Source organism: Delphinus delphis, chromosome 20 (genome assembly GCF_949987515.2).
Source record: "Delphinus delphis chromosome 20, mDelDel1.2, whole genome shotgun sequence".
Taxonomy (NCBI): domain Eukaryota; kingdom Metazoa; phylum Chordata; class Mammalia; order Artiodactyla; family Delphinidae; genus Delphinus; species Delphinus delphis.
This window is the reverse complement of record NC_082702.1, coordinates 25,750,891-25,866,253: the sequence shown is the minus strand read 5'-3', so window position 1 is coordinate 25,866,253 and position 115,363 is coordinate 25,750,891. Positions and strand designations below refer to the sequence as shown.

At 43.9% G+C, this 115,363-nt stretch overlaps 2 protein-coding genes across 6 annotated transcripts; one reads left to right on the top strand and one right to left on the bottom strand.

The window, feature by feature from the left end:
* Positions 1-28,530: 28,530 nt before the first annotated feature.
* Positions 28,531-92,917, bottom strand: TENT4B (terminal nucleotidyltransferase 4B). 5 transcript variants are annotated; one of them, XM_060000034.1, is made up of 14 exons: positions 92,070-92,917; positions 48,594-48,717; positions 46,852-46,898; positions 45,309-45,429; positions 44,109-44,216; positions 41,363-41,491; positions 40,405-40,618; positions 38,524-38,650; positions 38,317-38,420; positions 38,034-38,221; positions 35,716-35,880; positions 34,509-34,554; positions 30,496-30,558; positions 28,531-28,892 (listed from the first exon to the last, which is right to left on the bottom strand). In XM_060000034.1, the coding sequence occupies exons 1-13, from the start codon at positions 92,696-92,698 to the stop codon at positions 30,521-30,523; spliced, it is 2,040 nt and encodes a 679-aa protein (XP_059856017.1). In that variant the 5' UTR covers positions 92,699-92,917; the 3' UTR covers positions 28,531-28,892; positions 30,496-30,520. The 5 variants fall into 5 exon arrangements, with proteins under 5 accessions (XP_059856017.1, XP_059856015.1, XP_059856016.1 ...); XM_060000032.1 differs by lacking the exon at positions 30,496-30,558; XM_060000033.1 differs by lacking the exon at positions 28,531-28,892 and having other exon boundaries at positions 29,542-30,558.
* Positions 64,426-66,575, top strand: LOC132415972 (large ribosomal subunit protein eL21-like). Its single transcript, XM_059999183.1, has 2 exons — positions 64,426-64,952; positions 65,174-66,575. Exons 1-2 carry the CDS (start codon positions 64,808-64,810, stop codon positions 65,509-65,511), a joined length of 483 nt encoding a protein of 160 aa, XP_059855166.1. The 5' UTR covers positions 64,426-64,807; the 3' UTR covers positions 65,512-66,575.
* Positions 92,918-115,363: the final 22,446 nt, after the last annotated feature.

The window sequence follows — 115,363 nt, the reverse complement described above, 5'->3', positions numbered from 1 at the left end:
AACACTCCCCCACTCCCCGGCCTGTTCTGGCAGTGAAATGACCTCGTGGCTAAAACACTCCTTACAAATCCAGAAACTTCGCACATGGAAGGGGGCCAACCTTGCTGTGTTGTTTCTACCACAGGAAAACAGGCCCCAGCCTAAGGCTCCCGCGCTACCATCCAACAGGTGCCCACTGGGCTCCTGCCCATGCCAGGTACCAGGTGAAGTGCTGAAGCAAACAAGATGGACGCAGGGTCCCTTGGGAGCCCATGTTGCAGGGAGGGAAGACACGTGTGCCAAAGAAGACACACGAGGCAAAGAAATGCCAGGGTGGGAGAGGGCCCAGCCTCCGGCCGGGCAGCCTAGTAGTTGTGAGCACAGGCTCTGAGACCAAACAGGCGAGAACCCCAGCTCCACATCAGAGGAGCTGTGTGACCTGAGGCACGTTAATTAACCTCTCTGGGCCTCGGTTTTCTCATTTGTAGAATGGACTGGTGATGGTACCGAATGCCCAAGGGCCTCACACAGAGGCTGGCACACAGGGAGTGCTGTTACGTGGGTCCACCCCAACTGGCTCCAAACAGGAGGGGTGGGCCTGAGAAACTCTGACATCACTCCCACCCCATCATCTCCAGCCGGGCCCAGGAGAGACAGAGAGAGAGGAGGTGGGCCTTGGGGGGCAGGAACACGGCCGAGGACTAGGGCACCCACAACACAGACCTCAACAACAAAGACCTGGGGGACACACTGCGAGTCCCAGGGGCCTCAGCCTCACTTCCTGTCAGCCCCCAAAAGGCAGCTCTTCTCTTCTCTTGGTCCCCTGCTCAGAAAGCGGGGTCTGACAAAGGGATGCCGGGGTGCCAGCCCCTGTCCCAGGCCTTGCCTGGCACTAAGGCACCCCTTCCAGGGAGTCTGAATATTTCAAAAGAGGACACTTCCCCATTAGCCCAGGACCCCATTAAAGCAACGCCTCCAGACGACTTATTCAAAGGGCACCTCCTCCCCCAGGCGGATGGGGTCCGAAGGAGAGGCCAGGGAGTAGGGCTTGGGCAGCAGGGGTGGGCGGGCCCGGGAGGTCCCTGGCCCGCACAGCAGGGAGGTGCGCAGGGATAGGGTCAGCCTGACTACTGCAGAGATGAGGAGAGAGGTCAGGAGGAGAGGACGACCACCCCAAATCCACGTCCCCCACTGAGCGAGGCCAGGGAAATGTGCCTCCGAACAGCCCTGACCAGGAAAGCGCACTCGCCCCGGGGCTGTGGAGCCCTCTGGGCCTCAGTCTCCCCATCTGTGCAGAGAAAGGCGCAGCCCTGGATCCTGGGCCTCCCCCTGCTCGGCCAGTGACGCCAGGAACCGTCGACCCAACTCAGCCGCACCTGAGGTAGTGAACTAAGCCACTTCCAAGGGCAAGAAGGCCTGGATTCCTGGAAGACAAAGAGGGCTCCGGCAGGTACTCTGGGTCCTGAAGGCGGGTAGTGGCACCACTGACGGCGTCACCCCCGGGGGCCTCACGACGCCCCAAAGCCAGGCCTGCCACGCTGCCACCCCCAAGTGGGCACGAGTCCCCCCTGGGTCATCCACCCCATCACCTCCAGCCCAGCTCAGAAGAAAGCAGAGAAGGTGGGCCTTGGGGGCCAGGATCACGCCTGAGGACCAGGGCACCCACAACAAAGGCCTCAGTTTGTTTCTTTTTCCTCAGGCGCAGCTGCAGGGTAACTCCTGCAGCTCAAGGCGGGTGGGCTGACAGAGACACAAAGAGGAGGGTGTTCCTGGTGCCCCAGCAGAGCCCAGGGGGAAGGGGGAGGCCGCCGAGTAGAGCAGACACACTTGCACCCCGTCTTCTCCTGAGCCCGAGGACCCCGAGGGGGTGACACGAGGCAAAAGGGGGCTCGAGGTGGGGAAGCACTCTAAGCAGAGGGGATGCATGGCAAAGGGCAGAGGGGGCAAGCCGACCTGCTGCCCAAGCCTGGGGGTGGGCCCAGAGCGCCTGAGACATAGAATCGGGGGCGGGCGGGTGGTTCGCCAACACGGCGAGGGGGGCAAAAGCCAGGAGAAGGGGTTCAAACGTGACACCAGACAGGAGGAACTCACTGACATGTGTGTAAGAGGAACCCAGGAACCCCACGGGCCTCCTCTCCAGGGCTGTCCCACCCCATCTTCACAACAGGGTGGGCTCAGGTCTATCCCCCAGCACAGCATTTAGTGCCCCAGAAAACGCCTGTGAAATACACTCGTCAGAGATCAGCACGTGCAGGGAGAAACGACCATCCCAGGCATCACGGCGAGAAGGGTAACCGAAGAGGGAATGAGGCCACCTCTGCCCAGGGCTCACGCCCCGCCCCATCCCGACACCTTGTCCTCCTCCGAAGGCTTGGGGTGGGTGTGGGCATGAGGAAAGGGGAGCCCAGGGAACGGAGGTGCTTCAGCCCAGCAGGTCTGCGCCCGGGACTGGGCAATGCCCCAGCCATGACGCAGCCCCTTGTGAAATGCGTGGGCAGCGGCAGGTTGAGCCAGATGCCAGCGGCTGTCAGGTGGGCACCGTGCCACCCTCCTTGGGGGGTGTTGGCAGGAGCCACAGGTGGGCAAGTGGAGACTCCGCAAGCAGGCTCAGCTGGGAGGGTGGGGGCAGAGCTAGAGGACCCCTGGAGGGGCTGGCAGGATTCCACACACAAAGGCTGGGGGGCTCGCCACTGCCAGGGACCTCTAGGCCTCGGCTTGCTGGTCTCAGATGCCTGGGAAGCATTTTTCACGCATTTAACTTTCCCAGCAACCTGCCTGGGCACTGCCATCGTACAGATGAGGAAACTGAGGAATAGAGAGTCAGTGATTACCCCCAGGCCCACCGGCTACCAGGGAGGCCTCTCAGTGACACCCCTCAGCTGGCCCTGCCCATCCTCACCTCCGAGGCGCCCTTCCCTAGGGAGGTCCACCCTCCCACCCAAGGCAGGACGGGGCAGTAACGACAAACACCTCCACTTGGGTAGTGGCTTCTCTGTGCCAGCCGTACCACGTACGTCCCTTCGTTTAATCCTACAACTACCTGGCACGTTGGGTAGCACGAGCAGCCCATTTTATAGATGCAAGAAACTAGCTCAGCCCCTCGCTCATCTCGCACGCTGCCGGGAAGAGGCACAGTGCGGCTGAACCCAGGCCATCACCCAGCTCTACCTGGAGACAGGCTGGACGCGGCGACCTCCGGAAGACCCAGCTCCTCTGGCGACTGTTCAGACGCCAAGGCCTCATTCACTGAGCCAAACTAACTCCCAGCTCTTTCTACATAGGCCTTTTTAAAGACAGTAAACGCCCCAAAGGTCCACCATCAGCGCTTCCCTCTCATCCCTAAGACCCGACCCCACAAAAGGCTAGAATCAGCCACTCAGACTCAGGTGCCCAGTGTGACCCACTCTGCCTGCTCCCTCAGGGGGCCCTGGAACTTTCCCGGGCGAGTTAGTCACTGCCCTTGGCCTGGGCAATGGGATGTGGAAAGCTGCCTTCTGCTCAGTGCGATGTGCCCAGGACAGGAGGAGAGAGGTGAGGGACAGGCCACCGGCCACCCCTTCATGACCCCTGGTAATGGTGGGATGGCAAGTCATGGAAAATGCAAAGGGCTGGGTCATCCACCTCCCCGGTGAGGCAGGACTCGAGCACGGGTCCAAGAACACACGGCCCAGCTGGGGTGCGAGCCCTGACTCAGCCCAGCCACCTCGCATAGGGGACAGGCAAGACCCTCCGCCAGGAAGGCTCCCCCGCACCAGCCCTCCCAAGCCACCCAGAGCCCCTGTTCAGCTGTGCTGCCCCCCACCAGCCTCCCCAAAGCACAGCGTCCCTACGCAGCCCCAGGCCTCGAACGCGGCGGCTCTCCATGAGAGGTGGTGTGTGCAAGTGGACGCCCCCGGGGACCGACTCCCTGTGTGGCCCAGGACGAGATGGTGCCCTGCTGGCCTTGGGCTTCTCCTCCGTCAACTGGGGACAGACGACACTACCACACAGGGTGGCGGGGAGGCAGGGAATGGGTTAGACCAATAGTTACAAACTGTAAAGGAGGGTGCACATGCCCAAAGTGATGTCAAGTTGGGCCTCTGTCTCCTCTTGAGAAGCACCTCTGGCTTGTGTGGAAGCCCCACTCCTGCCCCGTTCCCCACCCCCTACCCCCGGCTCACTGTGCCAGCCCCCAGCCCCATAGGGCCCATAGGAAGACTGCCTCTCCCCAGACCCACTCCTGGCAAAGAGGCCCCGTGAGACCACCCTCACCCCCGACCCCTGGGAAAACGGCCGCCAGTAAACAGTCACTTCTTTTCGATGAATGACCACTGGCGACTTCCCCGCCAGAGCTCACACCTTCCCCACTGAGGGCAGAGAATGTGCACAACCTGAGCGTCCCCTCCCCTACACCAGGAGCCCCAGGAAAACTCCAGGGAGCCCAGGGCCCACCTGGAGCGGGGAGGCCCGCAGCCTGGTCAGAACGGAGGGCGCTCAGACGGGCCTTCCAGACTCCGCGCCCCGCTGGACGCCCGCACTTCCTGTGGAGCCAGTCCCACTATACTTCCTCTTAAGTCTACCCGTTTCATTTCTGTGTCTTCTTCGGCCTTGTCCAAGGCAAAAATACGTGCATGAAGTCACAGATCCAATGTCCTATTTCCAAATTTTTTTTCTGAAATGTATGAAAACGAATACCTACATGTGAAGCATGTTCACCCACGTCCAGGCTAAACCGTCCCAGGAGCAGGGTCCCCACCCCGAGAAACTCTGGTCTGGTCACCCCCTCACATCGTCCACCTGCACGTCTGTGGCTGAGAGCCGGTGACAGCCCACAGTCACACAGCCATTCCAGGCACCCGTCCAGGCCTTGCAGACCGGGGTTCTGTCTCCCAGAGGCCCAGCCCAGGCCTCTGCTTTCCCAACCCCCTCCCCTCCCCCTCCCCTCAGGGCTGGCCAGGAAGGAAGCCCCCAGGGCCAGCTGTCCTGAACCCCATGTGATGACACGGACAGGAGATGCCTGCTTCGCCCTGTGTCTGTGCACGTGTGTCTGGATGAGTGGGCAGAAAGATCCAGAAAGACCCACTCCCCATGGTCCACACTGGTGGTCCCGGGGCCTTGGGCTAGGAGGACTTGGAGGGAAAGAGAGGCTGTTCCATTTTCTTGAGGCATCTCGGTTCTTTGCCTCATGGGCACGCATCACTTTCAGGGTTTGGTTTTTGCTTATTCTTTTTCAATCTAACAACATAAATTCAGTTGCACTTCCCCAGTTAACTTTTACTTTCATTGAGAAAAGTAGTGTACTTGTAAATGTAAAATTACAACCCTGCAAAGAAACTCGGGCACCTGAGAGACAGTCACGGCAGTCTAGGTGGACCAAGCCAAATAAACACCACCACAGTCATAACAGCACCTTCCGGTCAGGCCGGGAAAAGCCGGTGACAAGGCATCTCCTTCTCGTCCAGAAGCCCCCCCACCTTGCCGCCTGCCCAGCAGCCTCCAAAGCCTCCCCTACCTCCAGTCCAGACCCTGTCCATCCGCTCCCAGGCTAGGCCCGCCTGGGGAGGAGGGGCGCTGCCCAGCGGTCCCCTCAGGCCCAGGCCACTAGGACACATGGTGCCCCAGCTCCCCTCCCCACATTACCTGGCTCTCCTCCAGGGCCCCTCGGCAGCTGGGCCAGGGTCAGGGCCAGCGTGGAAGTGGCCGCCGCCTGCCCCTCCTAGGCCAGTGTCCAGGCTCACACGTGTGAAGGCTCGTTCCACCAGCTACCTAATGAGAATGAGTCACATCTGGGACCCACAGCTTCCTGCTCTGGCGGTGGGAGCAGCAGAAACCCTCACGTTCAACCCTCAGCTCAGGGCCTCTCGGGTGTGCAGTGGGGCTCTCCCAGCCACACAGAGCCCTCAACAGGAGGGGCAGAGCTGTCAGGCCAGGCTCCTGCCTCCAGTGACTTCATGGAAATTGGAAGCTTTAAGCTGGAACCATTTTCAAGAAGTAACAAACAAAACAAGGACCAAAAGCCTGCATGAGAAGCCCGGTGACAGCTTCTGAAGGCAGGGAGTAAACGCCTCCCTAATGAGCAATTAGAAGCAAGAGCGGCCTGGCAGGGAGCCGCATCCTGGCTCCGCCACTCACACAAGGCTCTGAGCCTCAGTTTCCCCACTGGGATCATGGGGTGCTCAGTGGTGAGGCAGGAGGGACTGGGAAGCAGGGCGCACAGACCTCCCAAAACAGAGGGGGAAAGCACCTCCTGGTCCTCAGGGAGCCCTCTGAGCATGAGACATGGGGACCTGGGATCATCTTCCACCTTCTATCCTGACAGTAAACCCTACTGTTCAGGAACAAAGTAGGGAACGGTGTCCAATTTTCCCAGCTGGCACGTCCTGCCCTCCCCAGGTCTCCCTTCCAGCTCTTTCCTCAGAGAAAGCAGACTCTTCTCTGCTGACCTGCTGCACCCCGAGGCCCAGCCCCCCGGCACTTGACACCTCACCCCTCATACCAACTGCGAGGTCCCAGCAGGCGGGACCTGTGCACACAGGCTAACGCACCCAGGATCACTCTTTAAACACTGACAGCCTCATGAGGAGGTCCCGCTATTGTGCCCATTCTACAGAAGAGAAAACTGAGACTCAGGCTACCCACTTGCCCAAGCACACACAGCTTTAAAAAAAAAAAAAAGGCAGAGCCAGAATTCAGACTCAGGTCTGTCTGACTCTATGGCCTAGGCTCTCTCAACCACTCACATCATGACCCTCCCCAGGAGCAAAGAAGGGCTTCCCTGGAGACAGGCTGATCCAGATCCCACTACGCCCTCCTTGGCAGGGGCCGTCGCCCGAGGTCTCCAAGCCCTGGCACTCGGTGCTCCCAAACCTGCCAGCGAAACTTCCCCAAAGGAGGGGCAACCGCGGGCTTTCTCAGCATCAGGCAGGGAAGACTGGTTTCTGTTCGCTAAGGTGCCAGGCGCAAAGCACAGCCCCACCCTCTCCTGTCCCACTCAGCAGCACCCGCCCTCCTCCCTGTGGGCAGGACTCCCTCTGGGCTGGGGACACAAGCGTGACTTGGACACAGCGTGCCCACCACCCATGACATGGCACAAAGATCTGGGAGAAGCGTCCGTGAAGGCAAGATATGTGGTCCGGAGCTCAGGGGAGAAAGACCTCACCCACCTGGGGGAGGTTCAGGGCCTCCCTGAAGAAGGGGACCCAAGAGAGGGTGCCCCAGGCCCGGGAGATGGCCCAGCCAATCCCTGACTGCTGCGTGGGAGCAATAGGCTGTAGACAGTGGCAAGGCTGTCAAATAGTGGGCAAGAAAGAATAAAACTGCAGCAAAAACAAGGCAGACACAGTTGGCAGTCGACCAAGAGACAAATAACACTGAGCTCTGAGCACATAGTTTGGCCCCATTTGACAAACCCAGATGTCAATCCCTTTCCCCTTGGGAAGAAACCCCACAGTACCCCAGCGTGTTTCAAACTCCAGGCAGATTTATGAGAGGGAGTGTGAGCACGGAAACCATCAATACTACAGTCACCACACCCCAGAGAGGGGTCTGAGCAATCAGGTCTGGCGATTCACCCCCAACCCAGTCCCTTGTCCCATGAATGTGGGATGAAGAGGCTGAGAGCTCTGCAATCAGAGTCCCCATCAAGTGACCTTGGCCAAGTTACACGATCTTGGCCGCTCAAGGAGCCCATCTGTAAAGTCAGGACAACATCATCATCCAGCTCCTTGGGAGGCTGTGAGGGTTAGTGAGAAATGTGTATAAGGCACACAGTAAGTGCTCAGTTACAGCTGAAGACAAGGGAGGCTGGACAGAGGGCGCTCTCTCAGTTTTAAACCCTAGATCCTGGGCTTCCCTGGTGGCGCAGTGGTTGAGAGTCCACCTGCCGATGCAGGGGACACGGGTTTGTGCCCCGGTCTGGGAGGATCCCACATGCCGCGGAGCCGCTGGGCCCGTGAGCCATGGCCGCTGAGCCTGCGCGTCCGGAGCCTGTGCTCCGCAACGGGAGAGGCCACAACAGTGAGAGGCCCGCGTACCGCAACAAAAAAACAAACAACAAAAAAGTAATAAACCCTAGATCCTGGCTCTACTGCACACCTGTCCTGTTCAAAGAACTTCCATGGCTTCACGGTACCTCCTGAGTCAAGTCCTGGCTCCTCCTCTCGGGCCTCCACACCCGGCCCAATTCGTCTTTCCATCCTGATCTGCTTTGACCCCATGATCCAGCTGCCTCACCCTGCTATACCTTGGCTCAAGCCTTTCTGCAACCAGGAATGGTCAAAATGCTACTCAACCTGCCAAGACAAGTACAAACGCCACCTCTTTCAGGAAGCAACGCCCCATCGTCACCTCTGCTGGGCCACAGTGCCACAGGCCTCTCCTTAGAGGACATACACTGTTCCCTTCCTTCTGTAGCATCCATTTTCACTTCTAGTAACAGCTCCCTATTCCTATGGAAAACCAGCCCTGCAGGGGTGGGCTCCTGATCAGTGTTCATTGAGGAACGGGCATGGGACTCACAATGTTGAATTCTGGGACTTTTGTTGGAACTAACTGGAAAAAGAAGATGCTCTCATTTCACTAGGCTGGGAGGATATGAACTGGAAGCTGCTGGGCTCATCTATGCCACAGTGGTAGTCAGCCTCCAGTGACCCTTGCCTCCTGGTGTTCACGCCCTTGTATGGTGTCCTCCCACATTACCTGGGCGACCAACAAAATACTGCAGAAATCACATGTTTGACTTCTGAAGTCATGAAAAATACTTTGGCTTCCACCTTGCTGCCTCTTGGATTACTTCCTCTGGGGAGAAGCTAGCCAACGTGTCGTGAGACACTCAAGTAGCCCTGTGGTGAGGAACTGAGGCCTCCTGCCCACAGCCAGCACCAACCTGCCATCCATGTGACTGAGTCACCTCGGAAGCAGATCCTCCAGTCCCCGTCAAGACTGGACTGATGCACTCTCACTGTAGCATCCCGACCTGATCAGGAGAGACAGGGGGGCACCTCTGCTCTTCCAGCAGACCCACCCATCCCCAGTACCAGGCACTTAGGAGGCCTTCACGACATCTCTGCCAAACTGATCTGCACCCAGAATCTCCTGACAAGAACATAAAGCAGAAACACAGAACCCACCCTGTGCAGACAGCAGCACTCCCCCCCGCCTGGGAGGACAGGGCAGTCTGGCTCAGTACCAGTGTCAGGTCTGCTGGCCCCGCTCCTCCAGGCCCCCAGTTCTTCCACGCTCTGGGCCAGGAGATCCCCAAGGAGACAGCCTCACCGAGGCAGGCACGGCCTTGTGGTCCCATCACTCACCCTCCTCCCAGAATGATTTTTCACACTGGGGGGGTGGGGTGCATTCCAATGCAGTGACTCACCTCTGGCCCCTCTGCCATCATCTCTTCCCAGTCGACTGCAAACTCAGGGATGTGCTAGGATCCCTTCCTTCCCCAGGCTGGGAACATATGGAGATGCTCTGGCTCACTCCTTCAGTCCAGAGAAGGGGCCGACTGAGGTCATGCAACCAGTTACAAGTTATAGGATGGAACAAAGGCCTTCACTCCTAATCAGTGGTGGTCCTAAGGGGTGAGATACAAAGCCACTCCAAAAACACACATGCGTTAATAAGTAAACAGCACCTTTGCAACCAAACTCAGCTCCCTTAGCCACTGCCCCTCCTATGCAGAAATCTAAATAGCTGCTGCTTGTCTCAGTTAGAATGCCAGACAAGGAAAAATGAACCACCCTGCATCATGTTGGTGGTACAGCCTGCCAGAGGGCAGGGGGCTGGCTCCCATGACCCCCATGGCCCCAGCCTCTGCCAGGCCTCGGGGACAGGGCTTTGGAGAAGGAAAGGGGCAGCCCAGGTCACAGTGTGTTGAGTAACTGCAGAGAATCCTAAAAGAACAGATGTGAAAGCAACTGCCCTGCCAACCAAAAGTCCTTATTTCCTTTGAAAAACTTGGCAGCTGGGCTACACCAGCAGCCGCCTGTCTTCCCCACACCCCGTCTGGTGTGAACTACTGATGGACAGGGAGGAAAACCATGACCCTCCCTACAGATCCTGGGAAGGAGGTTATGGAGGTGCCACGAGGTGAAAACAGACCTTTCATTCAACAATATCACAGACTTACGTATATTTTTTAACACAGAGGAAAATCCGGAAAAATATACTCCAAATCTTAGGAGTTATCGCTAGGTGATAAAATTTAGCACAGTTTTAATTGCATATTTTCTTGTTTATGCCTGTTTTCCAATTTTCTCTAATGAAAATATACCTCCCATGTAATTAAAAGATAACAGGGAAAAGCAACTACTATGAAGAAAAAGCAGGAATAAGGAAAAACAATGGCCTGAGACTGGAAGGTCTCCACCCAATGCCAAACTCAGCACCACCTGTAACCAAGTGAAAATGGAAAGTTTTTATGATAATCTAAAATATTACTACCTTAGGGACTTCCCTGGTGATGCAGTGGTAAAGAATCCGCCTTCCAGTGCAGGGAACACAGGTTCGATCCTTGGTCAGGGAACTAATATTCCACATGCCGGGGGGCAACTAAGCCAGCATGCCACAACTAGAGAGAGAAAACCCGCATGCCACAACTAGAGAGAAGCCCGCAGGCCACAACGAACAGCCCGTGCCGCAATGGAAACATCCTGCGTGCCGCAACTAAAAATCCGACGGAGACAAAAAAATAAAGAAAATAAATTAAAAAAAAAAAAAAAAACTACTACCTTAAAGCCACTGAAGATCACAAAAAGAGATTGAACCAGACAATGCGAGCCTCCCAGTAGAAGTTTGCAACCCCATTTCCAATGTGCTCTTGTGTGGAAAAAAAGTCAAAACTAGATTAGATCAAGGCTCCAGATACAACTACCAATCTATAGGAGGTTCGGTGGATAAAAAACACATTAAGCATTATAGGAAGCAAAAAAAAAACATGGCACGAGAGAGAGTGAATGAATATCAATCACACAGATGAAAGAAGACTTGAGAAATATATCAACCAATCTCATTACATAGACCTCATTTGGACGCTGATTTTAAAAAACTAAAATAATATATATATATTTTTGACATTTACGAAACAATTGGAAATTTGAACACAATACACTGCATGGATAGCTATGATCTTAAAGAATATTGCTAAGTTTTAGGTGTGGTAATAATACTCTGGGGTTTTTTTGTTTTGTTTTGTTTTTCTACTCCTTCTCCTTTAGGAATAGTTCCTCGGTATTGCAGGTTCAGTTCCAGATCACTGCAATAAAGCAAATATTGCAATAAAGTGAGTCACACGAATTTTTTTGGTTTCCTAATGCATACAAATGTTATGTTGACACTGTACTGCAGTCTGTTAAGTGTGCAATACCATTATGTCTAAACAATGTACATATCTTAATTTTAAAAGACTTTATTGCTAAAAAATGCTAAAGATCATCTGACAGGGCAAGGTGGCCACAAGCCTCCAATTTATAATAAAAAAGAAACACGATACCTGCAAAGCACAATAAAACAACGTATGCCTGTACTACAATTTTTACAGATGAAGTGATATGAGGTCTGAAGGAGGGAAGTGTGTGGGAGGAGAGATGACTCCAGGTTAGCCAAGAGCTGGAAACCATGGCATCTAGGGGTTGAGTATATGGGGGTGGACATGCTATTCTGTCTTCCTTTGTGGGTGTTTAATTTTTCCATAATGGAATGTTGAAACACTGTCACTGTAAGAGCTCTGGCGTCTGTTGTCTCATTTGAGTCTCACTTGGTGAAGGCGACATGTTCAGCCCCTTCCTACAGATGAGGAATGCCCCCCACCCTGCCCCCAGGGAGTCTCAGAGCCAGTAACACAGAATCAGCCTCAGCCCTGCTCCCGACTGGGAGGGGTGGATGCACTCTCAGCCTGAAGCCTGAGCAGGGCAGAGACGCCCCCAGGCCCCTCTGCAGAAGCACAGGAGGCTGCAGGGCTGCAGGCTCCACCATCATGTACTAGCCTGGAGCAGCGGCCACCTTCTCCTTCGCCTCCACCTCCACCCAACTCCCGCACAGGAGCTTAAAGGCTTCCAGTACCAGCCTGGACGGCGGCATCTTAACCCCTTTTCTGGCAAAGCCCTCCGGTGGGAGCCCCTCCCCGTCGCATCCTCTGACCGCAAAGCAGTTAACCGGGGGAGTGGGGCGCCCAGGACCTCCACGCCTGCAGACACGGCCCAACCACAAACCTGCATCCAGTCTGCAGTGCCACAAACCCTACAGAAAATAATCCCCAGTGTGTACGAAGACTTAACTTACGGACTACTTAGCGCTGTGAGCTAACTGCAAAAATACTGGAAAAAACCCTAAATGTCCAGCAATAGGGTACAGAGAAAAATCAACCAGGGTTCCTAGTATACCAAATGTTGGAGCGGGCCTGATATGTGTCTGAGAACTCCAGCAACTCCACTCCCAAAGCCTGGGGGCAAGCAGGACAGACACAGTAAGAAATGTTGTAATGCTTTTTTTTTTCTTGTCACATGCTTAAAAAAAAAAAAACCCCAAAACAAGAAATCGTCTGGAAAGACGTACACCAATACACTAATAGGTTACATTAATGGGTACAGATTCTGGCTTTTCTCCCCACTTTTTTTTTTTTTGCAGTACGGGGGCCTCTCACTGTTGTGGCCTCTCCCGTTGCGGAGCACAGGCTCCGGACGCGCAGGCTCAGCGGCCATGGCTCACGGGCCCAGCCGCTCCGCGGCATGTGGGATCTTCCCAGACCGGGGTAGGAACCCGTGTCCCCTGCATCGGCAGGCGGACTCCCAACCACTGCGCCACCAGGGAAGCCCATCCCCACTTTACTGCTTAGGTTTTATGATTTTTTAGTAATAAGTGTGAATTATTTGGGTAATTAACACAAAATTCAAGCCATTTGAAAATAAAAAATGAGCTGACCTTCTCCTCCTCCCCAGGAATGCTGCTCAGTCTTGGCCCAGGAGGCAGAAGTTGCCTGGCTGTGGGACTTCTCAAGGCCACACGGCCTCTCTGAGCCTCAGCTTCCCCATCTGTCAGACACCAAATCCACCAAGTGAGCTCTTCCCACCTCCTCACAGAGCCTGTTCCCTCCTGTGTGAGATGGGTACAGTAAGGCACACCCACAAGGCCACATAAACACCACCTGCCTAGCCTCCCCTCCCCCACTGCCCGTGGACTGGTGCCCTCATTTCCAGCCTTTGCTCATTCCTCTGCCTCTTGGGCACCTGCTGACTCTACACCCAGCGTGGTGGGGAACCAGGGGCATCAGAGGCCGAACGTGGAATGAAACAATCCCCACGACCACACCCCCAGATCTCCAGCTGCTCGAGGCTGACAGGCTAGCCCCTCCAGCCCTCTGACCACCCTCCAGGAAGGCGGAATAGCCCCGATTTACAGAGAAAGAACCAGAAACTCAGAGAAAAGAAATAACCACCCATCTACATATACCAAACCAAGATGAAGACTGCAGCCTGGGGGCCCTTCTGTGAGCTCCTCCTACACCCTCCTCATGGGGTATCAGCAAACCACCCTGTACCCTTTCTGAAGAGCCAGGCGCACTGCTTAGGGCCACGGGCAGGACCGAGGGAAGACGAGGAACGTCGTAGGACACACCAGGCTGGAGCCACAAAACTTCCGGCACCTCCTCCTATCCGGCCCCCCAGCCCCTCTCCACACAGCTGATAGGCGCTCAAGTGTAGGTTGAGCAAAGGACGTGCAATGCTGCACCCTCTGGCTGGAGGAGCAGGTGGGCGGAGGGGAGAACCCAAGGTGGGGCATCAGGAGGGAAGGGAAGAACCCAAGTCTTGGCCTGGAGCCCTGGGATCAGGCGTACAATGGCACTCTCCCAGAGGCGCAAACTCAGAGCCCCCAGAGATCAGACGGGACATCAACCAGAGATGCCAGCTGGCTGGCTGGGGACTAGGGTAAACTGGAGGCCCAAGCTCTGTGTAAAGAGAAGCTGTGTAAAGAGCTTCAGCCAGTAGCTGCCACAAAGGAATGTGGCGAGTGTTGCAAGCCTTCTGAGTTATCAAAGGAAATCAGAAATCTGGGTTTTTACAGAAACAGACTCACAGACGTAGAAAACAAACTCACTGGTTACCAAAGAGGAAAGGGGGGGTGGGGGGGGTGGATAAACTAGGGGTATGCGACTAACAGATACACACTACTGTACATAAAATAAACAACAAGGATTTACTGCATAGCACAAGGAACTATATTCAATACTTTATAATCATCTATAATGAAAATAATCTGAAAAATATGTATTTTTTAAAATTATATATATATAATTACATATAGATAACAATATATATACATTACATATATATAACTGAAAAAAAAGAAATTGGGTTTTTTTTTACATAAAATCTCATGGTTGCAGATGCTGGCGATGAATCCAAAATAAATTTTAAGCAGTTCTCCTACCAGTGCTCTGGACTCACTGCTGTGTGGCCCTGAGCAAACCACTTAACCTCTTTGGGCTTCAATTGTCATCTGTAAAGTGGAAAAATAACACAGGGTATTGTGACAATGAAGTAAGACAAAGACAAAGATGTATACTTTGTCCATATTAATGATAACAAAAAGCAACACTAACAATAACAGCTAATGTTCAGGGAGTGCGAGGCACTGTTCTAAGTAACATCAGTTAATGTCATTTCATTCATACTATTAGATAGGCATTTTTTTGAACTGTGTATTTTGAAACAGTTTCAAACTTTCAGTAAAGTTAGATGAAAACTACAAAGAACTCTCCTATACTTTAATTCATATTTGCCTATTTGTACCATTTTGTCTCATTTTCTTTACTATCTGTCTATACATATGTTTCTCTTTAATATTTGAGAGTGGTTTGCCTATACCGTGAGCCTCTACCCCTAAATACTTCAGTGCATGTTTCTTAAGAACAAGGACCAATATAGTTATCAGGTCATTTAATATTGACACACTACTTTAATCTACAGTCCATATCCAGTTTCATCAGCTGTCCTAATAATGTCCTTTATGTAATTCTTTTCAGCCCAGGTTCACATAACTGCATTTGGTTGTCACGTCACTTTGGTCTCTTTTAATCTGGAACTGTTCCTGGCTTTTGAGATAAGTAGTCTTATTCTGTCTCCATTTTATAGATAAGAAACTGAAGCTCAGAGAGGTTGAAGCCCCTGCCCAAAGTCACACAGCTAGGAAATGTCGAGCTTGGTCTCAAGCCCAAGAGGTTCCCTCCAGAGCCTGTGTTCTTGTCCTCCAAGCATAAAAGCTTGCAAATAGTAACCTTTGTTGTTAATAACTGAAAACAGTGGTTCCCTCTGCAAACAGGTAGATGGCTGATCACAGCCACCTCACTCAGCAGGTGGTCATTAACTGAAGGGGTGGCCTCCTGTGCACACACTGGCTGGACCTCCTACTGCCAGCTCCCCACACTTGGCAATGGCCCTGGCCCAAGGCCCACCACCCCACCCTGTGGGGCCCCATTTAGCTCCCTCCATACAAGCTGGGCGGTGGAGAGCTGGAGGGGCCCACAGCTCCTACCTTGCTTTTTCCCCCTCTTAAAGTGACAGTCCAGGTACAAATGCCCATGTCCCAAAATCAGAGCAAGGCAAATACCCCAGGGACAGAGCCTGAAGTCAAAAGGGCCCTCAGGCCATGTCCCTGACCCACAGAGCACCAGACTGAAGGGGACCCCTGAGGTCAGTTGTCCAAGAGGGGGCTGAGCACATCCTAAGACACATGACGGCGTTGCACTGGAGAGGAGGGTTTATAGGAAGAAGGAATAGCAAAAGGAAGGGCTGGAGGTGGGAGCGGAGCTCTCGCAGCAAGGACTCAGGACTCCAGGGCATCACGCAGCCTGTGTTGCGTGCAAAGAGGACCAGGAGGCTGCGGGCTGATCCCACAAACTCAGCTTCCTCAGGGAGGACCCACGTGGATGTGGACTTGTCCACTCTTCTCTGGCCAAAGTCCCTACCCCCAATTCCAACCTAGGCCGGGCAGCATCAGCTTAAAAAACCACTCTCTTTGGTTCCCAGATGGGTGTGGCTCAGGGCCTGGAAGCTGCCACCAACCTTGCCTCCATCACCTCTAGCTCTTGCCCACCCACCAGCTAGGCCCCATCAGATAGCTCTCCAACAGTTGGTCGTGAGCCACAAATACCAGCAGACTCGCAGTGGGAGAGGCAACACTGTCAACAAGAAGTTTGCAACTTCTGCCTGAGCTCCAGGCCATTCTGTAGACTAATTTGTGCTGAAATATCTCAAAATCCTGGGACCTTCCCTTTGGATGCCCTATTAAATTCGGAAGTTTACCGACCTCACCTGCAAACCCAATTCCAAGTTTCAGAAGCAGAACAGCTCTTGAAAATTTTCCAGAACAAACAAAAAACGGAATAGTTTTGCTTTTCTTCTTCATTGTAGACAATTTTGAAAATACAGAAGGCATGAAGAAATAAGAAAATGACCTATCGACAAACTCTCCCAAAGATATCACAATGAAGACCCCTCCGCCCATCCTTCTAGTGCACAGACCGGCCTGCCTGCTCTGTGAGCCTCTCTCTACAGAGGTGTTTGGGGTCAAGGTGCAACCACTCTGTCGCCCCTATTGGCAGGGGGCAGGGACCACGCCTAACTCGCTTTTCTGCCTCCTACCAGGGCAGGCCAGTCGAGGCTCCCTTGCTGGAGTTAGCCACAGAGGCAACATAAGCCGTTATCCCCCCACTAGCAGTCCCTTTGAGCCCAGCTGCAGAGGAAGGGGGCCCAAGAGGTGAGGTCAGCAGCAAAGTCCAGAGCATCTCCTGGTAAGCAGGAGGAACAGGAGGAAGAGAGGTGGGCAGGTGGGTGGGCAGGCAATGTGCTCTACCCTTGAGGGGGATTTAATGCGCTCACTTAAGACTGCCTGCTGGGATGGGATCAGGCTCCCAATGGGTACTTAGTCAGACTCCACCAGAACCAGGCCAAAACGGGATGGGAAGACCAGAAGGCCAGGCCCTAGTCCCCACTCCAGGCCTAACTTGCTACAAGACCTTCAAGCACTTCAGCTTTCCCACCCATAAATGGTGCTCGTCAGTCATTCTGTTCCTAACAGGATCAAACGGTACAAGGGACATGCCATGGCTTTGTAAGCCATCTGGCCTGAGAAATTGGAACTCCCCCACCTCTTTCAGCCTTCCTCCATAAAAGGCCCAAGAGCAACCACTCTCAAAAGCCCAAGGGCATCGAGGGCTGAGGAAGAAGACCCAGCCTCTGAGGATCCCAAACATTCAGCACTGGGGGAGGCAGCTCCAAAGGTCACCCTGTGGACCCAACTCCATGCCCCGGACCCAGCTGGCCACCCCTGTGGGGCTTCCTCACTACACTGGGGATCTGCCCCTATAGCTCCAGGTCCACAGCGGGACACGCTCACCTCTCCTAGGAGGGCACCTGCCCACGTGTGAGAGCGGTGATTGATTGAATGCCAGAGGCCCTCATCTCTGAGCCCAAAGCCCCAACCTGCCAAGTGCCCTCAGCCTCACGCCCTGAGACCATTGCAGTCCTGCTGGTCATTCGTTCGTTCATTCATTCATTCATGCTTCTGTTGACCATCATCCTGGACCAGGTCTGAGGAGGCTTCAGCAAGCAATGAGGGCCCTGAACCTAAGGCCAGTCCAGATCTGGCCATTCCAGGCACAGCCTAACCACCAAGGGCACCAGTGGTCCTCACCTTAAAGGCTCCACTTCTAGTGAAAGGGCCCAAACTCTCATTTTCCAGCTCTGGCTCTGGGACTCAGAAAGAACACGAATTCTTCGCCTTTGAGGAAGGGGACCCGAGATATACACCAGGAGAGAGAACAACTCCAGCCCACACTGAGAAAGGCTCCATCATCTCACCCCCAAGCAGGGATGGTTACCATGCCATTCGCGTAAAAGGGTAGGTTTCGGGAGTGTCCCAGTGGGGACGCAAGCCAGAGCAAACGTCTCACCGGCTCTCCCATCTACACACCGCCCCCCTTAACTGGTGAGGCGTCCTGCTCACTGTGGCTGTGACTGGACTGCTTCCAACCCCAGGCCGTAGTCTTGCCCTTACCTGAGCCTTCTCCCTTTGAGTTATTTTTTACTTTAAACAGACCATATTGACCCTCCTGGGGCCCCTGCCTTGCCTGAGTCTGAGAAACCTGAAAAACCAGCCCCTCTTTTTACCATCATAAGCCAATGGGCGTTCCAACAGAGTGGTCGGAGTGTGCCAGACCCAGGGGGGACGCAGAGCCATGTCCCTCAGTGAGGTCTCAGTCTTGTCATCCGGGAAGTGGGGTTGGGCCCCAGTTCCTGCGCTGAGGTCCTATGTGGGAAACGTCTCCCCGCAGTGCCTGAGCGAGGGGGCATCTGAGAAGACCCACCCCAAGCTTGGGCCAGAGAAAGAGCAAGGCCGGGGAACGGGGCGGGGGCGGTTCCACGGGGCGGGGGAAGGGGGCAGTCGGCCAACCCCGCGCCTCTCCCCGGCTCCCGAGGCCCGGGAAGGCAGGCCGAGCGAGGGGCCCGGCTGCAGCCGCCCACGCCCACCCCTCCGCTCGTGTGCTGCCTGGCGGGCGAGCAACGAAAAAGCCGCAGACGCCCCCCACGCCGAGGCCCTGCCACGCGGGGGTCCAAGGACCTGGCCGGCGGGCGCGTCCCCAGGCCCTGAGCCGCGGCGCGCGCCCCCTCGGTCCGGCCCGCCCGCCGCGCCTTTCCCCGCCACGGCCGTCCGGACCGCGCTCACCTGCCGCCGTCGTCGCCGCCGCCGCCGCCCCTCTCCTGCGCCGGCCGTCGCCGCCGCCGCCGCCACCGCCGCCCGAGTGGGCGCGCCGCCGCGGGCGGGATCGGGCTGTGCGGGCGGGGGCGGCGGAGAGGCCGCAGGCGCCCCCCGCTGGCCGCCCGGCCCAGCCCGGAGCTCCGGGCCCCGGGCCCCGCGGCCGGGAGGGAGGGCGGCCCCAACGCCCCGGCCCCCATTCGGGCGCCGCGTGCCGCCACCCTACTCGGTTTTCACCAGAAACGCGGAAAACGCACAAGCATCCCACAGCCGCCGCCCGCCTTCCCACGCGATTGTGGGAGCGAGCGGCCAGGCACCCTCGGAACGTGAGCAGAAAACAAAACCTTTTCAAAACACATTCTCTAACTCAAGGCCACGCACGTGTTTGGACGCGCCAGGTGCAGCCCCAGCCCCGGAGGAAAACACTTTCTAGCAAATTCTTTCAGCTGTTTCTGCTCCAGATTCCCATCCCACCCCCACCAGTAACGCCGTTTCTAGAAGGACCCATGGACTGTGGTCTAGTGCCCTCCTGCCAAGATGAGGGAAACTAGTCGAAACCTACTGTCTCACTCAGGCCTCAAACTCCTAGGGGTCCGGAGGCGGGAGCTGCCCCAGCACCCGCGAGATTCAGCCCTTTATTGACCTTCTTCTCGGGCACCAGGAAGACCAAGCTCGCTTCAGAAAGTAGTTGTCCTCAGAAAGCAGGTACCGAACCTCGTCGTGATCCCACTCACCGCTGCCTACAACCCGGGTGAGGCCCCAGAGCTGGCAGCAAAAAAATCTGTCCTGTTTCCGAGGAACCCAGGCTGGGAGAACAAGAAATCCCTCCTCTGAGTCACCACTGGGAGGGACAAAGGAGGCTGACTGAAGGGGTAATCAAGAGGAGGAGGCATTTAACTCATACACCTGTATGAGTTTCTCCCTTCCCACTTGTCCAGAGCGCCCTTATGCCCACCGTGGAATCCCGAGGCTCCCACTTTGCTGAGAGGAATCACGTGAGCATCTGTTATACCCATTTCTCAGGTCCAACCTCAGAGGCCAGAGCCCCACAGGAAAGATTACTGGGAATCTGCAGTTTAACGAGCCCCCAGGTGATCCTATGAGAAGCAGGTTCATGAACTCTGGTCTACTTGGGACCCTGTGGTGGAATCCTGGAGCAAGGTACCACAGCTTACTCCAGGGGGAAGAGACCCTGGATATGTCACAGCCTTGACCCTGCAGTGGGCCTAGAACCCAGCCCAGAGCCCACCTACTTTGGAACTATTATGAGGAATCAGATGATGGGATGCTGGAAGGTGAACATCTGATTTCCATTCCAGATGGCAGGTGGGAAGATCCCAGCTGAAACGTCTGTCCTCAGCAGCAAGCCCTCCCTGGTTCCCTGGAGACTGGTCAGGCACCTCCTTGGGCTCCCACAGCCTCTGGGTGTCCAGACAGTGGCCCTTGGCCCTCTAGGCTGGAGCCCTGGTGCGGTCACTGCTGCTTCCCGAGGGCTCACAGGGGAAGGGCTTCCCAGCTGCTGGGACTTCCCCCCACAGGAAATGGGAAGCCCTGCAGTGTGCAAGATGGTGGGCACATCTCATGCTCAGCAGAGCTGACTTGGGAGCTGTGCCTGCCTACCTCCTGCAGCCCTTCCTCCTCAACCACCCAGGAAGTCAGGGAACCCACCTGTTTAACCCCAAGGCCTCAAGAACAGTGTGTGTCTCAGCCCCGCAGCAGTGCGTTCTGCTGTGTGAGGTCAGCCCTGGAGAGTGAGGTGGAGCCCTGGGCATGGGATGGCCCAGTTGGGGCTTGCTCTCAGCTGTCTCCCTCCATTGGCCTCTCCATGCAGAGCGCTAGAAGCCTTCTGCCCTTCGTGATGTTGCGGGGCGGGGGGGGGGCGGGGAGCTATGCTATGATTTCCCACCCTGTTGTGTGTGTCATCTTTATGCGACTCTGTGACCAACTCTCCTGACAGCGAACAGAAAAGCAGAGCCAGAGAAAGTGAGTTAAGCATGATGCCTGCAAAAGCGTTTGCCATGAACTGCCAGGATAGCTCCATCACCCCATCAGTGCTGTGGTCACCTCAGTGGCAGTCACCTCCTTGCATACTCAGTCCTCAGTCAGTGATTCTCAAACTACAGCCAGCATGAGAATCGCCCAGAGGCCTGGTGAAAACACACCCTGCCGGGCCCCGCTTCGAGTTTCTGATGCAGCAGGTCTGGCAATGGCTACCAAGAGTTTTACCTTCTACCCAGCTCCCAGGTGATTCCAATGCTGCTGGCCCTCAGGCCAGCCTGTGTAGCAAGGCTCTAAGGCACTGGTCTCCAAATACGGTTGGATCCTATTCCCAGAGATTCTGATCCTGGGGTAGGTCTGCGAATATGCATTATTGAAAAGCCCAGAGTGAGTTTAGTTCATGACGAAGACGGCACTTGAAATCAGAAAGGGAAGGAAGAGCTCCTTCAATCCAGTGCTGAATTGGCTACCGTGGAGGCAAAACTATTAGAAAGCACCTCAGTAACAACAACGGTCAACCAATAGAATCAGATCTTTGTGTATGAAAACAAACCTTATAAAAGAAGATATTTTAGTAATTTTGGAGTGGACAAGTCTGCACAGGAAATCAAATCCACACTGAAGGGCTGCAGTTAAAAGTTGAACGTCTCTCTCCAGGTGAGGTGTCTCCAAATGTCCACATCGAGTATGTTTGTGATTTTAATTATCCACTGTGTTGAAAACCTCCAGAGCACGTTTGAAGAGTCCCTCATTAACTGCCCCAGGGACAGAGTCCCCCATGGAGGGCCAGCATCTGCCGCTAGAAAACCGTCAGCATTTGTTGCCTGAATGAATTTCTGTGGTAGGCAACAGTTCAGGGGCCTTGATTCACTTGTGTAGGGAGAAGATTCAAAAACCTAAAATAAATCACTACAATGGAAGCTGTGATTTGCTTATCTCAGTAAACTCAACCCTTCTCTTTATCAGGCCAAGCAGGAGAGCATGCCAAGTTGGTGCTTTTGTCATTGCAGTCCTGGTACAACTTCTTCACTCGTCACTACGTGAAGCCGCGTTAGCCTTCCCAGCCGGATGGTCCTTGTCACTTACCGCTAAGGAAGAAGGAGCTTTCTTCTTGCCCTCACTCCCCCAAGTAGCACTTGTCGTGGACAGGTGTTCTTTGGGTACCTGTGGAATGGGCTATGCAGCTATCGATTTTTAATTAGAAAGGGGATATGTACTTCACAGTAGAAAAATGAAACAATCCGAAGGTATGAAGGATTGGAAATCTGTCCTCTCCTTCATGCCACTCCCTGAGAGAATTGACTCTCAAGGCTTGGGATATATTCTTTCTATACCCTTCTCCTTGGCAACCCAATTTTACGTTAGAAAACTCACCAGATTAAATCATTAGGCTGTATACCTTAAACTTATACAGTGCTGTAGGTCAGTTGTATCTCAATAAAATTAGGGGGGAACAATGGTCAGAAAAGATGGTGGACTGAACCCGTTATCTACTTCTGCTGCCTCCTTACACCTACTAAAACAGCAATGAAGGGATTTTTTAAGGCCCATAAAAATGAAGAGAATGAGAGGGGAAGTAAAGAGTACAAACTTGGAGGGTGGAAAGCAGATGGACCAGTGGTACTGACTTGGCAGACACAAGAAACTGAATCACCCACTGGCAGTTGGGAAAGACTCAATCCCAGTTATACTGGAGTAAGCTCCAAAGTCTCCGAAAGTGGAAGTGCTGGGTATCTCAGGAAGCAAGGTAGAGCTCAAGTAAAGAAGGTAGGTTGAAAACCTAAGAAGCAATTAAGAGTGCCAGTCTCTCCCCCACCCCTGACTACCAACGCCCAGCTGAGTACCCCTCCCCAGGCAAGCAGAAATCTGCAGGGTTTTTCTCTAGAAAAGCTAAAATAGTCTCTGGATTGGACCACACTAAGCCCAGCTGTGGGAAAAGAGAAATTTAAAGGGCACATTTATACGGGAAGCTGAGACATACCCCACCCCAAGCCAGCCCTCTTCTCCACTCAGCTAGTCCCAGGGTGTTGGCAGCCAGACCATTACCCCCAGGCTGGAGGGATTCCCTGGGGAACCCCTGAAGATCCTCTCCTCACCGCCATCAAGCCTGATCACCCTGAGAGAAGCACACAGCTGGCTGCCACACTGAGTGCAGAGCTTCCCACGAGCTTGTTAGGCCCCATTCTTACACATGTGCAGGCAAGCAGAAGACATCAGGAATCCGAGGAAAGCCTCTAACCCAAGAAAGCAGAGTCCAAGACAGCAAGAGGGGGAGAAACATTCACAGAGACTATACAGGCAAACCATGACTGTATCATGAATATCTTCAGAGATTCAAAAAATACATTGTAACCATGAAAACAAATAGGGTACTATTTTTTGACAAGGAACATATGAGGAAAAAAAAAAGAATCCTCAAATGAAAACATGATAGCAGAAATGAAAAGCCAACAGAAGCGTTGGAAGATAAGGTTGAATAAAAAGTCAGAGATGGAAAATAGGGAAGAATAGATAAGAAAATGAGAGATTGATCCAGGAGACACAATAGCGGAATAATTGTGGAGTTCCTGAGAAAACAGAAGAAAGGAAGATAAGAATTCAAGATTTCCCAGTACTAAAGGTCATGCGGTGTCAGATCAGAAGGGCCCGTACTATCTAACGCCCCAGTTCAAGTGACAAAAATAGAACCACCAAATCTCCATAGTTGTGAAATTTCAGACCACTGGGAACCAAAGAGAAGTTCTTAAACGTTTCAAGAGAAAAAAAAAACAAACAAAAGGTTACAACCAGCTTTTCTCACAACAGTGGGAGTGATGAAGGAATGCTTTCAAATCCTGAAGGAAAAATGTTTTCTAACCTAGAATTCCATACCCAGCCAAACTATCAGTGGAGCATAAATGAAGAACAAAGACATTTTCAGATGTTTACTGTCTGTGCACCCTTTTCCAGGGTACTGGAATGTGTGCTAAGGAAAGGAGAGAGTTTATCAAAAAGAGGGAAACGGGATACAGAGAACAGGAGCTGCAACATAGGATACGTGATAGGAATGTCCAGGTGGAGGTTGGACAGACCAGGGTGACGTGTGCACAGGCACAGCAGGCCATAAGCTCCAGGAGAGATGCCTCTGATGCACCTGAGCATTTAGAGAGGCTTAGAAAATTGGCAGAGTTTAGGGTGAATTAATGTGGAAAGCTGAAAACAAAAAACTCCAGGAAAAACAAAAAAACTTGTGCAGAAAAGGGAGTCATATTATCATCCAGCTCAACGGATAAGCACAGCATCTACACAGTCATGATAATGCAACCACTGTCTATTGTGCTAAGCAAAATTCAATACAACTGTGTTGGGAGGTTGGGGCACAGAAGTTTGGGGTTGGTGGGACGTCAACACACAATTTCAAGAACAAAAAATCAAGAAGTGTATTAAAGGTATATTATTGAGAGACAAGGAGGTAAACACTCCACCCCCCAAAAAAGCGGGGAGGGAGAAAGCAGAGGGAGGGAATGGGAGACAAACTTTTAGAACTATTGGTTTTAAACTACAACACAACTCCTGCTCTGTCCCTATCCACCTGCTTTTCACTTCCTTGGCAGGGCCCCTCATGCCAGCCTGGCTGCCTTACGCACCCCTATCTCCATAGGCTGTTCTGTGTCGCCGTTTCCCCTTCACTTGGGTCTTCCTGTGGAGATGTCTTGCCTACTTATGTGAAAGCACTGTTTCCCTGAATTGGATTTTAGAAAACAAAGATGCATGATGTAATCACCTTTCAACTATTTTGAGTGCTTGCACAAAACCACATTCCTAAAGATACCTGCTGAGTGATTTAAGTACAAAAGTGGTTTGCAACCCACATTGAGCTCTTTTGAATATTGATTGACACACCATTTGATTAGGCCACTCGATACTTTCAACCCTCTCCTTTCCCTTCAATTTCATCTTGGCATTAAACACTGACATTTTTATCTCTGATGGGTTTCTCTTCCATGTTTTAATCCTGTGTTTTCAAATTGGAGTTAGTTACTCGCTTTAGAAACACACATATAACACAAATTTATACTATTTACACCCAAATAGATTATTTCACATATTAATTTGAGTTGTTGATGAAAAAATTTAAGTCAATCTAAGAAAGAAATGGTAAATTTTACTTGGGCCAAACAGGATTATAACCCAGGAGACAGGCTCTCAGAGAGCTCTGAGAACTGTTCTGATGAGGTAAGTGGCGGAGTCCAGTAGAGATGTGACTTTGGCAAAGGGCGTACGTGCAACCAAGACACATCTTGGTAGACGGTCGCTGCTAGCCGCAAGGAACAAACACCTTAGCTAACGGTTTTCTAAGCATGGGAAGATGCAAGAAACTGGGTTCGTAAAACCTTCTCCTGAAAATATCTGAGGGCCAGTCTCTCAGTCTTCTCAGAGCACAAAGTGCTTCATCTGCTCTTCACGTTGAACTCCTTTCAGGGTGTACTGGGGGTCAGCAGCTGGATGGTGGGCAACATTCTTCATTTTACAATCCCTTGCCTTTTGGTCTTAATTTTGACCAAGTTTGGGGAGGCATTTCGTGACCAATTTGTCCCGTGATGCCAAGAATGTTCGTTCCCTGGTCAGGCAAGGATATCGCTGATAGGCCACTCAATTTGCTATTACTGGACTAGGCCCTGTTAACAGTAGCCAAAAGCTTCTGGACCACCGGTCTTACTAGTGTGTTACGGTCCAGGAAAGTTCCCTCTTCCCACATCTAGCGTTACACTATTACAATCATTATCTTGCATATTTGATCAACTGTTTCAAGCTGCCTAATCATCATTAATTTTATCTGAGGCTAGTCACACACTGGTAATGCAAGAAACAGTAATCTTGTAAAATAGGCAGAATACAAGTAACATTAGCTAGTAACATTAATAAGGTCATAAGTAAGTATTTAAGAACTTCTATTAGGTGCAGCCCAGTATACCCCCAGGTCATCTGACCAGTCTGTTCTGCACCAATTGCTATCTTTCAGGGAAATGATATATTGGCATCGTACAGAAAGTTCACCAAAGATGTCTGCATGTACAAGGTTATTATGACCCCTTACAGGATACAGAAAGGAATGTTATCTTCTAAGGAGTTACATGGCTGGTACCAGAAGGAGAAAAATTGATCTTTATGGTTGAGTAGGTGTTTCTGCCCTTGGGGAGGTCTCATTAATGCATAATGCAGATGCACAATGCACACCAGAGGGGAGGGAGGAGGCCCAAACAGGCAGAGAAAATTTTTATTTTTAAATTGTCCTGCCATAAAATATGAATTTTTATTGCATCGGCGTTTCTAAATGGTTTTCTTAGACAAGCAAGAAGTATAAAGCATTCTCCTTATAAAGTGAAAAATGGTCCCAATTTAAAAGTCAAAGTTGGTGCGTTCCTAAGCTAACCTGGTAAATATAGAACATCTCATCACAGACTTAACTGAATGATAATGAACACAGATTACAGCAAAAATTCTACAATTGGGCTTCCCTGGTGGCGCAGTGGTTGAGAGTCCACCTGCCGATGCAGGGGACACGGGTTCGTGCCCCGGTCCGGGAAGATCCCACATGCCGCGGAGCGGCTGGGCCCGTGAGCCATGGCCGCTGAGCCTGCGCGTCCGGAGCCTGTGCTCCGCAACGGGAGAGGCCACAACAGTGAGAGGCCCCCGTACCGCAAAAAACAAAAACAAAAACAAAAATTCTACAATTGCAGCCTAAGAAAGTGATTTCAAGGAAAGTATCTCCTTAGAAAATGACAGCTCCTAAAGAGCAGGGAGACCACCATCTGGAATTTCCAACAGCTACTGTTCATCCTTTTTCCAACAAATTTTTCCAGCAGATTTTCCCAATAAAATCCAAGGCAGTTTTCTGCCTACTCTTGACCCAAATAGCTGGATCCCTTTTCTTGCCAGAGTTCCCTCTCTTGGCTCACTGTATGATTCATTCTACTCTAAGACAGATAACTTATTTTTAGAGAAAATTTTACGGTTGTTGCTGCTACAGTCACTGAATGGTCTTAAAAGATTAAGTTAGGGGACAGGTGGGGGGAAAATGATCAATAAAACTAATATTTTTTTATCAGTTTTGCCAAGGGCAATTTTTTACGTGGAAGTACAGAAAAAAAGTAGCAGGGTGTAGTTTCAGACGACCATGTTGCATTTATAACATTTAAATCCTAGTAAAGGGCTTCCCTGGTGGCGCAGTGGTTGAGAGTCCGCCTGCCGATGCAGGGGACACGGGTTCGTGCCCCGGTCCGGGAGGATCCCACATACCGCGGAGTGGCTGGGCCCGTGAGCCATGGCCGCCGAGCCTGCGCGTCCGGAGCCTGAGCTCCGCAGCGGGAGAGGCCACAACAGTGAGAGGCCCGTGTACCAAAAAAAAAAAAAAAAAGAAAAGAAAAAAAATCCTAGTAAAAATACCAAAAAGCAACTCATGAAAATTCACCTAAGAGATAAAACTAGGGGAATCTTTTTTTTTTCTCAGTAAAAGTTCAGAAGAAAAAAGCCATCAAACAGCAACACTTTATAAAACGCCTATTCAAGTCAAGCTGAAAAGTACTGGACATTTCATAAGCACTTATTAGCTTGTAAGAGCCTTGGGGTATCTGACATGTGAATTTACCAAAGCTACTTGCAAGCAAACGTCAGCATATAAAAAGGAACGAAGTAGATCTGTATGTGCGCTGACATGGAAAGATCTCTCTATATGGTAGGAGATTTGCAGAATACCATAGAATGATACCACTTATGTAAAAGGGGAAATGACGCCCTCTGAAATTATATTTGTGCAGATATGTTTATGTGTGAAAATGCATTTCTTTTTAAATCTTAAAAGTATACATCTCGAAATATTAAAGAAGCTGGCTCTAACATGAAGGGATTAAGAGGGTGAAGGGTAACTAACTCCTTTTATGTAGCTATTTACAAATTACATTTCTTCACAATGAACATACATTCACGTATTTGTTAAGAAATTAAGTAAATTCACTGTGTCTGGGTGTCTGGACAAAAATCATCCTGTATATTCAATTTATTTTCTAATTTACTTTGAGAAATTTCTGGGGTGCTATTTAACAGGATTATACGTTATTGCTTTTTAAAAGAGAACATTTCCAGTAACTGGAGTGGGCAGTCTGGATTTACCAGCCAGTGGCCTACAGACTGCTGAGCTACTCTTCACCCAGAACCAAGCTTTGTAGTCATCCTGTAGCAAACTATTCAGGATTTTCCCCGCCACCACTCAGTTGCGTTCCAGGCAAGCACCACTGGTCCATGCCGTAGGACTGCCAGTTCCGCTCCCTGGGTGAGCGTTAATTCTGAACACATGCTTTAGTTGCACTTGATTATTAACCCTGCTTCTCTCTGTTCCTTGGAGAAACTAACATTTTCATTACTCTATTGTAAGAGTCTGTGTAATCTGCTCCACCGAACAAATGGTATCTCAATGTCTTAGTACAGCAAGCGCAACCCCTTACATTAAAGCAAAGAGTAAAACTTGGTTGGTGCTTGCAAATATCCAGATTTGAGGGAGTCCGTCCCCACAGTCTTGCAATGGCTATGGGGAGGCCAAAAGGATATCTTTGGCTAGGACATGGGCAAAAGAAAAAAAAAAAAAGCATCTTCGAGCATCTTCCTCTCCACTGCTGGCATTTATAAAAATGAAAACCCACAGAAATGCTATCTGTACAGATACAAGAAAACCTCTTACCAGTCTAAATTGGGCCGTCCTCAGAAATACAAGATAATTTCTTTTTAAAGTAGCTATTCCAGTCTTACATAAAGGCTCATACCAGAGGTTATGAAGATAAAGTACAAAGCCTTTATTGAATTGCAGATTATGAATAATAAACCCGATGGTGAGCACTGGGGGCAGATGTGTGCAGAACTGCAATTTATAAAATTTTTAAGGCAAACAGTTGACATCTTTGAAGAAATCATTGGTAGCTTAAAAAAAAAAAAGGCTTCCAGATGTGCAATTCATTCAGAGCATTCAGGGTAACTGGTGCCCAGTGATATGACCTCAGGAAATGTCGAGATTTCATAAATCATTTGTATCAAATCTTTTTCTGGTAAATTCCTTTCTGCCTCTGCAGCGGTAACTAGACAAGATTGCAAAGCTTTCAAGATGATTCAAGCCTCCAGCACCTCACAGGAGTCCGCATTTCTTAGCACAGAAGGCAATGCTAATCAAAGAAGGAAATAAATAAAAGGTTATTAAAAACAAACACAGGTTCATCAAACTGCTAAATACATGTATCTATGTATATTCCACTCAAAAAAAAATGTTTATCTCAATAGTCCTTCACATTTCATATCCAGAAGCTACACTGGCTGCCACCTACCCTCTCATCTTTAACACCATGCGATAAGACGGTGCTTTTTAGTAGTGAGTACAGTGCGAAGACTCTGATACTTGTAACAAGTCTTTGAATTGTTTTAGGATTACAGGACTTTCAAAAGACTTCTTTAAAAAACAGTGACTGGAAGTTTCAGTACGTAAAAATCAGAGGGAGGGGATCTTAAATTTCAGAGATTATGTTTAGGGACAAAGAGACATGCTGTGAAAAGCCGCAACCAAATATAAAAGGTAATATGGAATGATTTAGGGAACAGCTATGAATTGCACAGAACCCAAGCGGAAAGCGGAAGAGAAATTTAAACTCAAAGAAAGTGGCTGATAACCAAAAATCCCATTCTCTTCGAAAAGTACGGCTGACTAATCCATAAGAGACAAGGACTACATTTCACCAAGTTACTGGCTTCACAGAATGCTTCTCCTGGGCCCCTTTCTTCTCCCCTCCCCACCCACCCCACCAGTGGGTAACGACCAGCTTGTTTTACTTCATAACCTCTCGTTACCACAGCATCTTTAAGATAAAACAACACTCCTAACAAATTCATCCAGACTGTTTCCTTAGTGGAGACCTTCCCTGTAATCAGGACACGTAGAAGCTGCTGCAATGAAAAGAAGCCATGGCTGTGTGGAACCAAAAGGACTTAAATTAAAATGCAAAATTAAGATGATGTGCAAATACCAATCAACACGTTCGCTGAAGTACACAAAATAAGAGAACACCTGACTTCCCTGTTAGCATCTGTTCTTACTGACATGGCTAACATGTCTCTCAGTAAATCCAGGAGATACCTCAAGCGTTTAGTCATCAAAGGGGATGCACTATCTATCTCCATTTCTCTGGTTCAGCCTCTTTCTAAAGTGTTACCTCCTTCAGGCTAGTAGACTCTGGACTAGGCTAAACTTAAACTTAATAAGGCACATACTCAAGCAGAAAATATAAAGGCCAAATACTCAGGAAAAAAAAAAAACAACCCAACCTGACATGAGGAAAACAAACATTAGCACATTAGCAGTTTATGAGCTAAAAGCTGTCCTTAAGTAAATATTTAACTCTGGATATAAAACAGATCAGCAGACTTTATAAGCAATTCCTTTGGTTAATAATTTTGTCAGCATTCAATGTATACAGACATTTAGTTCATTCTCTTTGAAGAAAAAATGTTGCTTAAGGTGTAAAGTCAAGACAGCTCACAAGAAGATGGTCGAGAAAAAGGCTCCTGGGTGATGTAGGGTTTTCAAGTCATGCAAGTACTCTCCGGGGTAAAATCTGGCTTGTTTCTTAGTTATGGTAACTACCAAGTAGCATATTAAAATTCATTCTTTAACATTATTCCACCCATAAATGTTCTGACAAAATTGCAGGCAGTTAAGAGTCTTGAGGTTTAGAAATTGAGACAAGGTAAAGACACCACTTCCAAAGAATTACTTACACGTATCTTTGATCCCACTTCAATGCTACATCATCCTCTCTCTACACATTTCACTAGATGTCACTGATGAAAATTAGGATAAAGAGCAACTGTTAACTATAACTTTCCTACTCAGGTTTAATAGTCATTTATTGAATACTCCGCTCACAAAATACTTTACGAGAATGTTGCTTTCCACTAATTCAAACAGTTTAATGAGAGTAAGAACTGATGGATAAGCATAAACTCTTCTGATTATTAATTTTGACATTTTAATATTTATCACAGCAAAATTGGGAATATTTTTTATACTTTACCATTTAATACCTGAAAAGTTAATTGAGAAGCAACCAACTTCCTATCAACATTCCAAGTTAGTGACTGAAACACTAAGAAATCAACAGCGTCTGATAACTGAGGGAACTGATTGGTTTCAAACTCTAGATGGATATTAAAGTTGAGAAGATACGTCATGAACAATAAAAATAGCAGCAAAACTTATCAATAATACCCAGGGTGATTCCTAGGGATTTCTACAGAGCAACTTAAAAAACTACGTCCTAGTCATCGGGGAGGTCTTTGCAATGGATACACGTCACAGCAATAGGGTCCTGCAGCTCAGAGCAGCCATACTCTCTCGTGACCCACCTACAGTTCAGAACCCCCAAACACTAGGCCATAGCTTAAGGCAATGAAAAGAAGACACAAGGAGATTTAAGACTCCAGAGGAAAAAAGGCTATTAAAAATGCTCTCCCTACCGCACGTGTTTTGCTCTGTGAAGACTTTACCCAGGAATATCTGGAGCCAAAGCAAATGACCTAAATATTAAACCTAAATATTAATGAGAGGCTCAAAATGCAAGGAAATGTAAAACACTCAAAACAGGGCAAAAGTATAATATGATCAACTGGTGAAGCCTGGAGGGCGACTACATGTAAAACCAGTGGATCCCACAGATCAAAGCTAGACTTGCAAGCCACGCGCAACATCTCCAAACAGATCAAAGACGCTAAAAACTGGGCACCTTCACGGACACCTTCAAAATGGAAGAAAAAGTGCATTGACCTTTATCATCAAAGCATAACCACTCAGGTTTTGTGCTGACACCTCTATGACCCATCAGCAACCTCTAAAAACCAGTATTTTGAAAAGTTTATTATGACTTTTTAAGGAGCTTCCACACCAGCCAGGTACACACACGCCACTGCCAGAGAAATGTCACCACAGTGAGGCCGGATTTGTAACACCCCATTCTACACGTACTAGCAAAGGCAGGTTATGACTCATGGACATGGATGGACTACAATATTTAAATGGCATGTTTCTGACATATTCACAAAATCTTTATAGAAACTATTTAAACTCAGAAAAGAAAAAAGACAGGAGTCAAATACAGAGATGAAATGTACAAAACAAATGAGCAGGCAAACTAAAAGTTCTTGAAAGTATTTTACTTCAGGTTGAAAAATGAACAGCTTCCACACCGTTCATTGCAAGATACACAGTATTCACGAATACAATGCTGGTCATTTGAGGAAATGTACACACCTCCATTTCTCCTTCATGCTTTTCTTTTAGAAAGATACTGTTTACCAAAAAGAAACGTCAGCAGTACAGGAAAAACTATTTTCCCAATAAATTTACGAAAACCTAAGATTCCCAATGGAATCAAGATTATCTTCCCGCTACCACCACCTTAATATAATCACATGCTTATTGAAACACTAATATCTGCACCCTAAGAGTACATTTACTTTCAACAATGAGGGTGATTCTTTAAAAAAAAAACTTCAGTGTGGTAAATGTAACATGGATCTCTGCAAGTATTAAGTGTCTGAAATAGGCAGCTAATACTGGATTTAATATTATTTCATAAATAATTGTTCCCTTAGCAGTAAACATAAGTCTACACATTCACAATAGTCCTAGAAAATAAATACTGTGACTATGCACAATGTTATGACAAACTAGTTTCAAAAAACAGAAGCTCAACATCTTGATAAAAATTCTGATCAGAATAAAATGTGACTCTAAAATTTAAAACATTGTCAAAATAACATCACATTTAAAATCTTCCACGGTTTACACAAGTATTATGAACTTCCAGTTTTGGAACACATTTTTTTGTTGTGAATTAAAATACGAACTCATTGAAAACTGTTAATTTCAGTGATGACATCAGTTTTGGTCTTATTTTAGCATTATTTTCTTTATAAAAAGTTGCACTAAATGTCCATTAATGGTCTGATTGGTCTTCAGTATTTCATAAACATACATAAAAGAAATTCCTAAAAGCCAATAGTACTTTATATGTATATATTTATAAAAGAATCTCATCTCAGAAATGGCTGTAATTAACAGAGCCAGACATAGTGATGCTGAACATAAAGAGTGTTCACCTTGAAAGAAAGCGTTTTCAGAAATATCACTTACATTCCATTAAATACTTCCAACCGAGTTTCAAACTCAACATGTGATGAATAACAGAATTATACATCTCATTTGCACTCAAAACTGACCATAACCAAAATTTACAGCATGATTGAAACAAGCCAATGTTTAAAAAAGTTTTAATTAAAGATAACAATTCCATGAAAGGAGAGGATAAAGAATGGGATGACAAGAAGTATTTGGTCTTAATAAGGCAATACAAAATAGATCCATTATCAAAGACCATTTAATTTTTAAAGATCAACAATACCAAAAGCATAAAGTGGAGTATAAGAAAATAGTTTTTTATAAGTATGATTTAATTAAAGCTGTTTACAGTTATTCTCTCCCACAGTAGTTAAGCATGAATTTAAAAAAGAATATGAGATGAGAAAAACAAGCACACGCAGCACACAGGGTTAGAGGAGCCAGCATGCAACGTCTGTGGAACTCGAGGTTTCCCTGCAACAGGAATGGGACCAGACGTGGGTGGCCTTTTTTTTTTTTCCTATTAGGAAGAAAAGAAAAAAAAAAAAAGACTGCAAAGGAAACAAACACAAAGTCATGTAATTGCCCATTGCCCAAGACGACAGCACTATAGAAAACAGTTGCAAGTCAATTCTTAGAGATGACTAGAGATTTTTCAGTGTTTACACAAAAGTACATAGTACGTATGTTTTTTTTGTTTGTTTTTTGTTTTTTTACAAAATAAAGTAAACGTCATTTGCCACCATAACCTTTTCTTTAGAGAGGAAAATTTTTGCAGCAGGTCACAAGGGTTCTATTAAGTCATTTCAATGTTGAGGAAACAAATTGAGTAATAGAACTAATCACTTCCCTATAGATGGATGTTAAGATGACAATTCAGATTATTTTTCAAACTAATCCTGAGAAAAATCTGTTTACAATTTAAACAGTAATGTTATGTAAAAAGTATTAACAAATCCACTATTACAAATATCAATTTCCTATATGGTCATCTATATATACACACAATAAAATGGTAAATATATGCAAAAATATTAAAAAAAAAAAAACATGCACAGATCACTTTCCCCTTTGAAATCTGGACTTCCTATAAGATACCTGTGTTTTCCTTCCCCACCCCATCCTCTGAAATTGTTTCTTGTTTCTGTCACCCTACCCACACTGAATACTAGTCCCTATAACTCTGCATAAAGCCAATGAGAAATAGATTTATTTTACATTCAAGCTTTAAATCTTAAAATGACCCTGTTATAGCATATGACTTATCAAATGAGCAGCCTTTTTTTCCCCCCTTTTTTGCGTGCTTTTTGTTTTTGCAGTTGTCAGTCTTCATGATCCATTCCGTGGCGAGCTGGGAAAAAACGCAGTTGCTAAATCAACGTCTGAACAGTGTAAGGCTCCCGAATGTTTCCCAGGAGTCCCTATCCAACTGTCCTGAGCATGAGATCATTGCACACAGAAGACAGTCCATCGTACAACGCCGACTATCTACAAAGGTCTGAGAGGGGGGCGTCCCTCTTGTGTTTCCTCTTTTTGCCATGGTAATACTGATTATTTGATTTGCCTTGATGTTGTTTGTTTGTCATCAAGGAACCATGGCTTGTTTGGGTTGTACCTTGGAAGCCTTTGCTGGAAGAACGAAAGAGCCTTGCTGATCCATGCTGCAGAGAAGGAAAGCGGTCAAAAAGACATCAGTATTGCAGATTCAACAGAGCACTGGCTAAGACCTACCTCGGGGAGCTTTCATAACTAGGAACACGCTGACTTATCTAGCAGGCAGAAAACGATGCTACAGGGGTTAACTCTCTCGGGCTCTAAAACTTTTAAATATCAAAAAACATAGACCACTTCTTCTGTTAAGAAGAAGCCCTGTCTTCTTAACAGAGTATATGCAATGTAAGGCTTTTCTTAAGGAGCCTATCAACCGATACACCACGTAACAAATGGCATTACTGGAAGAAGCTGTCAGACATGCAGGTGTGTTGCCAGGTCAGGGGTCATCACAGCCGGCCACTCCTTTCCTGCTATCACGTGTCACTTTAATTGCCATTTCTAAACGAGTCTGTGTTTGGTGCACATGACTACAGGTAAAGTGGATTCTGCGAGTCAAGTCACACATGAGGTGACTGACATTAACAGTCAATCTGTACTGCCAAGGGGCCTTCCCCAGGGTCCCTGATGTACTGGGAGAGGGTGTGATGGCCTTAGGCCAGAGTCTAGTACGAAATGACTTCTTCCCCTCATTTTGATTCATTATTCACGATGAATAAAATTTCAGGCAACTGAAAAACTTCCAGTAGAGTGTCTCTGTGGCCTTTTTAAGTCAAAGCTAAAGCTAGTCAGCTGACCATGGCTGACTGCTGTCTGATCATTTCAACACAGGCAACCAGGTATTGAATTTTAAAATAAAAAAGGATACATTATTCCCAGATGTGCACAACACTGCAATGAGGTCATGCAAAAACTTCACGTGAGTTTACTTCAAGTACAGCTGAAACTTTGTATAACTTGAAGCAATTTTTTTTTATGCTGAATCTGTAATAAGGTGGGTTGGCCGGGACATCTTATAAGGACCAGGTGGCTAGATTCCCACAAAGGTTTATGTTACAATGGTGTCTCACAAAGATCCTCAGGACATCCTGTTACTAGAAGCACTGTCATGCTTTGGCACCTCTTAGAACAAAATATGTTTGTTTTTTAACCTAGAGCTTTCTTTAAACCCATAATGTGTATGAATACATATGTATATATGTACATGCACGTACAAAACTCTAAATATTCTATACGCAATATTAACAATCAAAAACACAAATTCCACACACCTGGGATTTGTTGGTGCTGTTGGATATGTTAGTGGTCTGGGTGCTCTGCATTTTCCCGCCTGCCTGAGAGGATTCCAAGGACACATCCTGCGACCCTACCCGGTTCCCAGTGGACGGGCGGCAGAGCAGCTGTTTCGGGGTTTTGCACGGTGTCGCGTCGGAATCCTAACACAAGTCACATGAATTATAATGTGACACAGTAATAATTTAGACATTCAATATTAAGAAAGGAAAAAAACTTCAGCTAAGCACTCTCTGGACTAAGTCTAATAAATATTTGGGAGTTAAAGGAAGCACACTGAGGAATTTATAAAATTAACTGCTTAAGTTTTCTTCCAAACATTTAAAGTGGCTTATTCTATCAGAGGGTTTCTGTTCATTGTTAAATCCACTGCCCACGCCTGACCTTGTTAATCGGCCTTGAAGGAGCTCATAGAGGTTCAAGTTTATTTGCATTTTTATTTACAGAAAATGAACCATGGTAGAGTGGAAAGAGCATGGTAAAGAGTGAGGACCTAGGTCCCGGTCCCTGATTCAATGTCTTCAACCAAATACAAAACAGTCACTTTACAAAGCTCGGTCTCTCAAGAGTCTGCGATGACAAATCAGCGCTCCCTGCACCGAACACACCGAGTGGACCAGACTTCCCAGAGACACCGGTCTGAGCCCACCTGTTTCGGGGCTGCTGGGGCCATGACTGCTACTCTTTCCTCAGCTCTACCTTTCCCCTCACACTCTGCCCAGCATTTCAGAGACACGTACTCTCAGTCCCTAAGGCGCCCTCTCGAGGCTGTGTCTGCTTTCGCCCCTCTGTGTCTGTGACATCTAGCTCGGCATTCTGTCCTCCACAGCTCTGCTCTAGGAACCACAACTGCCCACAGGTAGATCCTGCATGTGAGCGTTTACGACTCCATTATGATAAACGGTCATCGTCGACAACGAAAAACTACGCCTCTTCCATATTTACAATTTTTTTTTTTTTTTTTTTTTGCAGTACGCGGGCCTCTCAGAGCGTTGTGGCCTCTCCCGTTGCGGAGCACAGGCTCCGGACGTGCAGGCTCAGCGGCCATGGCTCACGGGCCCAACCGCTCCGCGGCATGTGGGATCTTCTGGGACCGGGGCACGAACCCGTGTCCCCTGCATCGGCAGGCGGACTCTCAACCACTGCACTACCAGGGAAGCCCTCCTCTTCCATATTTAGATTATTTTATGTTATACACTTAATGAAGCCAATAAAGCCCATTTTATTAATAGATCTTGATTTTAAGTAAACTCAGGATAAGACAGAAAGTAGATTAGGGATTTCCAGGGCACAGGGGGAGAGAATAAATTAGGGACTGCTAATAGGTTTGTTTTTGGGGTGATGGAAATGTCCTGGAATTAGATAGTGGTATAGCTGCACAATATTATAAATATGCTAAAAGAAAACCACTTAAGTTGTACATTTCTAAATGGTGAACAAGAGAGTATATATCCCATTTATATAAAATTTTGAAACAGACAAAACTAATCTATGGTATTAGAAAATCGTAGTGGTGGTTACCTCTGAGGGTAAGATTGGGAATTTACTTGAAAACATCATGAGGGAACTCTTTGGGGTGATGGTAATAGTCTGTATCTTGTTAGGATTTGGTGTTACACATGTGTATGCATTTGTTAAAATTTAGTAAATGTATAATTAAGATTTCCTTATATGTTAATTTTATATCAAAAGAGAAAACTGGACAAACACTGAACTGTGGTTAATGACAAGCACACAACAGTACTTTGTGGGAAGTGTGCTAATGTCTGCAATACTTTGAAATGTATCAAAGAATAAGATGAACTGGTGAATGAATGGACAGCTCTGTGATAAGCCAGTAAAATGTCAATGGTAGAATCTAGTGGTGTATATGGATGTTCACTAAAATCCTTTCACTTTTGGCTGTATGCTTGAAAATCTGAACACAATGTTGAGAAAAAGTATAATCATAGGGCTTCCCTGGTGGCACAGTGGCTGAGAGTCCGCCTGCCAATGCAGGGGACGCGGGTTCGTGCCCCGGTCCGGGAGGATCCCACATGCCGCAGAGCGGCTGGGCCCGTGGGCCATGGCCACTGAGCCTGCGCGTCCGGAGCCTGTGCTCCGCAACGGGAGAGGCGACAACAGTGAGAGGCCCGCATACTGCAAGGAAAAAAAAAAAAAAAAAGTACAATCATAAAGTTATTAAAATTTCCCAGGAACAAATAAGAAAATGAGCTAGCCTTGTCTCTCTAGATAGAGTTACCCCCAACAGAACTCCTCAGGGTCTAGGTTTAGAAAACAACGTCTTCATACTTACGACGTCACTAGAGCTGGACTGTGTAGCGGAAGAGGAAGACACTGGACCTGATGAAGAGTTTGAAGAGTGTTTACTAACAGATTCCGAAGTTTTACTTCTACATTTTCCAAGGGCTTCATTTTCTTCAGATAGATTATTATTACATTTATCTAACTGCTGAGTATCTACTATCAAGGTAACACCATTTCCTGAAAGAGTGGCAAAAGATTGGAAAACGTTTCTTCCCATTAAGCACACACAACACAGAAAAGCCTCTAATACTCAATCGATGAAAAACTCTTACCATTGCATGAAGGCTCAGGCCTATTCTGCAAGCCCCACTGCTTTGATATCCAGTCTCTATATGTGGCAACTTCATCTGTTACTCTAATTATTCTACCTAATATGCTGCAAGTGTTTAAAAAAAAAAAAGAGGGGAGGTACATTAATTTGAAGATAAGAAGCCACAACCAATTTTGACCCAATGGGCTGATTTTAGTTAAACTTTTACCTCTCCGTTTCGTTGTTGGGATAGTACTTTGCTATTGGCGATACAGCATGACTCAGAACAACGTAGGCATAATCAAAGGCCTGTTTCACTTGCATGGCCCCATATGAACTCCTTCCAACATCATTACCTTTAAAAGAAATATATACATAAGATATTAAAACTTACCGTGGCTTAAAATGAACTAAATGTTTATGAGCCCTCTTCTGGGAGAGCAAGGGCACTCACTATCCTGCTAGAGCGGCACTCAGAATCTGAGCTGTCAGTCGGTCCCACAGCTCCCCAGACTCTATAAACGTGTGCATCACGCATAAATATGTTCTTATGTCATATAAATTGCCTAGATGTCTTCTGGCCCAACAGGACTATCCCATACACAGTCATGCAAATAAAAGAAGTAACTGCCTGGTTTTCCCTAAGAGGGAAACCAAGCTAAATTATAAATACTTATTTTTTGCTTGGTAGGTATACAGACATCTCCTTCACTAAATTATGAGCTTCTAAAAAGCAAGGACCATCTTGCTGAAAAAACCTTTGTGTCCTTTATGTAGGGTAGGCTCCCAGTAAACATTTCCTCAATGAATAAACACAGAACTTTCTTTTTTTTATTGGCCGCACTGCGCGGCATATGGAATCCTAGTTCCCCGACCAGGGATCGAACCTGAGCCCCCTACATTGGAAGTGCAGAGTCTTAACCACTGGACCGCCAGGGAAGTCACCACACAGAACTATTAATGTTTATAAGATGGCTCATCAAGCCAGAAAAGGGCTCCTAGGTAACTACTCTATCTCTTAACTCCCTTTCCTTACTCATTTTCAAGGCCAATACATTAAAAGCAAATGCCTAGAAGCATTTCCATTGAAGTCCGATAACACAGAATCTAAATATTTTACAATTATATCAGGAAAAAATATTGCCCAGAAAAACTAGGATACAAGCAAGCAAACACAGCATCATGAAAGCACAGGAGGAATTCATTTTCTGCTCACTTTTAAGCCAACATAAAGCTGGAAAAAGCACAGGGAGACTATGCAAAATTAAAAAGAAGGGGTCCAAAGGGAAACTAAACTATCTCTTGGTACCCTTTCCCTCATGAATTCTGAGACATATGAGCGAGCTCACTCCCTCTAAGGACCTCAAAATCCTCACTTAAAGCGCCGTTTGACACCTGGTTAGAATCAGAAGCAGTGAGGACGCAAGAAAGAAGAAAAATGGCACCAAACTGGAGATGCACAAACCCACCCATATAGTTAATACCCATTCTCCTTTGCCTTTAAGAGTCGAATGGATTCCACTCCCAACTCAACTCATTTGGAAGTATGCAATGTGTTTTCCTGCTGTGTGTGTGTGTTTATGTTCATGTGTTTGCTTATAAAATATTTTGAGGGCTTCCCTGGTGGCGCAGTGGTTGAGAGTCCGCCTGCCGATGCAGGGGACACGGGTTCGTGCCCCGGTCCGGGAGGATCCCACATACCGCGGAGCGGCTGGGCCCGTGAGCCATGGCCGCTGAGCCTGCACGTCCGGAGCCTGTGCTCCGCAACGGGAGAGGCCACAACAGTGAGAGGCCCGCGTACCGCAAAAAAAAAAAATATATATATATATATATATATTTTGAGGAAAAAAAAAAAGACTACTACAAGTTAATGCTTAATTTTTCATCTGAAGAGAGTTTAAAGTACAATATGATGACTGACAATGCCCTTTTCTTTCTTTTTCTTTTTTTGGCCGCACTGCGAGGCCTGCGGGATCTCAGTTCCCCCGACCAGGGATTGAACCCAGGCCCTCAGCAGTGAAAGCGTGGAGTGAGTCCTAACCACTGGACTGCCAGGGAATTCCCAATGCCTTTTTCTTTGAATGTCCATAAATTTACCTAAATTCAATACCTGGTTGTAAAGGATCTTCAATATAAAGCATGGATGGCCTGTAGCCATCTAGCATATTTTTCTGTACTTCATCTTTGGCCACATAGGAACCACCATCCTTTATCCGGATGCCAGTCTTTAAATAATTGAAGTGTCGTCCATATAATTCAAAAAATTCTATTAAGAGAACACCATAGTTTGTATTGGGGATGCAAGCATCTTCCCTGGGATGTAACTAAAATGAGAAGAAAAAGAATTATATTGGACTTTCTCTAAATTCAAGGTGAGGATAATAAATGACATTCTAACTTCTATAAACAGTATTATTATAATTTTGCTTTAGCATAGCAGCCAATAGGTCATGGAGTTAGAGCAGGCTAATCATAATAGCACTTCTGTTATAGACAACCTAAATTAAAGCCCCATGGGTGTGGGGGGACCTGGTGGGGGACAATTTATAAGGCTGAATTTTACAGCTGCCCCAGGATGCTGAGAGCGCGGGCTTGGCCCAACATCAGGGAAGTCATTCTGACTCACCAGCGAGTCACGCAGTTGGCAACACTGCGCCACATAAGTACGCTCACTGACGAGATTAAGGCTTCTAACTCATCTTAACCAGACAGCAAATCTCAACTCCAGCTAAACTTACAAGAGTAGGTGCTTAGAAGACATTCTTAATTTTGGCATTTGTGTTACTATTTACACCTATGGAAACCACACCATACTTTTGCATGCTAAAATTTGCAGTGAAAAGTCTCAAAAATACTAGAGCACACGGGATTAAAAATAAATATTCTTCCCTAGGGATTTTAAAGTACTTATTTGCTAAATTATAAAAAGGTACCTAGTTTAAAGGGAAAAGTCGTAAGTAATCAAGGGAAACACTCTAATTAGAGCTTGATTTAAATTTTTTCCAAAATGATTCCCAACTGATATATTTTAAAAAATGTTTAGTGTACACTAGTATGGTATAACTTACCTGAAGGAAACTCACTGCCATTAAAAAGAGACTATAAGAACCAATTCCACCTGTAAATACTTCATTAAGGTCCCTCTGTAATAAGAACTGTTTCAATACTAAAACCAAGTATGGTAATACAGGATATTTCTGGAAAAGAAAATTGTATTTTCAATGAATTCCTACATCAATAACAGCTCTAAGCATTAACAGCATATATGGTCTCTAAGTATAAACTGGTCCTTACATTACAAACTTTGGTGGACATATGTAATATACTTAATTTTCTATTTTTAAAACAAGCTATAAAAAAGTAAGCTATAAGTAATTAAGGATTGTCTCCTCACATCTAAAATCTAAAACATGTAGACGTAAATGACAGCAGCCAAGCACTCACTACAGGACAAAAACGCTAGCAATACATATTTTGTGACACTCATTTATGACCATTACCGAATAATATTCAATTGTAAATAGGTAACAGAAACAGTACAGGACAATGCCTCAATTCTTTCTTTCTTTTTTTTTTTTTTTTGGCCACACCTCCCAGCTTGCAGGATCTTAGTTCCCCGACCAGGGATCGAATCCAGGCCCCATGTAGTGAAAGCGCAGAGTCCTAACCACTGGACCGCCAGGGAATTCCCATCTCTTAAAGCACTAAATCAGTGGGATTTTGAAGAATCACTTCTTGCAGGTGGCACTCCATAGGCAGACCAGGGTCCTTCAGATGATTCTGCAGAGCCCAGAAGCAGGAGCCATCCTGCCCGCTGTTCTCCATGCGGGCGGGTGAACACACAGACCCACCTTCTGTGCTTTACAAAGAAGGGTGAGAACATCCATGCTGGCCAATAGGGAGAGTGTGAGTCTGTCTGTCACTCAGGCACACACTCATTAAGTTCTCTCCACAAGCCAGGCCCTGGGCTAGGGACGCCGAGGGGAACAAGGCAAGCACAAACATCGAGAAAGAAGTCAACAACCATCACCTAGGGCGGCAGAATTACTAGTGATTTCCACTCTTTTCTTGACACTTACAATGGAAACAAACTGCTTCCATAAGAAAGAAAAAAGTTTAAACTTTTGCAAATCATGTCAAAGTAAGCAGGCACGAGAAACAACAAAAATATGGAGAAATAATCATTTTTAAACACTACAGCTGAACTCAGAAATATAGTCTCTTTAAAGAACAACTAGGCAAATTTCCAACAGAATTTTGTCTGCATATATCCTCTGACCCAGAAATTCCACTTCCGGGAATCTTCCTACAATTTATTAGTGTAAAGAAAGATGTAGGCATGGAAGGATGTCCACCAAGCACTTTCTGTAACAGAAAAAACCACTGGAAGCAACACCGGGGAAGTGTTACACAAAGCACAATAATCCTGACGAGGGACAACCATGTAGTCAGTGAAAAGAATGAAGGAACCCTGACTGTGCTGATACAGAAAAACCCACCAAAATATTAAGTTAGAAAAAAAGTATTAGACGTCTTGTATATAGCGTGCTATATTCCTTTTGTTAAAAATTTCAAGAAGAGGATAAAAAGCAAAGAAAAAAAGCCAATGAAGGCACATCCTATGAAGCTGGTCTAAGCATGTAAGGTGTAAGGGTGACTCACTTTTCACTACCCTTTTATACTGGTAAGATTTTTTATCATACGTATTATCCTCAATTTTTTAAAAAGTTTCTTTCTGGTAAAAAGAAACTTTATACACACCCAATACCTCCAAAAGAATGGGATTACAGATAATATTTCTTTTCTTTTTCTGCTTTTCTATACTCTGCTCATTTATACAAGAATATAATGTTTACCACAGGAGAGTTAAAATTTTTTCTGACATAAAAAGAAAAAGGTGAACCTGAAGAGCTGCTAAAAAAAAAAATACATCGTGGGGGCTTCCCTGGTGGCACAGTGGTTAAGAATCTGCCTGCCAATGCAGGGTTCGAGCCCTGGTCCGGGAAGATCCCACATGCCGCGGAGCAACTAAGCCCGTGCGCCACAACTACTGAGCCTGTGCTCTAGAGCCCGCGTGCTGCCACTACTGAGCCCATGCGACACAACTACTGAAGCCCGCGTGCTCTAGGGCCTGTGCTCCGCAACAAGAGAAGCCACTGCAGTGAGAAGCCCGCGTACTGCAACGAAGAGTAGCCCCCGCTCTCAGCAGCTAGAGAAAACCGCGTGCAGCAGAGAAGACCCAATGCAGCCAAAAATTAAATAAATGAATAAAATAAATAAATTTATTTTTAAAAAAAACATTGTGAATGGAGAGAAATGATATTCTACATAAGCCAAAGCAGTTCACAGTTTTAGTTTTGGGAGAAAAAAGCTGATGGGTTTAAGCATGTGAAATGTTCTGAAGATGATGTTGACAAATTCTGCACTATCTGGGAAGAAAACAGAACAAGCAGAAACAGACTTAAACCACTTCAAGGTAAGATAAGGACACCTGCAGGACCTATCTTACAGGTGACTTGGGGATTAAAATCTAGAAAAGGCTCCCTAGAGAGGGTCTTAATCTGAACTCTTGGAGAGAAGTTCTTCAAAAGCTTCCTCAACCCTTAATTCTTACTTGAGGTCACATTATAAATTACTGATTATTACAAGCAGATTCAAGGAAAGTAAAACCACTGCACAGAAAAGAAGCATTTGTCAGCGATACACATATAAAGATAGTTTAGCCAAGTATATCCGAACACCACCACAACAGAATCTCAAAACACAACTCCATTTCTAACATTTTCACTGAATAAACACTATAAATTCTCTGACCTTGGTAAAATCTTTGATGAGGTCAGCTGCTCTCACACCATTCTGTACATTAAAGCTGATATCAACTTTCACTTCGGTAAAAGAATCTGTTAATTTAATAATAGGTACCTAGAAAGAGAAGACAGGTAAAATTTAGATACTTTAACCAAATCAAATGACAAAATCAGGGGATGGAAGGTTATCAGGCTTGAGGTCTTCACCTCCTCATGAGGACATAAAAACACCGAGTATCCTGAACCCTCCGTACCATAGCTGACTTGGCCTTCTAGATATTTTACATTACGTATTTAGCATTAACCTCATGCAATATATTTGTAGTTTCTACTAACTGAGAGTTCTGAAATCAGGTAACAAAAACTTTCTCAACATTAATATACTTTGGAGAACAGTTTCCAACTCAAGAAAATCAAGAATTGTGAATGTCAGCCCACAGCGCCGAACCGTTTCCAATAAGAAAACCGCTAGATTCTTAAGTCACACGCAGTAAGTCGCTGGCCTTTTTGGTCAGTTTTGCAAACAGCCCACAAAACAACCTAACAAGAGAACTTAAAATGTAAGAATGATTCTCAAATGAAAAATGATAGGATGATTTATATGTGATATCAGGAATTCTTTAAAAAAAAAAAAAAGCTCTATTTCTACCATGCATTAGAAAACTCAGGCCAGCAAACTTTGTGTACGGAACTGGATTTCCAAATTAACAGCTTTTAATAAAAAACAATACAAGTTGTTTTGCTCTAATAAAACCTAATATGCAAAAATGCAATAGATATATTTATTTCTAAAATGAGCTTCTGTGAAAATTCTTTAATGTCCATTCCGTTAGTTAAAATATGACTTGATTTACAAAATTTCAATTAATACAATTCTTCAAGGATACAAGATATGATAGAAAAGCAACAGCTGTACAACTATAAACTTTATCAGATATCCACATTTTTACTTATGTTTTTTATATTAAAAAATCTCTACAGTATTATGTATGATAAATTGAATAATATTTTTTAAAGAAATGTACAACCAGAATAATTCATTTGTCTCACAAACACAACTTTTTATGTACAAACACTGTGATCATGAACAAAAGGAAGGAATAATTCACTCTCAATCCGACGGTGCTCACCAAAATTAAATTTTAATTTTACAAGTTTCATGTATAAGTAACCTAGAGAGTTTAAGATGAAATGTTGAAGAACTTACAGTTGCTTTGTCTAGAACTTTCACCGAATCCTCATCTGCAACCTTATGCTTCCGAAGAGCTTCTTCCAGGGTCCAGAGGGGTAGGTTCTCCCACTTCCCAAACACCACAAGATCGATGTCACTGAACACAGAGCACACACAAGAGTTGTTTCAAGAAGTGAGAAACTGTACTTACTCTAACTCATTCAAGCTACAGGCAGCAGGTTAGTACAATGGAACTCTATTTCTCACCCTGCCCATGAAGACTAAATGTGTTGGTGAGGACTGTTTTTAGAGAGGAAGTGGAAACTGGTGATTTTAACAACCTCCTCCTTCTCCTGGTCATTTCCCGGGGTGATTTTAAAAGAAGTAACACCTCAAAAACACCAGTTAACGTTTCCTGTTCATAAAGCCTTCTGGTACTAAAAAACTTAAGACCTTCCAAGTGAATGAGGTTAACTGATTGTGACTTACGTTATTAAGTATAAAAAGCAAGATGCAGGCAGTGTATCTAGTATGCTACCATTTGTGTACAAAAGGAAGAAACACACATTTCCTTTTATATGCATAGAATATCTCTGGAAGGATATGCAAAGAAGTGGTAATAGCAGCTCCTCCAAGGAGAGAAACTGGGGGAGAGAGGTGGGATCCAGACTTTGCATTGTAATTGTGTGTGTGCTCTTTTCAAATCTGAACTAGGTAAATGTAGTACTGTTCATAACATTTAATTAAATTATTAGAAAGAGTGACTCAGGTTTTGCTGAGGCTCAGAACCTAAGTAAGGAAAAATATTAATGGACTCAAATTGAATATTTTATGGCTTTTGTAGGCCTAAGACAGCAATGGGAAGAATGGAAATTGCTAGGATCCAGCCACTTCAACACATTTTAAGTTTGGGTAAAGTAGAGTGAATCAAACTCAAATGAAAAACATGATGGGTGCCTAGAGTGCGCTTGAACATTTGTTAAAAGGGTAAATCTCAGGTTGAGTGCTCTTACCACAATAAAAACAAAAACATCATAAATGTTTTTGCTTCGTAAAGACCACAGCATTTCAATTCTTAGAGGACAGGTACTCACTCCTCAAGGAAGTCTTACTAACCCCCAAAATCACCCCCAACACACACACCCCACCCCCAGCTATGGGCCAAGACAGCCCTCATTTGAGAAGACCGAAACAAACAAGAGGCCTGAAAAGACCAAGACTTCCCTCAGAGGAGAGTCTGTACCCTGATTTTCTGAATCAGAACACTGGAACAGGAGCTAATAGTATGAGTTCTCAATAAAAAATGAGAGACCTGGCATTCCAGAGAATACAAAGTTCTAGAGCATAATCAGGTGTTTTACCATAATATGACATTAACATCTGTGTTAGTGGGTTAAGTTACAGGGTTGAGCCGTTATCTGCAGTGATATTCTACTTCAAGATAATTCAAATAAAATACAGGTAAGTGAATTTTTGTTTCATAAACCTGCTTTGTTTCAACTCTTACACATTCAGCAGTCAAAGCGCATACACTCTAAAAAAATGTACAATCCCTTATAAGTGCCATAAATGTACTAACCTAGTAGGTAAATACAGGCCAGTTTTAAAACTTCCAAATATCTGGACCTAAAAGAGAAAAAATTGTTATATTAAAATATCAGATGAAAAGCCACCAAGCTATGGAGAAATGCAGGGTTTTGCCACCCTCTACTGGTAATTTTTAGTACTACAAGAGCATTGTTTTTCTAACACCATGCTTTCATGAAGCGGGATCCCGTGGCTTATAGGCAGACATTCGGAATATAGCTTAAACTTATTAGGTTCAAATATGTAGACTTAAATAGAAACCTCTCAAAAGTAATGTTCAGGTCACTAATGTTCCCTGATAATCTAGAGATATAATCACAAATCCTTAACTTTTGTTCTCTCAAAAGGAATCTTCGCATAGATTACTGAATTAGGGTCAGACTACTTCAGTTCCAGGACAAGTGCCAGCCTGTAGGCCATCTCCACAGAGAACACCAGGCACTGTCATTATAACATCATGCCGTGGCATAAAATCAGGACGTATCCTATCTCAAATCACAGAGAACAGTGGAAGACTCAGGCAAATATGTGTTTGCAAGTAATTGCAATAAAGGATGAACAATGAAAACAGTTCAACTTTTGAGGTGAGATGGACCCAGGAACCTAATCACAGCCTCGTGCGCCTCATCTGCAAAAAAATTGTGGATAAAATCCCCCACCTCAGAAGGAGGAGGACTGATTTAGATCAGGGTTTCTCAACTTCAGCACTGCTGGCTTTCGGGGCAGATAATTCTTTGTGTTGAGGAGCTGTCCTGTGCATCATGTGATGTTTAGCAACCTCCCTGGCCTCTACTCATTATATGCCAGGAGCACCTCACCAGTCACGATAATAAAAAATGTCTCTGACATTGCCAGATGCCTCCTGGGGGAGAAACTTGTCCCCAGTTGAAAGCTGTCAATCTAGATCACATGGGAGGAACAACGTGGCATACAGTGGCTGCTCAATAAAACATTGCTAGTGTCCTCCCCTCTTCCCTGTACCTACAGTATCTTATTTGAAGCTTCTTTGTTTTGCCAACTGGACCAGAAAAACTTCCCTGGCTTCACCTTTACCAGCCCATGACGGAGTCTAAAGAAAAGCTATACAACACAATGTACAATGTAATGGATTCTAATAAGTTACTTCTTCGAACGCACAAAATTGTATAACAGACCCTCAAAGGAGCCCTAAAAAGTGAGCGTCCACAATAAGAACCACAAATAAGCAGAGGAAATCTTGGGCAAAAGTTTTGTTCACTGGGTGGGAGCTATACTGGGAGGCAAGGAGTGATTAGAAAAAGAGAAGAAAACAGCAGTTTCAGGAAAGTAGAACACACGTCTGCATCAGCCTAGGAAAACGAATTTCAAATGACATAAGAAATTCCTACTTGACATCTTCATTCAGCTGTACACAATTATGTAATGTTCATACTGACAGGCTGGAACAAAATAGTAACAGCGTTTTGATACATCACATCCAAATAACCCACTACTACAAGGAGGCTTTATTTGTCTTTCCTCTCTTTATAGTAATGATTCCCAAAAATAGTTTGCAGTTAGTAGCTGCTATTCAGTACTGCAAAGAAACAGTTTTAAGTAAGTCATCCAATTCAATGCAAATAATTAGGAAGCCCAAAATTCTCAAAGCTGAAGAAAATTCTTTGCTTTTAAAATTTCATTAGATCACAACTCGACAGATGCACATACACAGGGATATTACCACCTAAGCACCCTTCCACCCAGACAGGTACTCACGTCAGCACTGGGCCAGAGTTCCTTAATCACACTCTCGATCCTGTTCACCACCTCCATCCGCATCTTCTCCTCCTCTGGTCTTGGAGACATGTATTCATAAAAATCACTTATTTCTTCATGCAGACTGAAAAAAAAAAGCAGAAAAGTTAATATGAGCGGGGCCAGACTAGTGAGAAATCACTAGCTTAAATAATCTTCCCTAATTAAGTTTATAAGATAACTCAGCTGATGATTTTACATTCATAGATTTCTCACCTTCATTTTAAAGTTACAATTCATGCTAAAATGGGAACGTACAAAATTTAATCAAAATGCCAAAATAAATAAAACAAGAAATTCCAAATTCCAAGAAGCCTTAATAGAAGTGTACTAGCAGCCCTCACAGCACGTATTTATCCGCCTGTGCAGAGTATTTGCTGGGTGCTGGTGATTTTTAAATTTCTTAAATTTCAAGTGTAAGGCCTGGCCTCTGCCTTTACACTTCTGATCCAGTAGCTATGAACACAAGAAGATACAGAATCTAGGTGACAAAGACAAGCTTCCTGGCAGTGCGGATGACCCTCTAACCCCTCTGTAATCCATTCCTCACAGGAGCAAAACAGCGTGTCTTTCATAATGTTTGCTTAGTGAATTAAGTGTCAAATGAATAGGTCAGCCAGTGAATATCAGCAAAGACCTGAAAAGAATGGCTGGCAGACAAGGCTCCACGAAGGAGCTAAGAAGACTTCCAGAGACCGAGAGGTACGAGGCACACTCAGGGAGCACCGAGCAAAGGGCACAGCCTGTGGCGGAGGGAGGAGTAAAGGGAGGAACAGCAGCTGAGAGGAAGGCAGCACCTGATGACAGCAGGCTTTGAACGAAAAGCTAAGAAGTTCAGACCTTCCCCGGTGGTAACGGAACTATTTAAATGCTTCTGAGAGGGACCCGGGAAAGACTGACTTAAAAAATGGAGCATTTTAAGAAGATTCATCTGGCAGTGGTGCAAACAATGGATTGGGAAAGAGACGAGACTGGAGGCGGAGGAATGGCTCATAAATTACTGCAACTGTAGAAGAACTAACTAGCTGAAGGCCTGGAGGATGGTGGAAGGAAAGAAATGGGCTCCAGAAGCGCCACACACACGGACACAATGGCTGGGCCGCAGGGCATGACCAGCAATGGAAAGACAGGAGCGGGGACACCTGCAAGGGCTGAGGCCTGAGCGGCTGGGGGCATCAATGAACAAGATGAAAGGAAAAACTAGGCTGGCTGAGGGGCTGGGTGTAGTCAATTACTACTGCAGAATAGAAGACGACGAAAATAGCATTCCTTAACAAGCTGGCGCAACTGTGAAGAGCTACCTCTAGGAGGGAAAACTGAATATAAAACGGGAGGAAATCTGCTAAACTTGTGTTGGACGCAGACAAGGTGGGAGGCCGGGCTCCAGGTAGCTGGAGGTAAGCCAGAGTGAGGTTGTGCTCGTGGTGTCTCAGTCTAGCACAGCTGTGATGGACCAGGAAGCCAGGAGAAGGGCACTAGTTAAATAGCAATGGGTGCCAAGTGCCAGAGGGGAGCGTGCTGGGGGGCAGTGGGAGGCAGTGCAGCCTCGAAGTAACAGAATCTGGAAGGAGGGGTGTGCCCGCAGCGGCAAGCCCATCTAGGTCCAGAGCGGGTCTGGGATTCACAGGAAGCTAGAAACACCAGGAGATCCAAAATGGTTATAAAGAAAGGAAAGAAAAATGTCTAAGTCCCAACCTCCGCTGCTATAACATTTAAAATGTGGCTGAGTAAGCAATCAACAGTTTCTGCCTCTTCTGATGTTTTATTTTTAGACAGAGTCCAAAAAACTTGAGTTCCAGACTCAGGCTCTGCCTGAGGGCAGCTATGTTCTTTTTGAAAAGCAACTGACACTTTCTGGCCTTGGTGTCCTCAGGCACGACCAAGGGGTTGGCAACAGGGAGCCTTCTCAGCCCCTTAGTTTCAAATCCTGGGCCATTTGGTAAGGAATGATTTATAGCAGCGTTCTGCCTGTTCACTGTGCAATACTACAGAAAACTGGATTTTAAAACTCCAGGTAGTTCTGCAGGTGGAACCAAGTCTTCCTTGGTATGCTTCTAGGTACCCTAGGATCTTCTGATTTACTTTTAAGCTTCCCAGGTTTTAATATATTCTCTAAGGTTATCCCCTTTGGCTTCTTAAAGACAACAGCTAAAATGACTAGTCATTACAGAGTTTACAGCTTGCTTTACTCTTCTGCACTTTTGGCAGGGATGAGGGTCACAAATAAACAACAAAATAAATGGACTTCTTATCTAACTGGATCATTTGCTATGTATCAGAGTTTATTTGTGGTTCGAAAGCATATCACTGTAGAATACTTCCATTTTAACCAATGGAAAAAACCTCCTAAATTTGACTGTTATCTATTCTACAAAGGCCCACTTACACATTTTCTAATTCAAATACAGGCAAAAAATATTTAGCCTGTCTTCCAGTTAATCTTCAAGTCATATGAAACTAAGTAAGAACACTACCGAGCGCCTATGTTCAGGGCATTACAAGGAAAAAGGCTAGTCACACATGATCCTTGCACTGGGTAGTTTCCATCTAATGATGAAAAGAAATACTCATTTGAAGTAGTTTTGTGATGTGTAATATATATATTCCACACTGTTCCACCACAGGCAGGTTGCAGATGAACAGGAGTGCTTTCCAATGATGATAGCTTCGGGAAATGGAAAGGGGTTGCCTTGCAAGGTAGTAAGGTCCCCGTCACTACAAGTATAAATAAAAAATACTAGATGACCATGAAGCAAACAAAGGTCTTGTAAGAGATTTCTGAACTTGGTAAAAAGTGGAGAAGATTCTAAAATTCCTATTTATCCCTAGGCTTTTAGGTTTCTAATTAGCACATTAATTTGGAGACAAGATATTACAGTTTTACGTGACGAATCCTTAAATCAAGACTACCCTAAACTTTAAAAATCCATGGAACCATCTTCCCATTTAGGAAAATATGGTTCTACAGCTTATCTGTAGATTTGCATTTGCCATATTGGAAGGGGGAAAGAGGGATAAAGGAAAAAGGGAGGGCTATTAAAACAAAAACGTACTGGAACAGTAAGAACAAGAGAACCCATCTCAAGCCTGCCAGGGTCATCTCTTTACCCACACCAAACACAAACATCACTACCTATATCTCGTCTATATTTAACTAGCTACTTATAAAATGCTTAAAGAACTAAGTGAGAAATGTTGGTATATTTAGAAAATAAATTTCCAGTAAAAATTTTAAAATAATTCTGAGGGGCTCTATCCCTGTGGACTGCATAATTTTACTGGCATGGCGCCATGTACATCTAGGGGCTTCAAAAATCCTGAAGGAACTGAATCCCATTTTTGGAGTAACTACTGCATGCCTGGCACACTTCTGAGTGACATGATGACCTAATAAAGGCTGGAAACTAGAGAAACTTTGCAAGTTTGCTTTCACATATTAATGCAACTTTATGCCTCTGAAATCAATGACTCAGAGAAAACTTTAGTTTCTCCCACATCTGGGTCAAAACTCAATATGATTAATTAGTAAATATTGCTGTATGCTACATACGCAGCCTTACGGTTTCTCATCTTAAATTAATAAAATACAACTCTCCTGTGATCAAAATTCCTGAGTGATCAAAACACAGTGCCCTCTATCAGGATATCAATGTTTTCTTTTTATAAGATAAAGTGAGCATGAAAGCACACCCACTCCCTGTTTTTAAAGGAAAAGTACATAATATAAAAGCAATATGATAAAGTAGGTGCTGCTATACAACTGGAGAGGATACCACCCCCCAAAAAAACAGAATCAAAATTAACTTGCTGGGGTAAAATTTACGTTAATCTCAAAATTAATGATAATACAAAAATTTAAAGTGACAAGGAAGAAATATCAACAAAAACTAGCTTCTGTATTTTAAAAAGTACAACCCCACAGATAATTTAGGTCAAAACAGAGACATGAAAAAAAAAAAAATTGCTTCTGCTCTGAGAAAAGTTCCACCAGGGAGAAATGTTAGCCTTTCAAAATGGCCCTCAAAGGCTCCGTTTCTCTGGCTATCAAAGGGAAGACCTGCTTCACACCCTTTCAGCTGGGTTGCCCAGGGTGGCGGTGTGAGTCTCTTAGGAGCTTCTGTACCCTCAAAACCAGAGGCAACATGGCAGTCTCCCTGATGCCTCCAGGCCAAGGCAGGCAGATCACCCACTGCTGGCCCCGCTGCTCAACACTGCCCCCTGCAGTTCAGCCAAAATCTGTTCGGGGCTAACCCTGCTTCCTGAGGGACACCTGTCCAGCTTGCAATGTGCCTGAAAACACTGCCACATCAAGGGCAAGCTTTCCAGTTTCCATAACTGAAGTCCTCATTAATTATAACTTCAGATTTACATGAAGGCATTGACAAAGTTCTATTCAATTACTTCCCCCCCCCCAAATTTTAAGATTAATAATAACCAATTTTGACAAGGACATATGGAAAAGGCACTCACATGCTGTATGTAAAAATATAAATTACTACAACCTCTCCAGAGGTTGTATTAATTAGTGATAAATAATGCTTATATAAATAATTTTTAAAATCCCATTATTTCATTAAAATCAGGATCTGGAAGAGTATCTTATCTGCAGTCCCATGTTTACTGCAGCATTATTCACAATAGCCAAGATATGGAAACAACCGAAATGTACATTGACAGATGAACAGATAAAGAAAACATGGTCTATATCTATAATGACATGTTATTCAGCCTTAAAAAAGGAAATCTTGCCATTTGCAACACAGACAAACCTGAAGGACATTATGTTAAGTAAAATAAGCCAATCAGAGAAAGACACATACTGCATGATTCCACTTATAGGCAATATTTAAAACAAACTCACAGAAGCAGAGAACAGAATGGTGGATGCCAGGGGCTGGCATAGGGGTGTGGGTGGGGAGTTGTTCAATGGGTATACAGTTTCAGTTAAACAAGATGAATAAGTTCTATAGATATGCTGTACAACACAGTGTCTATAGTTAACAATACTGTGTTATGCACTTAAAAATGTGTTAAGAGGGTAGATTTTATGTTGTATTCGTACCACAAAACAAGCGAGGGACACAAGGAAACTTTTGCAGGTGCTGGATATCTATTACCTTGACTGCAGTAATGGTTTCATGGGGGGATGCGTATGTCCAAACTCATCCAGTTGAATATCTGCATGAAATACGTGCAGGTTTTTGTAAAGCTGTTTAAAAACAAATCCCCTTCTTTTCACCCTTCAGAAATATTTCCATGAGGGAACAAGGATATTCACCACAGCATGATTTAGGATACTAAATAATTGAGAAACAGCTTCGATGTCCATCAATGGGATCCAATTAAATAATCATAGGAGTACTCATTGACCTTCCCTTGAACTATAGCCAATAACCCATTAAAAAGAATGATGAAGAGCTAAATGAGCCCAGAGAGAAAGATCTAAGATTTGTTATGTTTAAAAGAAAGGATCCCTTTCATGTACATTAAAAAGACACACACAGGGACTTCCCCGGTGGTCCAGCGGGTAAGACTCCATGCTCCCAATGCAGGGGGCCCAGGTTCGATCCCTGGTCAGGGAAAGAGATCCCACATGCCGCAACGAAGATCCCGCGCGCCACAGCTAAGACCCGGCGCAGCCAAATAAATAAATAAAATAAATTTTAAAAAATAAAATAAAGTAATAAAAACACACACACAAAGAGAGAGAGTCACCATATGTTTCTATTTGCATTACAAGTTTTCTGGAAGGAGAACTGTTAACAGTGATGGCTGTGGGGACAGGGCATGGCAGGAGAGGTAGGGACACTTTAGTTTTTTATTTCATATCACTGTATAATCTTGTAATTTTTTTAAAACCACTAGTGCTTATTTGTTTGTCTGCTTTTCTAACAGGAATCATCATTATCTGTTGGGCGAGATTACAGGTCACTTGTCATCGTCTTTATATTTTCCATGTGAAAAATACACACGTGTATTTCCCCAAAGCTTCGCCCCACAGAACATGGTCTATATACCATACTGTTTATGGTGACTAAACCTGGTGAGTGAATTTGGGGCTGGGAAGAGACTCACTTTTTTTAAAGTATACACTGATATATATATAGTCTATCATTTAAAATGCATACACGTTAATTACCATTGTATATTTTTATAACAAGGAAAAATATCATTAAAGAAAATTAACACTTAAAGGAAAAAGACTCAGCTTACTCTAATAATCGAGCTTTGCAGACCAAAAGGCTACACACCAGGCAGCTGGAAGACTTGAGCAGAGAGGGGACCCCAAACCCGGGCACGCAGCAACTGACACATGACACAGTTGGGAAGTTACGTCATGCATGATGCAGTGAGTATAGTAGTAAGTTTCTGCTGCTGTCTGACTCACCCCTTCTAGGGACTTAAATCTGTGTGTATATGCAAGACAAATTTCTGGAAGAATACATAAAAACTGCTCGCAGTGGTTTCCTCTGGGGGGAGGGGGTGGGACTGAGGTCTGAGGTATAGGGATTTATACAGCCTTTTGTACTGTTTGATTTTTTTCAAATGCAAGTAGGCACCAAAAGAAGTGAATAACAGCAAGCCCTGAGGCAATCCCTAGAGCAGTCTGAGTGACATCTTCAGGAGGCTCTAGAATCTGATTTTTACAAAGAAATTGTCACACACACACACACACACACACACACACACACACACACACACGTCCTATATTTCCGGCTGCCGGCTAGACTCCTCTACCTATATGTCACCTCAAACTCATTCAAAATGAAATTCCTTGTCTTCTTCCAAAACCTAGCCTTCCTGCTTGCATTTTCTTCCCTGAGTTATTGTTTCCCCAAAATGGAAACCAAACTGGTCTCCCTGCCCCTAGCTTTTCCCTTCTCTGGGCCATCTTCCACGTGATCACCCTTCCTCAAGCTATCTGTGTCATTTCCTGATGCCTCTTCCCCCCCAGTACAGCCACAAAGAACTGTGCTGGTACACGCCAGGCCTCCTCAAGAGCCCCGCCCTTGTACAGGCAGGCCCTGTGCCTGGAACACCTTTTTACTCAGCCTTTGCGAGCTCCACTAGCACCTCCTCAGTCAAGTTCCCAGAAGCAGTGTCACTTCAGCTCCTCCGCAGCGCTCCTGCCCCTCTAGTCTTAGTCCTACCTCCTGCCCAGCAGTCAATCCAAGCGAGTTCACAGCAGATGCCCTGCTCACAGGCCTCCCTGCTCCGACTCGACTCTCCGAGGCAGCTCTGTGTCCCCAGACCCAGGACACAGTACGGAAAAGCACTTCTTGAGGAAGGGACCCTCAGCTGACATATGTACATCTACCCACACCCACGTCCACATGTCATAAAACTTCATGTCAGGCATAGAAGATAAGAATTTTTATTTTAGGCGCTAAATATAGGAGTTCACACAAATAGGAAACACACTTACATACTAGAACACTTGAGAGAGAGTGTGAAAGGGATTTCCTGTCAGGAGACAGCGCAGGGCTTTCGTTCATGTCTCTTAGCCATTTGCCCCCAGACCTATCTGAAGAGGTGAGACGTTCTTCCCTCAAAAAAGCATTAGGAAAAAGTTGTCTTCAAGTAGAAACAAATGCCAAAGGCATTTATAACCAGGGGAACATGAAGCTTCTTTCTTCACAGCTCTATCTCACCATAATTCACTTCCAATATTTTAAAATCAAATTGGCAGTCTTACACTTCAAATAGGGACAACTCAGTTGAGAATTTAACAATGAGAAGACATGGTATTTGAGGGTCATGTTATCCACAAAAAACAAAACTAACGTAATAAAAACCAAATTTGACAGATTTTTGGCAGTAAAATTATATTTAAACACATACATCAGGATCTGAGATTAAGAATACCAGGTTTTATTTTGGTTGTAATCAAGAGAAAAAACAATAATATATAAAAGCACTAAAGAGAAGCAATTTTAAAAACCCTGAAGTTATAATAAAAATAACTGAACCTGGGGCTTCCCTGGCGGTCCAGTGGTTAAGACTCCCCTGCCTCCAGTGCAGGAGGCACAGGTTTGATCCCTGGTTGGGGAACTAAGATCCCACGTGCCACGCACGTGGCATGGGAAGGAAAGAAAGGAAAGAAAGGGAGGGGGAGGGGGAGGGGGAGGGAGAGGGGGAGGGGAGGGGAGGGGAGGGGGAGGGGGAGGGAGAGGGAGAGGGAGAGGGAGAGGGAGAGGGAGAGAAAGAGGGGGGGAGAGAGAGAGAGAGAGAGAGAGAGAGGGAGAAAGAGGGAGAAAGAGAGAAAGAGAGAAAGAGAGAAAGAAAGAAAGAAAGAAAGAAAGAAAGAAAAAAAGGAAGGAAGGAAGAAAGGAGAAAGAGAGAAAGGAAGAAAGAAAGAAATGTGTCCCAAACTGGCCCTGTAGATACTTCTTCTAAGTCCATACGTTCTCTATGAGAATTTTTAAATTGTGTGTTTTCACTTCAATATTACTCTAATAACATTAGCATGAGCTTGTTCTGGATCATCCAGATGCTTCTCTGGAAACAGAGAGCTGCCCAGGGATTCTCCAGCCCACATGCTGTTGTGTTTACCATCAAGCTAAGGCCAAAGAAGAGGATTTTAATTGGTCTGTACTAACAGTCAAGAACAGGGTAAGACCTGATACATGTATCACACACATATGCCAAGTAAAGGTCAAATGGCACCCCTGAACATTTCTACAGTTTTCAGAATAGAGAAAAATGATGAGAGAACTGAGTTGTCACAGGGCAAGGTACCAAAGGCATTTCCAGTGCATTCCCAACACCACAGCAGGCAATATCATATTTACATTGAGAGTAGCAATATGATCTGCGTAAAACATCATCTGTCCCATAAATTAATTTTAATTTTATTGATTCTGTCATTTTATCTGTATTTACCTGGTTGTTTTGTTTTTGTAACCTTTTTTAAGCATAAGAAATTTATCCTTGTGTGCATTCTTACATTATAATAAAAATAACTCAAGCTAGGGTGCCAAGAGCAGTCGATGGAGAAAGGACAGTCTTTTCAAAAAATGGTGCTAGGGGGCTTCCCTGGCGGCGCAATGGTTGAGAGTCCGCCTGCCGATGCAGGGGACGCGGGTTCGGGCCCCGGTCCGGGAAGATCCCACATACCGCAGAGCGGCTGGGCCCGTGAGCCATGGCCACTTAGCCTGTGCGTCTGGAGCCAGTGCTCTGCAACAGGAGAGGCCACAACAGTGAGAGGCCCGCGTACCGAAAAAGAAAAAAAAAAAAGAGAGTGAAAAGACAACCAACAGAATGGGAGAAAATATTTTCAAATCATCTATCTGATAAGGGATTAATATCCAAAATATACAAAGAACTCCTACAATTCAACAACAAAATCAAATCCCAATTCAAAAATGGACAAAGGACTTGAATGGACATTTCTCCAAAGAAGAACTATGGATGACCAATAAGCACATGAAAAGATACTCAACATCGGGCTTCCCTGGTGGCGCAGTGGTTGAGAGTCCGCCTGCCGATGCAGGGGACACAGGTTTGTGCCCCGGTCTGGGAAGATCCCACATGCCGCGGAGCGGCTGGGCCCGTGAGCCATGGCCACTGAGCCTGCGCATCGGGAGCCTGTGCTCCACAAACAGGAGAGGCCACAGCAGTGAGAGGCCCGCGTACCGACAAAAATAAATAAATAAATAAAAACGAAGGATATTTTGATATATGTCATAACATGCATGTTAAGAACATTATGCTAAGTGAAACAATAAGTCAGACACAAAAGGACAAATATTGTATGTTTCCACTTATATGAAGTACCTAGAATAGGCAAATTCAGCGGGAAAGCAGAACAGAGGTTAGTTACCAGGGGCTGGAGGGGAGGGGGGAATGGGGAGTGACAGTTTAATGGGTAGATAGCTTCTGCTTGGAATGACGAAAAATTCTGGAAACTGATAGTGGTGACGGTTGGACAGTGATGTGAATGTACTTAATGCCACTGAACTGTATACTTAACAATGGTAAATTCTATGTTATGTATATTTTATCACAATAAGAAAAACTTAAGCTAACACTGGATATCTGCCAAAAATGTTTTATGAAGATCTTAATCTGAGAAACACTGCTACAGAGTTAGAATTAAAAATTAAACCATTTATGTAATGTTTAAAAATATAGACACCAATGGTATATATTGCTATGGATGTAAACACAGAAGCATAAAAACATCAGCGTTGCAAGAGTGGTCACCTCTGGGAAAGGAGGGAGGTAAATGGGAGGTGTGCCAAACGCCGTTCAAGTGTACCTGAAAAGTTATATTCCTTATGTAAAGGAAATAAAAGAAAAAACATGGAAGAAACAAAGGGAGGGAGGGAGGGAAAAAAAGGGAAAAAGTCAAATTTGTTAAATCCAGATGGTGGGGACTCAGGGGCTCATTGCTATTCTGTATCCTCTCCATATGTTTGAAATAGTTAATAATAAAAATGTGAAATGACTAAGAATCAAAAGTTTACATAATAAGGAATTAAAACTTCCTTTAGCCATTCTACACAATGAATGAGCAGACAGCCCAGACACAGGCCATGTTCCCAATTTACCATCAAGAGCACCTTCCACTTCCCATCTTCCCCTCTCCCCATGGATCTAAGCTGCCACCAACTAGCAGTCAGAGTTGTCAATCAGCATTCACTAGCCAGACTTTTCTCTCACTCTGAGACCATAATTGGTCTTACAATTTTTGCTTGCCTCCAAAATTGCAAGTTAAAAAAACACTAATTCCCATTAGAATTAATGTAAAAACTGCAGCATTTCTACATACAATTAAATTCATACCAGGCTAGTAGTAGTAATACAGTTACGATTGGTTCATAATTACTTACTGCAGGTAACTGAAAATTGTCAATAAAAGGCAAAAATTCCCAAATAAGCCAGAACTTGGAAGTAACTGCAACTTGGAGCTTTGCTACTTTGCCAGTTGTATCAAAAGTGTACAAATAAGATCAGGGTAGAAATAACCCTAGAGCCATTCATAGTCATTCTCTCTCTCTCTCCCTCTCCCTCTCCCTCTCTCTCTCTCTCTCTCACACACACACACAACACACAATTAGATCTTTTTTTTTCTTTTAGCCAAAACACTATTTCCATGTAAGTATGGGAGATGTAAAAGTACACCAGGCTCAAAATGACACTAAGAACCAAAAGAGGGAACACTCCTAGGTATCTATCCAAGGGAAATGAAAACGTCTACCCACGCAAAAGCTGTTCGTAACAGCATTATTCACAATAGCCAAAAAGTGGAAACAATCCAAGTGTCCATCAATTGATGAATGGATAAACAAAATGTGGACACACTGAAATGTTATTCAGCCACATAAAGGCATGATACATATTACAACATGGATAAACCTTAAAAACACGCTAAGTGAAAGAAGGCACACACAAAAGGACACCTAAGCTATATAATTCCATTTATATGAAATGCCCCAAATAAGCAAATCCGTAGAGATAGAAAGTAACTGCTAGTGGATATGAGGCTTGTTTTGGGGGTGATGAAAATATTCTAAAACTTATTCTGATGATAGCTGCACAACTCTGTGAATATACTAAAAGACATCTGAACTGTACATATCTCAGTGAGGCTATCATTAGGGAAAAAAGAAAAAACAAGGACAAGCTGCCATTACAGACCCCAAAAGATTCTGCCTCAACTTGTATGTTACCACAAAGCAAAATAAGAGGAATAGGAGAGTCTATAAGTCAATAGAAAGAAGACTTGTATATCCAGGTAGTAAATGACTTAACACAAACCCAAAACAAAACAACTTGACATTTTACTTAGCACATGGACCAAGGTAACAGGCAAATTGTTACGCTTTTTGAAATATTGAAAGACCCAAAAAGGACCTAGGGATTCCAGGGTCAACATGTATCTAAAGCATTCAGAACTTTTTTTTTTTTTTTTTGCGGTACGCGGGCCTCCCACCGCTGCGGAGCACAGGCTCCAGACGCGCAGGCTCGGCGGCCATGGCTCACGCGCCCAGCCGCTCCGCGGCACGTGGGATCTTCCCGGACCGGGGCACGAACCCGTGTGCCCTGCATCGACAGGCGGACATTCAACCACTGCGCCACCAGGTAAGCCCGGCATTCAGAACTTTTAACGCAACATCAATCTAATCCGAGAGTCCCAATAGCTTCTCCACATGTCATCAGAGAGTCCATGAATCTGCGCCTGCCCACCTCAGCTCCCTCCTGGGCACTGCTGGTTTCACAGGATAATCCTCAAGCATCCAGAGAAAGTCAAACACAAAAAAACAAAAACAAAAACTCTTTTCACCATTAACTTCCCTAACAATGAGCATATATTATATGTCCTTAAGTTTACCATTACTTAGGGAGTCTTGTCTCATTTTACGGAAAGTTTTATAAATCTGAATAACTCTTTGACATTCTCCATTGGAAGACACAACCACCCATTTCTGGAACTGCTGAATCCCTCATGTAATTACCTCTTTCCTGGGCATATGATCTTCTGGTCAAGGACAAACTGCCAATGTTCTAATTCAGTGGTGCCAAGTTCATTATTACCTCACCTTCAGATAAGAAAGTGATACGCCTGAGAAAAATCAGAACATTAACACACTAGAAACTTCAAAGTAGAATAATAATACAGCCAACACATTTACACATACCTCAACAAACACACACACCAACAAACCCATGGGGCAAAAATCTCACAACCACTATTCCATGACAAAAATAAGTAAACGGATAAAGCCCAAATCTACTTGGGGGTAGCGGGGTGCAGGGTAGGAGCCTGGGAGCCTTCAGAAAAGCGGTAACAGTTTCCCTCATGCACCGTTAACCTTCACAGTCTTTCTAACACATAATGAGACCAGCAATTTTACTTTGAGGAACACAGATGGAGAAACTGGCTCAAAAGTAAACAACACTTATAAGTATGTTTCTCGTGCTTTATTCACAACAGAAAATGAAAAGCAACTTAGATGTCCAATAACAAGGGCGTGCTTTAGTAAACCCTGGTATATATAGTTATGTAGGAAAATATGGTCTACCCTCTCCAAAAAACACTGCATCGTAGACTATGTAAATACACGGAAAAGACCATGCAAAATGTAAACTAGGAGAAGGAATAAGATCTTTCAAGTAGAAGAAAATTGTATATTTTTAAATGGATCTTTTACAATGACACTTAAATAAGAGTTTACGGAGACTAATATTAGTTGATAATTTTTAATGAAGAGCTTCTTTGAAGTGGCATATTTGTTGTTATTCTACAGTCAAGTTGATTGAATATACAACGTAAAGTTTCTAACACTATTATGAAAGGCAAGCACCAAAGAAAATGCGGAACTCATCAAATTCTCTTGATATTTCTTGCTGTTTTGACACAATTATTCTGGCTACCATTATCTGTTAATCATCTTCACATCACTAACCTAATTCAGCGTTTTTTATAAACTATTTCCAAGTCAGCAGCCAGCACAATGGCACTGGGCATGAAGACATTCAGGGTATGCGGAGCAAACCCAAAACACTCCTCAAATTTTTGACAATTATAAACAAAAAAATTGCTCTGCTACTCTTGTGCCTTCACTGAAATATTTGCAAATTCAATGAAGTCCAGAAAATTCTCCTGAGTTCCCCTCCTCAACACTTCTGCAGCATGACCTGGCTGGAGGACAATTTAGCATTTTGCCCCAGCAATCACAGCACATGTGCACACAGAGGCAGCCACAAGAATGTTCACTGCAGCACTGGAATAGGAAACAGTGGAAACAACATTTGTGCTCACCAGGAGGAAAATGGCTTTAAAAATTATGGTACAACTACACAGTCGAATTCTACACAGCACGTGAACTGACATGAAAAAATTTCCAAGATACATTATTTGGAAAAAACCAAAATTTACAAAATAAAGTCCACCCAGTAGGAAAAGTTCTGGGAGGATCCACAGGACACTGGAAACAATCACTACCTCTGAAGAAGAGGCTGGAGCTAAGAATAAGAATGGTGGTCAAAGGAGACTCCTGACTTTTCTGTAACGTTTTGAGTTTTTACAAGGAGAATAAATTCATGCCTTATTTCCATAATTATAATTTAAGAAAAATCTCTGGATCATAAATTGCATGTGATTTATCTAATATTCCATTAAGGGAATTCAAATCTATATGAACACAGGTGGTATGGGTCTAACTGATAAAGCGCATTGAAGGTGCCCTGTCTTCACATTTAAATACAAAAACACACTTCCCTCTGTACCTCTCCAACAATGTAAATATGTTTCCTTCCTTAAAAACAACCCCAGACACCCTCCTCGCCAAAAAAAAAGGAAAAAAGCACTTTTAGTACAAGACCAAATTTTTAAAAAATCTTACACATAATCTCAAACTCCTTAATAAGCATTTTTACTTTTCATCCAAAAAACGATAGTGTTACAAAGCCTTAGCCAAACTTCACCTCATTAAGATGATGTCTGTTGCCCACATAACTATTTTGAAGTTGTTTCATTCACTTGGTCTGGTTTTAATCAATACAGAAAAGTTAGTGGGAAGGCAAAGCTATTCCATTTTGAGCATAATTTCGGAGGACTTCCAGCATCTCATCTCCCGCCTCAACAAGGAACCCCTCTTATAGCAAGGGGGTCCAAGGGATTCTGATAATTAGCCGGATTTGGGAACCCACGCTCTAAAAGTGGGTTTTAAGCAGTACTTCTCAATCCATGCTGCATACGATTATTATTTTTTAAATATGACGTGAGAGCCACCACCCACTGCAGACCTATTAAATCAGAATCTCTGAGGAGTGGGTTCCCGTCATCAATTCTCTTTTTTAACTTCCTCAGATTGAGAACCCTGTGTTGAAGTAACTGGTTTAGGCGTTGCTCTTATCCAGCTCAGGAAGCAGAACACCATTATCTGCATGGGCCATAGGAAACACAGTGGCAGCCAGCAGAGGAGCTGAAACACCAACCCCCAGTTTTATTTGAAATCACAGAGTTAGGCTAACAGGACAAGATTCTCTATAACTAAGATCCATTATAGACTAGGGCTAGTAAGAAGCCCTGGTTTCAACTAAAGATAAAGTCACTCCACTAACTTGAAACTTGGTAAAGTCATTTAACCTCTCTGAGGTTCAAATTATCAATTTTTTAAAGGACTGGAATAAATGACCTCCGAAGATCCTCTGATCTCAAACCCCATGATGATTCTACCATGTGGCCACAAATCAATCAAGTCCATAAGCAGAGTATCCTTAAATAAATGCATGAATATCTTCTGCGAGTATCAGATTCATCATACATATAATTTTATGCTAATCTACATAAAAATTCTATTCATCATCACACCATAAGAAATCCTAACTGAACCTAATTAGATTCTATCAGATCAATCACAAGTGAAAATTAAACTAGTCACATAAGTCTCAAAATAAATACAGGGATTTCCCTGGTGGCGCAGTGGATAAGACTCCACGCTCCCAATGCAGGGGCCCCAGGTTCAATCCCTGGTTGGGGAACTAGATCCCACATGCATGCTGCAACTAAGAGTTTGCATGCCACAACTAAGGAGCCCGCGAGCCACAACTAAGGAGCCCTGGAGCTGCAAGTAAGGAGCCTGCGAGCCACAACTAAGACCCAATGCAACCAAATAAATATTTCTTTAAAAATTAAACAAACAAATAAATAAAACTATCAAAATAAACAATCTAATCCTACACCTAAAGCAACTAGAGAAAGAAGAACAAAAAGAACCCCAAGTCAGTAGAAGGAAAGAAATCATAAAGATCAGAGCAGAAATATATGAAATAGAAACGAAGAAAACAATAGCAAAGATCAATAAAACTAAAAGCTGGTTCTTTGAGAAGATAAACAAAATTGATAAACCCTTAGCCAGACTCATCAAGAAAAAAAGGGAGAGGACGCAAATAAGTAAAATTAGAAATGAAAAAGGAGAAATCACAACTGACACTGCAGAATTACAAAGGATTATAAGAGACTACTACAAACAACTAAATGCCAATAAAATGGACCACCACGAAGAAATGGACAAATTCTTGGAAAGGTACAAATTTCCAAGACTGAACCAGAAAGAAATAGAAAATATAAACAGACCCATCACAAACAATGAAATTGAAACTGTAATTAAAAATCTTCCAACAGCTTTTCGGCCGGAACCACCATCTTCCAGTAATTCGCCAAAATGATCAACACAAAGGGAAAGAGGAGGGGCACCCGCTACATGTTCTCCAGGCCCTTTAGAAAATATGGAGTTGTTCCTTTGGCCACATACATGCGAATCTACAAGAAAGGAGATACTGTAGATATCTGGACACTGTTCAAAACGGAATACCCCAGGCTTCCCTGGTGGCACAGTGGTTGAGAGTCCGCCTGCTGATGCAGGGGACACGGGTTCGTGCCCCGGTTCGGGAGGATCCCACGTGCCGCGGAGCGGCTGGGCCCGTGAGCCATGGCCGCTGAGCCTGCGTGTCCGGAGCCTGTGCTCCGCAACGGGAGAGGCCACAGCAGTGAGAGGCGTGCATACCGCGCAAATAAAAAATAAAAAAAAAAAAAGGAATACCTCAGAAATGTTACCATGGCAAAACTGGGAGAGTCTACAATGTTACCCAGCATGCTGTTGGCATCATTGTAAACAAACAAGTTAAGGGCAAGATTCTTGCCAAGAGAATTCATGTGCGTATCGAGCATATTAAGCACTCTAAGAGCCGAGACAGCTTCCTGAAACGGGTGAAGGAAAACGATCAGAAAAAGAAGGAAGACAAAGAGAAAGGTACTTGGGTTCAACTGAAGCGCCAGCCTGCTCCACCCAGAGAAGCACACTTTGTGAGAACCAATGGAAAGGATCCTGAACTGTTAGAGCCCATTCCCTATGAATTCATGGCATGATGGGTGTAAAGAAAATAGAAGACCTGGACTGTATAAATGTTTCTCTTAATTGAGTAGAAGTGTGTGACCCCCCTCCTCCAAACAAATATTTAAAGCACATTTTAATTGTGTCCAAATTCAGTGGGTGACATCTTTTTACTTTTCAAATTTAGTAGTTTTTCTTCCTGAAAGATGTGAGGTAGTTTGTTGTGCAGTATACTCCACTAGTTAATAAACTGCTAGATATTATTTATAAAATATTTGTACTAGTTTGAAAATAGTCTCTAAATTCCTATGAACAAAGGATTTAAAATAAATGAATTAAAGGTTAAAAAAAAAATCTTCCAACAAACAAAAGTCCAGGACCAGATGGCTTCACAGGTGAATTTTATCAAACATTTAGAGAAGAACTAACACTGATCCTTCTCAAACTCTTCCAAAAGATTGCTGAGGGGGGAACACTCCCAAATTCATTCTACGAAAACACCATCACCCTGATACCAAAACCAGAAAAAGATACCACAAAAAAAGAAAACTACAGGCCAATATCACTGATGAACATAGATGCAAAAATCCTCAACAAAATACTAGCAAACAGAATCCAACAGCACATTAAAAGGATCACATACCATGATCAAGTGGGATTTATCCCAGGGATGCAAAGGTTCTTCAATATACACAAATCAATCAATGTGATACACTGTATTAATAAATTAAGGAATAAAAACCATATGATCAGCTCAATAGACACAGAAAAAGCTTTTGATAAAATTCAACACCCATTTATGATTAAAAACTCTCCAGAAAATGGGCATAGAGGGAACCTACCTCAACATAATAAAGGCCATATACGACAAACCCACAGCAAACATCATTCTCAATGGTGAAAAACTGAAAGCATTTCCTCTAAGATCAGGAACAAGACAAGGATGTCCACTCTCACCGCTATTATTCAACATAGTTTTGGAAGTCCTAGCCACGGCAATCAGAGAAGAAAAAGATATAAAAGGAATACAAATTGGAAAAGAACAAGTAAAACTGTCACTGTTTGCAGATGACATGATACTATACACGGAAAATCCTAAAGATGCCACCAGAAAACTACTAGAGTTAATCAATGAATTTGGTAAAGTTGCAGGATACAAAATTAATGCACAGAAATCTCTGGCATTCCTATATACTAACAACACAAAATCAGAAAGAGAAATTAAGGAAACAATCCCATTTACCATCGCAACAAAAAGAATAAAATACCTAGGAATAAACCTATCTAAGGAGGCGAAAGACTTGTACTCAGAGAACTAAAACACTAATGAAAGAAATCAAAGATGACATAAACAGATGGAGAAATATACCATGTTCTTGGATTGGAAGAATCAACATTGTGAAAATGACTCTACTACCCAAAGAAATTTACAGATTCAATGCAATCCCTACCAAACTACCAATCACATTCTTCACAGAATTCGAACAAAAAATTTTACAATTCGTATGGAAACACAAAAGACCCTGAATACCCAAAGCAATCTTGAGAAAGAAAAACGGAGCTGGAGGAATCAGGCTCCCCGACTTCAAACTATACTACAAAGCTACAGTAATCAAGACAGTAGGGTACTGGCACAAAAACAGAAATATAGGTCAATGGAATAGGATAGAAAGTCCAGAGATAAACCCACACACATATGGTCACCTAATTTATGACAAAGAAGGCAAGAACATACAATGGAGAAAAGACAACCTCTTCAATATGTGGTGCTGGGAAAACTGGACAGCTACTTGTAAAAGAATGAAATTAGAACACTACCTAACACCATACACAAAAATAAACTCCAAATGGATTAAAGACCTAAGTGTAAGACCAGACACTATAAAACTCTTAGAGGAAAACATAGGAAAAACAATCTTTGACATAAATCACAGCAAGATTTTTTTTGACCCACATCCTAGAGTAATGAAAATAAAAACAAACAAATGAGACCTAATTAAACTTAAAAGCTTTTGCACAGCAAAGGAAACCATAAACAAGACAAAAAGACAACCCTCAGAATGGGAGAAAATATTTGCAAAGGAAACAGACACCAAAATATACAAACAGCTCATGGAGCTCAATATCTGTCATACAGAGTGAAGTCAGAAACAGAAACACAAATACCATATACTACTGCATATATATGGAATCTAAAGGAAAAAAAAATGGTACTGGGCTTCCCTGGTGGCACAGTGGTTGAGAATCCGCCTGCCGATGCAGGGGACACGGGTTCGTGCCCCGGTCCGGGAACATCCCACATGCCGCGGAGCGGCTAGGCCCGTGAGCCATGGCCGCTGAGCCTGCGCGTCCGGAGCCTGTGCTCCGCAACGGGAGAGGCCACAGCAGTGAGAGGCCCGCATACCGTAAAAAAAAAAAAAAAAAACGGTACTGATGAACCTAGTGGCAGGGCAGGAATAAAGACACAGACATAAAGAATGGACTTGAGCACACGGGGCAGGGTGTGGGGGTAAGCTGGGGTGAAGTGAGAGTAGCATCGACGTATATATACACTACCGAATGTAAAGTAGTTAGCTAGTGGGAAGCAGCCGCATAGCACAGGGAGATCAGCTCAGTGCTTTGCAACAACCTAGAGGGGTGGGATAGGGAGGGTGGGGAGGAGGCTCAAGAGGGAGGGGATAGGGGGATATATGTATGCGTATGGCTGATTCATTTTGTTGTACAACAGAAACTGACACAGTATTGTGAAGCAATTATACTCCAATAAAGATCTATTTAAAAAAATAATAAAAAGATATAAATAAATAAAACTATAAAAATAAATACATACATTTGGAATAAAGAAATTTTTAAAATAATTCAACCTTGTCTTTGTTAATGTTCTGATTAAAGGAAATTTTTTCCCATTTTTAAAAACTGTGGTAAAATATGTGTAAAATTTACCATTTTAAACATTTTTAAGTGTGCAGTTCTATGGCATTAAGACATACACATCTACTCAGCCATACAAAGAAACGACATTGATTTATTTGTAGTGAGGTGGATGGACCGAGAGACTGTCATACAGAGTGAAGTACGTCAGAAAGAGAAAAACAAATACCATATATTAACACATATATATGGAATCTAAAAAAAAAAAAAAAGGTCATGAAGAACCTAGAGGCAGGACGGGAATAAAGACGCAGACCTACTAGAGAATGGACTTGAGAACACGGGGAGGGGGAAGGGTACGCTGGGACAAAGTGAGCAAGTGGCATGTACATATTTACACGACCAAACGTAAAATAGATAGCTAGTGGGAAGCAGCGGCATAGCAAAGGGAGATCAGCTCAGTGCTTTGTGACCACTTAGAGGGGCGGGATAGGGAGGGCGGGAGGGAGGGAGATGCAAGAAGGAAGAGTTATGGGGATATATGTATAGCTGATTCATTTTGTTATAGAGCAGAAACTAACACACCACTGTAAAACAATTATACTCCAATAAGGACGTTAAAAAAACAAAAAGAAGACATACACATCTTGTGAAACTATCACTACTATCCATCTGTAGAACTTTTCTTTTTAAACCACTTTACTGAAGTATGACTGACACATAAAATATTTAATGTATATAACCATACTTGTAAAACTATCACCAACCATCAAGGCCAAAAACATATCCAACACCTCCCAAAAGTTTCCTCCTGCCCCCTTTATTTACTTTTTTTTTTTTTTTTTTTTTGCGGTACGCGGGCCTCTCACTGTTGTGGCCTCTCCCATTGTGGAGCACAGGCTCCAGACGCGCAGGCTCGGCGGCCGTGGCTCACGGGTCCAGCCACTCCATGGCATGTGGGATCTTCCCGGACCGGGGCACGAACCCGTGTCCCTTGCATCGGCAGACGGACTCTCAACCACTGCGCCACCAGGGAAGCCCTCCACTTTTTAATCTTCCCCAAATGAAACTCTGTACCCATTAAACCCTAACTCCCCATTCTCTTCTCCCCCGCCCCCAAACCCCTAGCAGTCACTGTTCTACTTTCTGTCTCTATGAATTTAACTACTCCCTAGGTATCTCATAGAAGTAGAATCTCATTCAATTCTGTCCTTTGTGACCAGCTTTTTTTTCACCTAGCACGTCCTTAAGTTTCACCCATGTTGTAGCATGTGTCAATTTCCTTCCCTTATAAAGCTGAATGATATTACATTGTGTGTATATTACAACATTTTGTTTACCCATTCATCCATCAATGAACACTTGGGTTGCTTCATTCTGATTTTTTTTTTTTAACTGTATGTTACTTTGAAGTCACATACAATAAAAATGAGAGAACCTTACATCATCACATTTCTTGGGGGGAAAAAAAAAAAGACCTGTAAGCAGATCACATTCTGGGCCATAAAACACACCTTAAAAACTTTTAAATCATACAAAGTATACTCTCAGACCTCAGTGGAATTAAACGAGAAATCAGTAATTTAAAAATAGCTGGAAAATCCCAAATATAATATTTGAAGATTAAATATGCAATACTTGGAGACTAAATAATTGGGAAATTAAAACTTGGGTCAAAGAAGTTGTCTCAAGAGATAGTCCTAACTAAATGAAAGTGAAAATATAACTTATCAAAACTTGTGACATGCAGGGAAAGCAGTACATAGAGTAAAATTTATATCACTGAATGCAAATATTAAAAAAGAAGAAAGGGATTCCCTGGTGGCGCAGTGACGGAGAGCCCGCCTGCCAATGCAGGGGACATGGGTTCGAGCCCTGGTCCGGGAAGATCCCACATGCCGCAGAGGTCCGGGAAGATCCCACATGCCGCAGAGCAGCGGGGCCTGTGCGCCACAGCTGCTGAGCCTGCGCTCTGGAGCCTACAAGCCACAACAACTGAGCCCACATGCCACAACTACGGAAGCCTGCATGCCTAGAGCCTGTGCTCTGCAACAAGAGAAGCCACCGCAATGAGAAGCCCGCACACCACAACGAAGAGTAGCCCCTGCTTGCTGCAACTAGAGAAAGCCTGTGAGCACGAATGAAGACCCAGTGCAGCCAAAAATAAATAAATAAAATAAATAAATTTATTTTAAAAAAAAAGAAAGAAAAGAAGAGAGATCTAAAATTCAATTATCTAAGTTTCTACCTTAGGAAACTAGAAAAAGGTGAACAAATTATATTCAAAGTAAGGACGAGAAAAATAATTAAAATTTGAGCAGAAATCAGTGAAAAAAGAAATCTATAGAGAAAAATCAGTGAAACAAAAGCTGACTCTTTGGAAAGATCAATGAAATGGATAAACCTCTAGCCAAATCGAGAAAAAAGAGAGAAGACACTAATTACTAACATCAGAAATGAATGAAGGGCCATCACTACTGATCCTATGGATATTAACAGGAAGATAAAGAAATATTATGAACCCACAAATTGATAACCTAGATAAAATACACCAATTCCTTGAAAGAGACAATCTACCAGGATTTATACAAGAAGAAAAGAACAATCTGAATAGGCCTATGTCTATTACGGAAACTGAATCAATAACTAATAATGCTCTTAAAATAAAAAGCAACAACCCCAGATGGGTTCACTAGGGAAATCTACCAAAGATCTAAGGAAGAAATTATCTGAATTTTCTACAATCTCTTCCAGAAAATAGAAGCAGAGGAAATCATTTGTAATGCATTCTCTGAGACGATTACCCTAATCCCCAAACCAAAGACATTATAAGAAAGAAAAACTACAGACCAATATCTCTGATATGTCTCTGAACACAGATGTAAAAATCTTGAACAAAATATTAGCAAACCAAATACAACAATGTACAAAAAGAATTATACACCATGACCAAGTGGGATTTATTCCAGGTATGCAAGACTGAGTCAACATTCAAAAATAAATTTATGTAATCCATCACAACAACAGGCTAAAGAAGAAAAATCCTATAATCATATCAAATAGAAAAAGCATTTGAAAAAAATCTAACACCCAATCAAAAACACTCAGGAAGGGAATTCCATGGTGGTCCAATGGTTACGACTGCAGGGGGCACAGGTTCAGTCCCTAGTTGGAGAACTAATATTCCCCCATGCCTCGTGGTGCGCCGCCCCGCCCCCCCCCCAAAAAAAACAACTCAGGAAACCGGAAATAGAGGGGAAGTTACTCAACTTGATAAAGAACATATTACAAATACCTTACAGCTACTTAATGATGTAAATTAGATGCTTTCCCACTAAGATTAGGGACAAGGCAAGATGTCCACTCTCACCACTCCTAATCAGCATCATATTGGAAGTCCTAATGCAATAGAACAAAACAAGGAAATAAAAAGTGTACATATTGGAAAGGAAGAATAAAATTGCCTTTGTTTGCTACTGACATGATTATCTATGTAGAAAATCCCAAAGAAGTAACAAAAAAATTCCTGGAACTAATAAGCCATTATAGCAAGGTTACAGGATACAAAGTTAATAAACAAAAGTCAACTGCTTCCTTATATACCAGCAATAAACAAATGAAATATGAAATTTAAAATGCAATACCATTTAAAAAAAACCCAAAACAGAAATACTTAGGTATAAATGTAACAACATATGATCAAGATCTATACAAAGAAAACTACAAAACTCTGATGAAAGAAATCAAAGATCTATTCCATTTCTTTGCAACTTGATCTACAGATACAATGAAATCCCAATCAAAATTCAGCAAGACATTTTGTACATATCAACAAACTGATTCTAAAATTTATATGGAAAGGCAAAAGATCCAGAATAGCCAAAATAATATAGAAGGAGAAGAATAAAGTCAGAGGAATGACAATACCTGACTTCGAGACTTACTATCATGCTAAAGTAATCAAGACAGTGAGGTACTGGCGAAAGGCTAGACACGGAACAGAATAGAAAGCCCAGGGCTTCCCTGGTGGCGCAGTGGCTGGGAGTCCACCTGCCGATGCAGGGGACACGGGTTCGTGCCCCAGTCCGGGAGGAGCCCACGTGCCGCGGAGCGGCTGGGCCCGTGAGCCATGGCCGCTGAGCCTGCGTGTGCAGAGCCTGTGCTCCGCAACAGGAGAGGTCACAACAGTGAGAGGCCCACGTACCACAAAAGAAAAACAAACAAACAAAAAAAAAAACCCACAAAACTATAAAATTCCTAGAAGACAACCTAAGAAAAAATTTAGGTGACCTTGAGTTTGGCCATGACTTTTCAGACACAATACCAAAAGCACAGTCCATAAAAGAAAATTGCTAAATTGGACTTCACTAAAAGTAAAAACTTCTGCTCTGCAAAAGACACTGTCAAGAGAAGGAAAAAAGGCAAGCCATCGACTGGGAAAAAATTTTTTACAAAACACATATTTAAGGGACTTCCCTGGTGGTCCAGGGAAGGTCCACCTTGCAATGCAGGGGATGAGGGTTCAATCCCTGGTCGGGGAACTAAGATCCCACATGCTGCAGGGCAACTAAGACCACGCACCACAATTAATAAGCTCGCGCGCCTCAACTAGAGAGCCTGCGGGTCGCAAACTACAGAGTCCACGCGCCCTGGAGCCTGCCTGCGCACCACAACTAGAGAAGAGGAAACCCATACACCACAACTAGAGAGAAGCCCGAGTGTCACAACGAAGAGCCCGCGCACCACAACGAAAGATCCCGTATGCTTCAATGAAGATTCCGCACGCCGCAACTAATAAATAAAATAAATAAGTAAATAATTTTTTAAAAATACATATTTAATAAAGGACTGGTATCCAAAATATTTAAAACTCAACAATAATAAAATAACCTAACCGAGCTTCCCTGGTGGCGCAGTGGTTGAGATTCTGCCTGCCAATGCAGGGGACATGGGTTCGAGCCCTGGTCTGGGAAGATCCCACATGCCGCGGAGCAACTAAGCCCATGAGCCACAGCTACTGAGCCTGCGCGTCTGAAGCCCGTGCTCTGCAACAAGAGAAGTCGCAATAGTGAGAGGCCTGCGCACCGCGACGAAGAGTGGCCCCCGCTTGCCCCAACTGGAGAAGGCCCTCGTGCCGAAATGAAGACCCAACACAGCAAAAATAAATAAATTAATTAATTTAAAAAGAAAAGAAAGAAAATAACCTAACTTACAAATGAGCAAAACATGGAGTATCATCTATAAAAATATCAAATTCTATGCGGTACACCTGAAATTAATATAATATTGTAAGTCACCTATACTTCAATTAAAAAAAAAAGCAAAATATCTGAGGAGACACCTCACCAAAGAAAATACAGATGACAAGTATAAGAAAAGATACCTGACATCATATGTCATTAGGGAACTGCAAATTAAAACAATGAGATACCACTATACACCTATTAGGATGGCCAAAATCCAAATCACTGATAACACCAAATGCTGGAGAGGATGTGGAGCAACAAGAACTCTCATTCATTGCTGGTGGGAATGTAAAATAGAACAGTCACTTTGGAAGACAGTTGGTAGTTTCTTACAGAACTTAATATACTCTTACCATCCATCCAGGAATCTCACACTCCTTGGTATTAACCCAAAGGAGCTGAAAACTTATGTTCACACAAAAACCTGCACACAGATGCTTATAACAGCTTTATTCATAACTGCCCAAACCTGGAATAACCAAGATGTCCTTCAACAGGTAATTGGATACATAAGCTGTGGTACACCCATACAATGGAGTACTATTCAGCAATAAAAATGAGCTATCAAGCCAGGAAAAGATACAGAGGAACCTTAAATGCATACTGCTAAGTGAAAGTAGACAATCTGAAATGGTCACATACTGTATGATTCCAACTATATAACATTCTGGAAAACACAAAACAATGGAGACAATAAAAAGATCAGTGGTTGCCAGGGGCTCAGGGGGAGAGAGAGATGAACAGGTAGAACACAGGATTTTTAGGGCAGTGAAACTATTCTGCGTGATATCATTCTGTATAATGATGGATACAAGTCATTATATACATTTGCCAAATCCACAGAATGTACAACACAAAGAGTGAAACCTAACAGTAAACTATGGACTTTAATTAGTCGTAATGTATCAACATAGGGCCCATCAATTGTAACAAATACAATACATACAATACATTAATTATAGAGGAACTGGGGTGGGAGTGGGGAAGTGAGGGAGTATATGAGAACTCTGTACTTTCTGTTCAATTTTTCTGTAAACGTAAAACTGCTCAAGAAAAAATCATATACACACAAATATATACATAAAACACACACACACACACACACACACACACACGGCTCTTGGGGAAGGAAAGAGGAACCAGCTACTTCAGAACAGAAATGTCCATGAATATCTCCACTTTGCCCAGGTCTCACCGTTTTCCCTGCCTACTGACTCCCCAGAAGGGGCGACCACAGACTCCTAAGGAAGCTGAAGCCAAACCATGATCTTGAGGCTCGATTCACGTCATCATCTTGGAGCCTTCCTTTACAGAGGTCATACTGCCCTTCCTTTACACACCTTGCTACATGGTTTTTATACGTAAATAGTAACCTTTAAAATAAGTATTTGATTGGAGGTAAAGTGTTAAACATTTACTCCCGGTAGGAATCCTTCCTATAATGCTGTATGGGTTACAGCATTCTTTGGCCTAAGGTTAAAGAATATTAGCACAAGATGAAGAAACACAATCCAAGTTTAATTTAAAGGAAAAATAAATGTATTACTCTGGTTGTCAAGTTAAGGCTGTGAGAATTCTGTCTCCTGAGCAGAGGCTCACAGGCCACTACATCCATCATGGTTTTCTTCAGCTACCACAAGCTGAAAGCAAAGGTCAGGTGTGCCTGTGGGCCAAGGGCTCCCCTGACAGTCCCAGCCACCGACCAAAGGTCACGTACAGTTCACTACTTCCTCTTCCACACACCAGGCACTAGTCGGCCCAAAGCCCACTTCAGCTTCCTGCAGCCCACCTTGCTTCTCTTTCCTGAGGGATGACAGCTCATTAACAGAGCTAGTTAAAAGTTATATCCCCTTTCTCACTCTTATCCTGTTTTCCCTATGGGAACCGTACCCTCAGGACAACCAAATGGTTGAGGAGGAAAAGTTTCTCCTTTTAGGAGCTAATAAATGATAAAGGATCAAGAGAATAAGAAGATCCCAAGTTTACAACTCTAATGATGAACTAATATTTATAGGCAATGATCATTAATGGCTACTAATATCACAAAAATAAAGACATTCAGATACTATATGTGTCCTGGGAAAAGTACACACCACCCTCTATGATGTATTCTTGCAGAAAACAACAACAACAAATCTAAACAAGCCTCTAGATCTAATTACAAATTTATAGAAAATACAGGGGTACACAGAACATATTAAATTGACACCACAGGAGTGCAATTAGCAAAACTCAGAAAGTAGAAAAATCTATAGGAAAAACACCCCAGCTTCTTCAACAAATAAATTAATGGGGGGAAAACAGACAGCAGACAAAGCTGTTGATTAAAAGATTAAAAAGGCATTTCAACCAACAGCAATGCAAGAAACTCATTTGGATTCTGATTTGAACAAACTGTTAAAAAAAAATTAAGGCACAATTGGGGAAATATAAACATTGGGTATTTGAGGTAACTAACGAATTATTGTTAACTTATTCAGGTGTAATAATAGTATCACGATTATGGTTTCTTTTTAAGTCCTTATCTAGAGACGCACGCATATAGAAAGGTTTATATAAAATGATGTGACATCTGGAATTTGCTTCAAAATAATGTGGGGTGGAAATGGACTGGCATGCAAGTGAAATGAGTTTGGCCATGGGTTGATGACTGTTGAAGTTGTGTGATGAGTACATGGAAGTTCATTATCTATTCTGTGTACTTTCATACCGTTTGTGATTCTCCATAATAAAAATGTTTTAAAAAATGAAGTAGAGGGCTTCCCTGGTGGCGCAGTGGTTGAGAGTCCACCTGCCGATGCAGGGGACACGGGTTCGTGCCCCGGTCCGGGAAGATCCCACATGCCATGGAGCGGCTGGGCCCATGAGCCATGGCCGCTGAGCCTGCGCGTCTGGAGCCTGTGGTCCACAATGGGAGAGGCCACAGCAGTGAGAGGCCCGCGTACCGCGAAAAAAAAAATGAAGTAGAGTAATTTCAGACCTCAAATTTTTCTAAGAAAGATAAACCATTATAGCCCATCATAGTAGATGCTGCTCCCCATCTATCTCGATTAAGCTAAATACTACACAGTCAGCCCTCCGTACCCGTGGGTTTCACATCCAAACAATCAACCAACCACAGATCAAAATCTCAATCCGAGGTTGGTTGATTCCTCAGATGCAAACCCCACAGATATGGAGGGCCAACTGTATTCATTGCACTACACCATTTTATGTAAGGGATTTGAGCATCCCCGTGTTTTGGTATCCATCCTGGAACCAATCCCCCATGGATACCCAGGGACCACTGTATATCCAACCTATCCTTTTAGGGATTGTCGTATGAAACCTGTATAACCAATTTTTCCTTTCCAACCCTCCACAACCTAACCAATCTTCCAAAACATTAGCAAAAAATCTCTACTCTTCTCAAAGTTTGCCCTTACCTCACTAGTCAAAAGCAACCTCTCCACCTTATCCAGTTTATCCAACCAGACCATAATTTCTTAGAAGGCAGAGAATGTTTTACTGTCTTTACTTCCCACAAAAAGCCTAGTGCAGGGGCTTGCATACAGCAGTAGATTATCCAACCAAAAAACCGTGTGGATCATCCTGGTCTGTTTGGAGATGAGTCGCAAAATCAACAAGTAATAAAGAACCAAAAGCAGAGGACATGTTTACAAAATCTATATGTCACAAAGAATGGATAAACATATTGTGATAGATCTATACAATAAAAATGCTACTCGGCATTAAAAAGTAACAAAGAACTATATTACACACAATATGCATGAACCTCCAAAACATCATGCTAAGAGGAGTCAGGCACAAAAGACTACCCAGCATATATAATTCCATTTAATCAAAATCCTAGAAAAGGCAAAAGTGGTTGCTCAGGGGAAGCGATGGGGTAAAGCAACTGACTGTAACGGGCATGAGGGTACTTTCTGAGTGATGGAAATGTTCTATATCTTCTTCCTACATTTTGATTGTTGTGGTCACACAACTGTATATATTTCCAAAAGTCACCTATCTGTACAATTTAAATGGGTGAATTTATTATATATAAATTATATCCTAATAAAAGCTATTTATAAATCATAAAATTAGAATTAAAAATTACATGTATTTGTAATAGGACAGAACAAGGGCTCTTATAAATAAGACCAACATCTCCAAGAAAAAGGAACGAAACTGGGTCATTTGTAGAGATGTGGATGGACCTAGAGTCTGTCACACAGAGTGAAGTAAGCCAGAAAGAGAAAAACAAATATCGTATATTAACGCATATATGTGGAATCTAGAAAAATGGTACAAACACCCTATTTGTAGGGCAGGAATAGAGACGTAGACATAGAGAACGGATATGTGGACAGAGGGGAAAAGGGGTGGATGGAATGAATTGGGAGATTAGGTTTGACATAAAAACACTACCACATGTAAAACAGATAGCTAGTGGGAACCTGCTGTATAGCACAAGGAGCTCAGCTTGGTGCTCCGTGACAGCCTAGATGGGTGGGGTGGAGCGGGGGGGTGGGAGGGAGGTCCAAGAGGGAGAGGATATAGGTATACATATAGCTGATTCACTTCACTGTACAGCAGAAACTAACACAACATTGTAAAGCAATTATACTCCAATTAAAAAAAGATAGGCAAGGGAAATAAGAAATTGCAAAGAAAAATAGCCAATTAATGTGAAGGCATGTGCAAATGAAATCAGTAAAATACTATTTTTTACCTATAAAATTGGCAAAAAATGTTTCCTTTTGTATTGGTATTTGCTTTTATTTGTAACATGTAGCATTGGTGAAGGTTTAGGGAAAATTCGGACTCTTGCACACTGCTAATGTAAGGGTAAACTGATCGAATCTTTCCACAGGAAAATTTGGCAAAAGCCTTAAAAGATATAAACATTCTCCAGTCTAAAACTTTATCCTCAAGAAATAACCATGTGGCAAGACAATTTATGGAGAAAGAATGGTCTTTAACCAATGGTGCTGGGACAACCTCATATCCACAGGCAAAAGAATGAACTTAGACCTCTACCTCACACCATATGCAAAAGTGAATTCAAAATGGATCAAAAACCTAAATTTAAGAGCTAAAACTGTAAGACTCTTAAAAGGCAAAATAGGGGTCAATTTTTGTGATCTTGGCAATGGTTTCTTAGATATGACACCTAAAGCACAAGAAACAGAAAAAAAATAGACAAATTGGAATTTATAAAATAGAACAAACAAATAAAACTTTGTGCCTCAAAGGACAATATCAAGATAATATAAAGACAATCCACAAAATGGGAGAAAATATCTGCAAATCATCTATCTGATAAGGGTCTACAATCCAGAATATATAAAGAACTCTTACCATAAACAATAAAAAGTCCACTAGAAAAAACTGGGCAAGCAACTTAAACAGACATTTCTCCAAAGAAGATATACACGCAGCCTACAAGCACATGAAAAGATGCTCAACATCCTTAGTCGTTAGGGAAATGCAATCAAAACCACAATGAGGGCTTCTCTGATGGTGCAATGGTTGGGAATACGCCTGCCAGTGCAGGGGACATGGGTTCGAGCCCTGGTCGGAGAGGATCCTACATGCTGTGGAGCAACTAAGCCTGTGCGCCACAACTACTGAGCCTGTGCTCTGGAGCCCACGAGCCACAAGTACTAAGCCCGCGCGCCTAGAGACTGTGCTCCGCAACGAGAGGGCACTGCGATGAGAAGCCCACACGCACCGCAACGAAGAGTAGCTAGCCCCCGCTTGCGCCAACTAGAGAAAGCTCGTGTGCAGCAACAAATACCCAAGGCAGCCAAAAATAAAATGAATTAAATAAATTTTCAAAAACAAAAAAGCACAATGAGATACTACTTCACACTCCCTAGGACGGCTATAATCAAAAAGACAGATAATGAAAAGTATTGACAAGAACATGGAGAAACTGGAAACCTCAGACATTGCTGGTGGGAATGAAAAATATTATAGCCACTTTATATGACCCAGCAATTCCACTCCAAGTTATTTACCCAAGAAAAATGAAAACACATGTCCACAAAAAAAATCTGTACATGAATGTTCATTATTTATAATAGCCAAAAAGTGGAAACAACCCAAATGTCCATCAACTAATAAATGGATAAACAAAATGTGGTATATTCATACACTGGAATATTTAGGCATAAAAAGGAATGAAGTACTGATACATGCTACAACACAAATGAACTCTGAAAACATGCTAAGTGAAAGAAGCCAGACACAAAAGGCCACATATTATATGATTCCATTCTTATGAAATGTCCAGAATCATAAATCCAGAGAGACAAAAAGTCTGTATGAGGCTTCCAGGATCTGAAGGGGAAGGGGATAGTGGAGTGATAATGGGTACAGGGTTTCTTTCTGTGGTGATGAAAACGTTCTGGAATTAGATAGCTGTGATGGTTGCACAATCTTGTAATGGTCTAAAACCACTGAATTGTACACTTTAAAAGGGTGAATATGATAGCATATGAATTTTATCTCAGTAAAGATAAGTAGAAAAATAGAAGAAATAATCCTCACTGTGGCACAGGCTCAGCTAAAAACATGTCTTTTAAAAAACAAAAGACTGGGGCTTCCCTGGTGGCGCAGTGGTTGAAAGTCTGCCTGCCGATGCAGAAGACACGGGTTCGTGCCCCGGTCCGGGAAGATACCGGGAAGATCTCACATGCCACGGAGCAGCTGGGCCTGTGAGCCATGGCCGCTGAGCCTGCACTCTGTAACGGGCGAGGCCACAACAGTGAGAGGCCCGCGTAATGCAAAAAAAAAAAAAAAAGATTGGAAACAAACTAAATGTTCAACTGGGGACTGGTGAAATAAATTAAGGTGCATTCGATCACTGGAATACCATGTCCACACACAGTAGGTACACAGAGTCATACTAAAGGTAGTGGGGTATTTTTAAATGCTGTAGAAATGTATTTCATATGCAAGATATTTGTCACATTAATACATTTTTTTAAGTCAAAAAAGTATGCCCAAAATAGTCTGATACCCTTCTCCCAAAGTAGAAAACAATCTTAAGATAAAAACCAGTTCTAAGTTCTGGCCTCCAGATTGTGAGAGAATAAATTTCTATTATTCAAAAAATTTTTTTCTAGGGGCTTCCATGGTGGCGCAGTGGTTGAGAGTCCGCCTGCCGATGCAGGGGACACGGGTTCGTGCCCCAGTCCGGGAAGATCCCACATGCCGCGGAGCGGCTGGGCCCGTGAGCCATGGCTGCTGAGCCTGCGTGTCCGGAGCCTGTGCTCCGCAACGGAAGAGTCCACAACACTGAGAGGCCTGTGTACTGCAAAAACAAACAAACAAAAAAATTTTTCTTTAAATCGGAAAAAAAATTTAAGTATACCCATAGTGGAGTCCATATTGATAGACAGAAAAAATGAAATATAGTAAGTGTATTAAATATATTTAATATTATAAAATTATAAAAAATATCTACACCAAAATATGCTAACAATAGTTATGTCCTGGTACTAGTATTATAGGGGCTATTTTTTCTTCCTTTGGTTTAGCTGTATTTTCTAATTTTTTGACAATTAGCACTTAGTAGTAGTATATAAAACATATGTTGATTTTAAAAACAAGTAATCTGGGACTTCCCTGGTGGCACAATGGTTAAGAATCCGCCTGCCAATGCAGGGGACACGGGATCAATCCCTGGTTGGGGAAGATCCCACATGCCACACAGAGCAACTGAGCCCACATACCACAACTACTGAGCCTGTATGCTGCAACTACTGAAGCCCGCGCATCTAGAGCCCAAGCTCCACAACAAGAGAAGCCACTGCATTTCTCTAATGATTAATGATGTTGAGCATTCTTCATGTGTTTGTTGGCAATCTGTATATCTTCTTTGGAGAAATGTCTATTTAGGTCTTCTGCCCATTTTTGGATTGGGTTGTTTGTTTTTTTTGTTATTGAGCTGCATGAGCTGCTTGTAAATTTTGGAGATTAATCCTTTGTCAGTTGCTTCATTTGCAAATATTTTCTCCCATTCTGAGGGTTGTCGTTTGGTCTTGTTTATGGTTTCCTTTGCTGTGCAAAAGCTTTGAGGTTTCATTAGGTCCCATTTGTTTATTTTTGTTTTTATCTCCATTTCTCTAGGAGGTGGGTCAAAAAGGATCTTGCTGTGATTTATGTCATAGAGTATTCTGCCTATGTTTTCCTCAAAGAGTTTGATAGTGTCTGGCCTTACATTTAGGTCTTTAATCCATTATTTTTGTGTATGGTGTTAGGGGGTGTTCTAATTTCATACTTTTACATGTACCTGTCCAGTTTTCCCAGCACCACTTATTGAAGAGGCTGTCTTTTCTCCACTGTATATTCTTGCCTCCTTTATCAAAGATAAGGAGACCATACGTGTGTGGGTTTATCCCTGGGCTTTCTATCCTGTTCCATTGATCTATATTTCTGTTTTTGTGCCAGTACCATACTGTCTTGATTACTGTAGCTTTGTAGTATAGTCTGAAGTCAAGGAGCCTGATTCCTCCAGCTCCATTTTTCATTCTCAAGATTGCTTTGGCTATTCGGGGTCTTCTGTGTTTCCATACAAATTGTGAAATTTTTTGTACTAGTTCTGTGAAAAATGCCAGTGGTAGCTTGATAGGGATTGCATTGAATCTGTAGATTGCTTTAGGAAGTAGAGTCATTTTCACAATGTTGATTCTTCCAATCCAAGAACATGGTATATCTCTCCATCTACCTGTATCATCTTTAATTTCTTTCATCAGTGTCTTATAATTTTCTGCATACAGGTCTTTTGTCTTCTTAGGTAGGTTTATTCCTAGATATTTTATTCTTTTTGTTGCAATGGTAAATGGGAACACTCTTGCACTGTTGGTGGGAATGTAAATTGATACAGCCACTATGGAGAACAGTATGGAGATTCCTTAAAATACTAAAAATAGAACAACCATACGACCCAGCAATCCCACTACTGGGCATATACCCTGAGAAAACCATAATTCAAAAAGAGTCATGTACCAAAATGTTCATTGCAGCTCTATTTACAATAGCCAGGACATGGAAGCAACCTAAGTGTCCATCAACAGATAAATGGATAAAGATGATGTGGCACGTATATACAATGGAATATTACTCAGCCATAGAAAGAAACGAAATTGAGTTATCTGTAGTGAGGTGGATAGACCTAGAGTCTGTCATACAGAGTGAAATAAGTCAGAAAGAGAAAAACAAATACCGTATGCTAACAAATATATATGGAATCTAAGAAAGAAAAAAAAAAAGGTCATGAAGAACCTAGCGGTAAGATGGGAATAAAGACACAGACCTACTAGAGCATGGACTTGAGAATATGGGGAGGGGGAAGGGTAAGCTGTGACAAAGTGAGAGAGTGGCATGGACATATATATACTACCAAAGGTAAAATAGATAGCTAGTGGGAAGCAGCCGCATAGCACAGCTATGGTGATCAGCTAGGTGGTTTGTGACCACCTAGAGGGGTGGGATAGGGAGGGTGGGAGGGAGGGAGATGCAAGAGAGAAGAGATATGGGAACATATGTATATGTATAACTGATTCACTTCGTTATAAATCAGAAACTAACACACCATTGTCATGCAATTATACTCCAATAAAGATGTTTAAAAAAAAAAAAAGAGAAGCCACCGTAATGAGAAGCCCTCGCACCGCAACGATGAGTAGCCCCCGCTCCCTGCAACTAGAGAAAGCCCGCGCACAGCAACGAAGACCCAACACGGCCAAAAAAAAAAAAACACCAGAAAACAAGTATTCTAAGGAAAAGTGGTATTAACACCTCAAACAAAGAAGAAAACCAAGGGTGAATAACTAAATTTAATAAAGACATCAAATTTAAAACCTCATCACAGACCTAACACTTTATTAAATCCAAATTACTAGAAGATAACTTTTAAAACTCCACAACCGGGCTTCCCGGGTGGCGCAGTGGCTGAGAGTCCGTCTGCCGATGCAGGGGACACGGGTTCGTGCCCCGGTCCGAGAAGATCCGACATGCCGCGGAGTGGCTGGGCCCGTGAGCCATGGCTGCTGAGCCTGCGCGTCCGGAGCCTGTGCTCCGCAGTGGGAGAGGCCACAACAGTGAGAGACCCGCATACCGCAAAAAAATAAATAAATAATAACGGAAGAATCCGCCTGCCAATGCAGGGAACATGGGTTCGAGCCCTGGTCCGGGAAGAGCCCACATGCCGCGGAGCAACTAAGCCCGTGTGCCACAACTACTGAGCCTGCGTACTAGAGCCCACAAGCCACAACTACTGAGCCCACGTGCCACAACTACTGGAGCCCGCGCCTAGATCCCATGCTCCGCAACAAGAGAAGCCACCGCAGTGAGAAGCCTGTGCACTGCAACGAAGAGTAGCCCCCGCTCGCCACAACTAGAGAAAGCCCGCACACAACAACAAAGACCCAACGCAGCCAAAAATTAAAAAAAAAAAAAAAAAAAAAAAAAAAAAAACTCCACAACCACAATCCTAATGCATCCTTACTCTTGCTTTGGCAGAAATTTACAATACAATAAATTTACAATTTATAGGGCTTCCCTGGTGGCGCAGTGGTTGAGAGTCCGCCTGCCGATGCAGGGGACACGGGTTCGTGCCCCGGTCCGAGAAGATCCCACATGCGCGGAGCGGCTGGGCCCGTTAGCCATGGCCGCTGAGCCTGCGCGTCCGGAGCCTGTGCTCCGCAGCGGGAGAGGCCACAACAGTGAGAGACCCGCATACCGCAAAAAAAAAAAAAGTACAATTTATAATACAAACTTGACAGTGCTAAAAGTTACGTTATTTTGACAAAATCAAAACAGTGACTAAAGGGGCTGGTAAGGGAAAGATAAGAAACCAGGTCCTAATTCTCAGTCCAGAAAATGGTTCCAATGAAACATGGTTTATTCTAGCATAGATATGAAGAAAATATATTTATTCTACACAGTCTGAAGGCACTGTTCAGATGTAAAAATACTGTAAAAAAACCAAAAAAAACCTTACTACCACCACCAACAAAAAAAGTCACCACTAGGGACTTCCCTGGTGGCGCAGTAGTTAAGAATCCACCTGCCAATGCAGGGGACATGGGTTTGAGCCCTGGTCCAGGAAGATCCCACATGCCGCAGAGCAACTAACCCCGTGCACCACAACTACTGAGCTCGCGCGCCACAACTACCGAAGCCCTCGCGCGTAGAGCCCATGTCCTGCAACAAAGAGAAGCCACTGCAGTGAGGAGCCCGCACACTGCAACAGAGTAGCCCCTCTCACTGCTAGAGAAAGCTTGAGTGCAGCAACAAACACCCAAAACAGCCAAAAAATAAATTAATTTAAAAAAAAATCACCACTAACCACGGGGTTTACTCCCCAAAATATAACCAAGCCAACAGAAAATAAAGTTTATTCATAGCATATGAAAGGAAGGACTCTAAATTTTGAAATCAACTCTGAAGTTATCCTTTTATATGTTTTTAGAAAATGAAAATAAAGCTCTACTTCATACTAGTTTCTAAGAGAAAGCAACACGTAAAGGAAACACTGTAAAGTAATTCAATGATAAAAGAGTTAAAGTGATATTGCTAAGTATAAAATCAAAGCAAATCGAAAAGTAAGGCCCTTTTAAGTCAATTTTACTTACAGATTTTTAATTGCAGACATTCTCAATACTGCCAAGAAGTTTTTAAAATAAAACTTAAAATTAGGTGGAGTTATTTATGAGGTGGTTAATATGATAAAAGCATAATAAACTATTGCTATTCATATGAGAACAGCTAAAATAAAAAACAGTAATAATACCAAATGCTGGCGAGGATGCAGAGAAACCAGATCTCACATACATTGCTGGTAGGAATGTAATGTGATACAGCGACTCTAGAAGAGAGTTTAGCAGTTTCATGTGCTTACCAAATGACTCAGCACCTTTGGGCATTTATTCCCCCCAAAGTGAAAACTTACATTCACATAAAAATGTGTACTACATGAATGTTTATAGCAGCTTTATTTGCAATAGCCAAAAACCATATAAACTCTTCCGGAATGTCCTTCGCCAGGTAAACTGTTAAACAAACTGTGGTACATCCAAATTTTGGAACACTACTCAGCATTAAAAAGGAAGGAACTATTAAACATGCAACAATTTGGAAAGAACTCAAAGGAGTTATGGTAAATGGAAAAAAGTCAAAGTAAAGTACTATATGATTCCATTTATATAACATTTTCGAAATGAAAAAATTATAAACATGGAGAGCAGATCAGTGGTTGTTCGAGGTTAGAGATGAGGATGCGTGTGCGTGAAAATAAAGGGACGGCATGAGGGATCTTTGAGGTGATGGTATAGTTCTGCATCTTAAAGACGGCGGTGGTGGTTACACAAATCTACACATGTAAAATTGCACAGAACTAAACACACACACACTACACAAATGAGTGCACGTAAGACTGGTGAAATCTGAATAAGGCTATGGATTATAACAATGTTGATTGCCTGGTTTTGATATTAAACTATAGTTATGTAAGATGTTACCACTGCACGAAACTAGGTGAAGGGAACATGGGATCTTTCTGTACTATTTTTTGCAACTTTCTGTGAATCTATATTTCAAAATAAAAAGTTTTAAAAAATTAGATGGGGCTATGCATGAGAAGGTTAATATAAGAAATACAAAAGGTTTAACACAGCATATGGAACATGGTAAAAAGGCTCCATGAGCACTTTTATTTTATAGAGCACTTTTAATAAAGCAACTAATTTGAAAACACAGGTTTCTGTATACTATTCAAACTATTTCAGCAGAAAGCATGACTTGAGCTAGAATTCCAGAGTTCAGTTACCAGATACTACATGAAATCTCTTATGCACATGGCAAGATTTTTTTCCACACTCTGAAACCCTTCAAGTGATTAAGGAGCCAGTACACAACAAAACAGCTCCACATTCAGCTTTTTCCCAAAATCTTTAACTCAAATTTCCACATAACCCAAAGCCCTTAGTATTAAAAAAAAGTCTCTAATATCATTAAGTAACTTATAGGATGGAAATAAATTAACACCTGCTGTTTGGGTTCAAATTAATGAAAAGCCTAGTTCAAGGGCATCCTCAACTTCGATAAATATTCTCTCAGAAAAAAATAATTTCCTGTCATGGTAAAAATGGTAAAAATGAATTTAAAGTCTTTTTGGTGTTCTGTAGCAGCTGAGTCCCTAACAAATATTCAGAGGGTTAGGCCATCCTCTGAATCCCTGAAGTAGGCTGAGCTGTCCAGCCAGTTCTGTAGGAAAGAGTCAAAATAGCAGTCTCAGACCAGCTGCTGGGAACTGGACCCTAATTCTTCAAATGAGCATCCTCTTAGGCCTACAGCCCCTTCAAGACTACTCCATACCTATGTGTGTATAAATGATTAATATATACAGTCTCCAGTGCAGTGGGTGTGATCCTGAAATAGTTTCCTCCACAAAATTTTACTCTAAAGGACAAAAAGAAAGCTGAGTAAAATCATACAACACCTTGCTTTTCTACTTTCCATAGAAAAGTGGCTTAAATTTTTCTCAGGTATAAGAATACCTAACCACAACTGTCTGACCAGTCCAATACCAGCAAGGAAGCCCTTGAAATTTTCTCCCCATGGACCCTTCTGGACTCCTAACACTAGGATTTACTGGTAGCGGTTTCACGGAAGAAGTTGTGATGTAAGGCCATCTACCACCCCAGGACCAGAACTGCTGTAACACACACTCCCTCCTCCTCCCTACCTTAGACTTTCCTAGTATCCCTTTCCCATGCTTCCTTTCCAGAAAAAAACTAAACCACGGTAGATTCCTAAAAGCTCTAGTAATGGTTTCTTTCTGCCTTTCGGCACCTAAAAACTTTATGGGTGTTGAAGAAAATTCCACACGCTAAAATGCCAATGATTCTGACGGTGTGACAGTGTTCACTGTCACAGATTTTAGACAGAAAATGAGTTGTGGCATGGAAGCAGCTTAGTTGAACACAGTATACTAGATTTGAAATTCTCAAATATGAATTACGTTGTTAGTGTAGAATCTACACTGCAGAAAACCTAATGTCTTCTTGAAAGCACATTTAAGCACCCAAATGCAGTAAAATTCAATAGCCTGAAGGACCTAGTTCAGTGAAGAATTACTGTGGGCTACATTTGCAAATGCACAGAAATTATACTTAGAGCAAACCCTTGGAATAAGGCCTCTAAATTCTTTCATGTTAATCTGCCTGATCGCTTTGGAGCCCAGCACTAACACCAATCCCACTGATCATATTGTGTAGAAACAGTCAGAAAGAGGCCATAAGGCCAGGGCCAAAGAATAGCGTTAACATCTCGGACTTACTACGATACAGCGTACAACACACATAAGAAAGGACACTGCCCCACTGCAGTAAAGATGACTGTATCTCAGCCCCAAAATTTCATCTCCCTGCTAGACAGTTCTATCTAAACAGCACCATACCTTTTGCTCCAAACCAACAGTCATAACCCTTATTTTCAACAATAACACGAACATTACCCTAGTCACTCAAATTCAAAGCTGTTATTAAATCCATGAAGGGAGTCAGAATCTTTTCCATTCTTACCTTGTGGTACCTTTCACATTCACTCCTTCCCATTCCCATACGCATCATCCCAGTTCAAGAAATTATTCCTTCAACCCAAGTTTCCCACCAGGGACTTCTTGATGTCCCACAGTCAAATTCATACTCTAAAACGTTGTTTTGAACAAGTCATCCAAGCCTTGAAAAAATATCTACAGAGTTGGCAGTGCAGCCAACACAAGCCTATCCTCATGAGCTTGGACAAGCGCCAAGCACCTTCCACAAGAAGTTTCTGGACACCTGGACGCAGGACCCAGGACTCTGAATCTGCCAAAGTTTCTCATGTTTGGTACCTTTTGGCATCTCCTCTTTCTCCATTATGATCAACAATTAAATCTCTGAAAAGCAAAGGGCTTAAAGTTCATTTTCACGGACAACCAGAAGCGGCAGGCGGACTCGTCCTACATCATAGCCAGCGCTGAAAGGGGATGAATTCCAAGAAATAGAATAAGTGAAAGCAACTTTATAAAGAAAAAAAGAAGGCTTCCCTGGTGGCGCAGTGGTTGAGAGTCCGCCTGCCGATGCAGGGGACACGGGTTCGTGCCCCGGTTCGGGAAGATCCCACATGCCGCGAAGCGGCTGGGCCTGTGAGCCATCGCCGCTGAGCCTGCGCGTCCGGAGCCTGTGCTCCGCAACGGGAGAGGCCACAACAATGAGAGTCCTGCGTACCGCAAAAAAAAAAAAAAAAAAAGATTCTAACCTAAATAATCCAAACTATAGAGAAACTCATAGTCACAAAGAATATTGAACAATGTATTGAAATATAAAATGCTTAAAATAGGGATGAGTTTAAGTAAAATATGATGTAACCACTAGACAGAATAATACACAGCTATTAAAATCATTAAGTAAAAAAGAATGAGTCTATGGACTTCCCTGGTGGCGCAGTGGTCGAGAGTCCACCTGCCGATGCAGGGACATGGGTTCGTGCCCCGGTCCGGGAAGATCCCACGTGCCGCGGAGCAGCTGGGCCCGTGAGCCATGGCCGCTGAGCCTGCGCGTCCGGAGCCTGTGCTCCACAACGGGAGAGGCCACAACAGTGAGAGGCCCGCGTACCGCAAAAAAAAAAAAAAAGAAAAGAAAAGCAAACAAACTCCTCCCTGGATCTGGGGTACACAGAGAAGGCTGAGATGGTAAGCCCAGGTGAGTTTTAATTTTGAAAGAGAACCATGAAAACTTCGGGATGAAATCCAAACATCTTATTCTACATTTAAGAAATTTCCATCTTACCTCAATTTAAAAAAAAGAAAGAAATTTCATCTTAACTAGTGACCTAGTGGGTAAGAGAAAACATATACATAAAAGGAAAATCAAACATAAGCAAGCTATACCAAGAGCATGAAACAAGTACTACAAGATTTCAGAGGAAGAACCAAAAAAATCATGAACCTGGGCAACAAAGTCAGGATTTTGAACTGGATCTTGGAGTGTTCAGGGAGTAAGTCAACCAGTCTGGCCAAAACAAAGAACACAGAGAGATCAAACATGTGAGACAGAGTGTGTATACAGCTGTCCCACAGTTCCAGTCCACTGTCCATGTGCTTTTTCTTCCTCTCCCTATCTGGACAGTCATGTCAGTTCAGAGGCCAGGGACCACCACGATTTGTTAATCTGTTAGCTAAATGTCAGTCATCCCAAGAACTCAGAATAGTTTTACTGTATTTAATCTCAGAATAGCGTAACATTGAGGTGCACTCTGAAATCAGATTTTTTAAAATACCTGTATTAAAAAAAGCAAAACTTTTGTAAAAGTCAAGAAATAAGGATCCGTAAATCACAACAAGAATTTTTAAGCACCCAGACACTTTTACAAAAACACCCTTAGGAACCGCTTAATAAAATTTAAAAAATTTAACTGCTGACATCCTCTAAAGAAGGAGGCGAAAGAATGGAAAGTCTGATGAAGCGATAAGCAGTTTTAAGACAGGTTTACAATCAGTTTTTAAACAGTAATCCCTCTGGGAAATGGAAATTCCTCTCCTTAATCCCTTTGAGGACAATATAATATTTGAATCAGGACCAAGAACATCTTGCTTCTACCTAAGTTCAAATGTGAGCCTTTTACAGTATCCTCAACATTAAATAGCAAGTGAAAGAGAGGAGAATTTCTAATCTATCAAAAAGAGAGGCAAGCCAGCATTTTGGATTTATAATGTTATCATTGCTACATACATATGCAGAAGCTTCAGTAAAATGAAACTAGGGAACTTCAAGATTTTAGTTTACAGTGATTACTTAACTGGAGCTTATTCCTGTGAAATGAAACTACCAGAATCCCTCAATATCAATTTGCTTGTCACTAAACCACAGGTTTATGCTTCATCTTGGAAATGCTAACAGGATGGAACCATGAGCCTTTTATTAAAACGAGATGACCATGGAGAGCGCCCTTGAAGCTTAGCAACAGAGGACTAAACCCAAAAAGGTTCCCCTCTGGAAAGTGAGGACAGGTTTGATATGTACCCCAATGCCAGTCCTAAAATGCTTGACTACATCTTCCATAAAAGGTGGGAGTTGTAATAGTAGCATACAGCAGACACCAGCCCACTAGAAGCAGATGGAACCCACCAACTCATTTTACCCAGACCTTCAAAAAGGTACACAGAACTCTCTCTGCTTGCCAAAGCAGGGCAGATCTGAATGGATGAATCTAAGAAAAGGTTTCACAAAGGACTACTAATGGTGATTTCATTTGCCTACTGTAGCCCACAATGTAAAACAGGATCTGAAAAATGAAAAGCAATTTTAAAGCTCATTCTCCATACTCAAGCTAAACACACACACACACACACACACACACACACGGCCCAAAAGCTTTATTTTACAAAAATTTTTAAAAAGGACTCTATAATCTATTCCAGCACAGGGGCTCTTCCAGAAGGGAAATCTAGCTGGAAACAGTCCCTGTTTATGTACATAATTCACTAGGGGTCAGGTAAGATTCCATTTTGTAACAGCTGAACTTTAAACAGAAAGTCATTAGTGGTGCAACATTCATTCATTAGCATAAAGTTACCCCCTAGAATGAAAAGCACTGGCTGTCTCTGCCAGGATGACAACTTTACAGGGAGAAACTGGGGCCAAGGACCATGAACTCCTAGAAAGTTCTATCCGCCTGAGAAGAAGAGCTCACCATCTCCATCAGCCTAAACTTAACTGTCACCCCATTCCTCACTCCCCACAAAGCAAGGCATCGCTAATATAAGAAAGTTTTAAAAATAAAAAATAAAGAGATGGGCCAAGGGTCAATAGCAGGCAAAGCCTTTCAGGGCTGACACGGATTCCTGTTTGGGATTGGGGGAGGGGGAGGAGCTTTCTGGATGTTTCTATTCTTGGCAAGAAAAGCACCTCCAAGTCCTGTACCGTCAAAAGGCACTAACACAGGAACGTTCTCAGGGAATGAATGATTTGCCTGTGCTAAGCGACTTCATTTTGGGGTGTGATGATGGCGAGCAGGGTGGGGAGGGCTAGAGGGCTGGAGAGGGAATAGAGGGAAGGTGTCTTTGACTAGGGGGGATGGGAGGAAAGACTGGATGGATAACGGGGGGGGGTCCAGGGAAGGTGTGGAGGGTTAAAAAGGAGGATGTGGATGACTAAGGGAGGTGAGGGGAGGGTGTGGATGGCTGAGGGGATGTCCAGAAAAGGCGTGGAGCTGAGGGGGAGGGGGGAAAGCTGTGGACCGCTAACCAAGGTTGGGAGAAGGTATGGATGGCGGAGGGATGGAGCGATGGCCATCAGCCCCCTGAGGACCAGTAATGAAGGTAGGCAGAGGGGGGTGGCCTCACCCAGGCTCCCCCCCAATCCCCCTTCTGTGGGCGTGTGCCCGGCTGCGCGTGTGCAAGGGCCAGGCCGCCAGGCCGCAGGGCCACCACTCACCCCACGACTCCCTGGTTGTAGTTCCTCCGCTTCCACGGGGTCCCGCTGTACAAGCCCCCGCTGCCGTCGGCCCGGCCGCCCCCCGCGGCCCGCCCTCCGCTGGGCTGCAGCAGGCTGTAGTTGAGTCCGTAGGTGCTGGCCTTATTGTCGCGCTTCCTCTTGTTGCTGCTGCCCGAAGCTGGGTCGGCGGGTTCCGCGGCGGGGACGGCGGCCGAGGAGTGCGGGGACGAGGACGCCAAGGGGGACGGGGACGCCGAGGGGCCCGCGGCAGCCCGGCGGGCCCAGGCCGCGGGCTGGTGGTGGTGGTTGTTGTTGTTGGTCGTCTCCAGGGGCAGGAAGTCCCGCTGCTCTGCCGGCAGCGCGTGGCCGCCCAGCAGGCGCTCCCCGGAACGGTACATGCCGGCCGGGGCCGGGGCCGGGGCCGCGCCGCCCGGGCTGCCGGTGCTGCTGCCGCTCCCGCCGGTGGCCGTGCTGCTGCCGCCGCCGCCGCCGCTCGCGCCGCCGCTGCTGTGACAGTGGTGGTTAAAGTAGAGGTTCCTCAGTCCCTGGGTCGTCTCCCAGATCTGCATCCACAGACTGTTGGACGGTCCGAGCTGCTCTGGCTGGAACCAGGCGATCCTCGGATCCATCAAACGGCGGCGGCCGCTGCCCCCGCCCCTCCTGGCTGCCCGCAGGGCCGCCGCCGCCGCCGCCGCGCCTCAGGCGCACGCCCGGCCTCGGCGGCTGCTGCTGCTGTTGCTGTTGCTGCTGCTGCTGCTGCTGTTGCTGCTGCTGCTGCTGCTCCCGGCCCGCCGCGGGCGGCGCGGTCGCGCTGTGAGCCCGGCCGGCGCCGGCGGCGTCGCTCCCGCCCTCGGGGGCTCCGCGGGCCCTCCCCCCCTCCCTCCGCCCCTCTGCCGAGCCCCTGTCACCGGGGTCCCCGTGCAAATGGCGGCTGCAGCGGCGGCTCTGGAGAAGGGTGATCGTCGGCGGCGGCAGCGGCAGCGACGGCGGCGGGACGCGCCTGCTCCGTAGCGTCCTTGCTCCTCCGGCCCCGGGGCGGGGCCGCTGCCGGGTCCGCCCCTCACGCCCCGCCCCCGCCCCGCCCCCACAGCGCGCGCCGCGCCGCCGGTCCAGCCCCAGAGGCCGCGCGGTGCGTCACAGAGGCCGCGGGAAGGTGTGTCTGGGGCTGAAACCGCCCGGCCCAACCGTCCCGGCGCCGGCTAGGGAGAGGGTAGCACGCACCTGGGCGTCCAGGCGCCCCTGATGCGCGTGCCGCCTCCGGTCCCAGTTTCCCGGTCCCTGAGGCTGGGTGGGGCCGGACGGAGGTCGCCGCCCCCTCCGCAGGGAATGGATTGTGGGAGGTGCCGTCCCGCCCACTGTCCCCTCCCCCAGTCTGCAGCGCCGGGACCCCCTGGGCTTCTCCGACCCCTCCCGAGATCTCCGCTCTAAGCAGTGTTCCAGAGGGGAGAAAATGCGCCCCCTCGCCACCCGAGCATGTGTCCCGGACCCTGCCTGGACGCGGGCTGCCGGGCCATCCCACTACTCCCTGCGCCCGCTCTGCCGCGCCCTGGCTGGGGTTGGGAGCCGCAGGCCTTGGCGGAGGGTCCCCCTACACGACCCCGAGACTGGAGAAACCTGTGCCCACCTACAGGGCTGGACGCGCTTCTTCGTAGAGTGCGTAAACCATGGGCTCAAAACCACCGTCACACACCCCAAACCGACTTTATGCAGACTTGCGCACAGAAACACGCGCAGACGCACCGGCAGGGAGACAGACACAAGGTGTTCAGCGTGTAAAGAAACTTCACTTGCCCAAAGGTGCACCAGCAACCATGAAAAACCCTTCTTAGTTCAGAATGAAAGAAAACCCAGAACCTTTTAAGCCTAATTTGAGGACCATATTGTTGGCATCAGCAGAGATTTTCCACAAAGTGGTTATTTGCATATCTTCCCAATTCCTGTGGGGAAAAGACAGGGATTTTAAGTGTTTTAAATCATCAAGAGAAAAACGGAAAATAAGTTAGTACGTTTCATGTGTGCCCTCTAAGGTTGGTCCAAAGTCCAGAATGAGCCCCTAACGCCCGATTTTGGCCTATTTTGGGAGCGCAATTTCCTGGAAAGGTTTTTTTGGCAAAGATGAAAAATTAACAAATTACGAAGCATTGCTCTACCTTTTTTCTTGCTCAGAGAATAACATGGGCATAAATATGGAAAACACACCGAAAACCCTGAAGAATTTTGGTTCGTTCTATGTTTGTTGTTGCTTTACTATAAATCAGTATTAAAAGTTTTCTCAGAATGAAATTTGCTATGTCCTGAGAATTACATAGCCAGGAAAATGAGTAGTGATATTTTTATGCTCTTCACACTGGCAAATTAAAAATAAAGCATTGTATAGAAAAAAGTTTCTTTTCATGACTTCAAATTTGTTTTAAACATTCAAGGGAGAAAAATGCAAAGCCAAAAAAAAGTAATACTAAGATCCCACCATGTAGAAATAACTACCATGAAGACTTTGATAAACACTCTTCGAAAAATCTCTCCATGCATATATATGTTTCAAGACAGTCTTTCTTATTTTTACTTATTTCCTTATTTATTTTAAATCTTATTCAGTCTTTTAAAATAGTTTTTCAGATGTCCAAGAACACATTAAATGATATTTAAACCAAAAAAAAAAAATAGTATTCAGAATTAGCAATAGTACACGCCGGAAATTAACATTTGTTATTTTTGAATGCTTGTTTCTTCAGGCAAACCTTCAGAACTACTAAAGTATTACCAAAATGATCATATGAGTTAATATACATAAAAGTAATTTGTAAAATGTGGGCTGTAAGGCAAGACATCACTGTTCTTGTTCACCTGCAGGTAACGCTGACTGGTTAGCCGTGTCACATGTCCATGTTTCAAGGCATTCATTCAGTAAATCTTGGTTGAATGTTTAGCATCCTTGCAGAGCTGAGCTAATTGTTTTAGAGAAGATAAATAAGCAACCAGGGCCTTTGGCTGCCTTCCATGAATTTACTGTCTGATTAGGGAGGCAAAAAAAGGTAAATATTTAAAGTCAAATTAAAATTCATTCAGTTAATTCAACAAACATGTCTTGAGCAATTATTATGTGCCAAAGTCTGGGGATATAGCAATGAACAATACTGACAATGTCCCTGCCAAGCATATAAGGTCAGACAGTGGCTAAGTGCTGTGAAGAGAAAGAAAGCAAGCTAAAAGGATAGTGACGGTGTGCTATTTTTAGATGGGCTAATCAGGGAAGGCTGCTCTGAGGAAGTGATATTTGATCAGGGACTTAAGTGAGGGAGTGGACCATGACCATCTAGGGAATGACACATCAGACAGAGGGAATAGCAAGTGCAAATCAGCAAGTGCAAAGGCCCTGAGGCAGGAATTTACTTTGTGTGCAGGATGATAAGGCAATGTAAATGAGTGTTGAATGTGTATAGAATCATAAAGTATCTCTTCTGGAAGTTTCCTCAAAAACCATCCAGTCTAAAACAATAGGGAATTTTAAATACACAAAAATATATTCACTTTCCACAACAAATCTCAATGTTTTGTCTCAAAGTAATCTACTACTGCGACCAAAGAGAAAGACTACACTAATTTCAATAATAAATTTTGATTACTCAACCTTTTCATTTTGCTATTTAGAACATTACATTCTTTAAAACCACCTTCATTAAACTGATGAGCCAAAAACCCAGACATTGGGGACTTCCCCAGTGGCGCAGTGGTTGGGACTCCATGCTCCCTATGCAGGGGCCCCAGGTTTGATCCCCAGCCAGGGAACTAGATCCCACATGCATGCCACAACTCAGAGTCCACATGCCACAACTAAGGAGCCCGCCTGCTGCAACTAAGACCCTGTGTAACCAAATTAATTAATTAATTTAAAAAAAACCCACCAGACATTATCCTGCATAATATAACGTCCTATTCATTCTCAGCATTCTTACTCTTAGGGGGGAAAATACTGAGCTGGTCTCAACTTGCAAGATTTACAGAAACATCAAGATTCTGCAGAGTAAAAATTGAGTAGATAAATGAAAAGCAAGTTGCCCAAGAATCAGGCAAATTTAAGTACAATTTTGTTGATTTATTAACTTGAATAAAACAGAAGGGGAATTGCACATACATACTACTACATGGTGTTATTAATAATTGTCATTGTAATTAAATCAGTGTGTGATTATATTACTCCAGAGTTCACAAAACCATGAATAATAGTCACATAGTTATAGTTATTAGTATCTTCTGCATTTAGCAAATGAAGTATTTGCCCAGGTATTAATAATCTTGGGCTTAGGTACCATTTACAACTTTCTCTTTTTTGCACAGAATATACACCATTGTACCATGTTTGTTTCCTCCTTTGTGAGTACAAAGAGGATTCCAAGTAGGGAATTGCATTTCAATGAGACTTCAAAATAACATGCAGTGTGGAAGCCTGTATCTTGTTCCCTGCAATGGAAGTTTCTCCCATTCCTAACTTTTAGAAAAAATATTGCTCAAATTGTGTGCATTCTGGGATCTTTGGAGTGAGAGTATCTGTGTGTGTATGCATGTGTGTGTGTGTTTAAAGTCTTTATACTATAATTTCTATACCATAAAATTCACTCATTTTAAGCGTACAATTTAATAACTTTTCCTAAATTTACAGAGTTGTGCAGCCATCACCACCATCCAGTTTTGGAGTCCTACGGGTTCAGGGCCTGAATAGGACAAAAGGCAGAGGAAGGAGGAATTCACCCCGTTTTTCACACCTTGCTGTTTCAGCTGAGACATCTCATCTCATCTCATCGTTTCCAGCTTGGACTGGGATTTATATCATTAGCGACCCTGGTTCTCAGTCATTCAGACTTGGACTGAATTACACCACTGGTTTTCCTGGGTCTCCAGCTTGCAGACAGGAGATCATGAGACTTCTCATCCTTCACAACTGCATAAGCCAATTCCTCATAATAGATCTCCATATAAATCTCTCTATATGGATATATATTACATAGATAACAAATCCAAATAATAGATAATATATATATCCTCCCGGTTGTTTCCCTGGAGAACCCTGACTAATATAGGTCATTGGTGCTAGGAAGTGGAGGTGCTGCTCTAACAAATACCTAAAAATGTGGAAGCAGCTTTGGATCTGGGAAATGGGTAGAGACTGGGGAAGTTTGGAGGTGCATGGTAGAAAAGTTTATACTGCCATGAAAGGCCCTTTAAAGGTAATTTTTTTTTTTTTTTGGCCGCATGGCTTGCAGGATCTTAGTTCCCTGACCAGGGATTGAACCCAGGCCCTTGGCAATGAGAGCGCAGTGTCCTAACCACTGGACTTTCAGGGAATTCCGCCTTTAAAGGTCATTCTGATGAGAGGTCAAAGAAAAGAGATCTGTAGAGAAAGTCTCAGTTTTCTTTGGGGATACCTAAGTAGTCATGTACGGTATGTTGGTAGAAATATGAATGGTAAATGCCATTCTGGTGAGGTCTCAGATGTAAATGAGGAACATGTTATTGGAAACTGGTGGGAAGGCAATCCTTGTTATAAAGTGGTAAAGAACTTGGCTGAATTGTGTTTGTGTTCCAGTGTTTTGTGGAAAGTAGAACTTGCAAGTGATGAAATTGGGTATTTAACTGAAGCGATTGCTAAAATAAAGTGTCGAAGGTGTGGCTTGGCTCTTCCTGGCTGCTTATAGTAAAATTCAAGAAGAGAGAAATGACTTAAAGACAGACTGTTAAGCAGAAGGGAAGTAGAACTTAATGATTTGGAAAATTCTCAGCCTATCCATATTGCAGAAAATGAGAACACTAAGGATATGGCCAAGTGACCATTTGGGGCATCAGGAAATGAGTAAGGATATGGCTGACACCCCAGGAGGAAAACTGCCAATTTAAACTGAAGGAGAAGGAAATAGGAAGGAATGAAGGAAGGCTGTCAAACTTTGTGGATTTTACAGGATGAGACTGTAGAGCTATTTGGTGAGATCATGTGCTATTCTTCAAGACGAGAGAAGAGTGACCCCAAAGGCGATTCAGAGATCATCAGGGCTGCCTCCTTGGTTTCAGAAAATAAGACCATTGCCTTGCTTCTACCAGGCTAGACAGCCTCTGCCCAGAGCCGGACGGGCAGGGCTGCCCAGAGCTGTGGGGATGGGGCTTCCTAGCAGAGTCCTGGGGGCCTACTCTTGCCTAGTAGGGCTCTGGAGGCAGCACCTCCACCCCGGTGGAGGTGGGCCACTGCCCCAGTGGGTCAGAAAGGTGGGATTTCTGCCCCAGTGGGCCTGGAGGGGAGAGCATGGAACCAAAGAGGGTTATCCTGAAGCTTTAAGATCTCATGGAGTTTGGCTTGCTGGGTTCTGGACTTGCTCGGAACCCATCACCCCTGCCTTCTTCCCTGTTTCTCCCTTTTAGAATGGGAATGTCTGTCCTATGCTTGTCCCATCATTGTATTTTAGCAACACATAATTGGTTTGGTTTCACAAGTTCACAGCTAGAAAGGAATCAACCTCAGGATGAATCATACCTCAAGTCTCATCCATACCTGATTTGGATAATATTTAGATGAGACTTTGGACTTTAGACTTTAGAGTTGATGCTGGAATGAGTTTAAGACTTTTGAGCAGATGTATTTTGTGTGTGAGAAGGACATGAATGTGGGGGATCCAGGGGAAGAATATTATGGATTGAATGTTTATGTTCTCCCAGACCCTACACCCTGATGTGATGGTATAGGAGTCTGGGGTTGGGGGGTGGGGGGGAGTTGAGTATACAATTAGGAATAGATGAGGTCATGAGGGTGGAGCCCTCACGAATGGGATTGGTGCCCTTAAAGAGTCATGAGAGAACTAGCTTCCTCCCTCTGTTCTCCACCATATGAAGATACATCGAGAAATTGGCAGTCTGCAACCTGGAAGAGGGTCCTCACCAGAACCTGACCATGCTGGAACCCCAACCTTAGGCTTTCAGTCTCCAGAACTGCAGGAAATAAATCTCTGTTGCTTATAAGCCACCGTGTGGTTTTCTGTGGCATTCTGTTATAGCAGCCTGGACTAAGACACTTGTTCATGAAAGAAGTTTCCAAAGCCCCTGTGGAGAATCCAGTTTTACTCTTGCTGTTGTTCTACTTTGATAGTCACCTTCTGCTTTATGCCCATCAGATAAGTGTGGTCTTCCCTGCAACAAAACCATTCCTACTACCTTGAGACAACCTCCAGACCTGCCCTATTTTACCTCCAGGACACACTGAAAGTCCATTCAGTTCCGTCTCCTCCCACCCTATTCTGCTGAGCCCGGGCCACCAACACTCGTTGCCTGGGCTGCCACAATACCATTCCAATTGTTGTCTCAGAGCCATCCACACTTTAACTTCTCAATCCAACATGTCACAGCAACCAGAGTGAACTTTTAAAAATATGAAGTTGAGGGCTTCCCTGGTAGCGCAGTGGTTGAGAGTCCGCCTGCCGATGCAGGGGACACGGGTTCGTGACCCGGTCCGGGAAGATCCCATGTGCCGCGGAGCGGCTGGGCCCGTGAGCCATGGCCGCTGAGCCTGCGCGTCCGGAGCCTGTGCTCCGCAACGGGAGAGGCCACAACAGTGAGAGAGGCACGCTTACGGCAAAAAAAAAAAAAAAAAAAAAAAATGAAGTTGAGGGCTTCCCTGGTGGCGCAGTGGTTGAGAGTCTGCCTGCCGATACAGGGGACACGGGTTTGTGCCCCAGTCTGGGAAGATCCCATGTGCCGTGGAGCTGCTGGGCCCGTGAGCCATGGCCGCTGGGCCTGCGCGTCCGGAGCCTGTGCTCCGCAGTGGAAGAGGCCGCAGCGGTGAGAGGCCCGCGTACGGCAAAAAAAAAAAAAAAAAATGAAGTTGACTATATCCTTCGCCTTCAAGTGTATAATAAAATTAAACTCTAGATTTTTTCTGTCCAAACCCATTCCTCCCACTGTCTTCTGCATCTCAGTAAATGGTGACACCATTCTTCAAGTGGCTCAGGCCCAAATCCTTGCCATCACCCTTAACCTTTCTCTTTCCTTCCCACCGCCCATCAGTTCCACCCTCAGTGCTGCAGGCTCCACCTCAGACTAGATCCGCCTACTTTCCAGGAAACACACCAGCGCCACTTCCATCCAAACCATCATTGTTTCCTGCCGAGATGATTAAAACAGCTTGCAAACTGGTCTCCCTGCTTCCGCCGACGCCTCCCTTCAGTCTGTTCTCACCCCAGGAACCATGTGATCTTTTGCAAAGGTAAGCCAAACAACGTTTCTCCTCTGCCCCCAATTTTCCAATAGCTCTGCATCTTGCTCAGAGATCCTTACACCCACAAGGTCCTATCCCATCTGATCCCATCTCCTCTCTGGGCTTGTGTCCTTCCACCTGAGCGATGGCTTGCAGCAACACCAGTCTGCCGACTTACAGAACTCTCCAGCAAATCCACAAGGTAGGCCTGTGCACTTGCTGTCTCAGGCTGGAGCCCACTTCTATTAGCTCTCTGCAGCTTCCTCACTTCCTTCAGGTCTCTGCTCCCATGTTGCTGCCCCTGAGAGGCCTGCCCTGACGGCACCCTTCACTTCTGTTCCATTTAGCCAGATTTATTGTTCTGTTTTAGCATTTATTTGCAACCTTTATCTGTCTATTCCTTTGTTGTCTGTCTTCCCCTACTATAATGTAAGCTCCATGACCGCAGGGGCTTGGTTCGTGAGGCGACAGACTCTAAGACGCATGCCCCCACCCACAATCCCCACTTACTGGTGTTTAATTCCTTCCTCTTCCATGTGGATGGGACCTGTGACTTGTTTCTTTTATATATATATATGTATATGTATATATATATATATTTATTTATTTATTTATTTAGGCTGCACCAGGTCTTAGTGGCAACATGCAGGATCTTTGTTGTGGCATGTTTTTCAGTTGAGGCATGTGGGATCTTTAGTTGTGGCATGCTGACTCTTAGTTGCAGTATGCAGGCTTCTTAGTTGCGGCACACGAAGTGTTAGTTGCAGCATGCGAACTCGTAGTTGCGGCATGCATGTGGGATCTAGTTCCCCAACCAGGGCTCGAACCCAGGCCCCCTGCATTGGGAGCACGGCTTCTTACCCACTGGACACCCAGGGAAGTCCCATGTGACTTGTTTCTAACCAACAGAATGTGACAAAGTGATGGGCTGTCATTCCCGTGATTATGTTCCATAATATAAGACTGTTTTGCTAGTGGATCCACTCTCACTCTCCTGCTGGCCTTGAAGAAGCAAGCTGCCATTTGTGAACTGTTTGAGGCTGGCAACTGGGAACTTAGCACCTCTGACCAAAAGCCAGTTGAAAACCTGAAGCTCTCAGTCCAGGCACCAAAAGGAAATGATTCTACCAACAACTGGAGCGAGCTTGGAAGCAGATGAAGAATCCAACTGAGCCTTCAGATGAGAACACAGCCTTGCGGACATGTCGATTGCAGCCTGGCCAGAGCCTGAAGCAGAAAACTCAACTAAGTAGTGCCCAGACTCTTGATACATTGAAACTGAGAGATAATAAATGTCTGTTGTTCTTAGCTACTAAATTTGTGGTAATTTGTTATTCAGCAATAGAAAACCAACATAGTTTTTTTCTTCATTGTTCTATCCTGAGTACTTAGAACAGGATCCAGCATATATTAGGTGCCCAATAAATGTCTGTTGAATTACTATATTATTACGCAAAAACAAAACAGAGAAAACAAAGTGGACAATTGTGTTATAATATGCTATCACTTGTGTGTGTATGTGTGTACCTGCATAAATGTAGAATTTCTCTAGAGGGGTCTACAAGAAACTGACAAAAGTCTGGGGAGGAAAACAAAAGTATTAGAAATCCATGAAGGAGGGAGACTTTCATTTCATTTTATACCCTTTTGAACTGTTTGAAAAATAGTTTTATGCTATAAATGTATTACTTAAACACATACACAAGAGAACAAAATAGCCCCCGTGACTTCAGATTTGAATGTTTTATAAAGTAAAATCACTTCTTCAGCACTATTCCTTTAGGCAGTGCTCTGCCTGCCCCATCCAAGCAACACCCTAGTCTATTATTCTTCCACCCAATCCCCCCTCCAGGATGTTTCATGGCAAGCATCTTCAACAAAAGAATTGCTACGGGGACTTCCCTGGTGGTCCAGTGGCTAAGACTCCATGCTCCCAATGCAGGGGGCCAGGGTTCGATCCCTTGTCAGGGAACTAAGATCCCACATGCCACAACTAAGAGATCGCATGCTGCAATTAAAGATCCCGCATGCCGCAACCAAAGATCCTGCATGCTGCAATGAAGATCCCGCACGTGGCAATATGCCGCAACTAAGACCCGTCGCAGCCAAATAAATTAATAAATATTTTTTAAAAAGAATTGCTACAGACAGAACTAAATATATTTTGGACTTGCACATCATGCTTTGACTGCCTCACAAAGATGCAGAAAGGCAAATTTTGTTTCCAGACATGTGTAAGCTAAGCCACCAGGGCCTTTTCTACAGTAAAATGCGAGACAAAACGTGCCAAGTTTTTCCCTTATTGTTATCATGTATCCAGTCTAAAAGGCATCTCATTCAAGAAAATTTTGAATAATTTAAGTTATAGAGTTATGCTGGAGTTTGGGGCTGGTCTGATAAGCTTTGAAAAATGTGGCCAAAGTAATGGGAGGGGGGCAATTTCAATATTGGTTTGGCAGACGGGAAAAAAAGCCAACTGAAATTTGCAGGCTGAGGACAAATGAACTCATTGCATAGCAAGGAAAACCGAGTCAGAGAGTATAGCATAGAGCTCTGAGAGGCCACACACCATGTGCCACAAATAGAAATTGCCGAGGTCACCACTTACCAAAACAAACAAACAAACAAACAACAAACACACACACACCCGCCCCCGTAGACATCATGCCAGTGGAATAGTTTCAAATTTGTAGCCCCGATCTGTTTTAAAACTAGCCCATATAACAAATTTAAGATATCCTGAAAGCCATTTCTTAGTGCTCTAGAAAATATTTGACATAATTATTCACTCTCAGTAATTAGCAAGGTACTATGACCACAGCAACACAAGGTTACTGACCGTGTTCAAAGTTCTAGAACTGAATCAGAAAACACACAATCATGAGTGGTCAATGATTAATCAACATCTGTGAATTAACGGCTAAAAAACAGTGAGTAATAAGATATCATCGCTATCCAGCTTCTCAAATCGTAATTCACTTCGTGTGAGGGTATATATGTGTAAAATACTTCAGTTTTTCATAGGTTGGCTTGATTGTTCCATCTGTTCAAGCCACGAAATTTGCCAGTGTGGCTACAAGGTCATGACTTTGAATGCTATGAAGATCAAAAGCTGTGCTCAGCCTCTTGGCCAAAATAACATCCTTCCCAAGAAACATTTGGATACTTAACTAATTGGTATTTTTGCCATTCATTCATACATACATACATTTACTCGTTCCATCAACATTTAACACTGGGGTACAAGTCAGGGGCATCATTCATAATCCAGTGGTCCATGGGTGTGTGGGTGTGTTTTCTAATCAATATATGTCATTGTAGCCCAACCTTTTTCATTTGGCTGGAATGCAAACACCTGGAGGATAGGCACAGGGGATGTATAATTCAAATGGGGCACCTGGGAGCCCCTGGAGCAGAGTGTCCTGGTGACACATCCTTGTACTCCCAAGAAGAAAGAAGAATGATCAGTAAGAAGATAGCTCAACATGTCTCAGAGAAAAAAAATTGCACGTCTCCCCCATTCCTACTTCTATCAGTCTGTGGACACATGTAATAACAACTTCTGTTCTAAAACTGTTCAAATACATTTCACATGGCAATCAGGCAGTTGAGAAAATTTGACTCTAGTGGAAACTTACGTTCATCTATAATATTATATGACCTATAGCTCATTTTTCCAAATCACAGTGAATTAAATATCTTACTACCAAATATGAGAGACCCTCCCAATAATGCTCTCTTACCTTTATTTCTTTTATAGCCATTTCAACTCATGAATTATTAAAGAAGCAAGAGGAAATGGAAAGTGAATAAGAAAATTACTTGAAACGTCCCTGTGGAGTTGGACAAGCTTTCATGTAATACCACATAATGGGCTTCCAGGGATGGAGAGGGAGGATAAAGGATTCACTCTAAAAGTCACACACTCATCTGGAAAAATATCTCAATTTCAAGCATACATTAAGTTACATACATACATTTTTTGTGTCTCTCAGATTGACAAAGATTAAACAGTGTGATTATAGCCAGTGCCGGTGAGGATACAGGGGAAACAAGCCTTGTTTACTGTGTGTGGAAGGGTCAAGTGGAGCAAAACTTCAGAGGATTATTTTGGTCCATCTATCAAATTAAAAATGTGTATGTCCTTTGTCCCAGTGTTTTAGTCTACTCGGGCTGCCATAACAGAATATCACAGACTGGGTGGCTGGCTGAAACAACAGAAATTTATTTTCTCTCAGTTCTGGAGGCTGGAAGTCCAAGATCAAGGTGCTGATGGGGTTAGATTCTAGTGAGAACTCTCTTTTTAGCTTGTAGGTGACATTTTTTCCCTGTGTCTAAATGTGCACACAGAGGAAGAAAGCGATCTCTGGACTCTCTTCCTCTCCTTAAAAGAACACAAGTTCTGTTGGATCGGGGCCCCACACTGATGACTTCATTTAACCTTAATTACCTCCCTAAAGACCCTCTCTCCAAATACACATTGAGGGTTAGGATTTCAAGATGTGAATTTGGCAGGGGGCAGGAGTTAGGGTCACAGTATAGTCCATAACACCCAGCAGATCCAGTTTTGGAGATTTATCTGACATATGTGTTTGCATTGTGCACAAAGACCTTTAAATAACAATATTTAAAACTGTATTGTCAGGCTTCCCTGGTGGCGCAGTCGTTAAGAATCTGCCTGCCATTGCGGGGGACATGGGTTCGAGCCCTGGTCTGGGAAGATCCCACATGCCATGGAGCAACTAAGCCCGTGTGCCACAATTACTGAGCCTGCGTGCCACAACTACTGAAGCCCGCATGCCTAGGGCCTGTGATCTGCAACACGAGAAGCCACCGCAATCAGAAGCCCACGCACCACGATGAATAGTAGCCCCCGCTCGCCCAAAGTAGAGAAAGCCCAAGCACAGCAACGAAGACCCAATGCAGCCAAAAATAAATTAATTAATTAATTTTTAAAAAACACAAAAACTGTACTGTCTGCTGTAGCCAAAAACTGTAAATAACCTAAGCATCCCTCAGGAGAGGGCTAGTCAAACGAATTAAGGTACATTCAGTCAATAAAATACTGCCATGCAACTGTTAAAATGAATGAGCCAGCGCTAAACACGGTGACATGGAGAACTCACTAAACCATATCATTAAGTGGAAAAGGCACGGTGCAGAGCAGTGTATAGAATATGATCCAATTTCTGTAAAAAGAAAAAAAATTAAGCACCAATATTTTCTGGAAGGATTTACAAGAAACTATTGGCAGTCATTACCACTAAAGAGTGGACTTGGGGCATGAGGAGGAAGAATTTGTTCCTTATACCCTTCCATACTGTTTGTGCTTTGCCCACCCTCACTGCTAGGTGAACGCATGTTACTTTTTTTTTAAGGTAAAAAATTCACGTAGAAAAACATTCACCATTTTAACCATCCAAAAGCGTATAATTCAACGGCACTTAGTGCATTCACAATGTTACGCAACCATCACCTCTCTCTGGTTCCAAACATTTTCATCACCCCAAATGAGCAATCGCTCTCCCTTCTCCACCCAGCCCCTAGCAACCACTAATCTGCTTTGCATCTCTATGGATTTACCTTCTTTGTATATTTCTTATAAACAGAATCATAATAGTGTGGCCTTTCTGCCTGGCTTCTTTCACTTAGGATAGTGTTTTCAAGGTGCATCCATACCGTAGCATGTATCATTCCTTCTTATGGCTGAACAATATTTCATTGTATGAATATCCTACAGGAAGTTTTTCTGTTCATTCGCAGTGGGCATTTGTATTGTTTCCAACTTTTAGCTATTGTGAACAGTGCTGCTATGAACATTTGTTTACATGTTTTTATTTGAATACCTCTTTTCAGTTCTTTTGGGTACATACCTGGGAGTGGAATTGCTGGGTCATATGGTAATTCTATGTTTTAACTTTCTGAGGATGAATATTGCTTCTCATTGTATTTTAATATTTAGTTACATGCCATAAATGAGAATGTATATGACAGGATCTTGAAAGATCTTTCAGTCTGGTCTCTCTTTGACAACGGATATTATTTATCGTAGTTAAAGCAGTAATTTGGGTTTAGCATTATATTTTGTCTTAGGGTCTATTAGATATCCTGTAGAAAATGGAAAGTCTAATGCTCTTGCTGTTGAATTGAACTGAAACAGTGTATCTCAGAAGGATACAAGTATTCTTCTATAATATTAATATCCTTAGACAAGATGCCATGCAATAAACAGTCATTATTCTAATTTTAGAAATATTGTTTATTTGTTTATTCAAAAAAATAACTATGGCCTACTTTACTCCCATTGGGAGGGCTATTATCAAAACATAAAAAGTAGCAAGTGTTGTCAAAGATGTGGAGAAATTGCAACCTCACACTATTGGGGGGGATGTAAAATGGTGCAGCTGCTGGGGAAAACATCATGGTGGTTCCTCAAACAATTAAAAACAGAACTACCACACCACACAGCAATTCCACTTCTGGGTGTATACCCAAAAGAGCCTGCCTGTAGCAACGAAAAGAGCCCGCACGCAGCAATGAAGATTCTGTGTGCTGCAACTAAGACCCGGCGCAGCCGAATAAATAAATAAATATTAAAAAAAAAAAAAAGAATTGAAATCAGAGACTTGAGCAGATATATATACACTCATGTTTATAGTAGCATTATTCACAATAGCCAAGAGTGAAAGCAACCCAAGTGTCCATCAACAGATAAATGGATTTAAAAAAACGTGTTGCGTGCTCAGACACGGATGATCCTTCAATACATGATGTTAAGTGAAATAAGTCAGTCACAAAACAACAGATATCATATGGTTCCACTTATATGGAGGTCCCTAGAGTAGTCAGATCCATAGAGACAGAAAGTAGAATGATGGTTGTCAGGGGCTGTGGGGTGAGGGGAGTTAATGTTTAATGGTACAGAGTTTGGGTTGAGGAAAATGAAAACCATTCTGCAGATGCATGGTGGTGATGGTTGCACAGCAGTGTGAGTGTCCTTAATGCCACTGAACTGTACACTTAAAAGGGGTGAAAGTGGTAAATTTACGTCATATTTAAGTATATTTAAAAAATATATTTATGTATATTTTGCCACAAAAAAAGAAGAGGAACATACGCACACATATGCACACGAATAAAAATAACTACTGAGCTCCTGCTAAGGACACTGAAGGTACATATAGCAGTGAACATAACGTATAAAACATAAACCTTGATTTGATAGAACGTACTGTCTAGTAGGGGAGACAAACAATAAAAAATTTTAAAATTCAATACACACACTCATACTCTTAGACACATACATATGTATCTTTATAAAAACATATTATTTGTCTTAAAAATATAGATGTGGGGCTTCCCTGGTGGCTCAGTGGTTGAGAGTCCGCCTGCCGATGCAGGGGACGCGGGTTCGTGCCCCGGTCTGGGAAGATCCCTACACGCCACGGAGCGGCTGGGCCTGTGAGCCATGGACGCTGAGCCTGCGCGTCCGGAGCCTGTGCTCCGCAACAGGAGAGGCCACAACAGTGAGAGGCCCGCGTACCGCAAAAAAAAAAAAAAAAAAAAAAAAAATATATATATATATATATATATATAGATGTGTATTTTGTAATGTAACTTTCTTTTCACTTAGCAACCTTAGAGATCTCTCAGTGTTAATACATGTAGATCTACTTTCCTTCTTTTTTTTTTTTTTTTTGCGGTACGCGGGCCTCTCACTGTTGTGGCCTCTCCCGTTGCGGAGCACAGGCTCCGGACGCGCAGGCCCAGCGGCCATGGCTCACGGGCCCAGCCGCTCCGCGGCATGTGGGATCCTCCCGGACCGGGGCACTAACCCGCGTCCCCTGCATCGGCAGGCGGACTCTCAACCACTGCGCCACCAGGGAAGCCCCTACTTTCCTCCTTTTTTAACTCCATACGGAATTTAGCCACACCTCTACAGATGGGCATTAGGTAGTTTGCAATCTTTTGCTATCATAAACACAGCTGTAAGGAAGATCTTCACAGGAGTCTATGCAGTTCTATATCTTAAAATGCATGTCTTTTAATAACGACTTTATTTTTATTTTTCTAAATTAATCCCCAGACGTATCCAAGTAATCATCAAGGTGATCCCCCTTCACAGATGCAGAAATGAGGCACAGTTTAGATAAGCAAGTCCTTATATTTTTTATACCTGTCATCTCTCCTGGATTAAAACACTGTTTTTCAAACTAGGTGTATTGCTCTGATTTTCCAGTATCTCATTTCATCTCATTCCTGTTAGACAAGAACTTATCAATTGGCTTTCCAAGTGCAATTTCATGTGTAGTTCAGCAAGTATTTCCATCCACACACTCATTGGTTAGATCTCAAAAATCAGCTTTGAAGTTAATTGTTCGGACCTCAGAATCCACCAGCAATTATGAGTTTCAGGATGAAAGATTTCCCTCTTGAATTTGTTTCCCACGTAATTGGCAATGACATGACAAACATGGGGAGTGCCATCGTATTTTCCCACTAGTATTTTTTAACACATTTTTTTCAAATAGCTATATTATTCTGATCCTAAGTAGATCGAAATATAATTTAATCGATCATCAAATCCATTTCTGTTAACTAGAGATGTAGGCTGGCGTAAGCAATTTTTGATATCTGCAGAAGGAAATTAGTTTGATAAATGGAAATGAGAATTATCTTCTATCCTAAGGCAGGAAATCTAAGATGATCACCCTGCACGTTGACTAGAGCCACTCCATGGATATGGCTAACGCACAAAACTCTTGCACACCCAGAATGGAAATTTATGAACTTACGAATTTTACACACACATAGTTTTGCCCCCTAAAACACAACTTAAATATGTCTTGTGTTGCTTTGGGTTCTCCGAGAAGCAGGCACTGAGCCAGGGTTTCAAGTGCAAACAGTTTATGTGGGAGGTGATCCCAGGAGACCCCAGTGGGAAGAAGGAAAGCCAGATGGGGAAGGGAGGCAGCGATGAAGGGTTTGTTTTAGTCTTAGTTACCAGTGTGAGTAACTAAGACTTAATCCTGCTGGATCATGCGGGCACCTCAGAGCCACACCCCATCCAGGGGACAAGTGTGCTGGGTAGTTATTACACCTCTGCCTGCCAGTCGTTAATGGAAGGAATGGGAAGGGGGAGGTTTCATCCATTCCTTCTCATGCTGGGGCAAAGAAACACCTGGGGGCCAAAGAAAGTCCTCAGGCAAGGAAACGTAGGGGCTGGCAGCAGGGAATTAGGCAGGTGTGCGCCAAGGGGGCAAGGATGAGGGCAGATCTGTAGGGTAGCATCTGACACATCTGTCTTCCTAAAACTTCTAAGCAGGATTAGTTGCCTCTTTCCCCCTGTTTCTTCCAGAATTTATTTGGTTGCCCATGTCATTACAAATCGCAGAGACTCACAGGCCTCTCATTCTCTGCAGGGACGCTGCAAGCCCCCGGAAGGCAGGTACAGCGACTTCCTCGCCTTCCAGCGCTAGCAGGAAAGGGCAAGGTGAGCGCTAGGTAACACGCGGCTTCCAGATCCCTGTTCTTTCTAAAGCCCTCTTTAAAGCAATGCAAAAACCTAGAACACAGGAGGTTTCTCCAGTTTCTGGTTGCTATTCTTTCCAAGTGTAACGAGAAGAAACCTGGGCCGATTTATGGAATTAAAAATATAATGTTCTAAATAAAAGTATATATCAAATGGTGATAAGTACTAAAGAAAAAATACACAGCAGAGTAAGGGTGTATAGTGTGCATAGGGTATGCTATTTTATTTAATTTAATTTATTTATTTGGCTGTGCTGTGTGGCTTGCAGGATCTTAGCTCCCCAACTAGGGATTGAACCAGGGCCCCAGCAGTGAAAGCACTGAGTTCTAACCACTGGACCACCAGGGAATTCCCAAGGGTGTGTTATTTTAGATGAGGGGTGTGGGAAGGGACATCATAATATATGTTATACATAATATATATAATACATTATATATACATATAAGTGTGTGCATATAAGTGTGTGCATATACACGGGTTCTTTTCCTTTAGTAATTCAAGTCCTAGGATCTTGTGCATAGATATTCACATAGGTACTAGAATATTCACTTCAGCATTGTCTATAGCAGCAAAAGACTGGACACAGTCTAGGTACCTATCTAGGTAAGAAACATTTGTATAGCTTTTAATACGTGTTAGGCACTGTTCTGTGTTTTACAAATATTAACTCACTTAACCCTCAACAACAAACCTATTAAGGGTCTAATGTCATTATTCCCTTTTTCAGATGAGAAAACTGAGGCATGCAAATTAAGTCACTTGTCCAACTTAACACAATGAGGAAGTGGTAGAATCGGGATTCAAACCCAGGCAATCTGGCTCCAGAGCCTAATCTCTTGACCTGGATGCAATGCTGCCTCCCTCTCTAAGGGGAGATTAATTAAATCATGCTTCCAGCCTTTTAATGGTATTCTATGGAGCTGCTAATAAAAAGGGGGGTGGGGTGGGGGGCAGTTCTATAAAAGTTGATATGGAAATATCTTGAAGATATTAACTAACAACATGAAGATACTGAATAGTATGAAGAGTACACTAAGATTTTTATACAAAACAGGGGCAGGGGGCTTCCCTGGTGGCGCAGTGGTCGAGAGTCCGCCTGCCGATGCAGGGGTCACGGGTTCGTGCCCCGGTCCGGGAAGATCCCACATGCCGCGGAGCGGCTGGGCCCGTGAGCCATGGCCGCTGAGCCTGCGCGTCCGGAGCCTGTGCTCCGCAATGGGAGAGGCCACAACAGTGAGAGGCCCGTGTACCACAAAAAACAACAACAACAACAACAACAACAAAAAAAAACTGGGGCAGAACACATGTATGAGCTTTATCATGCAAAGAGCATTTCTAGAAGGGTGCATGTAAAACCGGAAGGCGTATGTTTTTTGGGGAGAGGAACTGCGAAATAGAAAATTTTTTCAAGGACTTTTCTGGCACTGTTTAATTGCTTATCATACACATGTAATACCTCTTGAATATAATTTTTAAAAATTGAGGAAATTCCCTGGCAGTCTAGTGGTTAGAACTCGGCGCTCTCATTGCTGTGGCCCAGGTTCAATCCCTGGTCAGAGAACTAAGATCCTGCAAGCCGCGCGGCACGGCCAAAAAATAAAAATAAATTTTTTTTAAATTAAAATAAATAAATAATTGAAAGGAAATGTAACTTCTTTCAATAGAGCAATGGGAAATGTCATCTTCTGAATTTTTCAGAACTTATTTTACTTTATACTTTAAGGTCAAAGTGAAAGACCAAAGGTGAAAATTTCCTTATCTTTCTTATGGTTTAAAAATTTTTTGGTGGCTTATCAGTTTTACTTTTATCAAATTGTGAAACACATTAAATTCATGTGTAAATTTTAATGAAAATAATTGCACGATACGGAGTTATTTCCTTTGAGTGTGTAAGGTTTTAAAAATGGCCATGGGACTTCCCTGGTGGTGCAGTTGTTAAGAATCCACCTGCCAATGCAGGGGACACGGGTTTGAGCCTGGCCCAGGAAAATCCCACATGTCGCGGAGCAACTAAGCCCGTGCGCCACAACTACTGAGCCTGCACTCTAGAGCCCGTTTTCTGCAACAAAGAGAAGCCACCGCAATGAGAAGCCTGCGCACCGCAACGAAGAGTAGGCCGTGCTCACCACAACTAGAGAACTCCCGCACACAGCAATGAAGACCCAACGCAGCCAAAAATTAAAAAAGAAAAAAAATGGCCATGATTTTAAACTTCTTTTCTGATTAATCTTTTTACACTAATCTTTGAAATAAAAAAGGAAAAGGAGGCGACTATTTCTAACACCTTTGTGAAATCATTTCAGCTCCATGTTCTGTACCTATTCCACTATCTGTAATTTAAAATCTCATGGCCCTAAAAACAAATCCATTATTCCTTTAATTCAATAGCATTCAGTCTAAAAACAAAAACTTCATTTCTTCCTATTTTACTTGAATAACTTTAATTATCTTTATGTTAAATAAACTCAGGGAATTGGTTCCTGCAAATGAGAGTAGGAAAGCATTTTTCCTGGTTTCATTCATACTAAATGAAAGCAATTGAAGACTATAACTTCTTTATTCAAAAAGAATTTGTTTTTTTTTTCATGGACAGGCATACATTCCTGAAAATGTTAAAAGTTTAGGGTAACTGTGTTGTCATAATTAGGATTCCTATATGAGATTAGGGAGGATAAAAATATATTTAAGGGCTTCCCTGGTGGCGCAGTGGTTGAGAGTCCGCCTGCCGATGCAGGGGACACGGGTTCGTGACCCGGTCCGGGAAGATCCCACATGCCGCGGAGCGGCTGGGCCCGTGAGCCATGGCCGCTGAGCCTGCGCATCTGGAGCCTGTGCTCCGCAACGGGAGAGGCCACAACAGTGAGAGGCCCACGTACCGCTAAAAAAAAAAAAAAAAGAAAAGAAAAAATATACATATACTTAAGCAAAACTGGAAATCACTTGTTTGTAATTTCTCACTCTGCCTAGAAAAAAATGACTCAAGTTAATTCTTTCATTAAAATAAGGGGACCAAAATAGTTTCAATTACAGATATAAATTTCTCTAATAAGGCAAAGTTTGAGAATCTTCCACTATATGAAGAAATAACATTTTTTTGGTTAGACAGTAAGACTAAGGTGAACTTTTAACTCAAAGACAGGATAAGATGAAAAGAGTGTGCACTAAGACTTTGAAACTCTCAATGTTTGTTACCAACAGAAGCAGTAAACAGGTTTTGAGGTTTGGGGAGGAAAAAAGCAACTTCTTTAAAAGGTAAATTAAGATTCCCTAAGTAGGGACTTCCCTGGTGGCTCAGTGGTTAAGAATCCGCCTGCCAATGCAGGGGACACGGTCAAGCCCTGGTCCAGGAAGATCCCACATGCCGCGGCTCAACTGAGCCCGTGTGCCACAACTACTGAGCCTGCGCTCTAGAGCCCACGAGCCACAACTGCTGAGCCCTCGTGCCACAACTACCGAAGCCCATGTGCCTAGAGCCCGTGCTCTGCAACAAGAGAAGCCACTGCAATGAGAAGCCCACGTGCCGCAACGAAGAGTAGCCCCCGCTTGCCGCAACTAGAGAAAGCTCTCGCGCAGCAACGAAGACCCAACACAGCCAAAAATAAATAAATTAAAAAAAAACATTTTCCTAGGTAAATGCTTCCTCAACTCAAACTACAGGTACTTTCCTCCTAACCTGAGTCTTGCTTCCCATCTCCAATAGACAAATAGACCACTATTCAATTAGTTCCATAAGCTGGAAGCCAGGATGATCCTGGGATTTTCTTTTGCTCTATCGTCCATATCCAATACATCACCAGTTCATTCATTTATAGTAAATGGACACATGTGACTCCTTTCTTCAGCTACTGCCTTGTCTCCTTTTTCCCTTCACAAACCTCTCTGAAGACTGGTCTCCGCACCAGCTTCATTTCCTCCCCTCTCACATTCCACCAGCTCCCTCCAGGCTGACGTCTGACCTGATCACTCCATGGAAAGAGCCCTTGCTACTGACACCGGTGACATCCGAGTCACTGAACTGGTGGCTGTTTTTCATCTCTCCTCTTCCTGGACCTGAATCACATTCCACGATCTTGGCCCCTTCCTCCTGAAAGCATTCCCTAGTGCCCCTGTCTTTGCACTCTTCTGGTTTTTCTCCTACCTCTCGGGTTGCTCCTGTGTGTCCAGGTAAGCCTCCACTGACCTCGCTGACTAGAGCAAGTCTCTCTTATGGCCTCATAACAACCTGTACTCTCTGTTCGTAGCACTTCTCACCTTTGTAATTTTACGTTGACTATGTCTGTCTCCTGTGAGTCCATAAGCTCTATAAAGACATTTTCCTTACCTTGGTGTCTTCAGAAGCTGCGTGCTTGGCACACAGGCAAGTGCTAGCATTCTGATGAAGAATGAAGTGCTACGAAGGAAGGGTATATAGTACAAGATGCTATGAGTGGCTAGAACACTAACTCCTGACCTTGTCTGGAGGATTAGAGAAAGTTTCCCTGCGAAATTGCTATTTGAGCTGAGTTTTGAGGGATGAATAGGAGTTCCCTAAATTAAGTGGGAAAAGAAGCCAGATGGTGGGTTTGCGTACACATGTGACACAGAGGAGCATGGTGCATTCAAACAACTGAATAAAAGACAGAATGGCTGAAACTTAGCGAGGCAGATAGCAGGAGGAACCAGGGGTCAAGCAGGGGGTTATGGTTAGGATGCCATTTAATTTAATGTCTAAACTGGAGAACTTTTTTTCCCCTAATTTAAAAACATTATTTTTCTAAGTTTTAATTTTGATATAATTTCAAACTTAACGAAAAGTACAAGAATAGTTCAGAGAAGTCCCATGTACCCTTTACCCAATTCACTAGTTCTTTACATTTTGCCCCATTTGCTTTATTTCTTTCTACATTTATATAGAGATGAAATTTTGTTCTGAATCATTTGAGAGTAAGTCAGAGACATCCTGCTCCTTTACTCCTAAATGTGTCAATGTGTATTTCCTAAGAACAAGGACATTCCCTTTCATAAACACAGTAATCAAATCAGGACATTTAACAGTGATAAAATACTACTATCTAGTCCACCTTACAAATTCAACTTGGTCAGTTGTCTCAGTTATGTCCATTAGAGCTGCTTGTATCCTGGTCCCAGACCCAATCCTGGATCTTACACTGTCTCATTAGTTTCCAGAGCACTTCTGATAGTCAAATAGAGTGGTGTTAATAATTAGGCTGGACTCTCAGGCAAACCTGGACATGTAATCATGCTACTTGCAGGGGATAGCAAGGATTTTAAACTTTATCTTATGGGTGATGGGAAACATTGAAGAATTAGAGCAAAAAGCAAGGAAGCAACGTAAGTTATTTCATGTTTCAAAAAGACTACTCTCACTCCAATGTGGAGAAAAGATAACAATGGGGGCAGTATTTGTTTAATAAAACACTAAATGTTGAATGAATAAAGAAATCTGTTAATAGACAATTACATCTAGCTCATCATTAGAGAAATGCAAACCACAATGAGGCACCACCTCACACTAGTCAGAATGGCCATCAT

What these genes read in the sequence shown, in the direction of transcription:
- TENT4B (XM_060000031.1), bottom strand. Translation starts at nt 92,698, where the DNA reads ATGGATCCGAGGATCGCCTGGTTCCAGCCAGAGCAGCTCGGACCGTCC. An exon ending in TCATCAAAGATTTTACCAAG is followed by an intron (nt 41,492 to 44,108) that starts GTCAGAGAATTT and finishes TTTCTTTTCCAG; the next exon opens with AAATATCCTGTATTACCATA. An exon ending in TGAAGATCCTTTACAACCAG is followed by an intron (nt 38,651 to 40,404) that starts GTATTGAATTTA and finishes TTTCTTTTAAAG; the next exon opens with GTAATGATGTTGGAAGGAGT.
- LOC132415972 (XM_059999183.1), top strand. Translation starts at nt 64,808, where the DNA reads ATGATCAACACAAAGGGAAAGAGGAGGGGCACCCGCTACATGTTCTCC. An exon ending in CTGGACACTGTTCAAAACGG is followed by an intron (nt 64,953 to 65,173) that starts AATACCCCAGGC and finishes AAATAAAAAAAA; the next exon opens with AAAAAGGAATACCTCAGAAA.